The following is a 129272-nucleotide window of genomic DNA, read 5'->3' as shown; positions in this document are numbered from 1 at the left end:
GACAGACAAGTTTTCCCCGTTTAACAGCACTCAGGAAATACTTAGGCGCATCTGCAGTGATGTAAATGCTGTGCTGGTTTATTGTGGTGAGGAGAGAGCTGAGCATAAAAGCAAACCTGTGGATTTACTGGGCGACCTACGTTCCTACCCTTACCTATGGTCACGAGCTTTGTAACCATAAGAGTGACAATACAGAAATGAGCTTTCTTTAAAGGGTGGCTGGCCTCTCCCTTAGCGATAGGGTGAGGACTTCAGTTGTTAGAGAAGGGCTCAAAGTAGAGCCACTACTCTTCCACATCAAAAGGAGGAAGTTCCGGTGGTTCGCGGGCATCTCACTAGGATGGGTGAGGTGAGGATATCCAAGACACGCTGTGGAGATTGTATCTCTCGTAGTCTGGGAACGCCTTGGTGTTCCCCTGGATAAGCTGGAGGAGGAGGCTGGGGAGAGGCAAGTCTGGGCTTCTCTGCTTAGGCTGCTGGCTTCTCGACTCATCATCGTGTAAGCAGAAGATAAATGGATGGATGGAAGGACGGGAAATACTTACACATGAAATTTTAAAATTTAGCTAATAATTCTGTCGTGATGTGCAGTTGTTTATCTTACTATTACTATTATTTTACACTTGGTGCAAGCCACAGGGATGCTCAAGTGTGAGCTGCAAGTAAACAATAAACACGTTAAATATGTGGAAGAATTCATTTTTAATGACTTTTTCATTATATGTATTTGTTTCTTTAAAGCTGGGCCCCAAGCGAGTGTCTTTGAATTAAATTGTTTGCTCGTAGTGAATTTATTTACATCACTGTGAACATACAGATTTATTATGACCCATGAATGGTTGCTACCCTTTGAAGGAGAAACTCTAAAATGGTGAAACTGATGCTTCTTCCATCCATATAACCTCCTCTGTTAGACTTTAAGCGCTCCATGATTGATGCACCGTTTGCGTATACTTGTGAAACTGAAGCCGAATAAAAGTTAGACTGTTTGTTTCTCTCTGTTCATGTTGTGAAAACCGCATGAAAAGCACTTGTAGTTAAAGCACAATAAGATTTTATCTGTATCAGCAAATCTGTGAGGCGTTCAAGATCACGTTTTTTGCACTTTGCAAGTCGCTCAGGTTTATATGGAATACGTTGGCGATTTCATCAAACAAATGCTGTTGTTATTTCTCCAAAGGAATGTGTTGGCTTGTTAAGGCTCACAAAAACGGATAAACTTTGAACATTAAAGTTGAAAGCAAAGGAAAGCATTCTTGTATCTGCAAAAATCTGTTTTAATCTAGCCTTCCTGTGAACTTCGCATTCCAGGAAAGCCATTAAGCCATTTATCTTTCCTCAGCCACAACCCCGCCGTAAAATGCAGATTTGTGGAAAATAAACAAGACATCAGGGCTAAATTGGCTCCTTTTGTCTCGGATCCTCATGAACTGTTATGCAACATAAATGACTTCACAGAGCTCCTTGTTCTGCTTTCAAACCAGCTGATACTCTGTTCGTTTGATCCATGTGTCAGAGACGGGAGTCTTTTCTTTTTTTCCTATAATGGCAGCACGACTCAGTGTACGGGATCAAAGCGGGAAGGACTTGGATGATTAATCACTACTCCAATTTGCCGTAGGTTTCTGTTTCAGGACATTCTTGGAAAGCCCATATGTAAAAGTCAAAGTTAGATTTGGAGGTTCATTCTCGCATTTGAACTTTTTTCTTTTGTTTCGATGAATAAATGTTTACTTCAAAGTTAGAAAACACCATGAAATTAGATTTCTTGATTGCTTGATGTGCAGTAAACAGAGTAGGTTGAGACAAAACAACTTTTTTAATTGCTCCCTTTTGAATCATAAAACCATTTTAATTTCAAAACATAAAAACTCCCTGTACATATCCATTCCTGTTAATGTATTTTTTTGGATTATGCTATGCTTGAAATGTTTTCTTTTTGACGTTTCTGTTGCAAAGAAATGTTTTACAGGATAGAGGTCCTTACCCTATACACAATCTTGAATACTGAAGACATCCATTTGCCAGACAACATCAGCAACATTAACTTGTGGAAACAGCAGAAATCAAATTCGGAAGAAGGAGGTGGGAATAGGTTGGGCACACTTTATGAAAACCAGCGTTGAGCTTCACCAGACAGACCCTGCACGAAGACCTGCCAATAAACACGACATCCAGAAAGACACCAAGAAAATGAGGCTTGTTTCGAGCTAGCTAGAGGTAGAGACAAGAGAAATGAGTCTTTTGATGTACTGAGTTGTACTAAGTCAACTGTGGGAGTATAATAGGGTATAAAAGCGCAGTATATCATATATAATGCATATAGTTACATTCCTAATAGTAGCTTTTTGAATGAACTCTACACCTCGAGGCAAAATGTAGTTTTACATCACTTTTGCAGTGAACGGTTTTTAAAGCAAGAAAAAAAAATCTTCCCATTGATAGAAAATCTTTATCTTCTACTGTCTGGCATGCTGCCACTTGATGCTTATAGTCATGGTCAAAAGAAAGTGCACCTCCTTTCAATTGTAAAACCAGAGGGTTTTTACATTTCGGGACATAATAGGAAAAAAAGGATTAATCCTTATCGTATCATATCACAGCACATTACACAGTGTCGTTATTTTTTTAACAAAATTTACTGTGGTCACTGAGTCGACCTTGAACTCCGTATAATAAAGTATCCTAGAGTCAAATGTGAGGCCATCTGTCTGGCAGCTAAAGCCTGGCTGAAACTGGGTCACACTGCGGGACAGTGATATGAAGCACAGCTGCAAACCTGCAACAGAATGATCGAAAAAGGAACGAATCAAGGCGTTGCAATGAGCCAGTCATGAACTTGGACCTCACCCTGATTGAAATGCTGTGGTGGGACCTTAAGGGAGCTGTACATAAACTAATGCCTGGACGCTTCAATGAACAGGGACAGTGTTGTAAATAAGAGTCGGCCACAATTCCTCCACAGTGATGAGAGAGACTGATAAAGTCACAGAGGAAATGATTACTCCGGGCTATTGCTGCTAAAGGTTGTTCAACAAGCTACAAGTTGAGTCATGAGATGCCTTAGTTTTTCACACACTGCTTCTGCTTTTTGGGGTAATTTCTGTCAAATAATAACACAATGCAATATGTGTTGTTCTAAGCCTATATTTATTATTCATAGTCATTGTGAACTGACACTACATAAATAAACCTGAATTATTCTGAACTGATGCTTTTATTGGGCTTTCCCATGCAAAGATCACCTCTCCATCCATTGTTATTGTACAGGGAGTGCAGAATTATTAGGCAAATGAGTATTTTGTCCACATCATCCTCTTCATGCATGTTGTCTTACTCCAAGCTGTATAGGCTCGAAAGCCTACTACCAATTAAGCATATTAGGTGATGTGCATCTCTGTAATGAGAAGGGGTGTGGTCTAATGACATCAACACCCTATATCAGGTGTGCGTAATTATTAGGCAACGTCCTTTCCTTTGGCAAAATGGGTCAAAAGAAGAACTTGACAGGCTCAGAAAAGTCAAAAATAGTGAGATATCTTGCAGAGGGATGCAGCAGTCTCAAAATTACAAAGCTTCTGAAGCGTGATCATCGAACAATCAAGCGTTTCATTCAAAATAGTCAACAGGGTCGCAAGAAGCATGTGGAAAAACCAAGGCGCAAAATAACTGCCCATGAACTGAGAAAAGTCAAGCGTGCAGCTGCCAAGATGCCACTTGCCACCAGTTTGGCCATATTTCAGAGCTGCAACATCACTGGAGTGCCCAAAAGCACAAGGTGTGCAATACTCAGAGACATGACCAAGGTAAGAAAGGCTGAAAGACGACCACCACTGAACAAGACACACAAGCTGAAACGTCAAGACTGGGCCAAGAAATATCTCAAGACTGGTTTTTCTAAGGTTTTATGGACTGATGAAATGAGAGTGAGTCTTGATGGGCCAGATGGATGGGCCCGTGGCTGGATTGGTAAAGGGCAGAGAGCTCCAGTCCGACTCAGACGCCAGCAAGGTGGAGGTGGAGTACTGGTTTGGGCTGGTATCATCAAAGATGAGCTTGTGGGGCCTTTTCGGGTTGAGGATGGAGTCAAGCTCAACTCCCAGTCCTACTGCCAGTTTCTGGAAGACACCTTCTTCAAGCAGTGGTACAGGAAGAAGTCTGCATCCTTCAAGAAAAACATGATTTTCATGCAGGACAATGCTCCATCACACGCGTCCAAGTACTCCACAGCGTGGCTGGCAAGAAAGGGTATAAAAGAAGAAAAACTAATGACATGGCCTCCTTGTTCACCTGATCTGAACCCCATTGAGAACCTGTGGTCCATCATCAAATGTGAGATTTACAAGGAGGGAAAACAGTACACCTCTCTGAACAGTGTCTGGGAGGCTGTGGTTGCTGCTGCACGCAATGTTGATGGTGAACAGATCAAGACACTGACAGAATCCATGGATGGCAGGCTTTTGAGTGTCCTTGCAAAGAAAGGTGGCTATATTGGTCGCTGATTTGTTTTTGTTTTGTTTTTGAATGACAGAAATGTATATTTGTGAATGTGGATGTGTTATATTGGTTTCACTGGTAAAAATAAATAATTGAAATGGGTATATATTTGTTTTTTGTTAAGTTGCCTAATAATTATGCACAGTAATAGTCACCTGCACACACAGATATCCCCCTAAAATAGCTAAAACTAAAAACAAACTAAAAACTACTTCCAAAAACATTCAGCTTTGATATTAATGAGTTTTTTGGGTTCATTGAGAACATGGTTGTTGTTCAATAATAAAATTATTTCTCAATAATACAACTTGCCTAATAATTCTGCACCCCCTGTAAAAGAACTTACCATCAGTTAAGATAAGACCTTTATGTAATCATGATGATTACTCTCCTTACACCGACTTCATGCAAAGTTACATACTTTGTTTGACAGTCAGGGGAGCAACACCGCATTCCGGCATACAGAAGATTCCTCCATATGCGTGTGACTGATTAGGAACAGAGACCATTAGTGTGACAGACAAAACCCAGATCTTTTCACCTCATAAGTCAAAGCAATCAATCTTTGATGTTTGAATGTAGCGTGTATGCAACTTCACATGCAGCTTTGCACGGAAATGTGCCTGATATCCAAAGAGATTTGCATGTGCAGCATCTGTAGTAACCCATCTGGATTTATGAGGTCTGATGAAGAAATCGAGGAGAATTTCTGAAGTCAGCGCTGACCTTTACGCTCTGTGAGGCAGCTGTGATACTTTAAAGTCTTTTCTGAAGCTAGTGCATCCACTGGGAAACATTTGTTGTACTGTTTCTGTTTTTAATCTGTTTCATGGTAAGAGCAGCGCTGCAGGTCAGTTCTGCCTGTAAAACCCAGAATACCAAAAAACTGGAAGGTAAAAATATTACATTGAATAAAAAGAACAGTTTGTCTGTAAATGTAGCTGAAGCAGGTAAATGAAAGCTGCAATCTATTAGTGACAAGGACACTGGGTGATTACAATTTCTAGCTTATATTAGGAATAGTGTAATAAGAATGCAGATCTAGAGAAGACAGTGTTCAGAGTTAAGGAACATTATCAAATGGTTGCTTTGAAGACTAGGACCAGATCTACAAGCTCACATGACTGTTGCTGTCTTTAAAGTGATTTTGGTGCGCCAAGAGTATGACTGCTATCGGTATGTAATTGAATGGGGCCATGCTGGAAATGAGATGCAATCTGTTTGTGATAATATAACAGTTAATTGTGATAAATCAGCAAAAATCACAAATGTGCTGGCATCTGTTACAAATCTGTCACTACTCAGAAATTTACATTAAACTGAAATTTCCTTAGATTCATAATGTATTAAAATCCTGTGCAGTGAGTTATTTTAAAAGAACTCGTATTCCAAAAGCAAAAAGTGTTTCAGTGTTGCAGTCCTGCTCTACATATGTCATTAGGTCTATATGCAACCACAGCCTTTTAATGGGACAACAGTAGCAGGGGGTACTGTGTCAAAGAAGAGGTCCACTTCAGACACTCAGTGAGTGTCTATTCAAGTTAAAGATGAGAGGAGAGAGGATCTGGTCTCCTCTTATTTCAAAGACCTAAAAAGAGAAATATTCTGTACTCCTTACGGTTCATTTTAAAATAACTGCTTTCCTAGGCGATGAGATCATTTCACTTGTTTAAAAAAAGCATTTGAACCAGCTGTTAGAATTGAGTTAGTGTCTTTATGCTTTTATTGTATTTTCTTTGACTGTTCAGATTTTGAAAAGTTTTTATTTCCAACTAGAGACTCTGACTTCAATAAATTACGAGGTATATTTAGTGATACAACAAAGCCCGGGCAACCTGCTAGCAACCAAAGCAATCACTAGGAGGTTTAAAAAACTGTAGTAGTTAAAAAAACTGCCATCCTTAATCCTGCCTACAATTTTCTGACACTTTACTGTAGTGAAATATCCTGACAAACATCACCGTCCTTCTGCACCATTACCTCCACCGAAGTCCTTGGTCTCACCATATAATTTCTAACATTATTTAAGGGAGATAGCGTGGATGCTCATTCTCTCCATCTCGAGCTACTTTTTCACCACAGTCCCCTGTCTGCACCCCACTGCTCGTTTCCTGTGGCTAGAGCTGAGAAACAGTTGTACGCCCTGATAAGCCCACTTGGAGGGAAGCCTGTTCAGGCGGGTAATCAGCATGTTGGATGCTAGCAATCAAGGACAATCATAAACTCTCATCATGTTTATGTTGTGGTGGCACTTAATGTTATTTAAGTAAAGAGCAGTTATGGGCTTCATAGCATCTCGGTAGTGTAGGGTGAATTTATAACCCGGAGGACCAAAGTGAGGTCAGACAGAAACTATAGCATGGGGCCAAAATGGCTTTTCAGATAAGAGCTTGATAAGAAAAAATACTTTGATGTCAATCAGTTCTGGCCTCTTCATAGTAATTAAAGTACAGTACTTCAAAATCTTTACAGACAACTGCAGATGATGATAGCTGCATCGCTCAGTTTGAATGTTTAACAGGTGTGGGCAGGATTTGGTACCATGTGTGCTTATCATGTTACCATGGGAAGCAAAGCAGGCATCAGTCCCAAGAGAGTGCGGACAGACGAGCGAATATACTGAATTTATGCCGATGGACCTAACCACATGTGCAAAATGCGATAGAGGGAAACGGCACTTGGAAAGATGAACAGCAACTTAACCTCTCAAGGCAGTTTTAAAGAGGCACGGCTGTTCAAGAGGGGTCAGCATTTTTAAACCCAGAAGGCTCATAGAAATTTCACTTTCAATGTAAGCACATTGCAGATCAGTTTGATTTTTAGCTTTATCTTGAATGCAAATAAAGATTATTTTTAAATGTGCAAGTTTATCAGTGACCAGAAGAAAGCAGGTGTACTCTATAGTAAGTTTGACTTCATTATTTCCACAAAGTTTTTTCAAGCCATGTGTACTGTTTGCACACACAGTACGCGGTCTATTCGAGGGAGTATGTGTAACAGGCCAGCTGCAGAAAGCCAGCAGAGGGGTGGGGGTTGCTTTGCAGTGCCGTGGGACTTCTTCTGTTTGCTCACATACATAGATAAATCTTTGCTTTGCTTTCTAGTTTCCTCAATTACAAAGATAACACCAGCAGCATCTGATAATAGGCCAGTGCAAGCATTAAATATATGTTAAAACTCTATTAAAGTTTGACATTTCTTCTGGTGCAGAAAACGATGAGAAATGCATTCAAACGGAGCGACGGGTGACATGTCAGGAGCCAGGCTTGTTCTCGTAAAGTCGGTGCTAAGCCACATTCTTCTTTTTGCCTTTTAAATGTCAAGCTAATTGCATGCATAGCAGAGACAGCAGCAAGTGCGTCAAAGGGCATTCAATATCACCCCTGTTCTATTCTTCCACGCTGATTATCCTTATATATAAACTGCCCAGCTTGAAAGGAATTGCTGCGATATTATTGTTGGATGAAATACTTTGATAGCTAGAGCTTCCTCTGCAGTACATCCCAATGTACTATGGCCTCCCTACAGTGATGTGGTAATTGCTTTATCTAGCACGGGTTTCTTTAAATGATGCCTAATTACAGGCCTTTGCCGCACCCTTTCCTCATGCATCTCCATGCGGGCAATCAACCTGCCAGACTATCACCACATCTTAATAAAAACTAAAATGATTGGGCCACAACCCAGGACGTCCCATAGAAATAGCAAGAATGGAAGGGGGGGGTGCAAAATGAGAAAACATCCCAGCCCAAACAACATGGGGAGTGGAGGAAAACAGAGAAAAGGACTTGTCACGCAAACAGCACCACAGACTACACAGCTGAGAGGACCTATGATGTAACCAGCAACTTAATTATTAAAACTCAGAATCAATGAAAACATTTACAGTTTGCAGAATTGTTTGGCAGCCGGTGAAAACAGAGGAACGTTACATCAGTTTCCCTTTAATTAATCTTCTAGGACATGTGTTAAATATATACCAAATGTGTCCACATGTGTACTCATCACAGTTTGTGTCACACGCCTTGTGTCAAAGCAGTGAAAGCCAGTCACAGTTTATTCCAAATCTAACAAGCCGTGTTTGAGTTGTACACACTGCTCGATGTGCAAATACTTTGCGTTTTCTTAGAATGTTCTATTTATATGTATGTGTGCGTACAATGATGATTTATGTGTAAGATAGCCAAGAGGCTGTGGTTGTGGGTATAGTAACAGCCAGTTATTCTCAGCCAGTGGGCAACGTTAAAACTGTGGCATTTTTAATGTTGAATACTTGCAATGCTACGGACAGTTTCTCGTGAGGGTTGTTTGCGACTATTTGTCATGGGACTAGTTATTCAAAGAAGCGCATCACGAAAAGTAAGGAAATTTGTGTTTAGTCGATTGTTTCTTTTGTTGTAACGGTGCTTCTTGGCACCAAATCTTAAACTGCTGGACAGTTTTTTTTATTTCCTCCTAAATTTGTAAGGAAAATGCATTTGTGGGCCGAGCAGCAGAGTTGAGTATGGGGGTTGCCCCCATGAAACACTCGGCAAATCTTTTCTTCCACACGACCTATTCTGCTCTTGACTCTTGTTTGGTGTCCTTTATTGAATTGGAGGATTGAAATCTAAAGTAACAAACCACATTAGCAGTTTAATAATTTATTCATTTAACAAGCAGGGGCTTCAGCAGCATGTTGAGGAACCATACACCACCACAACAACCTGGAACCTCATCCTTGTGCCGGTCGCCAGCTTGGTCATACACCTGCTGTGGGATGGCATTCAACCAGTATTGGTTGCAAGTTAGCCAATCTGGTTGCGCTGGTCAGTCTGGCATGAACAGTCCAAGCTGACCTCATTGGGGTAGAGATCATGACTGCAGGCAGCCCGCTCCATCCTCTCCACTCCCAAATGTTCTTAGAAGTCTCTGATTGTTTCCATGTGTTGTCATCTTGGAGTTCGATCACAGAGTGTGGAGATTTTGCATTGTGACTCATTGCAGAATTTCAACTCAATTGCTCTGCATTGAGATTGCTAGTGAGGGAGATACTGCTCGGGGGCTGGGGTGGAGGGAGCCTATCCCAGGTGTTTTGGACCATGGGAGGAATCTGGAGTGCCCAGAGAGAGCATGGAAACACCACATACAACCAGTACCACTGCTGCAGTAAGAGAATAGTGTTTTATGTTTTTCATGTTAAGTAATATAACTAAACTGTGCTTTAAATTGTCATCATATATCTGTAGAGGACAATGAGAATGCTTCACATGCCTGTGGTGAAATACATGCTGTTTTAAAAGCTGTAGCTGGTTGTGAGAGAACAATAAATTTGAAATTTATGATGACACTTGGCAGTAGTTTTTAGTGTAGAGTACTCAGCGGTGAGAGGAGGGCTCTGATTATGCAACTATAGAAATAATTACCTGCTATGAATCTTTCTCCATCTTGTCATTTATATTCCCTATGAGATTTAGACTGTCACAGTAAATACATATATATTTTCTCCTTCAGCACGATACAGCCACAGAATATAATCTGAAACATATGAGGAATTTCTTCTGGCTCGTGATGTTTTTTTATCGACTGCAACACTCAGTCTGTCTTTGCTTCTTTTTCTAGTTTATCGCCAAACTTCCTCCAGATCGTCTTCTGCAATATTGTAATCTGGAACGTAGACGCAACCTGGAATTTTGAAATCTCGTCTGAGATCCTGGAGCTTGTTGAAGTAGTAGTTCCTGAATTAACTTTTTATGTTTAAAAATTAAATAAAATGCAGAATTTAACATAAGTTGAACCAAACTGTGTGTGAGCGGTGTTGATTTTTAGTGTTGTGCGAAGGAGTAAGGACATCGGCAATAATAAGCAACTGTTGCTGCTCATCGATCTGGAAAGGGTTATTAGACCGTTTATGAACAATTTGAAGTCCATCGTTCTGCAGTGAGAAAGAATATTTACAAGTGGAAACACTCGACACAGTTGCCAGTCTTTCCAGGAAGACTTGACCTTTCAAACTCTCACATCACACAACTGCTGTACTAGGAATGCATCTGCTGCTCACTGAAATAATGAACCGTGAGTGATCGACCCCATGCACGAACAAGCCATTCCTGAGCGAAGCTTATGGATTTCGGCAGTGCATCTGTCTAACACCAGCTAATACCAAGCAGATTCACAGGATGAGAAGGAGCACTGCTCTCCCAGGTTTCTGTGTAAATGTCAGGCCCGGCAAATGTCTGTGTCAGATTATTGTGGCAGCAGAGATAAGCAGATGTAAAGACCTGTGAGGCTTATTTATTATTAAGGCCAAGAGCCGAGTGGGTGGGGGGTACCCAGAGTGCTGCAGTGAGACTGGTGCTCTGGAGAAAATGTTGCTCTCATGCAGTTTTTGTCAGGGTGTTATACTTTATGGATACACACCAGGACAGGTAAATGGTTCTGTCACAGTTCTCAAATATCAGTTGTCTATAATTTCGTGCAGGAATATATTTCAGGAAATGTGTAATGTTATGCAGAAACTAATGTTTGGTGAGGCACAAGTGCCACAGAGAGGGTGTGAGAACCATAAGACAGACAGCCACCCTCTGTTTTGTGAAGTGCTGTGTTGAAATCATGACTTTAGCTTTATAATAATAGCCATATAGTAGCAATATGTGCTACTATTTAGCACCACTCAGCAACCACTACTTAGCACTAGAATAAAATAGTAGAATTTCCCTCACCAAAACTGCAACAAAGACTTCTCATATGTTTTGTTAATAAAAATAACACCTCAGCAGTCCAAAGTATGACTGGATAACACAAGGCCAAAAGGTGCAGTTACCACAAACACAATGGTTCATTTCAGTCACTTGAATTAGTGGAGGTGAAGCCCAGCAGACCCACGCCTGCATTTCATTTCAAACAGTCCTGCCTGTAATAATACATATCTGCAAGCCTTAACAATTCAAAATGAGTTACAGAAAAATAACACTCGGTATGAAGGAAAAATGTAAGATAAGAAAAGGCATACTTTATTCGGGAAATTCTTGTTAATAAGAGAACAAAACTGTTTTTGCACGAGCATGTGCATTTCCATTCTAAAGTTGGACGTTAAACATTACAGCCTGTGGAGACTGAGCTGCTCTTGGAGGAGTCACACTTGATTGGTACTTCAAATAGCAAAACTACAGGGTTTTTTTTTTTCACTTCTAAGCTGTGTAATTTTTCAGACTCTCGCACAAAAATCTGATAACATCATTTAATAAGATTTCTTTGAAGTCCTGCAACACTTCTTGGCATGGTACACTGTGATAAATGAACATATGGCTTTTCAGTGACTTTGAAAGAGAAAATTGATTTTGATCTGACAATTCTGTCTTATGTTTTTTTATAGTCCACAAATCCCACAAAGACTCTCACACGAGGAATCAGATGATCATACTAAGAAATAAGATGTCTGTGAAGGTTCTCAGTCATCCAGGTCATCGTAGTCAAAGGAGCTTGCAAAGAAAAGCGTCTGGACTTCTTTAAGTTGCTTGAAGACGTTTCATCTCTCATCCGAGAAGCTTCTTCAGTTCTAAGGTCAAATGGTGGAGAGTCCCAGATATAACCTAGTGGGAGTAACCCCCCACAGGGGGACAAAAGGACCCCCTGATGATCCTCTAATCGCCTGAGCCAAGGTGTGAAACTGGGTGTGGGTCCCAATCAGCCAGAGTTTCGGGTGTGTTCATTGTGAAACCTGGCCCCACCTTATCATGCGAATTCCTGAGGTCAGATGGCGTTGCCCAAGGACACAACAGCCAGGACAGAGAGCCCAGGGATCGAACCGGCGACCTTCCGGTTACAGATGCGAGTCCCAACCCCCTGAGCCACAGTCGCCCAAGATTATAGATTATAGAGATCCAAATACATACGTGAGCCTCACTGCTGCAGACACACACCCTGCAATTTACTCTGAGTCTGTCACACATACACTTACCTTAGAACCTAACATCTGCAGCTCAAAATGAACTCGAGACACACACACACACACACACACACACACACACACACACACACACACACACACACACATCACCATGTGTTCTCATCATTCTCCTTTTCAGAATCTCAGTCATGCAACACACTTCCTCCCCACCTCCACCTAACCCCAGTCAGTCAGAGCTCCATCCAAGCCTCAGGTTTCATCTTCTCCACCATCAGTGTCTAGACTCCACATTGTACTATATATTTGTATGCATGCGTGTGCATATTGTGTTCTACTACTTCCTGCAAATTCCCCACTCTGCTCTAACCTTTTTTACATAATCAGCACCAGATGAAGGAAATGTTAAGAAAATGAAACAGAAAAACAGAAGATTTAAAAATATTATAAACACACCAAACCCTGAAAAGATGTGCAGGCACATGTGTTGCTCTTAATAATGAATTTAAACTGTTAAAATAATGAACACAAAATGGATATTTTATAATGCCTCAATGAAGGTGCCTCATTGGAGAGCTCTACGTTTTTATTCTACAACTATAAACACATTTTATTTAAAATGCTATGACCACATCATCGATATGTTGTGTATTTTTCTCGCTCTTGATTTTATTTTTGCAGCTTTGCGTGTTTTGCCCTGTATTCTGTTTGGGATACACCCATGTTTAACCCTTTCCTCTGCAGCTTGTTTGGATCTCTTCTCCAAGTGTTTGCTTAATGTACATCTAATGTACTCATTGGCGTGAGTATGGCTATCAGTGAGAACGAACACCACCCGCCTGCTAATTTATCAAATGAACCAGGCCTGTTATATTTAATAGGGTGGAGCTCAGTTTTTGCACTCATCATAAAACAACAGTTTTTGAACCTTTCAGGACAATAAAGGGAAGTTAGTGCAGCACCCACTACTGCATACAGATTAGAAATACAGTGTTTACCATGCTATAGCGCTCCTTCTTTCAAGTATTTATCGATAAAAGTGATCTGTCAGTGATCTGGCATGTGACAGAGGAGAGCTGTTCTCAGAGAGCTTTGCTTCAGATCTCCTCTTGTTTTCTGTGTTGAAAGCTTAAGAGCAAGGTCAGGAGCTTGCCAGCAAGCTTTGTTGTTCCGCATCTAATGGCACTCAGTGAAAGGAAGGAAGTGGCACAATTCGAGTGCTCTGCTTTCATTAGAGGCCTTCCTAACTGTTCGTGTAGCGGGAGCTCACTTCCTACAGGTGATACTTGAGCGTGGTGTGCTGTGCGTTTGAGGCCTTTGCTGAAAAGGTCATGGAGGGAAAATAGTTCTCAACACAAAGCTGCTCTTCAAGTAAGAGATGTGAATATAAGTACATAAAATAGTGATGCTACGTGAATGAAGAGGAGTGACTTGGATTAATGTCTGCACTGAGTTCCTTCAGCCAAGCACCTGACATCACAGCTCAGACAAAGATGCCTGTCCCAGAAGTTCAGTTAATGCATTAACTGCATTTTTAATGCTACTAATACTGCTACAAGTGATGCATAATACTAAAGTACACTTTAAATGTCCAATTCTTGAAATGAAAACTTTTCATTTACTGGAGATGTTTAATTTTCAGCCCAATTTGAGATAAACTCAAGGAACATACTGGGGAAAAAACCTTTTATTTCATATATTTTTGTCTTTTTAAACAACATGAATAACGAACATGAACAATAACCACTTCATGGTTTCGACAGTAATGACAGACACGCAGTAAAGCGTTTAACTTTTGGATGTTACTTTCTCTCTGCATGCACTCAAAGAATATGATCATATTGTGTAAATTTTCCAAGTCACTTTGCTACACAAGTACAGAGAAAAATGTTAAATTTGGTCAAACGTTCAGTTTATAGCAAGCATATTTTCCTCACTGATTAAGTATTGAAATGAATAAACCTTTAATTTGAAATATTTCATTTTCATTTTAATAATATTATTGCTTCATGTCTGTGAGGGAAAAGTATTAATTTTTTGTGTGTGTATTGTTTAATCTTAGTTTTCAAGTAAGTTGGAGGAATGCAATACTAATTTGTTGCACTGAATCTCGAGATCTTTTGTCAGGTTCAGATGCACTCGGTTCTTTTTTAGGCATCCTGTTTCTAATCCAAAGGGACTGTATTTGATGTGGCGAGATAAGGGCTGGACAGTCTCTGGACAGACTGATGTATGTGTCTTCCTGCCTATTAAAATGTCTCTTCTGTGCTTCCGTCAACTTATTCCCCTCCCATCACTGGTTTATTAAAAGAAATAACAAGGGAAATGTAACCTTTCTTGTTTGCTACACATGCAGCAAAGCTGTCTGTTGGAGCAGATGTAGCAAGCTATTTTAGCTGTGTTAACATAAGCTGTCTGATTTTAACTCAGCCCATGCAAGTTTAGATAAAATGACTATAGAGAATGAATTTATCTTATGCAGCAAAATCCACCATGGCTAATTATAGATATGAATAAACTCAACAACAAACATGCTTTAACAAACATGTAATTATTTCTGTTTTACACAATCTGCATTTCAGGAAGACAAACCGACGCCAAAGCTGTAAACATTTTCTGGCTGTGGGACTAACTGTTGAGACTCGCTGCTGCAGCTGATAAGCCCCACAGGATGGCAAGACAGGGCTTATCGAGTCCGACCAAACCAAAAGACCTCTGCTATCGTTGCACCCGCTGGCAGAGGAAAAACTCATCCCCTTATCACCCCTCTGCTGGGGGAATAGAAACTCCTTGCAGCTCCCCCGTTTGCTCACTTCAGGTAGTTCACTCATCTGTCTTACAGCTTTTGGTTTGAATCCCATATGCTGTGATGTGAGCAGAGAGGACTTTTTGGCTTACGCTCAGTGTTATAAAAGTGCAGTCCAATTGTTTATTTTCAATGAAAGAAGTTTGTTATTGCATGGAAAGGGAACTAATTTCCAAACAATGGCAGTCCGTGCGACAAGGCAGCAATAGGAAATCTAATGTGTAAGTTGGATTGGACTATTTTATGAGCTGGAATAAACACACCCGCCACTTAGTGAAAAGTGGAAACTCAAGGCAAGAAAAAAAGGATCCAGTTGGGATGAATTCCAACCAGACGAGCCTGTAGATCTATCTGTGCTCCTCATTGGTAGACTGCATGAGCCTGCCTCACACAGACACAACCTTATGTGAACCAGGAACCTGCTGTGTAGCTGGGACATGTGGAGTTGACCCCTGAGGAGAAGCACTCTCTCTCAGCCTTGCATGTGGGAAAGTAAGAGCATTTCTTTTTCAAATGAGCAGTTAAAGTAAAAGCATGCAATCTGAAAGAAAATGATGGTATCCAACTGGTCATGGAGGGATAAGTCTGTATTGACAATTTAATCCCGCCTTCTCTGGATGTGATGCTATTTTCAGGGCCAATACAGCGGGGAAGTTGTCATTTAAAACTAAGCTATACCTATATCTTGCTAATGATGAACATGTGTATGCTTTCATAATTCAGAGCCAGATAGACTTCTGTTGCTTTAGACTAGATCAGCCACAACAAACACAGAGACGCATCAGAGCCAAAGTAGCACTTTTTTCAAAATACATTTTAGCTCATTTGCCTGAAGGATGTCATCTGTTGTCCATCCATCCACAATTCACAGGAATCCCCACTTCTCCCAGAGTAGTGGTCAACTTTTATTAAAACTTGCACACAATGATCACCCAAATGGTCTTTAAATAAACTATGCTTGAGGTCAAGGTCATATCTGTTGTTTTGCGCTACTCCTGAATATGCCAGTTTGGATTATTATGTTTAGAAAATGAGTGTTTGTGTGCTCCTTTCTGCCATCTATACGTAAGTTGGATTACAGCATAATTATGTCTTAAGCTAGGTTAGGTCTGGTCAAAAGCTAGTACCATGGCACTGGGTCTTGATTGGCAATGACAGGCCAGAAATCCGGTTCACCAACATGATCAGCATAACATTCTGTATTTATGAGTGAAAAACCTGAAGGATGCTTTTCAACATTCACAATCCTATATCTGCTATTCCCACCCTGTTGATATATTTTTGACGAGTCTCTTCTTTTCAATGATAATTCTAGATGGAAGCTACAAGCCAATAAAATAATGCTCGGTGTCAATCGGATAACATCAAGAAATGCTTTGGTGGCATATCATGAAGGTTTTGGTTCTAAAGATGCTTAGTGGCCGACAGCATCTTTTGTTATGTGCTAAAATGGAAACTTAGAATTGAAAGAAACCCGGCCCGCTCTCACATCATTCTCTCTCTTTAATTCTTACAAAGACTCCAGCCCTACCACCTGCTAGATGGTGATGATTATTATTTTGCTGGTCTTGATCATGGACAAAGTGGTACTTTTGGGATGATATGGATGAGGTCTTCCTTTTGCCATTATGCTAATACCAGTAAGATAATTGACATGGCTGTGGTTAGTACTCAGTCTTTATCCATGCTCCTGAATTTAAACACTTTAATTTGGTGGTGAATGAGACCTTTTTCTGTACTCCTCAAAGAAAAATGTGTGATAGATTGTAAGCTGTATGAGCTATTACATCATTAGCGTACTATTTTATTGATTATATCAGTTGGGCGACCTTTAAAACTTTTAAAGTCATATGTAAATGCACAATACTGTCACAGTCTGTCAGTAATGGAGTTTTAGACCCAAAATGCGAAAAAGGGGAAAAAGGCGAGCTGTAACAAAAAGTGACGAGTTTATTTTGGCTGTTAAAAAAATGTCCAGAGAAAATAACATAAAGGGCAAGGGAGAAATGTGAAACAAAGTTTGAAAGGAAAAAGTAAACTACGTACAAAGTTAAAGGACCACACGAAATCAGGAAACACTGAGTGCATGCAAACAAAAGCTCTGACAAACAACTAATGGGAGGACAGCACTATTTATCTGTACCCACACAGAAGAGCAAGCAGGGAGGTGGAGACAAAAGGGGAAAGCAAGACACAGCTGAACTAAATCATGGCGGATGAGAAAAGGGAAGTAAGACCAAGAGCAAGACTCAAGGGACGACTAACTATCACAATAAAGTGGGACGTGAGAAGAGATAACTAAACAGGGAAACACAGACACATGGATGACCCTAATACAGAAGTACTGGGACAAGAGGAAGGAACAATAACCTCTAATGCAACCAGGAACTCAGAAGAACACTCAAGAATCAAAAAGAATAATTAAAACCACAAAAACAAAACTTGAAAGTCAAAAATACTTGAAAGATCCTGCGACAAATGGCCCATTATTTTGTATTTGATAAATACAAAATAATCTAATTATAATCTAACCACTTAAATCAAGGCACTTAAATATAAAAGAAAAAAATCTAAAATTCTACTTGTGGTGTATATCATAATTAATCACTGCTATCAGATGCGGTCTCAAACTGTGGATGTTTCTTGGCTCAAGTTTGTGTTGGGGTTTTTTTGTATTTCCTCCTAACCTCTGCCAAATCCACCCTGCTCCTCTTCCTCTCTGTGAGTTTACACCTCACGTAAAGTCAAAGGGCATCTGCTCCTGCCGGCAGTGTTTTTCCTCAGAAATAGTGTGCCAAAGTAAATTTCCTTTTTAATCTCTGCTAATTACTGACCCAGTCAAACAGACCATTTACTCACTAACAGCATATGGTGGTTAGATAGGTAAGAAGAACTGGAATTTATGACAGTATGTTTGCACTGAAGCACCGCAGCAATTTCCTAATGTTGTAAACCTGCTCAACATTTGGCAATAAAACCCTTTCTGATTTCTGATTCTGAATGCACATCACAAACGCAGGTTTTTGTTATGCATATCTTTATTGAAGCTGACCAATCAGTACACATTTGGACATGGGGCATTTAGATAATCTGATTGGTGCATTTACAGGAGGCGGGGCACGAAGAGGCAACAGTTGGGTTGTTGCAGCCCCACTGCTGCTTCAGCTGGGGACAGTTACTGTACTTATCAGAGAAGGGACAGGGGTTGGCTGCGAGAGAGAGAAAAGCATAAAGAACATAATAAGCATTAAGTTGGTGAGGAGACAACAGTTTTAGGTTAGCTTTGTTTATCAGCTAAAATAAATTTAGCTATAAGATGATCCATTAAATTTGGTGCTTAGTTCAGATAAAATAATTGTTGTGGATGATTTTAACATCCATTTAGATACCCGAAAATGACAGCTCCAACACTACATTCACTCCAATATTAGACTCAATTTGCTTTTCTCAGAATGTAAAAGATTACTTTAATCACACTCTGGATCTTGTTCTCACATAAAAAGCATAAGAGCTGAACATTTAACACTAATCCCTGAAAACCCTCTTCTGTCTGATCATTTATTGATAACATTGGTTAATACATTTAATTAAAGTGGATGCCATTCTGAAAGTGCTGTAACAAAATTTATGCATATAATCCCCACTGTATTATTGTAGTGTCTTTAACCTACAATATAAAGTGCCTTAAGCTGACTGTTGTTGCGTGCAACTTTATTGTATGTGGTGCACACAGAACCAATGTAACTTCATCTTTACACAATATATTACTTTATCAAAGGCTTACATTGAAATGTCCCTAAAGGTCTGCAAAACAGAAACATGTATATCTCACCTTGTTTACAACTATTATATTCCTATAGGATATTTCTACTTACTGCACAGGTTGTTTTCACAGGCGTTGGGACAGTCACCGCAGGAGGGTCCTTTCTTGTAGGGTTGGGTTAACTGGTAGTTTCCACTGTAATTGTAGGTCAGACCATCAAATATTAAAAATCACAGCAAACACTAACGCTGGATGTCATCCCAAACATGTCACAGTTATCCTATGAGAACTCAAAGCAACTCTGAAATACAATTTAATGACAAATTATATGCAAATTTCTGTGCATTAAATGAATGACAAAATCCACATATTCTTCTTGAAGGAATTGCAATTCAATCACTGCTCCTAGTGATCATTTCATCATTGTATATTAGAATCACTAATGACTTAGCTTATGAGGGTCTAAAATGTACAAATAATACTGATACAGGTTGCAGACAAAAGAGGACGTTCAAAAGATTAAAATATGCCATTTTATACAACACATCATTATGGTAAGATGCTATATACGTACGGTGGGCAGTAATGGCAGACGTAGAAGTACTTGTAAGCAGAGTTGGGACAGTAGGCCATAGCACAGCCGATCTGATTAGACCTGTACCAAACAACCTGCACAGAGAGACAAAATACAAATGTTTTTAAAGCCAGGGTTTGGGCTTAAGAATCACTTTTAGTTAAGTGCATGTATATGTATCACTGTACCTGTGTGTAGTGTCCCACCACTCCTCCATTGATAGATCCCACGCCATAGCTGAAGTCCTTCACCTCGTCATACCAGGACTGGATTGCGTTGCTCCAGGTGTTCTGAAAGCTGGACATGTACAGATTTTCCCCACAGCCGCTGGCTAAGAGGAGGAGTGAGATAGTTTAATCAGGTTGGTGAGACTTTTTAAATCCCAAAACAAATGAATGCTCAGTTCGAGATCACTCATCAAAGAAAATTCATCATCATCATCATCTTGTGAAATCAAAGGACTTGAGAAAAGCATCTTTGCAAAATATTGCCCAATAAATGAAAGATGATGATGGCAGTTCAGAAAAATAACACTTTCTAAAACTTAGAGAAACAAACAGAAAAGAATTACAAAATGTTAACAAACCAAACTGTTAAGATAGTGATTCATAATGTGCTGTTATATGCATCTTTCCCTGTTTTTCCGTATTGCACTGCCGTGCCACTCTCAATCTGACATTTCTTACCTTCGGGACAAAAGCAAACACAAATACAACTGAGTTAATTAAACCGCGCTGCCATAAATATATCTAAAATGTACTTCCACATCACTTTATAAACTTAAAAGTAAAAAAACAAAACAGTTAAACATGTAAAAAACAAACACAAAAGTGCTTTTTTTTCTGTGCTTTTGTGGTGTTTTTTTGTAAGGCGCGAGGAGTAATGAGGAACTTACTGCTGATCACTCTGTCGCTGGCAGGACTATGCTTCATGGAGCAGGTGTTAGCCCATCTCTGAGCAGTGGCTTCAGCCTCATTGTTCCAGTTCTGCAGGGAGCAGAGGACAAGACGGCCCGTTAAATCAGAACATGTAGATAAAAACAAATGTGTACACAAAAAAGTGCTGTGTGCTTTCATTATTAAGCTGAACATGACACAACAGTATAATGTTAGTTGTGCAAAGCATTAACATTATAACTTCTGAGTTTTACCATCTTCAACATGTTGCTCGCAGTAGGCTGAACATTCCCCCTCAGAGTATTGTGCTTGTTCACAATCTCATTCTTCTCAGTCGTAGTGGTCACTAAATGAAAGCATTAAAAGCAAATTAACACCTTGAATGAGAGATTAAATATAGTTCATATCAGTCAAGATTTATGTATGAATAACTGCCACACTCACCCTGCTTCAGATGTGATTTTCAGAGATGAGAGAAAAAATAATGGTAAAAAAATTATTGCTCAAAAACGAAGAAATAACCAAATGAAAACAACTTTAAAGAGGATATATGACTTTACTTACCCCCAAGGTGCCAGGCACCTGAAGGACTGCAGTGAGGCCCAGAGCGCACAGCAGAAGAAAAGTGTAAAACGTCATTGTTTAATCTAAGACTGTCAATGACTGCAAGAGCCCGCAGGTCTCATTTATAGAGCCAGTACCACTCAGACATGTGTGAACCAGTAACACGTCACAACAATGACATTAAGCAATAATAAGGCATTAGTAAATGCTTAATCCATCATTGGTAAAGCATTACTCATCCTTAGTACATAATATGTGGCGAGGGAAATACATGTTTCTTTTTCATTAATGAGCTCATAAATAATGTGTTCATGTTCATTATTTATAAAGAAAGTGATTAGCAAAGTGTTTAAATGCACATTTATTTATATATTTAATCATTAACTCATTGTGAGTGTGTTAGCGGAGGTTTTATAAAAACTTATTTGATATCGTAATTTATGGTTTATTCAGCCAGTTATTATTTTAAACAAGTTTTTTTTTTAAATATAGAAGGCTAATTAGAAATACTAGTACTGGTCAAACTATGAATTTTTCTTATTGAATTCTTTTTGTGATCACTCTTAAGAAATGCACCCTATTGGGTCTGCTCCTCTTACTCTCTGCAAGTTTAACCCTGCTATAAAGTTAAATGCTAACGGCCCTTGGGCTAACAGCAGTGCTTGTCCTCAGAGTTGACCACCAAAGTAAGTTTCTTCTTTAATCTCTGCTAATTACACATCAAGCAAACAATTTACTCTCCTAGAGCATAAAAATTTTACATTTTTCATATGGCGGTTTAAGGGAACAAAGCTGGGAAGACACAACACGAATGCATGTTTTTAATAAGCATATGTTTGTTGAAGCTGACCAGTCAGCACGTTTGTGGGATTTAGATAATCTGATTGGCGCACTTGCAAGAAGTGGGAAACCACAAAGTCACAGTTGGGTAGTTGGAGCTCCACTGTTGCTTCAGTTTGGGACAGTTACTGTGATAAAGAAGCATAAAACAAAAGCATAAAAATATTTTTTTATCCAAAAAAACAAGGGATTTAGAGATAAAGTTGGACATGTGCAGGGGAAGGATACAAGGTATACTGGACAAAGGGTTTTGAAGATGGAGCTGCCTGACAGGAGGAAAAGAGGAAGACCTCAGAGAAGGTTCATGGGTGTAGTGAAGAAGGAAGAAGGGTTGGTGTGACAGAAGAGGATGGAATTGATAGGACGAGATGGAGGCAGATGATCTACTGTGGCGACTCCTAAAGGGAGCAGCCCAGAGAAGGTGGAGAAGAACCTGTGTTTAGTGTCCCACCACTCCTCCATTGATAGATCCCACTCCATAGCTGAAGTCCTTCACCTCGTCGTTCTAAGTCTGGATTACGTTGCTCCAGGTGTTCTGAAAGCTGGACCTGTACGATAGTTTAATCAGTGTGGTGACACTTTTTAAATCCCAAAACAAATGAATGCTCAGTTCGAGATCACTCATCAAAGAAAATTCATCTTCATCGTCTTCGTGAAGTCAAGTGTGAGTGCTCACATTAAGAACTCGAAGGAAATTTGCTGTCTTGCCTTGTGAAATCTAGGAAAGTGATGACGACGAAGGGCCCCTTCATAAAACAATAAAGGAAACATGATTACATCGGTACAGAAAAAAGACAAACATAAAATACCAGTTAAACCTAGACCAACAAAACGAGAAATAAGGATTTTTTTTTTCTGTCCAACATGTAAGGATTCATTATGTGCTGCTATTTGCATGCTTCTGTGTTTTTTCCATGCATGGTTGTACTACTGATTCAAAATGACTGATTCCTTGTGGTTACTGGATTAAAGCAGTCAAAGAAACAGGAACTTACTGCTGATCGTTCCGTTACTGGCAGGACTGTGACTCATGGAGCAGGTATTGGCCCATTTCTCAGCATTTGCCTGTTTTACCATCTTCTACATGTTGCAGGAGCTTCCATGTGGTACTGAGGCAGGTTATTGGCCAGTCGTTAGATGGTGAGGGTCTCTTCTGGGGATCCTTAGGGATCTGGACAGTCCAACCTTCAGTTAGCCATTCTGCCATACACTCAAGGAGTGCAGTCAGCTTCTTCAACCAGTAGGCATGAATCATGGCGGCACCTGGTGCTGTCCAACTCTTCATACCGGAGACCTTTCCTGGGATGTTTGTCAATGTGATGGTTACTGGACCCTGTTAGGGAGATTCCTGTGTTCTGCTCTTACATCCACTAGCCACTGAGCATCGCGATTATGGATTGTGTCCTTCTCCTATATGCTATTTCAGTTTTGCTCCATCTCCAACATTGGTGAGGCTGTTCTCATATTGTTCTCCTGCTACTGGGAGTACACCTTAGATGGTTCTGTGGGGTAGAGCTGGTTTGTTCTTCTGGGCTCTATCTCTCTGGTATACCTCTTCAAGCGCCTGGGTGTGAGTCTTTGTTTGGCAGTTTCCAAGGCCTCGGGTACCAAGGCACCTTCTTCATTGCACCTTTCTGCAACTGTGATAGTTGGTTAACTTCCCTCTGTGCTACCTTGATCTTGGCCTCTAGTCTCCTTCTCCATGGAGGGTACTGCTCCTTGTGGCTGTTCATCTTGTAGCCAAGCATCTCACGGATCACTGTTACTGTGGTGTAGATCAGCTGACTAGTTTCTGTGCAGTAGGGTTTGTCCTTAGTGCTGTATTCACATCTTCTAGTAGACCTTCAGAGGGTACTTCACGTAATATTGGTAGCCGGTTGCGGAGGGTCCAGATTGAAACCTTCGCCATGATCCTATCTTTTAGGTTAGTTACTCTCCCACTTAATGTTGTTTCTTCCATCGTACTTGGGCCGTGTTACCCAATGTTGGGTGGGGGTGATCATATCTGCCCATGACCTGTCGTCCTGACTCCCCCTTGCGGTAACATTTGTGTGGTACCTCATTGATCTCAAGCTATGAAAACAGTTACTTCTACCAAATGTTGGAACACTGAGCTACTAGTTGTTTTGCCATCCATCTGGATGATGGGTATCGAAGATCATATTAAACTCCTCATTAAGTGCATACTTACTGCTTCCACTAGAAGTAAGAGGATAATTAGCTAGGTGCTGCTAATCAAATACAGTCTAAGTCAACTTTAACAAACGTGACCAACCATATAAAAGCAGAGGTTTTGTCAGTTTATATTTTTTCTCTATTGTTTTTCTCCAATCAGGAACTGTCACGGCTGGGCAACCGCTGAGTTTAAGGTACGGACCCAAAAAGCAGACACGGGAGAACTGAACTGAAGTTAAACAAGAAGCGAACCTTTATTTGGGCTGTGACAAGAATCAAAACCAAAATCAAGAGGAGGACTACACAAACATGAACCTCATGAATAAAGAAAAACTAAACCCGACAAGTAAGACAAGACTATAACTTTGACTATGACTTTGACTATGACTAACATGGGGAAATATAGGCAGACAACCTGACAATGAACAGTAAGAGACAAAAGACTTAAATACACACATGAGGTGATCAGGGGAAGTGGAGACATATGAGGAAACAGCTGACTAGAATGAACATTATGACGCCACAGGGGAAGTGAGCCAAAACACAATGAACATGGAAGCAAGACTTTCAAAATAAACAGTAAACATGACGAGATGCAGACATGACAACATAAAGGGCAAGGGAGACCAAAACACAAGGGTGAAGACACAAGGGGAATCTACTAAACAACGAACAATAACAGCAACCTAGGCATAATAAATATTAACTAAATAAGCTAAAATGAAACTAGAACATGAATGAATAATAAAATACAGTGAAACTCAAAACACTGTGTCCCATGACCCAGGACCATGACAAGGAACATCATTCTCACCACTCTCAATGCAGTTCTCGAAACAGTAAAGGCTGTTCTCATAACGCAAACTCACCTGTGCAAAAGATGCTCAGATCACCGTTTTCAAAATATGCCAAATCAGTCAATCACTTCAGCTCTGTGATTCACAAATGGAAACTCTTTCACCTACTTTTTAAGACTTAGACATCAAATTGATTTCTATCAAAACCTTAGTGACTTTGAAAAGAGCTCTGCAAAAATGTTGGTCTAATGTAGAGTAACAGTGGAGAGGCAGGGCAAGCAGGTGAGTAACTGGTGTTTTTTCAGTAGCAGTAGGGCGGCTGGAGGATACAAGTGGAGATGTTAAACCATAGTTCAAATCGTTCCCAAAAGGTTGATTTTGTTCATCTGGACGTGACATTTTCAGTGGGAGAAGTGTTTCGTCACTCATCCAAGTGACTTCTTCAGTCTTAGCTGACTGCAGGTTTCCCCAGCCCTGCAGTTCATTGATCATTATTAATGATCAATGAACTGACCTTCAGGCCCATTATTCATTCAGTGGTGCTAGTTTCAATCATTGTGCAATGTACTGTTTATAAGGTTGGGGATGAGCATAGAGGCTTTTTTTGGCATGCGCTCAAGGTTACAGAAATGTGGTCCAAGTGTTTATTTTCAATAAAACAAGTTTGTTATCGTATGGAAAGGGAACTAATTTTCACACAATGGCAGTCCGTGCGACAATGCGGGCAATAGGAAATCTAATGTTTAAGTTGGAATGGAAAGTTTGATGGGCTGAAACGAAAACACCCGCCACTTAGTGAAAAGTGGAAACTCAAGGCAAGAAAAAAAGGATCCAGTTGGGATGAATTCCAACCATATGAGTCTGTAGCTCTATCTGTGCTCCTCATTGGTAGACTGCATGAGCCTGCCTCACACAGACACAACCTTATGTGAACCAGGAACCCACTGTGTAGCTGGGACATGTGGGGTTGACCCCTGAGGAGAAGCACTCTCAGCCTCAGATGCAGAAAAGTAGGAGCATAGACCAAAGTAAATTTCCTCTTCAATCTCTGCTAATTACTGAACACATCAAATAGACAATTTACTCTATAAAAGCATAACAAGTTGACTTTTTTGTATGTAGCAATTTTAGGTGACCAAGCTAAGAGACACAACACAAATGCAAGTTTTTAATAAGCATATCTTTATTGAAGCTGACCAATCAGCAGATATTTGGCATTTAGATGATCTGATTGGTGCACTCGCAAGAAGCGGGAAACCACAAAGTCACAGTTGGGTGATTGTAGCGCCACTGTTGCTTCACTTCGCAACAGTCAATGTACTCATCAGACTGATACAGAAGCATTAAACAGTAGCATAAACCATATAATATATTTTGTAACCTTCCTCACCATTTAAGAATATTTATTTTGTCATTGTTTAGCAACTGCTCAAAGTAGAGCTAATCTGTGATCATGAATAAATTGTACAAATTATATTCTGATTGGATGCTACTTACTGCATAGTTTGTTTTTACAGCCGTTGGGGCAGTCACCGCAGGAAGGTCCCTTCTTCTAGGGACCTTGTAGGTCAGACCATCAAATACTAAACATTACAGCAAACACTTGATATCAGCCCAAAGTTGTCACTATTTTCCTCAAGCCGTGTTTGAAGTAGATGCAAGTTGCTCGCATTTCACCCATCACCTTTGCTTCTAATGATAATTTCATTATTGTGTGTATAAGAAAGCACTCAGTAGAGTAGCTGAACAGGTTTCACAATACAAAGATAATAACGAAAGAGAAAATGAATGCATTCAGGGTAAAATAAAGGAAATTATATTTTACTTTTGCTTCCAAATTCATTTTGTATTGCATGATGCTCCAAAGCATTTGGATCCATTTACTGCAAATTACTCTTCAACAATCATTTGAAGTGAATAAAATTTTAAGAAACATCATCACTACAGGAAGCTTTATACTCATGGTGGGCAGCATTGGCAGACATAGAAGTACTTGTATTTGGAGTTGGGACAGCAGGCCATAGCACAGCTGATCTGATTGGACTTGTGCCAAACCACCTGTGGAAGGACACATATATCCAGTGGCATTACCTCAAGTAAGGGTGCCTGAGTTATACTATATATACTATATGTCTCTATATTTATATAAAACAGTACCTGTGGAGGATAGTAGCAAGACTAAAAAAGAAATTTTACAAGTTGGTAGTGAGACCTGATACGATGTATGGTTTAGTGATGGTGGCTTGGACAAAAAGACAGGAGGTGTTAAGATTTTCATTTGGAGTGACCAGGATGGACATGATTAGAAATCAATGCATCAGGGGGATATGTCTGTTTCAGGGTTTTAGAGATAAAGTTAGAGAGGTGAGACTGAGATGACTTGGACATGTGCAGGGGAAGGATGCAGGATATACTTGACAAAGGGTTTTGAAGATGGAGCTGCCTGACAGGAAGAAAAGAGGAAGACCTCAGAGAAGGTTCATGGGTGTAGTGAAGAAGGAAGAAGGGTTGGTGTGACAGAAGAGGATGGAATTGATAGGACGAGATGGAGGCAGATGATCTACTGTGGCGATTCCTAAAGGGAGCAGCCCAAAGAAGAAGGTGGAGAAGAACCTGTGTTTAGTGTCCCATCACTCCTCCATTGATAGATCCCACTCCATAGCTGAAGTCCTTCACCTCGTCGTTCTAAGTCTGGATTACGTTGCTCCAGGTGTTCTGAAAGCTGGACATGTACAGATTTTCCCCACAGCCGCTGGCTAAGAGGAGGAGTGAGATAGTTTAATCAGTGTGGTGACACTTTTTAAATCCCAAAATGAATGAGTGCTCACATTAAGAACCCAAAGGAAATTTGCTGTCTTGCCTTGTGAAATCTAAGAAATTGATGACGACGACACGCCCCTTCAGAAAACGGTCAAATAAATGAAACATGATTACAGTACAGAAAAAAAGACTAAATGAAATAACACTAAAACTTAGGCCAACAAAATGTCACAAGAAACAAGGTTAATTTTTTTTTTTATTTGTCCAACTATAAGGATTTTATAATGTGCTGCTATTTGCATGCTTCTGTGATTTTCTGTATGTGCCCTTCGACTACTTAAAAAAATGACTGATTCCTAGTTACTACATTAAAACAGTCAAAGAAACAGGAACTTACTGGCTGGCCTGTGACTAATGGATCAAGTATCGTCCTATTTCTCAGCACTGGCCCCAGCCTTGTTCCATCTCTTTGGAGAGCAGAGCAGAAGAATGGCCATTTAATCTTTAATGTTTAAATAACACATTGTTGTCTGCAAAACTCTTTTGTTTATGCTTATTGCAAGCTCTGTTAAAGCTGTAATAAGCAGGTTTTTCAGAGGAAACGTTATTAACTCATGTCAATCGCATATTTGAAATTATTACACGAATACTCCAGAGCGCACAGCAGGGTAGAGCTGTACATCATCGCGGTTACCTGTCACCCTCCAAGACCCCCACATGTGTGATTTATACAGGCAGGACCACTTAGACATGAGTGAAACAAACAGACAAATTCAAGGACTAATGAGAGAATAACCACACCTGCTTCGATTCGCACATGGGACAAGTCCTTGGTCATGTGGGGCGATCGTGGCGCAAGAGTTGGCAGTTTGTCTTGTAATCAGAAAGTTGCTGGTTCAAGCCCCGGCTCCGACAGTCTCGGTTGTTGTGTCCTTGGGCAAGACACTTCACCTGGTTGCCTACTGGTGGTGGTCAGAGGGCCCGGTAGCGCCAGTGTCCGGCAGCCTCGCCTCTGTCAGGGTGGCTGTGGCTACAATGTGGCTGCCATCACCAGTGTGTGAATGGGTGGATGACTGAATGTAGTGTAAAGCTCTTTGGGGTCCTTAGGGACTAAGTAAAGCGCTATACAAATACAGGCCATTTACCATTTCATGTCAGTATGCACACACAATTTTGAGGAATGAGCCACCAAGATGTAACTATCACAATGGCCAGTCAATGTAATGCTTATATGCTGATACATTAATAGTAATGTATTACTAGAATGCAATAGGTGACAAGAAAGTGCAATATGTCGACATATCTTGGTTTCAGCGGATTAACCAAATAAGTGTGTTACCCACACAGCTGGGTGCAGACGAACACTCACTGGTATTACAGCTAGATGATCTCTACTTATTTAGGATTTCTTCATGAGTCAGATCATAGTCATGCTCAAGTTCAGCTTCTGTTTTAACCTAAATTTAACAGCTGTAATGTTTTGTGTCTGCAGCTTGGACGGTAGTAGTGCTGTAATGTTGGAAATATCCTGCCAAATTATTCTAAAGCACCTTTATTAGATGCTGCTGTGTCCATCTTCATGATTTTCCAGACAGACTTGCAAGCTGAAAACAATCCAAGCTAAACTATCTGAACTGGTGCTGTGACAGTCACTAATCACAAAAACTGCTCTCATTTAAAAAACGACTCTGTTTATAGACTGTTTTTTCTCCTTCTTTTGTACATTTAATTGTCGCCGTCCTCTTCAGGTAAGTTCACATCCTTGATTGAATTCATAAATGGCACCCATTTTAGCTTAATATTTAGGTAAACAAGTACACACTAATTTCATCTCAGATTAGTTAGGCAAGTAAAATTACTGCATAGCCCCACAAAAACAAATCCAAATCTTGTCTGCAGAGACTACCTTCAGAATTTGGGAGTGGAGAGGCTGGAATGGCCAGCCTGCAGTCCTGAACTCAAACTCATGAAAACCTTGATGGTTAAAGCGGCAATAGTTTTAGCAGCCAGCAGGGGGCGATTTCTGTAGTTGCAAAAATACTTCTGTTTAAATAGAAGCCTATGGGGAAAGCTGCTCTCGGCGCCCTCGCTCTGTGATCTCCGCAAACACTTCCTCCCGACTTTATAGGCTCAGTCTCAAGTTTTAAGCCTTACTGGATAAAAAAATGAAGTTAATTTTGTAGATTGTGGTCATTCTAAGAGTCGGGAAGATTATCCAGGATCAAGATTTCACAGTAATATCCACCCTTCGGTCCATTACATCCGGTTTCAAAACGCCGACACGGTGGCGGCAGCACTCATTCTTGGCAGCTGCATGCATTGCAAGCATGTGTTTGCCTCCTTTGTCCTTTACACTGTCCGCCAAAGAAAAATAACCCACCTGGATGAGCGATAGTGCTATAAAATGTGTGCCACGTTTATGTGTTTGGAAAAGGCTTTGACTGGAGCTGCACCCAATAAAAGGGAATCAGAGGTGACAGAAGACCCATAAGCTTTCAGTAACCCCCATTACAGCCCACCAACACCCCGGCAGAAGGGAGGAGGATAGTATGGGATGGATCTCTTCTGTCCTCCCTGTCACTCCCTCCCATCTCCTGGCCTTTAACAGGGCCAGCTGACGTCAGAGCGGCCTCGGGCACCCGACTGTCTCTGTTGTTTTTAGCTGTCAGTTTTCCGCTCGCACCCTCCTCCCACCGCAACTGTTTCTGGCTGATATCCAAACTCCTCCAGCGCTTTGTAGGAGTGACCTTTGCAGAGGCAGACTGACAGACCGGCCCGGGCGCTCACTCTCTCGGTGGTGTGAGTGGTGTCAGTGTGTGGCGCTGGCAGCGGAGAAGGGGCTGAAAGGATAATCTGAGCTGTGACTGTGGCTGCCCCGCTGAGAGGACCGTTTACTGACGGAGATCCCAGAGACTGCGTTTATCTCGGGTTGAGATCACGCATCACTGCTAAACTCCGAAATCAGCTTTTATCGAACGCAGGGAAATGAAAGGGACCAAGAGAAAACCAAACCTCTATAATTCATGCGTCTTGTCTTTCTGAAATTATTTATCATTTATTTCATTTGAATTGACTTTTTACTTTTGTTAGATTTAGAAAAGCTTCTTGCACAGTCTCTTTCATGTTTTTCCTCCCTTTTATGTAGTTTAAACCCTTTTAATAATGTGTTTTAGCACCACATTGTACAGTTTCTGTATACTGAACCTCCGAGCCTTTAATTTAATTATATTTTATTGCTTTAGCTTTTTAAATTAAAATATGTTCAAAAACATATCCACTTACTGTATTATATTCCACATTTTATTTTTTTACTGTTACTTATTAAGCTATATTTGGTATTCTTGTTTTGTCATTATTCTATTTTTAAAAATATATTTGATTTTATTACAGTGTTGAAACAATTTTGGTTTCTATAACACACTTACATATCTTAGTCTATATAATTCTGTTTAATACATTTATGACAGTTACTTTTATTTATTTGTGATGAATAAAGTTGAAATAAAAATACAGGAAGATCTTATTCAAGCCATGTTCTGAGTGAAGTGGATTAGTGATGGGATTTCCGGCTCTTTTTAGAGATCGGGCTCTTTCGGTTCGGCTCGCTAAAAAGAGCCGGCTCTTTTGGCTCTGAACCGGCTCTTCAGGTTGTTTTGTTGCTTTAATTAATTTATTATTAACAATAATATAAAATTATGCACAAAAGGAATTACTAACGTAAAAAAAAAGTGGTTTTATTTATATATGTTTATATATAAATATATGCGGTGGCCCCTAGAGACAAAACACGTACAAACTCCAAAACACATTTCTAGCATGAACTGAACTTCCAAAGCAGAGCTACTAGATCACTTAAATTACACAATTGAAAGCATATGTGTGTTGTTTGTGTATTTATACACAAGCATTCATATATATTCAAATAATTAAAAAAAAAAAAAGTTCATTTACCTGTTACTACCACACACCAAATCCGGTCGTTGGTACTTGCTGGCTTGTGTAGCCACTAGGTAACAAAAGCTCAACACTGCGCCCAGCATCCTGGAGCACTTCTGTTGTCTTTTGTACGTGTTTTGAGTTTCTATATGCTTCTGACTTTTTATGTGCTTCTGACTTTTTACTTGCTTCGGAGTTTGTACGTGTTTTTACGTGTTTTGGAGTTTGTACGTGTTTTGGAGTTTGTACGTGCTTCAGGGTTTGTATGTGCTTCAGAGTTTGTACGTGATTTGAAGTTTGTATGTGCTTTGTCTCTAGGGGCCACTGTAAATATACTTTTATTTATTCACTCCACATAAAATGTAATAAATAAATCATATAATACAAAAATCAACTATTCACATTTCAACTTTTAACTATTTAAATCTTCAGCTTTTTCCTTTTACAAATTTAAAGTGAAACAACACAAAACACTGCAAACCACAACACAATTAAATATCAATTAAAATATGAAAACAAAAAGAAGATGCATATTCTCTGTCATATGGGCCTGCATGAATAAACTTTCTGAATCCTTTATCATCTGCAACCGAAAATAGTTGTGGATGATTACTATACCTTTCTAATGTGACGTTGTTGTCCCTGGCTCTCTTTCTCTCTCTCTCCCTCCGGCTCTGTTCCTGTGCTACTCAGTGTAACTACCGCCCCTCCCCCCTCTGCCCAGCGTAAAGCACAAGGCTCGCATGCGGAGTGAAGCGGAAAAAATTGCGGGAGAGAGAGAGCGCGTCGTTCACGTCAAAGACCCGGCTCTAAGAGCCATTTCGTTCGCAAACGACCCATCACTAGCGAGCAAGGCCAATCACAATTAGAGCTGGGCGATATATCGAGTTTTTAAAAAATATCGATATATTTTTATACGAGATATAAGATGTGACAATATCTTTTATATCGATATAGTCTATGTTACATTATAACTATATAGCCGCAAGTTTGCCTCTCTTTCGTCCACTTTTGTCTTTACGCAACGTTACTCAGCCTCGCCCCTCCTTCACTGAACACAACTCCCCCTCCTTCCCCATCGCTTCACCTGCAGGAAGCGACAAGATGGACACGGCAAATCTCCGTTAACGAGTTACTGCGCATCGCCCCGTGCGTGGGGCTGGACGGCGTCAACGTGTTAGCTAGCTAACCACGCTAACGAGCTAACCACGCTAACGCCATGCAGCCCAGAGGTGCTGCACGGACTAAAAATCCTTTCATTTTCTCAACAGTTGACAGCGCGCCTTATGTATGAATTCTGGTTGTGCTTGATGGCCGCGAACCGATTTTATGTGGAACACGGCGCTCAGCAATCTGTCAGAAAATGTTTTAGTACGACTTTAGTAAGCTACGGAGCTGCACCGCTTGATGGATTGTCAGAGCATTACGGCTGAGCCTCGCGGAGTGATACGTACTGTGCTTCAACGTAATATTACCCTACTGTGTATAAGGACCATAAATGGCACCTGTTAATAAGAGACGTGGTTGCGAAGCGGATTTCAAACTCCAGGCTGTCAGTCACGCAGTACAAGTTGGGAACAGAGCAGCTGTGAAATCTGTCTTTGTTATTGTGCTCAGCGTCTTTTAGTTTACATTTTGACTGCACAATTGTGAGCTTTTTGTTATGCACAAAAACAACATTGTTTTCTTTTATTTATGGAGCATTATTATTTAATAAATGCTCATAATTTATTTTTGAGTAAATTTTATGTACATCTGCTCTATGTTAATAAAAGTGCCTGTGTGACATCTGGGACACAGCTTTGACTAAGAACTCTCTTTTTGTTCTTACTTTATGGCTTTAAAAAAATATATCGAGATATATATCTTATATCGCCATCCAGCTAAAAAATATCGAGATATGAATTTTGGGTCATATCACCCAGCCCTAATCACAATCAAGGATTTCGGACGCCAGTAGAATCGGTTACAAATCAACATGCCGTCCCGGGTGGAGGACTACGCGGTTCTTCAAGCTATCCGGTTGTTCAGTCTGACGTCACTAGCCGTGTCTGGGTCTAAACTCCGCTGCAGGTCCATATATCAAACGATCCCTATGGCATTACTGAGAGTTGAAAAACTGTCTAAAGTCTTTCATCTTTAATAAAATGATCAGCATTCTGCTCTACCAGGTGTAACAATTGAGTTTAACATCCAGGCATCCATGAAAACGGAATTTATGACATTTAACGGAGTTAGAAGTTAGCAGGGAGTTAGCTCGCTAGCTTCTATCTAAATACAATATAGCATGTCCTGACTGCGGGGTTTTGGAAACAAATTAAAACGTACAGCTCTGCTATCACTTCCAGCATAAATGAAGACAGAAAACTAAACAGCAGTGACGTTTGTAGGGTTACTGAAGTTGGGCTAGCTGGTATATAATGATGTGCTACGTGACCGCTAGCGACACACAGCTATGTTAGCATAATATAAACAAGCTAACTTTTTTTCCACTCGATAAAAGTTAACGTGAGTGTTCTCGGTGGTCAGGAACAAATGTAATCGCATGGCAGGATGCTGTAAAAGGACCAAACTTCAGCCAGGAGAACAACTGAGATAATCCATCCACAATACGAGGTTAGTCATTCATATACTGCTGCATGGGCTGGGCTGTAGTTACATCGTAAGGTTTTAAAAACTGAGCTTAAATAAATGATTAGTGGTAATAAAAGGTCAACAGGGATCACTGACTGTTTTAGGAGCTTTTTGAGATCAAATAGAAGAAAATACATAACATTAAACATGTTAACAACACAAAAGCCATATTAAACGCAGACTACTTTAGACCCGGAAGTAGGATTCGTCGCGTCATCACTGAACAACCGGATAGGCTCCGGTTCTTTTGGAAGATGCCACAAAATAAAGAAAAAAGCTGACGGAAAGGTGAGTAAAACACACTTCCCGCATACCTGTGGGTTAAACTCACCTGCTGTCCGTGAGTCCGCGAGGCAATATTGTCGCAGTCATGTTTTTTTTTCCTCCCCCCACCTCAATAAACTTTATTTCAAACCGCTAACAAGTAGCTACCTGCCTGTAGCGTTACAGAAATTTTGAAAATGTAAGCTGTTAGCTTATAATGTGGACCTTAAAAATGAGCAGCGTTAGATTAAAAAGGTCAGTTATTAATGACTTAATATTTTATGTTAATTTTTATATTGATATTAGATATTTATGTTTTACTATTTTATTTTACTGACTTCACCTATTCCAATGAAGGAAATTCCTTTCTTTGGGTCAAGGGTTACTTTGAAAATACATCAGCTCTCAATGAAGAGATAAACATGTTGGATATCTACACTCATATAGACTGGGTAATGCATTAGCAATAAAATGATGCCAGATCCTTTAGGTCTTTAGGGAAGGACATTCTCTGATCTCTGATTCAGATAACCACGATTCTTTGACTTTTATCTCTGTAATTCTGGTTAATTCAAAGCCGGTTTGACTAGGCTAAAAACAAACCCTAGCCGGCCGGCTCTACCGTCCATCATCTTATCCAACGTCTGCTCCCTGGATAATAAACTGGATTACATCCGACTCCAGCAGGCTACACAGCGTGAGGTTAGAGACTGCTGTGTCTTTGTTTTCACGGAGACATGGCTCAGCGACAGAGTACCGGACGCCGCTATTCAGCTAAACGGGCTGGCCTCGTTTTGCGCCGACAGAAATGCAGCTCTGTGCGGTAAGACTCGCGGTGGCGGCTTGTGTGTTTACATCAACGCGAAATGGTGCAAGAACTCTGCGCTAGTTTCTAGTTATTGCTCATCGCTGGTGGAGTTTGTGACTGTTAGATGCAGACCCTTTTATTTACCACGGGAATTCACCACTGTTTTCATTATCGGAGTGTACATTCCACCTAGCGCTAATGCTAAGGAAGCGCTATGGGAACTGTATACAAAGATCTGTGAACTGCAAAATACACACCTGGATGGACTGTTTATTGTTGCTGGAGATTTCAACCATGCAAATCTCAAGTCAGTGCTTCCTAGATTCCATCAGTATGTGGACTTTGCAACGAGAGGGGAAAACACGCTGGATCTTGTTTACACAAACATCCCCGGCGCATATCGGGCAGAGCCCCGCCCCCACCTCGGCTACTCAGACCACATCTCTGTTATGCTAATTCCAGCATACAGACAACTCGTCAGGCGATCAAAACCGGTTCTGAAGCAGGTGAAAACCTGGCCAGCAGGAGCAATCTCTGCTCTTCAGGACTGTTTCGAGAGCACTGACTGGAACATGTTTAGGGAGGCTGCACCTTATGGCGACTTCACTGACTTGGAGGAGTACACGTCATCAGTGTCCAGCTACATCAACAAGTGCACCGATGACGTCACTGTCTCCAAGACCATCATCTCACGACCCAACCAGAAACCAGAAAGCCGGTTTGTATCGTAGATCCTGGTGTGGAAGGAGCTGGATTATGGCACCATGGCAGAGAGTGAGAAGCAGATGCTGGTGTCAGAGGTGAACCTGCTGAGGGAGCTCAAGCACCCAAACATAGTGAGGTACTACGACCGCATCATAGACTGGACAAACACCACTCTGTACATTGTCATGGAGTACTGCGAAGGCAGCGACCTGTCCAGTCTCATCAGCCGCTGCATCACTTTTCTTGTTTTTGTCATGGTCCTGGGTCTTTTGACCCAGCGTTTTAAGTTTGAGTTTATTTTGTTCATTAGGTTATCTAAGTTCATTTGGTTATTAGACTCCTTGTGTTTTCTTCCCCTGTATTTAAGCTTCCCCTCACCCTTCGTGTTTCATGCTGCGTGTCTTATGTTATCAAGTTTGTATTATTATGCCTAAGTGTTTCTAGTTATTATTTTCCCCTCGTGTTTCCAACCATGTTAAATCTCCCCTGCTCTTCATGCGTTTCATGTCTGTGTCTTACGTTGTCAAGTTCGGGTTGTCATGTCTATGTCTCATTATGTTTCCTGTTTTATTGTGAAGAGGTCTGGTGTTCTGTGTTCATCATGTTCAGTTTTACTCTCCCACTGTGACGTCATTATGTTCATGTGTGCCAGCTGTTTCCTCATGTGTCTCCACTTCCCCTAATCACCTCCTGTGTATTTAAGTCCTCTGTTTTCAGTATGTGATTGTCAGGTCGTCTGTTGTCCACGCCATGTTTCCTATGCCATGCTTCCAAGTTTCTTGTCTAGGTTTTTCTTATTGTTTGTTTAGATTTCCCAGTTTAGGTTTGTGTTAATTTTGCTTCAGTTTGCCTTGCCCTTTGTTTGTACCTTTTTTTCCAGCCATATTAAACGGCTCGCTTTTTGTTAACATTCAAGTTTTGTTCCCTGTTCCTTGGAGTCTGCATTTTGGGTCCTTTTTTTCAATTCATACAGTCTGCCCTCGCCAGACTGTGACAGTTTTTGTTTATTTTCTGCGCTTTTGGTCACTCAGACCACATCACTTTCTCCAGAGATCAACTGCTTAACATCAGGCAGTCGTCTCACTATAGTTCTTATCCATTTTTCACAAACCCGGAAAGTTTTTTGGAGATTTTAGTTGGAGGCGCAGCAGCTCTCTGTGGCTCCTGGAGAAGACGTAGACGGGGGAGTCGCGCCGGTGCGCTGGTGAAACTACGTTGGCGAGGATTCCGCACGGCACTCCCCTCCATTCACCTCGCGAATCTCCGCTCTCTTCCAAACAAAGTCGACGAATTACTGCTCTTAAACCGGACTAACAAGGACTTTGCACGCTCTGCTGCCCTCTGCTTCACTGAAACCTGGCTCAGTGAGCGAGTCCCAGACGCTGTCTTAAATCTGCCGGGCTTCCAACTTCACCGGGCGGACCGCGAAACAGAGCTCTCAGGGAAAACAAAGGGTGGTGGAGTCTGCTTCTACATTAATGAAGGTTGGTGTACTGATGTCACAGTGTTACAGAAACACTGCAGCCCACACTTGGAAAGTTTTTTCATCAACTGTAAACCTTTTTATTCACCGCGGGAGTTTTCTTCCTTCATGCTGGTCGGAGTTTACATCCCTCCACAGGCCAACGCGAACAACGCACTGTGCGAGCTGGCTGACCAGATTATTACCCTGCGTCAGTGTGGAGGGGCCTGCAGGAAATCACCAGCTACAGACGCCCCCCACCCACTATTGAAGCAAACAAAAACCTGGCCAACGAGTTAAACACTTTCTATTGCAGGTTTGAGACGGACAGACTCCCACGCCCCACCCTCCCCTCCCCAGGGACATTGCTTCAGACATTGACCCCCAACACACCTTCCACCTCTCCCCCCTTCACCCTGCCCCTCCCCAATCCAGACTCAACGACCACCCCCACCCTCCCCAATCCAGACTCAACGACCACCACCACCCTCTCCAATCCAGACTCAACGACCTCCACCACACCTCTCACCCCCCTTTCCTCCTCTCTGAAACTAAGAATACACACTCAGGATGTGAGCCGACTATTCCAGAAACAGAAGCCCAGGAAAGCCCCCGGACCAGATGGCGTCTCACCCTCCTGCCTCAAAACCTGTGCTGAACAGCTGGCTCCCATCTTTACTCGCATCTTCAACAGATCCCTGGAGCTGTGTGAAGTTCCCTCCTGCTTCAAACGCTCCACCATCATCCCTGTTCCCAAGAAACCCACCATCACAGGACTGAATGACTACAGACCTGTCGCCTTGACGTCTGTGGTCATGAAATCCTTCGAACGACTGGTGTTAGCCCATCTGAAAGACATTACAGGCCACCAGCTGGACCCTCTGCAGTTTGCCTACTGGGCAAACAGGTCAGTTGATGATGCAGTGAACATGGGGCTGCATTACATCCTGCAACACCTTGACTTATGCCAGGGTCCTGTTTGTGGACTTTAGTTCGGCTTTTAACACCATTGTGCCTGAACTTCTTTCCTCCAAACTCTCCCAGCTCAGCGTGTCACCAGCTACCTGTCAGTGGATCACCAGCTTCCTGACAGACAGAAAGCAACAAGTGAGGCTGGGGGAGATCACCTCTGAAACCCGGTCCCTCAGTATTGGTGCCCCTCAAGGATGTGTCCTCTCACCACTACTGTTCTCCCTCTACACTAACGACTGCACCTCCAAGAACTTGGCTGTCAAACTCCTAAAGTTTGCAAATGACACCACTGTCATTGGCCTCATTCAAGATGGTGATGAGTCTGCATACCGGCAGGAAGTTGAGCGGCTGGTACTCTGGTGCAGTCAGCACAATCTGGAGCTGAACACTCTTAAGACTATAGAGATGACAGTGGACTTCAGGAGACATCCCTCAACTCTGCTCCCCCTCACCATATCAGACAGCCCTGTGTCAACTGTGAAGACCTTCAAGTTCCTGGGTACAACCATCTCCCAGGACCTGAAGTGGGAGACCAACATCAACTCCATCCTCAAAAAGACCCAGCAGAGGATGTACTTCCTGAGACAACTGGGGAAGTACTGTCTTCCACAGGAGCTGCTGATCCAGTTCTACACTGGACACACAGGCGGAGTGACTGGCGAGGATCCTGAACCATGACACCAGCTTTGCAAAGACGTTTGTCGGGACGCCGTACTACATGTCTCCAGTGAGTGGCTTCATGCTGCTGGAGTTTGAAGCGTTTAATCTGAGCTTACAACTTTCCTTGCCTGAACTTTTGATTTTATTCTTGTTTGTTAATCTTTGTTTTACTTCATGATTAAAAAAAAATGGGGACAAATATAATCTCTTTTTTTTTCTGTCAGGAACAAATAAACCGGATGTCATACAACGAGAAGTCCGATATTTGGTCTCTGGGATGTCTGCTCTACGAACTCTGTGCCTTATCGTAAGTTTTCCAGCTGTTCCACTTTAGCTGATTTCCCCACTGCAAACTGTTAGGCAGCAGATCTTGCAGTTTTTCCTGCATTTTTCTTTTTCCTCTCCAGGCCTCCTTTTACTGCTTACAACCAAAAAGAGCTGGCAGAAAAGATCAGAGAGGGCAAATTCAGAAGGATCCCGTACCGGTACTCTGAGGAGCTGAACACTCTGCTCGGCAAAATGCTCAACTTGTCACGATCCTGGGTCTTAGGACCCAGTGTTTTGAGTTTTAGTTCATTTTGATGTTTATAGTATGTTTAGCTCATTAGGCCTCCTATGTTGATTTGCTTATTAGTTCCCCCTTGTGTTTCAACCCATGTTAAGTCTCCCCTGCCCTTCATGTCTCTCTGTGCCCCCTCTGTTCTGTTTATGGTGTGTCTTTGCATGTTTGAGTTTCTTGTTTTCTGTCACCCTGCATTGTGCATTATGTTCTCATGGTTGGTCTTTTGTTACTCCCTCTAGTCTAGTCTCTTGTGTTCAAAGCTGAGTATTTCCCTCTGTGTATTTTGGTTCTTAGACCTCTGCCTTATGGTTTGTCTCTGTTTCTTAGTTGCGGTCTCCACTGTGTCTAGTTCGCGTCTCTGTGTGATACTTCCTGTTTTACTTTGAAGGTCCATGCCTCATGTGAGTGTTTCTAGTTTTGCGTCTCTGTCTCGTCCAGTCCTGATTTCTCCCAGCTGTGCCCTCCTTCTGTGTCTCATTCCCTCGTTATCCCTCTGTGTATTTAAGCCCTGTGTTTCTCTTTGTCAGTGTCGTAGTCTCCATCATAGCTGTGTGATTTTTCCCTGTGGCTCCTTGTGCTTTAGTTTTCCCAGTTTAGTTTATTTTGTATTGTTTTTCGTGTCCCACTCCACGCCAGCAATAAAGCTGTGTTTTTTGAGTTTACCTTTTGTCTCTGTGAGTTTGCGTTTGGGTCCTACTTTTGCCTGCACACAGCCGTACTGTGACACAACTTAAAGGTTGAGCATTTTGCTCAGAGAGCAATCACTTCCTGTTGGGGAGCCCGGGCAACATGGCGGACTGAGCAGTCGCATCCGTCTGAACTCCTCACTAAAGTCCCGATGTTTTAATCTTGAAGTTATAAAATCCACTCCTTTGAGCTATATTGACGACGTTTCAGCCCGAACATGAAGAAAAACAACAACACGAAACCTCCGGCAGTGAAAAACCTCCCTTTTACAACCCAGAGAAACAGCGAGCATGACTACCCAGCTCCGATGGAAACAGCTAATTCCAGCAGCAACAAGAGGGACAGACTGTTAACAACCCCTGATAATACTCCTGAGAAACCACATATGGAGAAAAAAGCAAAAGGTACAGCTAATGATAATGACTCCAACACATCCACTGACACTATACTGAAAGCTATTGAGAGTCTTGGAAAACGTGTTGATGACCGCATGGACGAAGTTAGCAAACAAATTCAACAACATAGCGCCATGCTGGCTTCCATTGCTAAATCGGTGCAGTTTAATATAGAGGAGCTGCAAGAATGCAAAAAGAAAATAAAACACCTGGAATAAGAGATTGAATCAATCAAAAAAAGATAATGACGATATTAAAGATCGTGTATTGAGCCAGGAAAGATACAAAAGAAGATGGTGTCTCCGTATCAAAGGGAAAAAGGAGAAAACAAATGAAAATATCAGAGAAGAAGTGGTGGAACTTCTAGGAAGGATTACTCCGGACCCAAAGATGAAGATGGAAGAAGCAGTTGATGTTGTCCACAGAGTGGGAAGAGCGGTGGAGAACCCTAACCCACAAAGACTCTCACACGAGGAATCAGATGATCATACTAAGAAATAAGATGTCTGTGAAGGTTCTCAGTCATCCAGGTCATCGTAGTCTAAGGAGTTTTGAAAGAAAAGCGTCTGGACTTCTTTAAGTTGCTTGAAGATGTTTCACCTCTCATCCGAGAAGCTTCTTCAGTTTTAAAGGTCAAATGGTGGAGAGTCCCAGATTTAAACCCAGTGGGAGTATCCCCCCAAAGAGGGACAAAGGACCCCTTGATGTTTGACTTTTATCGAAACCTTACTGACTTTGGAAAGAGCTCTGAAAAAATTGGGGACATGTGACAGGACAGTGATCTCAATCACAGCAGCAAATCTACAACAGAACAGCTGGACAAGAAAACAATCAATGTGATGTGATGGTTTAGTCAAAGTCCAAATGCTGTGGTGGGACCTAAAGAGAGCTATGCATAAATCAATGTCTCCAAATGTCAATGAAGCAAATCATAATTATCAACATTATCAAAGGCCAAAATTCCTCTGCAATGATGTAACTGATAAAGTCATACAGGAAACTATTGCTCCAATTTACTGCTGTAAAATACTGAATCATGGTATCTATTTAGTTTTCCACAGAACTGCATGAAATCCCGTAAAGACCTTTTTAACATGACTATAAATGGTATTACAAAATTCAAATGCGATTAAGAGCATTGATAATATTTCTCCTCTCTATATCCTTGTCAGCTTATGGAGAACTGGTCAGATCCGCAAACTTCTCCTTTGAAGCAAAAACACACAATTCATACAATAAAATATGAAGAAATTGTAATAACAATACTGCAAGCTAATGATATATCAAACACAGGGTGTTGGTCAAAGTATGGCAAATTACATCTGTGGTATATCCAGTCATCATGATTCAATTCACAACCATTTAGGGGGAGTCTTTCTCTTTTATTTCCTCTACTTTCTGCATTTCTTTCCACAAAAGTAATCTTATCTTACTTGAAAAAACAGGTTTATTTCTGTTGAGGAAAAATAAATCTACTCCCTTGCAGTGTAAACACTTGTTTCATAACATTTCAGTGGAGCACAAAATGTGTTCCTGTATTCAGACTTATGAATAAAAACTAGCTGTAAAGACCATTCACTACAAAACATGCTCTACATGGTCAGATTTTCTACTGTTTAAATGGTTTCTGTGTCATTTATTTGCATCTCCCTGTTTTGTTTGTGTATTGTTTTTTTTTAATTACAAAATCTCCAAACATTACATTTAAATGAAGTTAAAGTATTTCTTTCTCACAGAGGCAACAAGAAAGAAAACTTCCCAAAGCAGAAATGGTTTAGCAGTCACTTTACTCCATTTCCCTGCTGACAGATTGCTGACCATTCCTAGCACCAGGTCAACCGGATAGCATGGCAAAGTGTGTAATAAACATGCAGGTCCACTGTGTCCATTTCACGGTTTGCCTCTACAGTGCACTTGTTGTCACTTTCATTCACATCCACGCAGGTGAAACAAATTCACATTGTTTTATATTTCCTTACTAGACTGAGTGATTTCCTGAAGTTTAACTGACTTGATGTTCACGTTTTCAGATCAGTCGAGGAGTGTATTTAAGTTACTTAGTCTAAGGAGTTTTGAAAGAAAAGCGTCTGGACTTCTTTAAGTTGCTTGAAGATGTTTCACCTCTCATCCGAGAAGCTTCTTCAGTTTTAAAGGTCAAATGGTGGAGAGTCCCAGATTTAAACCCAGTGGGAGTATCCCCCCAAAGAGGGACAAAGGACCCCTTGATGATCCTCTACCTAATCACATTAGGTAGAGGATCAGACAGGCAGACAGATACAAACACACCCTATCGTGTGATAGGGTGTGTTTGTATCTGTCTGCCATCTATAATCCAGTTTTGAGATCCCTTCCCAGACGCCTTAACGCCCACTCACACCCTGGGCCATCTGACCTCAGGAAATCACACGATAGGGTGGGTCCAGGTTTCACAATGAGCTCTGTGAGAACCTTCACAGACATTTAAGTTACTTGCGTTTAACTTAATGTTGCTATAACAAATTAACGTCTCACCTGTCAACTCATTTAACATCAGTTTTATATTAAGTAGACCAGACCAGTGAAAACAGCAAAAATCAGTGTAGACTCCACATTTAATCCTTCAGATATTTTAATATAAAAAGGTAATGCAGTCTCAACCGTATTTTCTACATGACAAAGACATGCTGCTGTAGTAAATGAAAATCATCTTCCAGCACAACTTTTGGAGCTTTCATTGTAAGATACTATACAATTACAAAAAAAGTTGTAATAGCTTATTGCCCAGCCTGTCCTGTAGCTAATTAAAAAACGGAAGTTTTTGTTAATTGGCAGAAAATCTCGTGCTTTTATTTCAATAAGGTCCCGTTCCCCCCCCCCCCCCCCCCCCCCAAAATAAAAAAAACAACAAAAACAAAACAAACTAAACAAAAAAGCAATTTCTATAGTAGACGGTGTTTATCTCTCACTTAATTACTGCAGGGGGAGTTCCTGAAAGCTATAATACAGTTAGAAGTCCCTCCATCACATTTTCCCAAACTGTCCAGTGGGCTGCACAGGAGTCTTTGCCGGGTCCCCGGACCTGATGTTTGACACGCTTTGGATTGAAACAGTAAAGTTATGCAGTTTAAAGCCAAATCAAGGAACTGAAAGAGACTAAAAAACTGAGAGTTGAATGATAATCACCTTTATTATCGAACTTATAATGAGCCCGGTTAGTATTTTTGTGCAGTGTGTGTCATAATTAACAGAACACATGTGTACAGTGTGTTGATTTGCTCCCCTTCTGCGATAAACGCTTGTAGGTACAACCTCCACTGAGCATGCGCAGAAGTGTCGGTCCTCTACATTTGCTCGCAGACATCATCACAGGTTGAAGTGAGCATCCTCATCCACAAAGAGGGAGCCGGGCTGTTTTGTCTTTCCTCTCGGCTCTGTCGTTTATCCCCCGTCGCTGTCGCCTCTGCTGCAGTGTGTCCAACGTCAGCACGCGGGGAGCAGAAGCCATAAGATGAAGAAACGTTATGTGGACGCGAACAGGCTACGGAAGATGAAAAAGCTGAAAATCACGGAGAAGCTGTCTGAAAGGTAGCGAGCCGCGGCGCCCGGCGGCTGCTTTTGTTGTGGTGGCCGTCTTTGTGTAGATTTCAGCCGTCGTCATCCCGCTCACCTGTCTGACTCGCATCCCATCACCTCCATCCGCCCCTCACATCCTAAATGAGCCAGCGTGGCGCTTTGATTAGCCTCAGTGCGGCGGAATTAAGGCGCAAATGTTGCACCGGGTTACTTCAGCCCGCCTTGTTTACAGAATAAAAACAGAAGCTGTGCAAGTTGACGTCGGCCTACTTTCGTCTCATCTGCGTTCTCACTGCCTGCTCTATCCCCCACTCTTAATCGCGCGTGAAATTAACACGGCCACATTGCGTTTTGTTTATTTATTTCCATTCGTCCTTTGGAAAAATAGAAACAAACGCGCATTCCTCTTTGGCTTATTTGGCACACAAAATCTGGAAGCGTCTAGACTGAGTCCAGACAAGAAAAGACACGCAAATAAGAACGGAACACCACTTTTTCTGTTCATTGTGCACCTTTCTTTCTTTCTTTCTTTCTTTCTTTCTTTCTTTCTTTCTTTCTTTCTTTCTTTCTTTCTTTCTTTCTTTCTTTCTTTCTTTCTTTCTTTCCACAAAAAACAACACATGCAAGAGATTGTGTTTATTTTTGAGATTTAGACGTCCTATTTTATTTTGTGTGCCAGTCACATATTATATTTCTTGCTCTTTGTGTGCAGTGATTTCACACAAACACAAACACATATAATTGAATTACACTACTGGAAATACTACAAAGCAGATAAGAACTTGATTGGAGAATTAAAGACGCTGTGGTGATTCCTTTACACTTCACTAGCTTGTTTGGTAATTATATTTAGTGATAGTGCTAAATACAATAAAGGGCGCTATTTCAATAACATCATATAGAGAACTAAAGTTACATCAGCTCTGCTTGGGAGTTTTATTAGGCCAATTAAGCATGCTACTCAAGGAGAATAAGATAATAAAAAAGACTATATTGGGCTTCTAGGATGGATTTAATATGCTGTTTAAAAGCCCTCTCCCAGCTGATTCTAATTTATTTTTTAATTTTTTGTAGAACAACCTGCACAGTTAGCAGTTAGTTATAATATAAATACAAGTGAGATTAATTGAAATGCATTCTTTATAAGTAAAATTAAAAGGCTGTTGTGGACTTGCAGAAGGATGCTGTGGTGCTCCCTCTCTCCTCCAGATGAAATATTGCCATGGTTACCAAACAAAGAAGGGGTGATGTGATAGCAGGCTATGGATGAGCAGAACAAAGGAGGAAAACCACAGCTCCTGTTTGGCTTGCGGCTGCCTAATAAAATGAGGGAACAGTCATTGTTCTTGTTATAGTGGCCCTGCTTAAAAGGAAGGACTGTATTTTTAAGACACAGCTGGCTCAATTAGAGGTTAATGCCGTTTTTGCAGTTTGGTCTCATACTGGGCTGTGTGTGAGTATCTGGTGCTTTATCTGACAGCCTTTATTTACTGGATTCAGAGGAAGAGGCACGTTTGTTTGCCATGAGCTCAAAGTGAAATAATAATAATGAAGGAGGATTGATTTTTTCCTTCTTCTTTTTAATAATGTCTGCATGTCTTTATAGCGCGTACACCTTCCTGAAGTTTATGGTGATGTGGACACTGGTGCTGCTGGCAGACTTCATCCTTGAATTCAGACTGGAGTACCTGTGGCCGTGCTGGCTCTTCTTTGGGAGCGTGTACACCACTTTCCACTGCCATGGGCTGGTGAGGACTCCTGCTGTGTGTGATTTCATATTCTGTGCACTGGCCCTGATGATGATAAGCCAGCCAGTGATGCGTAGTAGGCTTCACGCAGTGAACAAGAACATGGCTTTTCTTCTATTTTCAGTGAATTACTCACATTTTACTTTCCTGTTGTTGTTGTTGTTTTTCTTTCTTTCCCTTTTTGTTTGCAGGTTATTTGTGTTGTTTTTGTTTGCGCTGCCTTCACTCTGGACATCTTTTGTTTAATTTTTGTTCCTTTGCACTGGCTGTTCTTTGTGGCGAGCACCTATGTGTTATTCAATTACATATGGCACACAGGTGAGTATGACAATTATCATCCACTTGGCAAAATCTGCCCAACTTTCTTCATCTCATAAAATTAAAAATATTCTCTTATTTAAATTTATTAGTAATTTTCTTCTCATCTGATTATTTTTCCTCAGAGAAGGGCATCTGTATATCAACTGTGTCTCTGTGGATCCTGCTCGTGTACACAGAGGCTTCACTTCGACTCAAAGACCTTAAAACCTCACATGCCAACCTGTCCCATCTTTTTGCCGCTCACTGGTATGTTTATTTGATACAAAATGTATAAAGTTTAGATTTAGTATTTAATATTTCATCACTGAAATATTATATACTGACTACTTTCTAATATTTATAATTTATTCCGGCACAGTTAATGTGGAGCACCCACAATTTCCTTGTACATGTACAATGACAATAAAGGGCTGTTCTATTCTATTCTAACTGCCTTGTATTCACTTTCAGTATTGGATATCCTGTAGTTTATCTGGGGTTTGATGCCACCTGCTACTTCACCAACATCTTTAAGCTGCGCATACAGAAAGCAGTGCAGAGTGAGAATGACTTCCACATGCACCTCCTTCAGCACTCGCTCCCCCCAGGCCTGCAGGTTTATCCCAAGACAGGCACAGATGGCAGCAGCAGTGAGTCTGTGCACCTGCACCATCTACCTACCATTCTTACTATCTGGAGGGTTTTTCACTCTTCTTTTGGTTTCGGTCGTTCTTGTTTTCAAGCTGACAGTTTATTACAATCTCCACTTATGGAGCCACTCAGTCAGGTGATTACAACATACATTTGTGAGTCAGTTCGCTGAGAAGACGCAGACAGTAAAAGTCCCAAGCTGAAACTGTATTTAATAACCTCCTAGAACATGATGTGTTGCTGCTGGCACAACAAAGTAAGCAATCTTCTTGTTACTGCAACTGTTTGACGCTTTGTGCTATCAAAATATTTCAGAGTGCTTCTGAAAATAGATAAGTGCTGCATACCGATGTATAAATGTATCGTTTAATATGGTAATTACATGATAGGGGGAGAAACTAACATGGACAGAGATGAAGGGAAAGGAATAAGAAGCAAAGGTGCAAAAATTGACATTTTTAAAACAATTTTGACAAAAAAAATTTTCAATACGTGCATTATAAAAAATACATTTGACATTTTAAGTTGTAGATTTTGTTTGCTTTTTTTTTTTTTTTTAAACAGTCATGTCTCCCCATGTTTTCATTTTCTGGCTATTTTACTAATTACAAACTCGGCACACATTACTAGTCAGTACTGGTGAGATTTGGACTGTATATAAAAGATGCAAGTCGAAACCACTGTGGTTCAAAATCCTGTGGTGGCCAAAGTAAGTCTAAATAAGAATCTTAATTTATAACCCCACACTTTACAGAGCAAATTATTTCTTTCGTGTCTTACTGAAAACAACATAATGCTAATATGAAAAAATGTGGTCCCCGTCATAAATCCACCCATTTTCTCAACCAGCTTATGCTGGACTTTTAAAAAGTTTTACAGCTTTTCCTATGGATAAAGACCTCCCCCACTGGCATTCATTAGAATTTCACACATGTTTTTCTTACAATTTAAGCTCAAAGAGTTGTCAAGTGACTTTTTTTCACTATAGCAACATTTCTTTATCATATAGAAGAACTGAGATTTTCTTAATATAAGAAAAACACAGTTTTTCTTATATTAAGGTATCTGAGGGATTAAATGTGTATTTAAACTTCTTTACACTGACAGAAAGGGGTGTTTCGGGTGCACTTAAGATCAAAGTGGGCTGTGTGTGCCCCATGATGTAAAATGGATTTGACACATCCCTGGTGTAAACTGTGCAAAGCAGTGGAGAACCTATTTATCACTCCATAGGATCAGTGAAAGGACTGCAGGCAAATATTTTGGTTGGGTTAAGTCAGTGAGAATTCATTGTGATTAATAAGTAATTCTAGTGACTGATGCTGGCCCTGTTTAAAGTTTTAAATGTTAGTTCATACCAAAGTGAGGATAGCCATAAATGTTTACTCATCCTAGATGTTTCTGAGCTCCATAGTAGACTCCTAAAACTGACCTGTTTTGATTTTACAGCCTCCAAATGGAAAGTCAAGCCTGAGTCGAGTCAGTATCAGTGTCAGAACGGTGCTGTGCTGGCCCAAGATGAGGCACACACTGTGGACTGCCTCCAGATCCGCAGTGAGGAGAGAGCAACAGAGAAAGGGTCACAGGAGGTGAGGTCAGCCGAACCAAACCGCCGGCCACCATCGTCATCGTCGTCATCATCCAAACCCAGTGTGGGTGAGTCCAAAGATCTGCTGCACAGCAGCACAGGAGGACCGGAATCATCAACAACTCCAGAAAATCTACCTCAAGAGGAGCACGGCAGCAAAGCAACGCGAGCAGCTAAGAACTCCTCACCAAAAGTCAGAAGAAGCAGCTCAAATACTCCTTCACCTCCTGCGGGAAGGACTGAGAAGAAACACAGGTCTAGCTCCAAAACAGTCAGCCCCAACAGGGATGCAGCAGAAAAGAGTGCCACAGCAGCTCAGAGTTACCACACTGAACAGACAAGCAAGTAAGTATTTAGCTAAGCTTGACTCGGGTGATGCTTACAGCAGTGCTAAAATGTTGTTTTTTATCTTGAAGGCTGGAGCAGGAGCTGAGGAGGCTGAAGAGTGAGCTGCAGTCGAGCAGGCAGACCGAACAGGAGCTTCGAAGTCACATCTGCAACCTGACCAACAGCGAGAGGAGCCTTAGACCAGAGGTTTCCCTGCTCAGACAGTCCAACATGCTTCTCCAGAGCAAGTGAGTGTCCAGTTGTTATCACACAAAACCGGATTTTATAGTACTTAAAATACTGTAGCTACTGTCAGTAAATATGAAAAAATGTTTATCCCATCTTATCCAAACCTAAAGTGACAATGAAATTGTTTCTTCTGTCCATGAAACAAAGCAAAAGATTTGAACTTAACTGTCACTGTAGAATTAAAAACCTGCACAAGAAAAAGAAAAGGTTTGTGTGTAAAGCTACAATATCAGATCAGGTGAATGTGCTGTATGAATGAAGTATAGTATATCACTATATAAAAGAGAATATGATGAGATCACTGACTTTGCTGATCAGCTGCACTGCTGCAGACCTGCTTTGTCACACAAACCATTTTTATTACCTGTACGTTGCCACAGTATCTACTTTTTTATGTTTTTTTTATGCAAATTATGTTTCCACTCCTCCTTTTCCTCCAATATGTGACTCAGATTATCACTCTAAGCACATTTAGAGCTAAAAAAAAAATGGGGGGAGGGAGGCTCAGTTAGTTATTTTATCCCACTACAGAGGTACTCCTAACACATTTACCACATCAAAGCCACGTCCAGCAGCCAAAGGCTATAAAATCGCATTTGAGAAGAGCATGTTATGCAGTTTTGATCAGCACCACCAGCTTTGATAAGCCATGCTCCAGTTTTTTTAAAGGAAGGTGCTCTCCAGTGACTACAACAACTACAAGGATGATAAGAAACCTGTTTAACATTTATGTCTGTTTTTGAAGTATGCTTGACGCTGATCTCAAACGAGTCCATTTGCATGTGGCAGTAACCCACATATTGCTGCTCTTTTTCTGCAACTTATTTAAAACCACTTTAATGTCATCCCTTCAGGATTCTGTGCCTAACTAAAAACAAGCAGAGGGACAAGCAGACTTGTGTGATGCTGGAGAAGAAGACCAGAGCAGAGGCAGAGGCCAGACTCTCTGCTGAGAAGCAGTTGGCTGAGCTTCAGGCTCAAAAACTGGAGGAGGCGGCGAGCACAGCACGGAGTCTAACAAACAGGTAACCCACACTTTTAAATTCCCTCTTATATTTCCTGAAACATGCTCTGAGTTAAATGTTGCTGTAAGCATGCGGCCAAACATTTGGTTTAAATGATGTTTACTTGCTTTCTTGTTGAGAGTTAGATGAGGAGATTAACATTATTTTGAGTAGCCTTCCTTAGCCAGTTAGCCTTGCGTTGTTCAGAGGTTAAGAAGGCTGCCAGTCATCACTTAGACCTTAAGCCTCAGTCACGCAGGCCCAGAGACCAGCCGGTGGCCCTCTGGCAACCAGCACTTGCTAAGTAAAAATGTGTATTCCTTAACTGCTCAGCATGAAGTTGCTGGGAGTCGGTCAGTGAAATCGGTTGCAAAGAGAGTGCTACAAAGAAAACTACCTTGCAGCTGCTTTGGTTGCTCACAGATTGCCACGGTCATCCTTACAGCAAGAATTATGATTCAGCAGGACGTCTGTGCCATAGGTATGTCGTAACTGCAACCTCCACTGAAATCTTATACTGCAGCCTATGGTGTAACCTCCCTAGAAACATAAATACATGTTGGGTCAACATATGTTGTTACAACATTTTCTTAGAAAGTCACTGAACTCCATTTCTGGGTTATGTCGCAGTTTTTGAAGTTCCACTACAGCACAGTAAATAGTTATCCAGCATTTGCAGGCAAGTCAGCGACTTCCATGTAAACTAGGGGCGACCATGGCAACCTGCTAGTAATCAAAGCAATTGAAAGAGGTTTTCAGTGCAGCATCCTTTGTGAACAGCTTTACAACCACTCACCAACTGGTTGGGAATACATTTACCAGTCTTGAAACCTGTGGGACCAAAACCATGCTAACCGACACTTTACCGTTTAATTTGGCATTCTTTCGCTAAAGGTTAGCCAAGAAATAGTCCAATACAGGGTTGACACGTTTTAAAAAACAAGTGCCACTGACTGGATATTTTCTCTTCTTGATATTCTCTGTAAACCCTAGAGATGGTTGTGTGGGAAAATTCCAGTAGATCATCACTTTCTGAAATACAGGCACCATTCGCTGTGCTATAAACAAAGTGACTTTTATTGCTTTTATTCTTCATTCTGATCTCTTTGAATGTATCTGCCAGCTTGAATGAACTGAGTTGCTTCCATGTGATTGGCTGATGAGATATTTGCGCTAATGAGCTGTTGAACAGGCGTACTTGAGTGGCCAAAGAGCGTATGCTATCTTCGAACAAAGCCGAGCTAGCTGCTTTTCCCGCGTTCCTGTCTTAGCTCTAAGCTAACCAAGAGTGACATTGATCTTTTCCTCTAATTCTCTGCAAGAAAACAGATGATTCTTTAATTTACCATAAGCAGTTACTTCTTTTAAAGAAATCTCTCGTGTGTGTGTTCAAAATAATTGAAAGAGAAAACAGCAGTGTTTATAATGCAAATCAAATGTTCTGTTTCTTTCTGTGGAAACTGGTCTTCAGTTCCCGCCAAAGCCTCTCTGTCACTGCTCAAACGCTCTCATTTTCTCCGTTTCCCACACCAGGCAGGAACACTGTGAAACCCAAATGTTAAGGAAAAAGGTTAAAGAGCTAGAGACAGAGTACAAACAACTACAACTGGAGTATCAAGTGAAAGACAGTCGTGTGGTAGATCTAGAGAGTGATGTTGAGGTATCTTTTTACTCTATTTGGGAATGAACTTGTGCATTTAAGTGTCTGTGAGTCTCAAGTGATCCAGTGCTCGGTTGTCCTCAGTTTGGTCATGAAGTCCTTCTTTTGCCGTTTGATTTGCTGTTTCTGATTTTTGTGTGTTTAACTCCCTAAGAAAACAGAATGGTTTTCATTGAGGAACTTGAGCATTTTTTTTGTAATCCATTTTATTTTGGCCTGCAGTCACCATAATGCACTCTGTCATCACATCAGTATGCAGCATTACTGTATGGGTGTTTTTGTGTGACATTAGGTGTGTAAATTGTGGTTCTGTGTGGTATTTGATGTCATTTTAGTGGCATACTTTCCATGGAGCATGCTGTACTAGAAGCCAGGTCTTTCATAAAAACATTACACTTTTTTATCACCTTTCACAAAAGGCAAATTGTTAACCTAGAAAGAGTCATCTTTCAAAATATCTTAATGATAATGTGCTGCAGATTTTATGTTTTTTGAATGGCTGGCTGGCCGTCATCACTGTTTGGAAGTAATTATGTGTGTGGTGCATTGGTTTTCTGAGCGTAAACTGTGCCTGTCTGAAATACAAAAAAAAGAAAAAGATACTCAGGAAACCAAAGCACCAACTCCCACAGGTGGTCGCTGCAGGAATTACTACTGGCATTTTGATGTTTTGCACTTATTCTTACCGCTAATGTGTTCTCTGGACTCAGGCTTTGGGAAAGTACCGCTGTGTGGAAAAAGAGACAGATATGCTGCTGTCCACTTTGTCAGCCATGCAGGAAAAGGCTCAACATCTGGAGTACAACCTGAGCGCTGAGACTCGCATCAAACTGGACCTCTTCTCTGCGCTGGGAGATGCCCGCAGACAGCTAGAAATCGCCCAAGGTTGATATACTTATTTCTGATATTAATTTAGATCAGGGGTGTCAAACCCACCTGACAGCTTTGGAAAATGTGAAGGATACTATGACATAAATTTGGGACTTTTATTGTATTTTCAGAGGTTTTACAGGTTTTTCATATAGATAAAGACCTCCCCCACTGGCATTCATACGACACCAAAGTACTTAAGTGATAGATAAACTATTAAATGACAGAAAGGGGTCCACATTAATGTAAAACCAAAAGAAAATATATTTTCTGTGACTTAGCAAAACCTATTTTATAATTACAGGACAGTCTGGACAGTGACTAACCAGAATTTCTTCTGTAATTTTATACATTTATTTCTTACAGTTTATGCTCAAAGAGTCGTCAGATGACTTTCAGCAATTTCTTTATCATGTAGAAGATCTACCGTTTTTCTTATATTAAGATCTCTGAGGGATTCGGTGTCTAGTTAAAATTATTCACACTTAATCCGTTAAATCCTGAACCATGACATAAATGCCAGAAAATTCAATTTGTTTGAAAATGAAGTGTTTAGTCAACCCTCTGGGGAAAAATGTTATATATTAATTAGTTAAAAATCATACTGATGATGTAAAAGTCTCAAAAACGCATGTATCAAATATGATATGCTTTAAACGGACTGTAAAATCAGTTTGACATCCCTGATTTACATCACTGTGTTTTTTCCCCTTCTTCAGTTTGATCTGCAAACTGCCATTAGATTAGAAATTACTGTCAAGGAAAAGTAAACTATGATATGTGGGGCAAATTGTGAGTCGGATTGAATAGCACCACCGTGTGACTGCTGGGATTTTTAAAAATTGTTTATTTAATGTTTTTCTTTTAGCATTGTCGTGGTTCCCTCAAAAAAAAAAAAAAAGAAGCCAAATTGATTACTTTTGGGTTATCACTAAATACAGAAAAACATATTTGGAAACAAATTCTTCACAAATTGATGCCAGTTATGATAAATTACATAGACAATAGTATTGGGCCACACCTCATAATCTTTGAGTTCAGTTTTTGTTCAGTGACATTGCCTTTACAAGCAATTGTAAAAGAAAGAATGAGCTGTTCTAAAGAGCTTAGTGATAGTGGGAGCTTCATAGCATGGGTTTCCATTGCTGAGCAGTTCCTGTAGGTGTAGTGTGTAGTTGCTCCAGTACTTTTGTTTATATGTTGTATTTTGGAAGCTTGAATCCAATTGGCAGTAGTAAAAAGCTAATGTTAAGTAATATACAAACTACTAGACCATGCTTACATGGCTTCATCAGTGCCACTGCGTATGATTAGGATAATACGATGAGGCGTATTATCCCCAAGAACTTCTGTAATCTTCCTTTAAGCCACTTGTCAGTAGCATAGAAAGTATAAAAGATGGATGCAGCCATGATGTTACCGATTGGTTAATGAAGTCCCGATTTGAAGCAGTTTTGGCATTTCAGCTTTTTACCCATCAGTCGTAAAAGGCTGATGGGGTATTGTTGTCAGCATAGACGTCCAAGATACAGTAGGTGTTCAAATCCCTGTTACCTTAACCTCAAGGTTGATCTGCCTGAAAAACTGAGGGTACCAGATGGTCAAGCCTCTGAGCGTACCATGGATGATGCTGCTGTCTGACTCTAACATGGACCTTTATTTACAAAGTGAACTTCTTGTTTCATCAGTACGACCTGAAACTATCAGTTGAGACTGCATATACATCAGAAAGTGTGTGCTGAGGTGACAGAGCGAGGCTGCTGAGAGCTGTTCACCGTGCATTCCCCTCCTGGCCATTAGAAAGAAAAAGTTTTGCACTAGCTTAATTTTTTCCTTTGTATTGTCTTTGGCAAATGCTTTTAATGGTTAGTGAGAGACTATGAAAGTGGCTCTGTGGTGTAGTGGTTAACACATTCACTTAACATGTGAAATGTTCCCAGTTTGAGAGCAGGTGGAGACATAACCCTAGCCTCTAGAGGTGACAGGCTACTGTAATCCTACTGCCAGTCTCAGGGCTGGAGAAATGTCAGAGCTGTGCTAAACTGCAGATCTGATTTCAGGCATTCGACCAAAAATCCATTAAATTAAACCCAATGATTTTGTGGTTTAATAGAGGGTGTTTTAACATTTCAGTTGTCAGACCTCACACGACCACTTCTCCTCCTTGTGGGGAATTTCAGCCAAATGTAGATAACACCCTTGATACCACGAATCTTAGCGATGAGTTTAGACTACTTCTGCTCAGATAAAGTCTTCTTTGAATAATCCATCTAGCTTATTACCTCGATTTGAGTTTAAGGTTAAGATTAAGGGGATTTTGCACGGACAGAGAAAATCTTGCTCAGCTTACATTCGAGTGCAGAAATAACAGAAATCCTATGCGTTGCAGCTCATTCAGTATCTATCTCCTTACATCTACACCTTCCTCTGACAGATAAGGTGATGAAGCAGGACAGGGAGATAAGTGAGATGAAGAAGAAGATTGCCGAGGTGATGGCGGTGAGCCCCGGCATGTCCTACATGGCGCCCCGGCCCCACGTGCCACAGAATCTCACCAAGTTGCTCAACTCCGAGCGCTACGTGTTGAATCCACGGGCATTGATGTACCAGTGTTTGAAGAAATAGGGGACGTCCCAGAGCTTTCACACCTCATCAGAACTCGTCAGATCCGGACGAGTTTATCACAGAGCTAAACAACACCGCGAAGTCCTCTACTTCCAGCCATGAGTGGAACCAGGCCAAGCCTCCACGAGTCGAATGCCTTTTGCTGCACTGATGGTGCTAACTTGATATTATTCTGTATATTTCCTGTTTTCTGCCACATCACAGGTCGAAGAGTTTCACTCCAAAATGAGGTATCTAATATGCAGAGCTGGTCATTTTTTTGAAGGAAAACAAAAAAGGTTTACTTATCCCGATTAAATACAAATACAGGTGTCAGCAGAGATACAAACCAAGTAGATTTATCTGAATGAAGACCTGGTGCCCGATGTGGACATGCCCAGAGGAAGATGGCACTGACAGGTTCTCTGCTGCAGCTGTAAAATATTTAATTAAACCGCTCTTTACAGTTTAACTCCTGGCATGAAAGTAAAACTAACCGAACAACATTATTTAAGTCCGTTCATGTGTTAAACTTACAGATGTGTAAGAATTCAGAGTTTTCTTGATCTGCTGCAATACTGACAAGAAGATTCAAAGTAATATCTTTTTTAAGCCCTATTTGTCAGTATTTATTAGAACAAAATGATCACTGAGGTCCAGCAGTACAGGTACTGATCATAAAATTAAGAAAACAGTGGCTGACTTCTGTTCCGGTGTCTCAGTCAGTCGTGACAGTCAAACCACGTGACTCTGAAACTGGAAATCAGCCATCACGCTTTTTTCATCGTCTCGGCTTTTCTTTGAAAAAGAGGCCATATTTTAGACTTAAATCTTTAACGGATTTTGGGCAAATATTGGAGTTGTGAACATTATTTACATTCATGTCTAAACATGATTATAGAAAGATGAGAAATTCGTATACAGACTTTTGTCAAAGCCTCAGTGGTTATGATAATGAACTTGTTTCTCTAAATGTCTCTATTGGAGAAAAAAATTTTGAATAATAAATTTGGTATATATGCACACATTTATATAACCTGGTCAGCTACATCATTAAAACCACCAGCTGAATAATGTGCACGACCCTCTTGAGCCATGAAAACCTTCACGGATCTGCCCTGCTGCAGGTCCTCGGATTGCTGCATGTTTTCTGTAGGTTTTGAGTTGGGCTCGATTTGGATTGAGAGTTCGGATTGAGACCCTTTAAGAGGAGGGACTACTCTTCTATGGTCTCTTCAGGTGTCTGTTGTCCCAAACTGAGTACCGTTGGTTGTTTTCTGCGCTTCTTCATATGCTTATGAGCACTTTTTGTGGGAGAACGCGGCCATCGGGAAACGCCATTACCATGTAGCGGGTCAGAGCTTCCTGGAATTGCTAGAAGCTCTGACCCGGACCCGAAAACAGATGAGTGGGTGGGTTTCAAAGTAAATTTAAAATCTTCCTGCTGAAAATTATAACAAGATGATCAATGTTGTTCACTTCACCTGTCTGGTTTTAATGTTGTGGCCGATCCTCGTACCATTCTATCAAAGTGTAAATGTGACTATTTAATATACCCCAAATGTTTAAAACAAGTATGCACCAAGATGTTCTTGTGTGTGCCTGTAAATAGAGATTTAGGAGTATCTTAATTGTGCTGAAATTCAGACAAAATATGTGCGTTCAACACAGAGCTTTGGAATGAAACCCTTCAGAGTTGGAATATTCCTGCATAACAGGCGGCATCTTTGTATGAATATTCCTGGTTGCCATCCGGGAGACTCTTGAGAATAGTTAAGTGATGTTTTATTGTCTTACTGACCTGATAATTTTTTTAAAAGAAAGCTCACTTCAGCTGCGACTGAGAGCCCGCTATTTTTTTGATGTTTGGCAGCTCGTGGCTCCACAGTGGCATCTGGAAAAGAGAGACCGCGACCTTGTCCGAGAAGTAAAGCAGAGCCGGGAAGGACAAGGGGGACGGTGTTGACGAAACATGGCTCACGGATGAAATTACTGTGCCTATATACTTTCAAACTCGGAAGTAAAACACAAATTTTAATGTGAAAGAGTAATGTGTTTAAATTGAAGTGCTATGTACTGTTTTTGTAGTTTTTGCTTCATTTCTTTCTTAATTTTTTTTTTTTTACTCAGTGTACAGAATTGAAAAATTACCCACGCAGCTGAAAAACACTCATGAACTGGATGTCGCCATTTTGGTAGCTTTTTATTTAGAGCGTGTTTCTAGGGTGTTTTATATCAAAAATATTTTTTAGTCTTGCTGTTCTTCTTATACTGCTGTCATTTTGTACGGCACTGTGTTTGTCAGCATGAAATGTGTTTTATTCAACCGTTATTTGAGCACACATTGTGACTTTATGTACCTGGATGTACTTGTACAAGGGCTACAGTTTCTTAACGTTTTTGGACGAACAATTGTTAATTCAAACGATGATGCTCTGAGGCTGGAGATCACACTCCTGATACACCAGGACCCCGTTTTGTATAAATTATTTGAGTTATCAAATGAGTCTAATTTGTGCAGACATGTGTATGTTCCTTCACTCAGGAGCCATTTATGGTGTCATTTTCTGACTTTGAAGGTAAAACGAGCAAAATTGACTTCTTCTGCAAATGGAAGTGCTTTCTGAAAACTTTAGTGTAATGGCTAATAAAGATCATCTTCATAAACATTTTGGCCTCACAACAGATCAACAAGAGACACTGAGATTATTTAAGATGATCTCCTTTTCTGATCTGTAGATTCATGCTGAACTAAGTTACAGAGTGCCTTTGGGGCATGGGTTTGAAGACATTTTGAACTCGGTTACTTACTCGTTACTTTCAGAGTAACTAGTTACTAGGGAAAGTAACTTTGGTTTTACTCAGAATTCTCTTATTAATGTGTTGCTCGGCTAACTGAATACCCAGCAAGGATGCCAGCTTGCTTACATGTTAGCACTATCCTGCCACAAGTGCACTGTGCCACCCAATGGCCTGAACCTAAAATGGCAGTGTAGTAGTGTGAGTGCAAGTTAATGATGAAAGGAATGAAACTAAATTAGAAATGAACAATGTTTGTTTTATGTGTCACTTTTTATCGTTCTCTTTTAATCTATTTCTATTGTTTCAAACGTCTATAAATGCAAACATCATTTTGGGGTTGATGCAGCAGTACTATCATCGTACGTAGTATCACTAGGAAGCAGCAGTGGATCGCAAAACACGACATACAGTGTGTTGAAACTTTTGAAAGGTATATTTATTTTTGCCATTGAAATGGGTAGAAAGTATACTTTAAGCAGTGCCAACATTAAACTATGCCTCAGACCATTTACGAGCTGTAAGTATCAAAATAGTGCAAAAATGGTTCAACATAAACACAGTTAGTCACACAGTTTGTCCATTCTTTGTAAACTTAACTGAAAACAGCTGAACTGCATCAACTGTGCAAGTTTGCCCGTCAGTTCAGTACTGACGGGCAAACTTAAAAGGATTTTCAGCCTCACAAAGAGAAATAAAATAAATAACAAGTATTTTCAGCCTCACAAATAGTCAATATTTAACCAAAATAATATTTCCTCCAGTCGGGCCATGTAGATAAGTAAAATATGATGGTAGATTAAGTGCTTCAGTGGTCTAAGATTCTAGCCTACGTCATAGCGTCACGTGCGCTTTTTTACGTCCAACACGGAAACTGCAGTCGTGGTGCTTTCGATTGTGCTCTGAACTCGGAAATTCTGCCTTCCGACTAGGAAGATGTAGGTAAATCCAGACTGCAGATGAGCTGAATATGTGTTTAGTAGTAATTTGTTTTTGTAGAGGGCTAGAAAAACAACCGTTTTCGAAGGCGTCGCCATATTGAAATCCCGGCTTCTCTGACGAGACTAACCAGAACGCCGTTTACTCGAGTGTGACATCATTCCCAGGTTCGTATTCCGATTTCCGAGGTAAAACGAACGCAACACACGAATAACGACCCTATATCCCAGTAACGATAAACGCGTTATTGATTTTGGCATAATAACTAGTTATCGTGCTCGTTACCACAATAATAACGTAGTTACTGTAGTTACTTAATAACGCGTCTCTACACTGCTGGAGACAAACCTGACAAGCAGAGACGCACAAACAAGCAGCAACCGAAGGTGGCTGCAGTAAAGGCCTGGGAAGGACGGGGAAACAGCTTTCGGTGAGGGTTTTTTTTTTAATTATTATTATTATTATTATCATCATTTAAATCATCTCTGTTGTGTACATGCTTAAAGTTGATCACAGAATAAAAATCTTTTTAAAAAGACAAGCAAAAAAAAACCCTACTGGACTGGAGATTGTGACCCTTGGAGTGGTTGTAAAATTGATTCAGTGGGAGTTTTTAAACAGAGCTGATTTTTAGTTCTCTGGGAATGTAGAAGTAATGAGAGTTCAAAAATGCAGAAAAAAACCAAGGCGATTTATAAAGTATTACATTCCATCCATCTATCATATACTTCAAGGGCCTGTAACTTGGAATAGTGTGATAGGACTTCATGAGATATGCCAAAATTATGCAAATAAACCAGATTTTAAGGAGGTTGGGTAGGAAGCACTGTTGAGTCCCCATGGAAAGACCAAGGCAGATAACTTTAACTCTGGTCTGAGCACAAATAAGAATGATGATTTTTCTATTATTTGCTTATTAGTTGATCTGTTTGTTATTGATAAAAAGAAGATGCCACACAACAATATCATTAAGTGCTGACAGTGTAATTTTTTTTTATTTCAGGAAGTGAAAAAAGAGGGTAATGCAGAGACAGAGCAGTGTCCAGCATACAGTGCACAAGATGTTTACAAGCATGCCAGGCAGCGCCACACTCGTCTCTCACAGTAACAGGCCCTGTCACAGCATGGAGACACCGAGACTGGATCACCGACTGAATTTCAATCTCTAAATCTTAACTTCCGGTTGGTGTACACGAGAAACAAGCCACAGGACATCTCCCAACAGGATACAGAAATGTGCAAACTAGCAGAGAGATCCCCAGACACTTAACAGATAAAGAGCGGTCTGAGCCAATTAGCTGAACTTCTCAAAAGATTTTAGCTCCGGTATCCATGAAGGAAACCTATGTCAGAGCTACTCGAGCTAAAGGTTGATAGGCCTAAGCTGACACAAGTCTCTACATGGTACATTATCAGAGTAAATCTTTAAAAAAAAAAAAAACCTAAACAAACTCCAGAAGCAAGTCTACCGCATGCATCGGTTTCCATTTAGGCATGGAAAAGCATACATGCATTCACCAACCTCAATGATGATCATCCATCACATGCTTAAAACACTAGAGGAAGCCCACATGGAGCGAACAAACACCCTGTTTGTAAAATGTCACCTACAGACAACTTTTCATTAACCTAACCCCGACTCATAAGTGCTGCAATTCCCTACTTATAGTAGCTGGACCGCAGTGAAGCGGTGCCACCTTTTTGTTGTGATAAATAAGTGTGTGATTTTAAAGAAAAAGGGCAAGTAAAAGCATACATTCAAACACCCACCGGCCTTAGTGCTGGAATTGAAGTACAATACACACTGAGAAAAAGATGTAACACAAATAAATAGTTTGATCTTTTGAATATTTTTTTATCTGTAGCTCTTTCGATTGTTTTTCAGCTGCATTTCATGAATATGTTGCACAATTTCAGATCTGTAAAGTAAAACTGATACTCGCTTGATGCGATTCAGCCTTCCAGAAGTGATACAAGATACGATGATTCCTCACTCACTGCTCAGGACACAGTTTAAAGGACCAGACAACCAGATTTAACCCTACATTACCATCTCTCACACACACACACACACACACTCACACACAAGACAAAGTTTTTCCATACAGACAACTATTAAACAGTGTAAAGTGAAAAAATGTTTAAAATACAATTTTAACACTGACTTAAGGAAAATACTTTTACCACCCCCTTTTTTATTTTCTTGCTTACCTCTAACATTTCTTCACTACTTCAGAACTGAAAGAAATAGGCCAAACTGTGAAAACATTTGTATTTTCCATTGCAACTAGGATTTCCTCTTAATAGAGAAGCAGATGGCTGTATTTGGTGGGAAAACAAAGTGATCTAAAGCAACAACCACTTAGTGGCAGCTTTTCCCACTAGAAGATACAAGAACAGGCTGTGGGATCTGCAGTCAGACCAAGGCTTCCTCCTCTGTCCTCGCAAAGGCTTTCCTGCAACTCGGAGGTGAAGCAAAAGCTAGTCCCGCTGTAAATGGATGAGGAAGGCTGAAAGAAGGCCTGGCGACTCCTCGGCTATGAGGAAACAGTCACCGGATTGAGCGAACCATTCCGGCTGTAAAACTTAGAGAAGGCCTCTTCGAGAACAGATGCGAGTCGAGGCTGATCGCCCTGAAATGAAAAGGCAGTGAGCTCAAAGTAATCTTTCTAATTGTTCTCTGATAGCAGTATGTGGTAACTTCACGGATAAAACCTCACCTCACTGATAAACCCCAGCTGAACGAGCTCCACAGCTAGCTCCTGCACGTTCTCATCTGAACAAAAACACAATATTTAAATAGTGATAGGGTTACAAAGCATTTAGATGCCTACTTTGTCCTGTCCTATCGTTTGTAACAGTTGCATCACCTGAGAAATGATCAGTGCCAAAGTCACAGGTTACAGCACTCAAATTAGATATTTAGTTACTTTTTCAAATAAGCATTTCATCGCTTAAGAGGTACCTATGTGCAGCTTAAAATAGTCCACCTGCACTACCTACAAAGCCCACAAGGGGGCCACGGCCCACACTAAGAAGTGAATGCAGAGCAGGCCGAACAGACTGGACAACATAACCAACTTGCGCAAGCTAACTGAAAAGGGGTGTTTATTTTTAGTGGGCAACACTGTAACATATCGGATGACTTTTAATAGTGTGACGTATAAAGTTACTTTTAAAAGCAACATTACCCAGCACTGCTTATGAGTGCAATGTAAGGGTAGCAATGCAACAAATATCAGCAGCAGATCGTAGCAATATTCTTTGAGATAGTGTGTATTTAAGTATTTTTTTGGGGGGAGGGGGTTTCTAAATCGTAGTATCATTAGTATATCTTTAAGTTCTCTGCTTTGAGTTAAACCTCTACAGCAAACCTGTGCTCCCTTGAAAAAGCATTTAAAACCATTTTCTCACTTGTGAAAGGCATGCAAAAATGAAAGCATGGTGAAATATTATTCTCAAAACAAGACACTCACTTGGTAACAAATCACAGCTCAAGTGCCTGTTCAGTTTGTCCTCAAGTTTCAACAGCAAGGTCAGCTGAAAGTAGAATGAAAGCAGTCCATTCAGAGTTCTAACAAAGCACGTTCACATGTAGTACAGATGTCGTTACTTCATCACTCAGCAGGTTGGCAGAGCTGTGACTTACGTGATGTTTCGTGCCCTCGTCAACAGGCTCAATATTACACTGCATCTGAAGGACCTTCAAGGACCAAAAGGAAAACTGTTTAATGCATTGACAGGTTGGGATTAAAATGATTTCAAGTTTTTATTATTATTATTTATAAAGGAAAATGCTGATAAAGACAACAGCCGTGCATTATCATTTTATTTTTATGGTATTAAAATCTATGTAGAGTAGTGCTTTCTGCTCTTACCTTCCTTGTCTCAAGCTCTGCGGGTTCAGGGGTCGGGGTTTTGACCGATGGGGGAACTATGGGTGACTTCACAGCCTCCTGCTGGGGTTGCTGAGGACAGGGGACCCCAAATGCAGTCAGAGGGTAGATTCCATTCCTGTTAAATCAACGTCAAATGTAAGCCACCACAGCTTTAGTTAAAATGTGGCAGTTGCACATTGCTCAATGCATCCAAAAAAGCTTTTACTGAACACACAACAAACACAACCACAGCTTCCTGTTTTTGATTTCAGTGCAGCGGAAACAACTCTCATTTCACTTTCCTTAGCCGATTTTGCCAACTGATCCAAGCTTTAAAGTGAGAAAATTTATAACCAACTGCAAATGTGTTAAAAACTGCATTTGCATTTCCAGCTGTTCTCTTACCTTACATCTTCCAGAAATTTGTCCAGCTCAAGAGCAGGAAACTGGGAAAGCCTGGAGCAAAAGAAAGACTATTATTTCCACTCCAGTAATTAAACAGTCAGAAAACTTTAGACATAGTAGGACTTAATGAAAGGCAATGATGATAAACTAAAGATGATCAAATCACAGAAATCATCAAATCTCCACAATTTACATTTCCTACATTTACACTCAGACTTACTTCATCTGAATCCCCTCTTTGCCCTCAACGATAACCAGGTTAGGGTCCATGTTCTTTGTCATCTCTTCTAAAGCATTTTCAGGAATCATGTCTGAGGTAAACAGAGAAGATCACTATTAAAGAAAAACACCGATCAATGATAGTTAGTTTTCCAAAATAAGAACAACATTACAGGCAATTTGTGTGACTGTGCTTAAGTCTTCAAGTCTTTGTGCCTGCAGATTGCATAACAAAGTATTTTGGCATACGATGGAAGAGTCATAATGACTGTAACTGCTAACCTGTTCCATCTCACTTATTTATGGTTTTAAAAAATATTGACTATTTGTCCTTTAAAAGCTGCGGACATCATTTCAAACTGCTTATGTTACTGCAATAAAGTCTAAGTATAGATATTTGGTAGGTGTGTTAGTGTTTTATTGGGGCTCTGCTGAGCAGAATGCCCAGTCGATGCTGCCAAAACAGCAAGCTTGAAGAACAGGGAATCAAGTGCATTATTAAAGTGAAAGTATGTGTTTATAAAGGATCAGATTTTCCGTCCGTCCGTCCGTCCGTGTGTGTGTGTGTGTGTGTGTGTGTGTGTGTGTGTGTGTGTGTGTGTGTGTGTGTGTGTGTGTGTGTGTGTGTGTGTGTGTGTGTGTGTGTGTGTGTGTGTGTGTGCTTTGACTCACGCTGGTGGCTGACAATGCAGTGTGCAGCCAGCAGCTTCAGTAAGGGCACCTCAAACAAGGCCTGGTGAAACAGCAGCTCCTTGGCTGTGGGTCGCTTACTGGGGTCGACCTCCAGACACTTCTGGATAAACTCCTGAAACACACGCAGGTTATAAATCTCTCTTCCAAACAGCCACGAGAACTTTAGATGCTTGCTTGCTCCTCGCTCACCCGTTGCAGCGGGTCCTCTAAGGACTGAATGGCACTGTTTATGGCTTCTTGGGACACATAGGACGAATCTCCGTTACTTTGGATTTCCAACACAGCCATCTGAGCAAGTGAATGGACAAAGGAGAGATTCATGAAATAAACAGGAGCCTTCAGTCAACAACAGTCGCTGTTATGGTACAAAAGAAGGATTTTTAAGACAGAAATAACAGGTTGAGCATTCACTGCTTTTGGTCTTCAGGCAAACTGCGCTCATATTACCACAGTAACAACAGAGCAGGTGACTAACAGCTAGGAGCAGAAAAAGGCATCGCCTCACCTCTAAGGCGCACATTCCAAAGGAATAGATATCCACAGCTGTGGTAACATTGGCAACAGCTGAAAGCAGACGGAAGCCTAATCAGTATCACAGAAACACAACTGCACACCTCAGCAGCATAAAACGATACACCCGGAGGACCTCACCTCCATATTCTGGAGCAAAAAAGTGAAGGCTCTTCTGCTCTTCTCGGCAGGTTTTCACATGGTTATTGATAGTGTCAGGAGCAACTGAAGAAAAAAAGAAAATAACAGTGAACATCTTCAACACAGAAACCAAACCAAACTGCTTTAAACGATCCGTGGAACCCACCTGAGCCAATTTTGATGAGGCCATTGTGCTGGATGAAGATGGTGTCACAGGTGAGGTTGCCATGAATGATGGGAGGTTCACATGAGTGCAGGTAACTGGAGAATAGCAAACAGTGGTCAAAAATAAAAACCAGGACCTTTGTACCATAGCTAACCTAATAAAGCTGTAATAAATGTATCTCATATTAGTGTAGCAGTGAATCATGTCAGTGCCACACCACACAAATACTGTGACAGAGAACACCAACCTGAGAGCAGAGAGGATCTGTGTGCACCAGCGCTTCCAGGCCTGTCAGATAAGAACAACAAACAGAGAAGTTAATATCTTTAAACATGATTTTTAATTAACTGTGTTTGATCTCTCAAATGTATCAACATTTCAAAATCCACCCACCTTTTCATTCATTGTCTTGTGGTTCTTTTTTGTCTTCTTCAAAAACTGTTTGAGGCTTCCTGAGGACATGTATTCAGTGATGAAAATAACCTGCAGACAAAAGACAATGTTGAATTCAAATAAGAATCCAGGCCATTGTGCCGGTGTTTATATCATTTGATGAAATGATCAAAGAATAAAACGATGAAACAAACTCCTACCCTCGCTCTGTTTTCTTTGACATCTGCCCAGTACTTATGGAACTTCACAATGTTCAAATGCTCCAGCTGGATCAAATTGTCAAACACGGCTTTGACTTTTTCCTTTGGTAAAAACAAGAAAAAAAATGAAACACTTTACTCATAAATGAAAAATCCCATATGTTCTTGTTTTACTGCAGACAAGTTAAAGAGTCAAACAGAGTCTAAACAATATTAAGATCCAAATCTTCTTAGCATGTTTGGACAGTATGCCTATTAACCAAAAGGTTAATATGCAAATTCCACAGTGTTAATTATCTTGGACTAAATCCACCCCTGGAGACAAAATTAGAATGAGAGAATCTAAAAATCTTGTTCCTCAAGGTATTTTAAAAAAACATAAACAAACGCTTTGAATCAGATGGATCATTGCGACAAATATTGCAGAGGCGAGATTGTCTGCTAAAATGTGATTTCAAATATGTTGAACTGCATTTTATGAAGGAGTTAGATATAAAATAAAGAAATGACATGTTTGGTGAGTATCCTAACGTGCTGTACCTACATTATAATCAATCTACTCCTTTTTTGGCCCTTAAAATATCTTTATAGAACTTTGATGTTATATTTGTTACAATTTCCACTGCCCTCTCGGCCAAATGTCTCTTGAAAAAGACATTTATATAACAGTCACTTTGCCAAAAAAACCCAAAAACAATTGCAGCATCTACCTTGTAATAGCAATGCTCTTTGTGGCTCAAAATGACTTAATATCACTCATGAGAGGTATGTTTGAGATAGTTTTGCCACAATCCTTTTTTGGGAATTACCATAAATCACTTTTTGGCACAACAGGAAGGAGAATCCAAAGTAGGCTGGAAGAAGACGGCCTGCACTTCTTCACTTTTCCAGAAAGGTAACCAAATCAATCAATCATAGCTCCTCATATCACGATGGACAAAGTCCGAATTCTTTCTGACTTTTTTAGTTAAACAAGAATTTGATTTGCTGCCCATAATTTTGTGACCTGTAGCATAAAACTGTCATTGCTGTTTCCACCACTGACTCCAGGTGTCGCCAAATCAACCAGCACTGAAATCTTTTTAGACAGCAAGTTTGAATCAGATTGTACTGTTCTGTTCTTGTAGTCCACACACTCCCTCCCTTCCAAATTTCTGATTTGTTTCTGCAACTACACGGGTACAGCGTGAACTCTGCTATGTGTTCTGGTCACAATGAGTCCAACAACTTGCCTAAGGAGCTTAAAACCAAAGAGGAAAAAAGCAGCAGTATTACAGAAAAGAGAGCAACAAATCCCATTAAAAAAAAGCCTTAAAACCATTGTTAGGCTGTTTTGTTGCTTCCAAGTATGCTGTTAGTTCCAACAATCATATAACTGACCATAACTGTGGTTTTTCCTGCATATACAAAAGAGGTTTTGGCCATCAATCAAGTTTAAATATCAGTTTTGTTTATGAGATTGCCAAAAAGCAGTACAGAAAGCAGAAAAATGCACAGGCTTCTGTCGAGTAAGGTGACAGAGACCTGCACCATCACTACATATAGGTCAATCGTGGTTACATGCACAGTCACCCTGTGCTTTAGCTGTATTTTACCACACCGGCCTCGCTCTGCACCCACCTCTTGCAGTTTGAAATTCTTTCTTTCCGAGAACATGACCTCATTCCACACCACCTCGACTCCTTCTTCTGTGTCCATGGCCAAGTAAGCATTATCAATCCCAGGCACATTGCGCTGATTCACCTTTAGGGGAGTAAAAATAAATACATAAATAATGCACCAGGTGTTTATCCAAGTTAAGTTTGTGGAGAAAAAAAAAAAACTGCCCCCCTCCCTACCTCTTCTCTGCGTTTCTGCCAGCGTCCACAGGGGCTCTCCTCCAAAATCTCTGACTCATCCTCACTCTCCTCTTCCTCATCCTCCGTGGCAGCAGTAGCAGGAGGCTGGGTCACCATGGACACCGGCGGAGACACGGATGACACACCTTGACCTGTGGGTGCAGCGGCCGCGGACTCCGGCTTCACTTCCTGGACAGTGTCCGGGGCCTGCTTGCTCTCCCCCTCAGACATCTTCCCGGTTGTGAGGCCCAGCAGCCCGCTGCAGGACACACAAAATGACCCACCGGAATATAAACGCCACACTACATGTCATTTCTCATCTGCTGGGGCTGTACGACTGTTATTAGAAAGCTAGCAAGGCAACAACATGTAACTACGTGGTGGCTGTAGCCGGCTAATCTAGCTGCAGGTGAAGAGTCACCGTGGAGACTTTGCAACAGGAAGTTAGCTCCAACGGGAAAGGCCACAATAAGTCACAACTATGAGCACAAACACATGGACATACATGTTATAGATGGGAGATGAGACGATGCCAGCTCCAGTTTAACAGACTCCCGTCGCCGAAGAGCAATCCGGGCCGGAGGTTTAGCTCTGTCAGCTGCGAATCTTCAATGTTTCTCGGCGGAGTTGCAGCTAGCTTTGCGGAGCTACGTTGCGAACTTCAACGACAGCAGACACAGCTAACGAAGAGTCTACGAGACACCCAGAACCTTTACTTTACTAACTCTGACATTAAACGTCTGTCACTGTTTGTACTTGCTAGACCTCGTCAGTCGGAGCAGTCCTCCGCCCCTTACCTCTTCTCAAGACTCTTGCTAATGTGAGCTCTGACAACAGCCGCTGGCAGTGCGAGTAAACGTCACAGCACCACAGTCCTAAGTGTTGATTAAAGCATCACGACCATCACAGGAGCTCAGCACAGGAAGCACGGGCAGGCTAACCGTACCATTATCGTTATATCCTCGAACACAGTGGCTAACTGACTTGAGAGCTAGGTTAACATTTAGCTAGATATGATGGCGACAACTTCCAGATGCACACTGCACTACGAGCTCGGGCACGTCAAAGCCGTTGTGGGTTGCCAGATACAATGCTTTGAATCCCCCTTCTCGGGAGTTCAGATCGTTCCCACGTAACTTACACGGTGTTGCCTTCTTCTTGTACATTTATCCCACTTCACTGTTAAAAAATCAAGCTGATTTTAATAGCAGACAAAATTACACAAAAAAGGGGAAAACATAGTCTTTTAAGTGATGATTTACTAAAGGAAAAACAAAAACGGGACGTGTGAAAAATGAATTTCCCCCTAAACATAATTTTTTTTGTGTCACACTTGGTACAGTACAGCTTTTGGGCTGATTAGCAATAAGTCTTTATCATTATCATCAAGTTAAAATTGAGCATCAGAATGGGGAGAAGGGGATTTAAGAGACTGTTTAAGTGAGTGTTTTCAGGATCTGCTGGGATTTTCCAAATCAGCTACCTCTGGGGTTTACAGAGAATGGTCAGAAAATATCCAGCAAGAAGTTAAGTATTTGTATCCAAAAGTCAAAATGATAAATAAGTCAAATTTGCAATATTTGATTTGGTAGGCCATCATTTTACCTGATAATTTTAAGACAGTTAAACATAATCAGTTTGATTTATTCATGTAAAGGGAGCCACAAATGAAGAAGAAGATTTAGAAGGCATGAATGTCATAATGCTTCGTTATCTTGTGCAATACTTTTTGTAAATAGTACCTTGTGCAATACTTTTTGTAAATAGTCAACAGTGCAATAGACTCAATACTTGAAATGTGCAATTCACTTGTATTTTTATTTTTTATTCCTATTTATTCTATTTATCCCCTTTCTATATTTTATTTATATTTGTCTCTGTATTTATATATGTGTGTGTGTGTGTGTGTGTGTGTGTGTGTGTGTGTGTGTGTGTGTGTGTGTGTGTGTGTGTGTATATATAACAGTTCTGTAACTGTAACTTTGGTCGTTGCTGTGCTTTTTTTGGAAGTCGAATTTCCCAGAGGAACCCACCCGAGGGATTAATAAAGTTCTATCTTATCTCTTATCTTATCTTATTAAAGGACTGGGGGGGAACGCGTGTTTCTCTCAGACCTGGCAACCAGTGTTTAACGGCCTTCCTTTTTGTATTTGTTATGGGCATTGACTGACAGACATGTAGGCCAACTGAATAGTGAATGCCGGTGAATGGTTGTCTTTGTCAGCCAAATAAAACCATTCACAAGGAAGTCAGTGTTATTGCGTTTGTTTTACCGCTAGGTGTCTTTTCAGTCTACACGACTAATGTTGAATTAAACTGGGTTTAAATTGAGTCCAAATTCAAGCAGAACACACCACTTAATTTGTTTTTTAATTGAAAATGTTTACCTCCTGACTTTTGACTTTGTGTTGTACATAATTAGGTTTGTGTAAAGGTATTAAATCCAAAATATTGTAGAGTCTGCATTAAATATTTATTTATAGATAGTATAACAGCCTTTTCTGTCGATATGTAGATATTTGTGTAGTATTATGCTGCATTTTTAATATTTTGTGGTTTCAAGGTAAGATAAAGTTACAAAAAATGTGAACTCTAAATTCACAGAAATATTCCAGAATAATTCTTCCTCACTGCCCATTGGCTGGATGTATGTAAATTTAATTACACTCACTGGCCACTTTGTTAGGTACACCTGTGTAACTAACTGATTTACCATGCTGACAATGACCTGCTGAAGTTCAAACTCAGCATCAGAATGGGAAATGATTTAAGTGACTCTGATTGTGGCCTGGTTGTTGGTGTAATCGCTGTCGTTTACAAAGAATGGTCTGGAAAAGAGAAAATATCCAGTGAGCAACGTTTTTTGGGTAAAAATGCCTCATTGATGTCAGAGGTCAGAAAGAGTATTCCCAGAGCGCTTTGAGGTGTCAGATAACCACAAATAACCAGTCACTGCATCCAAAATATAGAGAAGAACATCATTGAAGAACACAAAACATACAACGTTGAAGCAGATCAGATTTGTTCACGTTCACCAAAATTGGACAATAGAAGACTGGAAAAACAATGTAGCACCCACTGAGCATCATTTCAACACCACAGCCTACCTTAGTATTGTTACTGACCACGTCCCCCCCTTTATGATGACAGTGTTCCCATCTACCTGGCTACTTCCGGGAGGATAACTCATCATGTCACAAAGCTCAAATGATCTCAAACTGTTTTCTTGAACATGACAATAAGTTCACTGCACTATAATAGCCTCCACAGTCACCAGATCTCAATGCAATATAGCACCTTTGGGATGTGGTGGAAGAGGAGATTCACATCTCTCCTCACATTGCAACTGTGTGATGTTATCATGTAAATATGGACTAAAGTCTCTGAGGAATGTTTCCAGCACCATGTCTCATCTATGCCATGAAGAATTAATGCAGCTCTGATGGCAAAAGAGGGTCCAACCAGGTACTTGCAAGGCGTACCTAACAAATTGGCCAGTGAGTGTATCTTTGACTGTTGTATGAAAGTAGTAATTATCAAGCTGTACATTATAAAAAGGACTAACCAACAATTCAATTAATATTTTTTAGGAAGTGGCATGAGGACTATAGTAGCAGCTTATTTTCTAGTCTCATCTTGACCCACATTGCAGATTTTCTTGTCAAAAGTTTAAAAAAAATTGATTAAGCTCTTTTAGAATATGGACCACCCTTTTTAACCTCTCACTGTGACTTGGAAATGTTAGGACAGGGTCAGAGTTTCCCTCTGAGAAGCCCCCGCCCCTCTTTTAAAAGGTCTATAATTAGGTTCAATGAGCTCCAGGGACACAACAGTGAGTGCTGGTGTGAGAGCAAGACTGGTGGCTGCCCATGACCCATGACAGCACTTTTTATTAAATAAAGGAACTAAAAGTGAGCACTGGAATCAGGGAGGTTACAAGAACGTTTTTGGGGCTATTTCGAAGCTTCTTGTGCAACAGAGTTCCCATTTTGCACTTGAGAGAGCCGAGGAAAGGCCAAGGAGTTCACTAACAAGATGGGAGATGAGAAACAAGACGGCAAAGTGCTTCTCGTTGAAGAAACAAAGGTGAAAGTGCTTTATGAAACTGAGACATCTCTCCAGCTGGATACCAAAGCTGAGTACCCAAATGCAGGGTCAAACTCCATCTACTCAGCAATTCTCAGCAGGAATGAAGCTGTCAAAGATGCCAAGCGTCTTAAGACCTTTCTGGAGCTGCGAGACAAATATGTGGAGAAGAATGTTATGTTTGAAGACCCTCTGTTCCCTGCAGATGACTCCTCACTTTTCTACAGTAGGAAACCTTCAATGAAGATTGAATGGAAACGTCCGTCGGTGAGTGCCAGTCTTCAGGGATCGTGTCGTTTGGGCCAAGTTGCACATAATGCGAATGAGTCTCTTACATGTTTACATAGGTGCTTCTCTTAAATCTGTGTACCTTATCACTTCCTCCACACCACATGGCTGGAGTGTCAGGTTCAGACGGTTGCATGGTGGCTCACGCATTGCGCTCGGTTATCACCTTCTACAATCACAGACAGCTGTGACTCTCACGCAGAGGGTCGCACTCAGCTGGTGCTGGGATTCAAACTAGCAACTCAGCATTGACCTCGGGGGTTCATATTTTTATGATGCACACTCCCAAAAGGGTTTGATACTTTTCCAGGGCGTTTGCCTTTGGCGATAAATGAGTCAGATTGGCAGTCGTTAAAGTGGCATTTGGCAAAAGGTATTCAGACATGTTCGCGTTACATGCAAACACACTGAGAAAGACATTAACACCAAGAGGCAGAAGCAGCGATGAGAAAAGTCCTGCCTGTTACACAAAACTTATGAATCAATGCCAGAATGTAAAATGCTCTTTTTGAATTATTCCAAATATTAGCTCACAAATGTAAGCTGACCACCTGGATCTTTACATAGTAAATAAATCAGTGGATTCAACTGGACGCCTTGCTAATCAGCTGTTTTTGCTTTAGCATATTTAATGTTTCCGTCATAATATAAATGCTTTATGAGCTACAGTGTCCATATTTCTTACCCTGCATAGCATGTACAGGCTGGAAATATGCACAAAAAACCACATTGTGGTATGTGTCATGGATTTAAGAGCTTTAAACTGTTACACTTCGTGACACACCTAGTTCTTGTCAATTGTGGGCGGACAGATTTGTGGACAGTTGATGCCTCGCCATGACATCAGCTCATCGATCCTTTGGCTGGATGAGCGAACAAAAAGAAGAAAAAAATTGAAATCTGTAGTGTAATATAGGATATCAGATAAAGGAAGTGGAGTTAAAACCACAACAAAGTGGAAGTATTACATTTTTTTTCCTATTCAACGCTTTTTAGTGTTGTACAAAGGCATTCGATTCCATTACACAAAATTGACGGAAGTATGATAAAAATGAAAAGAAAATCAAAAGTTAGGATAAAAAGTTGTTTAAAAACCCGGGTGCAAGATTATAAAAGGTGTTAAATAGAAATAAATAAATACATATATGTATTGCATCATCACTGACCTGTATGAACAGCATACATATGGCTCTGTCTATTCCTTTCAGCATGATGGTATGATATATTTTTTACATTTTCATTAAATCATAAGAAAATAATTTTCAACCCAACATTATTCGCTAATCTCATTCTTAAATGCCTGCTTTGTAAATTCAGTATAACACTAACACGAAGGCTGATTGCTGCTTCAAGTTTCACCAATGAAGCGTGAGACACTCAGCTGAGATCAGTGATACTTGAATGCCACACAGGGGTCAGCTGTGGAGGGTGCTTTAAATCAGGAACATGAAACTGCATTTTTATATTTTATGATGTAAAATGGGGAAAAATAGTTTGTTTTTCTTCAAAATTACTATGAAATTGCACACTACTAAAAATTGCTTACATTATATTCTGTGTACCAAATCTAAATATTTTGTAATTTCAAATAAAATACATTTTCCATTTTAATTCAGGGGAATTACGGCCTTAGTCACAGGCTGTATTATACAATGGAGATGTATGACCCACAGCATAATTCATACTTAAGTCAAATGCTGAAATCATGTATGTATATGTGTGTGAATATTCATTATAGTAGACAGTCTGGACAACAACGCCTTGTTTTACAAATACATTTGTAATCAGGAGTTATGAGGTGAGGTCTTTTATACCAGAGGGCCTCTAACAGGAGCTTCCATGTAAATATGAAGTGAATGCAGAGGGCGTCTCATGGTTCCAAAACCTGACCTGGCAGAAGGCATTACATCACTTGCTTTCAGTTGTAAATCCAGATTTTAGTTTTCCATCAACAGAAATATAAGCTTTTATATTTTATATATTTTATATTGCAAATAAATTGAGTGTTGGGGAAGCGGTAATCTGAAATCTAACCATGAGAAGTTTGGTAAAAACAGAAAGCAAACCAGGGCAGCATGTCAGGATGGACAAATCCCCTTTATCATTTCACAAGCTTCAAATCTTTGAAACTCCTCAACTAAAGACCTTAATCCGTCCCAAAAGAGGTGAGGAAATGACACGAGGAGAGAAGAGTTGAGGAGACGGATATTTACAAACCCAATTCTGAAAAGGTTCAGCACAGGGACTTTTCTTTTACGAAGCTGTGCTTTTTAATAGACACAATATGTGGTTTACCATTGTGTTTCTGGAATAAGTAAGGCTCTCTCTGAATAGACGTTAGGAGCACATGTCACTCTAAAACCCGTATATACCTTTCAGCACTGATAGTGCCTTTTCAGATGCACAGGCTGAGTTCAGAGACGATCGTAGATTCAGAGATGAACAGTTTTTCAGTTTGTTTCAGTCGTTTTTAAATGAGATTTCTAGATGTGATCATGTTCATACATGGCTTCTTCTTTGCATCACAAAGCATTTGCGGATTGCAGAATGAACTGTGTCCACATTCAAAGATTTTTGGAAGTGATTCCCATGCCAGAATCGTGCAATGCTGCCTCAGTTCCCAAAGATTATGACCATCCAATACTGATTTTCAGCCTTTCTGATACACAGAGTTCTCCAGAGTTTCTGAACCTTGTGATGATATTATTCACTTTAAATGATGAAATATTCCAAGTTGTCACAATTTTACATTTTGGAGTATTATTCTAAAATTGTGCCACAATTCGTGAATTCAGTTTTCTTTGCAGATTGGTGAAGCTTTGCCCTTTACTCTGGAGAAACTTTGCCTCTAAGAAGTTATTTTTAAACCAGTCATATTACTAACCTGTTGCCAAATAAACTATTTAATTGCAAAATGTTTCCCCAGCTGTTTCTTTTTAGTACCACTTATTTTTCCAAGCTTTTGCCACCCTCTCCCTAAGCTTTTAAATAACAGGTTTGAAAATCATTACAGATTTATACATGTATAAAATATATCGTATATTTAAACATACATAACAAAACTCTGGGATCAAAATAATTTGATGTCAAAAAATAATTTTGTGATACAAATTACTGAATAAACATAAATCTGATGTTTGAAAGCAGATATTAAAGTTGTATGAACACAAACAGCCGTACAGAACCTTTGTCTGGTATCCGTTACATTATAATCAGGAGCTTAATCTGTACAAATAACTTGGAACCAAAGTTTCTGGTTTTATATACAAAGCCAACTTTTTCCATGCAGTTTGATACCAAAGGAAAAGTGGCGCAAAGAAAGAAAGTCCTGGGTTTTCTCTTGGTGCTCAGGTTTCTCACGGGGTAACTGTCTGTCAGGACGCAGGAAGTGTTGCAAAAGAGATTTTTAATCTCAAGAGTTTCACTTCCTGGATGAAGAAAATATAACAATTGAGATTCTATACCGATTCTCCACGGAAAGAACAATTATTCTGCCTTTTAGTCATTTTCGTCATCTGCTGACACATAACAAATGCATTATGTCATGGAGAACATCCTTTGGTTAAATGAAAAAGTACATCATTACTTTCATAATGTGAAACGACTGAGATTTCATAACATATTTTTTTTTAAAAATTCCCTTCCTGACGTTTTTTGTCTTCCAGGAAATTTGTGAAAACCCTCAGTTCATCATAGATGGAGCCAACAGAACAGACATCTGTCAGGGAGAATTAGGTAACATCTGAACTGTCTGCGCTTTCAAAAAAGTGATTTTACCCACATTTCACTCTTTTGAAAAGACTTTACAGTGGTTTTTTTAAGCCTGTATGTTAAGTTAGCACTGTCGCCTCATAGCAAGAAGCTCCAGCTGGGGCCTTTCTGTGTGGAGTTTGCATGTTTTCCTCATGTTTGTGCGGATTCTTTCCGGGTACTCAGTCCAAAAACATGCATGGTTTTAATTAATAGGTTAATTAGTGATTCTAAATTGGCAGTGCAAATAGTTTACTATCAAAAGCCCTGCCTCTAACTAATTTTTATAAAAGGGATGACATCAAACAAAACAGCTACCAGAGCCTGAAAGCATTAAGTCGAGCAGTGTAAGTGTCAGTTTCATCTGCATCTCATTTTATATTGGTTATGGGGCAAGTGAGCATGCTGAACAATTACTGACCTCGAGCCTGAGTTCGAGTTCGAATTCTGACACTTGCAGCAATTTGGTGTGTGACAACTCTGTTACCCTGTGAAGTAATTTGTTTGGATGAAATCACAGCTCATCAATCTGTTGTCGACAGGTGACTGCTGGCTGCTGGCTGCCATCGCCTGTCTCACGCTGAACGAGAAGCTGCTGTACAGAGTTATTCCCCCGGACCAGAGCTTCACCGAAAACTACGCCGGCATCTTCCACTTCCAGGTTGAAATGTGACATTTTGGGCATCGTGCTGTTAACAGAAAACCATTTTATGTGTGTCAAATTTATAGTAAAAGGAAAACCAAGTAAAACATATGTCAAAAAGTATTTCAGATTTCGATATATTAGTTTTTTACTATGATCGTTTGGTCAGTGGGAGAGTAATTTTTTATAAATACATTTTTATGTTCTTGGATAAAGTGTAAAAATGCGCCTTGGTTTGGTTTTGTTGAGTGTATTTAGTGTTAATAACCTGATTGTGAATATGTTCACTCATAGCTCAGTCTTTAAAATGAATACAATGGGGTAAAACGTTTAATGTTTGCCTCAAAAACATATTTGAATAAACACAGTGTTATAAAGTGTTATAAAATTTTAAAGACGTAACTCAAAATCACATTTGAGTAGATGACAATAAAACCTTTTTTAAAAAGTCCAAATATCTCAACATGGAATTATACTATAGTATCTATTAATGTGAAACATGATATGATGAAGGATATACAGATATTTCTGTCAAATGAAAAATGTTGATGCCTTTTTTCAGACAGAATTTTTGCTTCATGTTTATTCAGTTCAATTCAATTTTATCACAACAACAGTCGCCTCAAGGCGCTTTATATCGTAAGGTAGACCCTATAATAACACATACAGAGAAAAACCCAACAATCATATGATGCCCTATGAGCAAGCACTTTGGCGACAGTGGGAAGGAAAAACTCCCTTTTAACAGGAAGAAACCTCGGTCAGAAACAGGCTCAGGGAGGGGCGGGGCCATCTACCGTGACCAGTTGGGGTGAGAGAAGGAAAACAGGATAAAAGACAAGCTGTGGAAGAGAGACAGAGATTAATCACAAGTATGATTTAATGCAGAGAGGTCTGTTAACACATAGTGAGTGAGAAAGGTGACTGAAAAGAAAAAACTTAATGCATCATGGGAGTCCCCCAGCAGCCTACACCAATTGCAGCATAACTAAGAGAGGATTCAGGGTCACCTGATCCAGCCCTAACTATATGCAATTGTTGGAAAGTCTTAAGCTTAATCTTAAAATAGAGATAGTGTCTGTCTCCCGAATACAAACTGGAAGCTGACTCCATAGAAGAGGGGCCTGAAAACTCTATGAACAACAAGTGCAAAGTGCTCTAATGGGGTGATATGGTGCTAAAAGGTCATTAAGATAAGCTGGGGCCTGTTAATTTAAGACCTTGTATGTGAGGAGCAGGATTTTGAATTCAATTCTGGATTTAAAAGGGAGCCAATGAAGGGAAGCCAATACAGGAGAAATATGCTCTCTTTATAGTCCCTATATGTCAGTTATATGTCAGTACTCAGTCTGGAGCATTTTGGATTAACTGAAAGCTTTTCAGGGAGATTTTTGGACCTCCTGAAAACAATGAATTGCAGTAGTCCAGGGCATAGAACACATTTTGAGCTGATGATAAAAGTTTAAAAGATGTTTTTCACATGTCACATGAAAAGTTATCAGTTGTTTCGCCTTACTTAAAATTGATAAATAAATCAATCATGTTGTGGATGGCGAGCTATTTTCCTTGTATGGTAAAAATACTTTGCCATGTCATCAATGATTTTCTCTGTCGTTTCCACACTCAGTTCTGGCGTTATGGCGAGTGGATTGATGTCGTCGTGGACGACCGCATTCCCACCTGCAACAACCAGCTGGTTTTCACAAAGTCTTTCAGAAAGAACGAGTTCTGGAGCGCTCTTTTGGAAAAAGCTTATGCCAAGTAAGCAGAGCCTATTAATGTCCCATGCAGTCAAGCAGTCATGCACACCGTCATCTGACATGCGTTGCTGTTCAGCGTGGTTCAGATTTCCAGTCCATACACCGAACGACAGTTCTTGTTTCTTCTTATTGAAAAAAAGTCTGCCATTGAACTGTTTCAGGTGTTTTTAACGCAAATTGAGTTTTTTCAATAAAAGTTTTAGTCTGAACAACAAATCTCAGTCTTAAACTGCGATTTAGCAACCAATTATGAACTGTGTTACTGAGCCGTATGTACTTTTGCAGTGTACTCTCACACTGATTTGTGACACACCTCGAGCGTCCTCATATTTCCCGAATTGACAGCCAGCTGTGTGAAAAGTATCAGCCCCGGAGAACACACATGTCAGCACACTGACCAGAATGATCGACCTCTCTCTCAGGTTGCACGGGTCTTATGAGGCACTGAAAGGAGGGAACACTTTGGAAGCCATGGAGGATTTCACAGGTGGAGTTACCGAGTACTTTGAATTGTCTGATGATCCCACAGAGCTCTACAAGATCATGAAGAATGCACTGGAGAGAGGCTCACTGATGGGCTGCTCCATAGATGTATGTGTTTGAGGTTAAAGCATCACTCTTTGTCATGTTTCTTTCATTTCATTTTAAGTGTTAGCAAGTAGAATGCACAGATTTCACACAAAGTTTTTTCCCTCCCCTCAGCTCTGTCAAAGAGAGCAGATATCTGTCATATGTAACTCTCAGGCACGCAGCCCCACCCACCTGCTGTTTTGCTGTTATTGGCTTAAAATGGCTTAGAGTTAAAATGACTTATTTCGGACAGGGAATAAACTGAGTGTCCACAACAATACCAAGTATAGGATAAACAAGGATTATTTTGAACTGTGAATCAGTCAAAGCTACTATGGAGTCTAATAATAAAACATATGATGTATGCTTTGTCTGTCAGGTTTCTTCAGAGAGTGAATTGGAGAGTCGGACTGAGCAGGGGCTGGTCAGGGGTCATGCCTATTCCATCATAAGCCTGGAGGAGGTAGAGTGAGACATCCATGTAAATGCACATCGTCTGGTGGACAAGGCATTTTTTTGGTTATTTTTTTTTCCTGCTTCTTTGCAAGTGTGATGAGGTTTCAAAGGACACAAGAATTCGCCTGATTCGTTTGCGCAATCCCTGGGGTTTTGTGCTCTGGAAAGGACCCTGGAGTGCAAAGTTTGTATATTTTTACTCTTAAATAACGCAGCATATCACCCTTAAGTAAGACATGGTGGTAGTGGAGGTCTCACCACTTGCCAGCATAATTAAAAAAATAGTGTCTCCTATTTGCTTAGTTTGTATTTAGGAAATTTGATCTTTCCACAGTTCAAAGGAGTGGTCGACAATTTCCGCTGCAGACAGAGAAAACCTGAAAAAACAGACCATAGAGGCAAGTGAGTTCTGGTGAGTGAAACACCTTCCCACACACCTTTTTGTCTATAATGACTTAACTTTTTTTTTTTTTTTAATCTTTCATCCACAGTTTTGTGAGAAGTTCCTACTACAGTATAATATAGCTACCATCACTGTTAGTGTTCAGCTCAAATCACAGCTTAGCATCAAACACCTTATGGTGACTTTGAGATATCAGTGTACATAGAATGACTTTTCAACTGCCACCGTGCATGGCCTCTTTGTTGCCCCACTACTGATAAAAACCTATAAATAGCAAAACCCATCCACCAAGCAGTTTTGTTCACTACAAAATGAACCTGCAAAGAGATACAAATTCTAACTTTTTACAGTATAATACTACAGTCAAATTTCAAAAGCCAATAAAACCTAGGTGAATGCTAAATGTATTTAACTGTACTCAAATATCTGTAAAACTCTTTGGAGTTGTTCTGCCACTGTTTACTTAACATTTTCCTACTTGAGAACCATTTGTTTGCATTGCATTGTGAGGGAATGATGAACCTAGTGACTGTATTTACTCAGCAAGCACCTTTTTTATTTTTACTTCTTTTGTGTTTCACTTCAGGATGTCCTTTGCTGATTTCAAGAAGAATTTCAGCAAGCTGGAGATGTGCAACCTGACCCCCGACACGCTGCAGGGGGATGAAAGAAACACCTGGACAGTGTCGGTCCACGAGGGTCGCTGGGTGAGAGGAAGCTCTGCTGGTGGCTGTAGGAACTTCCCAGGTAGGCTTTGTTCTTTTTGGATCAGCTTTCATACTTTTAAAAGACAATATTGTAAAAACTCTCACTTACATAATTCGTGTTTATATGAATCTGTGCTGCATATTTACTTTGTGTATTTTACAGACACGTTTTGGACAAACCCTCAGTATCGTCTGCAGCTGTATGAGGAGGACGATGACCCGGATGACGAGCAGGTGGCCTGCACTGTTGTCGTGGCACTGATGCAGAAAGGTCGAAGGATGCAGCGCCATCAAGGGGCCAAATTTCTCACCATAGGCTTTTCCATCTACGAGGTAGTGATCACACCTCATTTTTTCTTCAGAAAGTACACACGTGTCCAGGATTTGAGAAGTTAACCTGATATTTAACTTCTTTTGTGTCTCTGCAGGTGCCGAAGGAGGTATAATGATCTTGCATCTTTCACTTTATTTGCTTGTATCCCCAAGAGAGGTTTCACTTGTATAAAAAGGGGGGAAAGAAAAGTTACAATACATTATAATATTTCTTATTGCTATCATTAACAAGTCACCATTTCTACAACCCTGTTCACAGATGTGTGGGCAGAATCAACATCTGCAGAAGGACTTCTTCCTCTACACAGCCTCCAAGGCAAAATGCAAGAGTTACATTAACCTGCGGGAGGTAACGGAGCGTTTCTGTCTGCCTCCCGGTGAGTACGTCATCATCCCCACAATCTTTAAACCCCACGAAGAAGGAGAGTTCATCCTCAGGGTCTTCTCTGAGAAGCAGAGCACATCAGAGTAAGGGTTACTATCGTGTTTTTCTTGAGAGCCAAATTGCTTTTAAAATTACAAGATGTAGAAAGGCAGCATTGCTGAGGTATGTTTGCTTTTCTCCACAGGGAGGCAGAGACTACGATTGGATCAGATCAAACGCAGGTTTGCAGCGTAATGTTAGAAGCAGTGGGGTTAAAATATGTTCTTGCTTTTATTGCAGTGGACTGTAAACTGAAAGGCTGGTTTATCTTTCCTGTTTAGAAACCTGTGTTTTAATCACACACACTCACCGGTCATTTCATTAGGTATACCTTCATAGTACTAGGTTGTACCCTTTTTGCTCTGCAGATTTGTCAGCTGCACACGTGATAGGACTCTCCCGTTCCACCACATCCCAAAGGTACTCTATTGGATTGAGATCATGGGACCGTGGAGGCTATTTGAGTGCAGTGAACTTATTGTCATGTTCAAGAAACGAGTTTGAGATTATCTGAGTTTAATAATGTAATAAGGCAGCGCCTGGGGAGCAGTGTGTAGGGACGGTACCTTGCTCAGGGGTACCTCGGGGTAACCGTTCAGTGGAGTCGAACCCCCGACCTTCCGATCATGGGGCCACCACTCTACCTACTGAGCTATAACTGCCCCTGTTTTGTGACATGGCATGTTACTGTGCTGGAAACAGCCATCAGAAGATGGATACACTGTGGTCAGAAAGTAATAGACATGGTCACCAACAATACTCAGGTAGGCTCTGGCAGTTAAATGTTTTTGGTACTAAGGAGACCAAAAGGTGCCCGCACCATTATTCCACCACCAGCAGGCTGAATTGTTGATACAAGGCATGATGGATCTGTGCCTACATGTTGATTACACCAAATTCTGACCCAACCATCCATAATTGAGACTCAGACCACCCAAAATTTTTTCCAATCTCCTGTTGTCCAATTTTGGTGAGCTTATGCAAACTGTAGCCTCGGTTTCCTGTTCTTCTGCTGCTGTTGAAGAAATGTACACGATGACTGGCTGATTTGTGTTAACAAACAGTTGAATGGGTGTACCTAATAAAGTGGCTGGTGAGTGTATTTCAGAAACATCTATTCAATTTTGTTTATTTATTTATACAGTGCCAAATTTGCTAGTTGGGGTTGCATCACATCCTTACTGTAGCACTCAACTCCCTCATCATACTTGCACTCAGTTAATGAAGATACTGGACTTTCTCAGCTGTGACAGTGTATTGACTGTTTGGGGAAGTGTAAACCATACTATATCTTCTTTAATTGTTTCTTTTGTACAAAATGGAAATGGAGATCACCTCTTTACCTTTTTATGGGACTTTTAATATAACTGAAGGACTCTGATGAAGGACACAAAGACGGGGTTTTTAATCCATACATACAAATATGCAGGTTCAGTTCCTTACACCAAAGCACTAGAGATGAAAAGTAGAAAAGATAAAGAATTTTGGGGGGAAAATCCCGCTTCAAGAAGGATGAAAATACTAAATTCATCTTTCCATGGAGTGCAGCAGACAGTCATTAGATGCCACATTTAACTTTAACACTATGCTCACATACAACTCCGTATTCTTGGACTCAACTTAAGTAGCTTTGCATATATTTGGTTCAAAATAACCCTCATGTATCCTAGGTGCACCCCCTTCAGTTAATCCACTGTATGAAACAAGCTCCCTTCCACTTAACCTCACTCGCTCCTAATTGGCTGCTCCAACAAAAAGTGGCAGGGCCCCGCCCACCCTCTTATTCATACATACATATATCTGGCTGAATATGACACTAATATGACCTGTTTAAAGTCTGCATTAATATGCCTTTCAGATCAGCATGTCCTACAGATCACTGCAATGTCGGTTAGAATTTGATTTCAAAGCCCAGCTTTGTGTCTTACATATTCATTAACTTTACTCTTGAACTTTCCCTAGCTTGTTCTGATGCATATGTTCTGTACTCAGACCAACTAATAGACTTGAACTTCCAAGTGTTTCCTCCTCCATTTCATCTCATTTCATCTTTTTGTCTCTCCTTGTCTTATTGGTCACCAGCAAGAAAAGAAACAGAAAGAAAAGGTAATGAATGTCTGTAGCAGTTGGATTGTTAGGCTGCTTTTTTGCTGAGCTCTTTCTTCACTGCTCCTTTCCAACACGTGTCAGCTATTAGAAGCGTTTGCCGACACAATATTAAATGTAGAGTTTATGACCAGTGGGATTACTGCAAACTGACTCTTTTTTTAAATTCTTTTTGTCTTTTCTACATGTCAGCCTATTGTATTTGTGTCAGATAGAGCACTGGCCAGCAAAGAAATCGAGCACGACACGATTCGGGGGGAGAAGAAGAAGAAACCAAAGGTAAATGTCCTTGGTGTGGCGAGTCTTCTGTCACATGGCAAACAGCTCATGTCTGTCATATTTTCCTGGTGACTGATGACTCCAAAATGCAATCTTTACTGGATCAGATAACATGACTGGGAATAAAACAATTGAGTCTGAAGCCAGTAGAGCTCAAGTAACTCAGCTGCACCTGTTTTCCTGTAGAGACACTCTAATGTTAGCTGTCCGCAGTCTTGTTTTTCCCATATGCTGCTCTCCTCTGGTATCATAGATAAACACATCCAATCATTTAATGATTAAATAGACTGATAAAAGCCATGAAAACCCCTTTCTAATGTTACACCTTATATATATATACACCTGCTTTCCCTTTATAATGCCTATAAAGACCAGTTAGTATGGTAATTAAATAACTTTGTGACTTGCTCACAAGAACAACAAGAACAAAGCAAAACACTCTGTCGATATATTTTAGTGTAACACTACCTTTAAATATGACTTTATTAATTTATATGAAATTTGATTTACACTTTTACAACAATGTCAGCAGCAACTGATTATTATGAGTGCTATACATGCATCCTATGATAGAGAAGATGTATTGGACTACATGATACTGCACAGTAGTACCAAATAGAGACTGACTGAGTGTACAGCGTTCTGTATGAAATTAAAGTGAAATCTTCAAGTGAAAACCTTTTGAAAATGACCCAACTTTGTTGCTTCGAACATCAGGAAAAATCGTTGTCTGGCAGGAAGAAGATTATCCACAATTATTTCCCCACAAAGCCAAACACAGACTCAGTAGTGGAGTCCGGTCTGGGCTCTGGCTGGGCCGTTCCAGTACTTTAATCTTCTGGTGAAACCAGTCTTTGTTGATTTGGACGCATGCATTGGGTCATGAATTGATGAAAGGGGGAATTCCTCAAAGGTGCCACTTTGATCGCTTATATGTCTATATAAACTTAAGTTTTAAAACTTATATCCATAACTCGTGTAAAAAAGTTTTCTTTGCAGTCCTCTCAGAAACGACGTATACTGTTAGTGCTTTTAGGTGCTTGTAATCAAATGCACTTGATTAATTGATCATCAGAAAGTGGGAGCACCTCTTTAAATCAGAGGTTTTTACTGTTTACTGATGAGAAAAATTCTGTTGTGTGTCAATACGATGCAACAATCTTCCCAGGAGTGGATGTATCACCAAGTTCACCCCAAGGTAATGCTCAGAGAAACTGAACTGGAAGAGTTGTCAGGAAGAAGCCTCTATTCTCTAAAACAAACATGGCAGCAGAGCTTTGGCTCAGAAAGTTGAATCTGAATAAACCACAAGACTTCTGGAAGAGTGTCCTTTAGACAGACGAGACCAAAGTGAAGGTGCACGACATCACGTTTAGTGAAAACCAAACACAACATATCAACACAAAAACCTCATACCAACTGCCAAGCATACTGAGGGAGGGGTGATGATGTGGGCTTGTTTGGCAGCCACAGGACCTGGACACCTTGCTGTCATTGAGTCAACCATAAACTCCTGTGTATACCAAAGTATTCTAGATCCAAATGTGAGGCCATCCGTCAACAGCTGCCGAAAGCTGAAACTGGGTCGTGCAACAACAAATCTACAACAGAATGACTGAAAAAGAAAAGAATCGAGGTCCTGTGCACAAATGTCCCCAATGAACTGACCCAACATTGTAAAGACTCATAAAGTCATACAGAAAATGATTACTTCAGGTTATTGTGCAGTTCTACAAGTGACTGAATCAGCCATGCTTTAGTTTTTCATGGGACTGCACAGATTCCTGTGAAAACTTTCTTCTTCCACAACTACAGGTGTTGGACTCTTTGAGTTAGAAGCATTCGAACTTTGAAACCTTATTTCTAATCTTTAGTTACTGCTGCACAGCAAAGTTCATCAGTGTTTCTTTCCTTCACGTTTCTAAGTCTTCGCAGTTTCTTTTTGTGAACCTGTCTTTGTAAATAATTTCTTTCCTCTCTCCTTCAGCGGAAACTTCTCCAACCTGAGGAAACCGACGAGGAAAAGCAGTTCAGGGCTATTTACCAACAGATTGCTGGTGATGTGAGTATTGCACAGTTAGTTTGAGGACAACACTATAAAGACTCTCATCGGCTAATATGAAACAAATCATCGCTCCCTCAGGACATGCAGATCTGTGCCAATGAACTCAAAACGATCTTAAAAAACGTGCTTTCCAAACGTGAGTACGCAGAAAAGATTGCGATTACAGCTGCCGCCAGCGTGCTCAGCATTCACACTGAGCTGTGCTTTTCCACAGATAATAACATAAAGTCAGAAGGTTTCAGCCTCGAGACGTGTCGGAGTATGATCGCCTTAATGGACGTATCCTTTCAACTGATTTCAATTAGAGGATTGCGTGCACATAACTCTACTGTTTGCCCAGTTTCCCAGTAACAGAACAGAACATTGCACCTTATGTAAATACTTTATTCTGGAAAGTCAAAGTAAAACAGTTGGGTTGAACAGTACGTAGCAGGTGTTTCCATGACTGATGCTTTTGTGCTCAGACTGATGGGACAGGAAAGCTGAATCTGCAGGAGTTCAAACACTTGTGGAAAAAGATCAAGGACTGGCAGGTAGGATAGCTTTAACCACAGCTGATGTCTGCTCATGCTTGATATGTTTTTATCTGATTGTCCGACTTTGGGTCTGCAGCTCATCTTCAAACGTTACGACAAAGATAAAACCTGGTCTATCAGTAGTTTCGACATGAGGAATGCTGTTAATGATGCAGGTGAGCAGAAAAAACAGATTTTTCATTTGTAGCACAATAATTATTATTTCTTTTTAGAATTAACATATTTTGCCAATGCACTCCTTGCCTGTGCGTTCCAGTTTAATGTGAGAATGATATAATTTACATATTTAAATATATATTTTTTTATCTCCATATCAGGGTTTCAACTCAACAAACAACTGTATGACATCATAGCCATGCGCTATGCAGATGAACGCCTGAACATTGATTTTGATAGTTACATCTGCTGCTTTGTGAGGCTAGAAGGCATGTTCAGTAAGTACAGACCACACACATCTGGTGCCAAAAACACTTGCATAGGACTGATTATTAGCCTATTTGACAGATTTAAGACATTGTTATGATGATATAGTGATATTAAATTTACTTTACTGAATCTAATTATCTTACAGAATGAATTAATGTATTTTTAAAGCTCTGAGTGGTTGAAAAGTTACCCAGCTCCATAATCTGTTGTCTCTTATAGGAGCATTCAGTGCCTTTGACAAAGATGGAGATGGAATAATCAAGCTCAACGTGCTGGAGGTAAGACACTCTTATTTTTGCCGTTCTGTGCCTCGTTCCATAACTTAATCTGGTCCTATTTAGGTCATTTGTGACCTTGTAAAGAATAAAACTTAAAGTAGGAATAAAATGAGGGGGGAAAAGCCTGGAACTACAGAAATCGAGAAGTGTACCATGTACAGAGTGAAAACTACATTTCCCTGAAGGGTGTTTCTAATATCTTTTTTGCTGACTTGAGTCACACAGTAAAAACCAAAACACAGAAATGGTATCATCAATGTGGCTTTTGCTGTGCTACAGTAAATGACAATAATTCTTTTATTCTCTTTACAGTGGCTTCAGCTGACGATGTACTCATAGATCATGTCCATGTCAGTTGGTGACTCATCACGTGAGATTGGAATAAACTTCACCACGACGTAGCTCGTCATTGCTCCAATTTCCTCTAGATTCAGATTTAATGGTCAGGTTTATTCCTGTAATCTTTTAAATATTAAAACAGATAAGAAGTAGGTTTTCTGAGCTCTGATAACCAGGTTACACCAGATGTTAATGTGAAATGTAAACAGACACGCACAGATGCAGAATTTCCCTTTGTTGTTAAGTCGTAAAGAATATGTGGCTATCAATGCTTTTATTTTAAAGTGGAAGCAAACACTGTGATTATTTGTTGTAATTTTATTGATGTACACATACAGTAGGTATTAAACAAAATAAAATACATACTGTACTAAAATTAAGGCGTGACTTTTATTATACAAGATTGCTGGAGAGTCTTTGGACAGCCTGGTTTCAAATATGTGATGTAGAACAAAGTTAAACAGGGAAACAGAACATTTCCAAGAGTTACAGTCAGAAATGTGAAAATGACCAAAAGTCAGCTAACAAAATAAAGGAATAATAAGCAGGAGAATTGAGGCTTTACATGAATAAAATCATGGCGGTTCAGCTATGTGTCAAAGAAATACAGTATCTCTGCTTCTGCTGCATCATCTTTGATCTCTCCCGTCTGTCTGGGAAGTCGAGGAGTCTCCTAGAAAACTCATGGGTATCATACGGAATCTCAATTCTGCCACTGGAAAAATATAAATAAATAAGTTTTTAAAAATCGCCAGACAAAGTTGAAACTTTGAGTTGCGCATCTCAAAATTTTGGCTTACTAAATACCCCAAAATTTTAAGGTGCTTCTGAGTAAGTTGAAATTTCAAGATATACAACTTGAAATGTTGATTTATGGAGAGCAAACTTTTTTTTTTCACGAGCTTCCATAACATCATCAGCTGGTGGAGTTCACCGTACAGTCTACTTCACAGTTATTCTGACACGTTTCTCAATTTGCTGCATGTTTATTAGCTTCACATACAAATGAATGATATTCATGACAACTCGACGTCTTCACAGGAAGAAAAAAAAAAAAAAAAAAAAAAAAAAAAAAAAGCAGGAAACAATTTTCATTAACAAATAAATCCAAATTACAAAGTATGAAATGATCTAATGGATTAGTGGCACTTCAAGAAAATACCAGTTATAAACGTCCAAGGAAAAGAAGTTCAATTTTGTGGGATTAAAGTGGTAAATATAGGAGAAAAATGCAGAATATTTTAAGAGGAAAAAAGCAGAATATTATTATTAACTCACAAAGCGGTGAGAAAATACAAATCGCCTGAGATTAATTGACACATTTATGAGAGGAAGAAACAAAGCAAGTGGCTTAACTCTGCATAGATATGCTGATCAGGTTCATGCATGAGTTATCGCATTATGCTTTATTTTATAACCATCAGTAGCACACTAGTGATTTTTAGCACTGTGTGTTTACAGGAGAAAGCAACAGAGTGATTTAGATGATTTAGAAGCTCATGTTTTCCAGCTCAAGCTATCACCCGCTGCTCATTCTCACTGAAACACAATCTGTGTCGTGTATTTCTCTCAATTTTCTAACTTTAATCTCAGAGAATTTCTGAATTTTACTTGCAATTTGATGACTTTGAAATCTCAGAATACCACCAAAATGACAAGCTGGAAACAAAAACGTGAGAGCGTGTGAGACTCCACCCTGGCTTGCTGCATCACTTTACCACCATTCCCATCAGGGCTGCACGTTACTGTCGTTCTCCACGTGAGTCTGCATGTGTTCAGAAAGCTCCTGCGGCAAAATGCAAACAAAGCTGACAAACTGGTCTCTCTGAATGAACCACAAGAAGAAAACACATAGCCTAGCTAATGAGGTACGCTAACAAACTGTTCACTACCTGTCTGACTGAATGCTGCGTGGCAAAAAAAGTGTCGCAGCCTCTCCAGCGACACTTGACCGTCTGCAGATTTTGGTTGCTGTGATCTTTAGTAAGGTGCTGTAGCAAGTGATCCTGCATGCCAAAGATCAGAGAGCAATTCTGCCACTGGAAAGAGAGCAAATACAACAAAAAATCTTCAAGAAAAAGGCACTGTGTGAACGTGGAGGAGTCACTGTTCCAGTTTATAACATCAGGTTCTTACCCAGCAGCGGTAGTTTTTCATCAAGTTGAGCTTTACAGCTTGAACGCTGCCATCGTAACAGCCTGTGTAGATCTGCGTGTGGAGCAATCGACCACAGAGAAACAAGTCAGCAGTGTTTATTCATCCCTTTCCTGTATGAACCGCTGCCAAGCAAGTTTATATTTAAAAAGCAAAAAAAAATAAAAAATACAGCTGGACCAGCTTTAATTGCACTTACCACACTTTTATGTACAGCCATGCACATCACCATGTCACTGTGACCGCCATATACCTGCAGCCGGTCATGAGACTAAACACAAAGTAAAACACACACACACACACACACACGACAACAGATAACTGTAACTAAAAACAGATTACAAAGGTTTTTATAAAAAATTATTTTTTTTTAAATACCCAAAAAGGTGAAAAAAGAAAAATCAAAGTTCCTCAAATTGTGTAGTTACATGCACAGGGACAAATATGTAGCATCAACCAAAGCCGCACAGCATTTAAAGTCTAAATGGATTTGCAACAGTCATTTACAAAAGAAAAAAAATTGTAACCTAATCATTTGTTGCGTTCTTTTCTGTTCTACTTTGGAAGAAAATAGAGTCATAATACCTGTAGCTCATAAACTCGAACCAGTTTATCCAAACAGGCTGTTACCATCACTTTCCCCAAGATGACAATTGATGTGACAGCATGACCGTGACCCTTGTAGATGCGAACCAACTCGCCCGTCTGCAGACAGGAAAACATGGCAACAAAACTAAACGATAAAAAACACACATCACTTACCAAAAGCACAAGGCTCGCACACATTACTAAAGTTACACTAAAAATACCGGCAGCCAACAGTAATAGCCCTCAGCTTCTTAGTAGAAGCACCTATGTTATAAATCCAAAAATCCTCAGTGATTTTCACAAAAGTTGGCCTCTGACCTTGAGATCAAGGTTATCAGGATTAGAAGTTGTCAGACACTTTTAGTAGTGCCTCTACGGTAGCAGTTCAAAAATCTTCAGTGACATCTTTCTCGATTTATTCTGTTCACGTTTAAAAAAAAATATACCTCTGACCTTGATCTTGAGGTCGAGCTCCCTGAGATTCAAATTCTTTTGAGATGTTTAGTAGATGCACCAATTGTGTTAATTTCAAAATCTTTCACCAGCTTGTTCTTGAGTTATTGCATTTTCAAACTTGAGTTTTTACGCAGCTGCCGGACAAAAATGAGCCGTTTATGGTTGACTGCTAACCAGGCTTAAAAAAAAAAACAAAAAAAACAACTCATGCTAGCAGAAATGATTTGGTGTCTGCATCTTTCATGTGATAAAACATCAATATTTTATGACTAAAAACACCCAAACTAAAAAACTAAAACAAAACATTAAAACAGAATTCAACTTTTTTTAAATAACACTAATAACTCTGAAAATTCTCGCTAGCATAATTTCATTGATCTTTTTTAAGTAAGTCAAGTCACTTACATGGATGTTGTGGGCATGTACAGATGTGTCACTGGAACCACTGAAAACCAGGTCATTCACTACCTGAAAACAACAACAACCAAAGTCAACAAGATGCAAGAAGTGCTGCCTGCAGGTCATAAACCAAACACCAGCCAACCATTTCCTCCCACACATACAGAAAACAAAACATTTTCACTGCTGTCATTTTATGACTATCAAGTTTTACCACATGCTGAATGTTGACTCTGATGTCAACACAGACTTGATGTTGATTATGAAAACTTTAATAACCGTTTTCAGCAAAACAGACTGTTAAAGGATGTAGAATTTCCCCACCTTCATACAAAGTACAGTCTTGGTGTGACCTTCCAGTGACCGCAGCAGCAAGCCGCTCTTGGCATCGCGCACGCTGATAGTGCTGTCATACGATCCGACCAGAAGCAGCCGGCGAGCGCCCTCCTGAGCTGTGCCCAGGCAGCTCACGCCTCGTGGGCCGTGGCACTCGAACACATCCAGCTGTTTCAGAGTCTAAAAAGATCAAAGTTGTTGGAAAGAAGAGAAGGGATATATATATATATATATATTTTTTTTTTTAAATGAACACTATGGCATGTACAGTAATTATCCAATTTCACTGACCTTTACATCATAGCTAGCAACTGATCCGCTGGCAGTCCCAGCATACAGAATATTCCAGGCTATGTGCAAATACAGCACTCTGTCAGGAAGGGCAAGCTGCTCCAGACACTTCTTAGACTGCAGAAAACAGTCGATTATAAGACAAAATCAATAAATGCTCAACAAAACACACGTTTACTTCAACAAACACATTCTGACTGAGTTTCACACTAAAATCCAGCCAGTGGGCAACTTTGTGACAGCAGCACTTCATTACTTCCAAAAACACGTCCAACACCAACCACATTAAGTCCTATCAAGACATTATATACCTTTATGCTGTAACAGCGGATAGTTTGATCGCTGGATCCTGTGTAGAGGCGTGTCGGCATATTTGGGATGGATGACACCAGTAGACAGTTGATTTTATTTGTGTGACCGTCAAATATTGTTAAGCACTCCTTGGTCTGGATACATAAGACAAAATATAGATGTTAATAATAGAGGAAAGAGACATACATTTCTTTAAAGACAAAACAGTGACATTCAGTCGCTTTTGTCTGATTAAAATCCCTCTCAAAGAGGGTGCTGTACCAAAAACCTCATTGTGATCGATTTGGTCGCTAGCAGATGGCCCTCAGTTTCCATCCATTTGCATGAAAAATGCTTGTCTGCAAACACTGGCTAACTAACCACAGAGTGGCAGTAAAACTTGTAAAAGTGCAATGCAGATCAGAAACAGAGCACATTTACCTTCCAAAGAAAGGTGTGGCTTGGACCTGAAACCACCACATTAAATGGCACAACTGCAAGTTTACGACCAATTTCTCCAATCAACTGCCAGCAACCTCTTATTCCCATTTACAATCTGCTATGCTGTCCATAGTCAGGGCTAAAGTGGACCAGAAAGGTTTGGAAAGACGGCATTCAGCTAATGAGCAACTAAATCTGGCAGTCAGGCTAGTGCATATTGATATGAGTTCACACGCTGCAGCCCGGCGTTGCTTCTGGTGATGGCCTGGAGATACTTCAGTGATAAGAAAATAACGTCCCACAGCTCATTTACACCTTGAACACACCCTGTCTCACCCCTGTGATGCATTCATGGTGCACACGTAAAGCTGAGGTTGCTGTAGTTAAGCTTATAGCTGCCTACTAAAGAGGAGCATGTCTGCAAGGTTTCTGCACAGTTTCACAGGTGGGAACTGCAAGTGAAATTTTAGCAAATAGGAACTGGAAATTAGACAAATATCTTACATAATATCTGCTTACATCTTACTGAATTCAGCTGGTACCGTTAGTAATTCTACACCCAGCGTGTATCAATGCCAAATCCCACTTTAACCCCTGCTCGTGGTTAACTGTCAGCTCATTTCATTAAAAACTGCACCAATGCCACAAAGATACTTGAGAAGTCCAGTTCAGAGACTCAAATTGAAAAAAAATGCACTAGAGATAAAACTGGACAAAATTTTGAAGTGCCAAGAACATACCACTAGACTGTAGGCCCGAGCCGTGTTGTCCCCCGAGCACGTGTACAGGACGCCATTGTGGACTTGAAGGCTGTTCACGGGGCCGCTGTGATTTAGAAACTCTCCCAAGGATGGCTCCTCATCATCAACGGATGCTGAAATAACAGCGACTAGGTTTATTTCTTTCTTTTTTTTAAGAATCTAAAAAAATAATAATACATATTTGAAATTTTCATGGTACATTTTAGCTCAAAAAAGGCAGTATGTTTTATCATTGCTGACAAACAGCAGAGATTACTCACCTGCAGGCGTGTTGGCATCTTTCCCTTCCAAAGCTGATGGCTTAATTTCACTGAAGGGATGAGAGAAATGGATCAGTTTTCCTGTAAAGTTCAGGATTGGAACCCTGAAACGATCCAAAGCGTGAACCTCACCTGTTGTCCTGACTTTGTTGAGACGTTTGTGTGCTTGCAGAGCTGAACTCAGCATTCACAGAGTGAAGCGGCTCCTGTGGCTGCGCCGGAACCTTTAAATCTTTTCCAAATGAGTCTTCACAGTCCGATTCATCGACGGCTATGACCTCCATGTTGGAGCGATCGATCATTTCAACAGAATCGTCGCTCTCGTTCCCCTTGTCATCTGCCACAGGTTGCCGTTTTTCTCTTTCGGGATTACCACTGGCTGGCTCTGGTTCTTTGGCCACCATCTTTGTCATTGCACAGTCCTGTAATCCCACTCTTGTTTCTTGCTGCTGCTGCTGCTGCCTGGCAGATGATTCAAGAGAAAGAAGTATATTTGCAGATGTGGAGCACTCTGCGTTGGACTGATTGGCAGAGATGGCAGCAGCAGCAGTTAAGGGAGCTGCTAAGTGTGTTTGTGGGAGCAGCAGGGAGGGAAACAAAGATACGGGTTGGTTCAGAGGGACCTGAGCAGCATCGGTTTTACTGGGCACTGCTGTGGACAAGTGGCTGGCTTGTCCAACTGTGGACCGATGGCACATTTCTTGCTTCACTGTTAAAACGAGCGGAGCTGGAAGAGGTGGGGTGATGGATAATGCTGGAGCTGTGGAAGCCGATTGCTGAGTTGTTGAGGAGCCAGGTAACAGGCTCGAAGGAAGAATGGAGGGAGATCGAACACTGGCAGCTCCCGCCGATGACGATGTTCCTGAGTACCCTTCTGGAAGAGATTAAGAAAGACGAGAGAAAGGCATTTGTTGCCCACGGAACCATTCTGAGTTCAAGTTTTCACTGCCAGTGTACATCTACCGTACCTTGCATTCCCTGCAGGATCTCAATGCGCTTGGCTCTTAGGCTGTTGACCTCAGAAGTGAACTAAAACAGCAGAAAGACCCAAACTTATGAATGGCTCCTTTGAGGTCAAACATTTATTTATTGGACATTTCTTCATTACCTGCTGTCTCAGTAGCAAAAGTCTCTGGACTTCTGCATACGCAGTTTGCAGGGCATTACGGGCCTGGACCAGAGACTTGTCCAAATTCTGCAATGAGTGGCTCAACTCTTCCTCACGCAGTGACACCGCCAACAGCTGGTCCATTTGTTCCTGATCTGCAAGTGGAGGGAAAAAAAAGTGGGAATGACTGACGAATGTTTGACCCCCCCCCTCAAAAAACTGCTACATTATCTTAAGCTGCCTCAGAATTTAAGCATAGTTTTAAGGATAAAAGACAGTTTATGAACGTTTGAAAGCAGATTGAGGTAGAAGGTTAACGTGATATTTAGAATCCCCATATATCATTCCCAATATAATGTCAATACAAACCATGGCAGCAAGAAACATCGTTTTAAATATAGCATGATTGTCACTTTGACCTTAAGCTTAATCAATTGGCCTTGACGGAGAGGTCAGAGGTCAAATGTGACAATGTTTGTTCCAGTTTCTTATATTTCATTGCATATAAAAAGGTTTGTTACCTAAAAAAAATCTTACTAATCATCAGAATCACCTTTGTTTGACTTTGTTTTCTTCTTTTTCCCACTTGGCTCCTTGTCAGAATGACCGTCAACCTGCAAAAACATATCAATTCCACCACTGAAATGCATCTGCAAACTGGATGTTTCGGAAATGCGTCACAGCATGCAGTACTAATCACCGTCACCGTGGTGTGTTTCCTCTTGCTGGCACTAGTGCTGCCCCTTAAATCTGAATTAAAATCCTCAAAGTTTGGCTCCACTTTCATCTGTATTTGTGCAGCTGTCTGGCTGCTGCCAGGATCCTGAGCTGCAGCCGGCTGCCCTGAAGCTTCCTGAACCTGAGAGTCTGACTGTGTCCCTGTGTCACGCTCAGTATCAGCAGTGTCTCGGAATGGAGGGGGTGCAGTCGAGTGTGGCACCGAAACAGAGTCTGGAAACGACTCCCAGTGGAAGCCTTCGGACAGCGGCATGTCAAAGTCCTGCGGACGCACTGAGCTGCCTTGGTGAGTCGGACGATTCGACAACTCAATTCCAAACCTGAAAGTTTAAACAGTGACAACAAATAGCATAAAGAAATATCAACTCCAAACTGGGAAAGCACAAATACAACGAAACACCTTATTGGATGGCGATTTCCTCACCTCTGCGTGCCTTTTGCCTTCCTTTTCACCTCCTCATGCCCCGCTGTCCAGTTCTGATTACTCCTGGCCCCCGAAAAGCTAAGCAACGTGTTTGTAGTTGATTTACATCCAGCCTCCTTCTCCCCATGAGCTTGGCCTGCTTTGTGAGCAATTCGAACCTTAGGTTTGTTTGAGTCCGGCTCAGATGAAGCGGTCTTTTCAGTACATCTTTTAGGTGAAGTCAGGCCGTTGGTGGCCACCTGAGATGCATTATTCCCGTTGTTTGGCAGTCTGTCTGCACCTCCTGAGCTCTTTTCATGGTCCTGAGCTTTTTCAGTCAGAGCGGAGGTGCCTGCTGGCTGCTCTGCCTCAGTTCTGCTTTGTTGTGAGGTCACGGGATCAGCCACCTGGACGCCGGCCTCACTCTTCTGTCTCCGGGCTTCTCGGTCTGCTCTGCATGGCTCCCTCACACCCAGCGCTCTTCTGATTTGCTTCAGCATGGCAGTGACATCAACTTCTCGTATAGGAGCTGCGCTGTTGGCCGGTGCAGGTTGAGCTGAGCGGCGTACACTTTCCTGCCGTGTAGTCGCAGCTTGGCTCCGATCAAAGATGATGGCTCCATTATCAGGGAGCTGGTCGCTGGTGAAGACTGTGTTTGTTGCACCATTATACTTCCTGCTGCGATAGTTGTACTGGCTCACAGAAGGTCCTGCCATCTGGTGCCAGAGGTCGGTGGCACCCCCTTGAGTCTCGACGAATCTTTCCATTTGGGAGGTCACAAGTTTGACTCGGCAGGGCTGATTGTTGACAGAAGCGTTATGCCAGCTTCGACCTTCGGGCTCTCCAGACATAGGAGCCAGTCTCCTGCTTTGACAATGAAGGCTTGATTCTGCATTGTGAGGAGGTCTTTGCTTACTGGATACTTTGTTCTCCTTGTTCTGGACGACACCATTGCTCCTGCCTTTGTGCTCATCATTCTGCCTTTGCTCCAGCTGAACCTGTTTTGACTGTCTATGCTTTTCCACTTTGGATGCACCAGTCTTTGTTTTGGTGGTTCCCTTTGACAAATGAGCACGCCTCTGACCAGCCACCTGCTTCAGTTTCTTTTTCTTTTTTTTTGTTACTTTCTTCCTACGGCGGGAGAAAAAAAAAAGGCAGTCGTTTCCATCAACAACATATTATAACATGGAGAGATTCCAATCGTTTTATTAAAAACAGGTGAAAAACTTACTTCTCTCTTTTCAGTGCCTTGTTTCTCTCCTTGATCTGGGTTATAGACTCTGTGCTGAGAGTCTTAAACAGAGACAGGGGCTTCACATTTTTGGACATCAAGCTCTTCAACTTGGCTTTGTGCTGAACGGTCGAGATGTGCTGGGCATACTCATTTAAACCCATGGAGGAAGCTTTGCATGCCTGACAGTCATGAAAGGAATCTCTGTTCAAGAAAGGGTACAACATATACTGTCAGAATTAAAAATACGGTTATATGTCAGTGAAACTTTGTCATTTTCAATATTGTTCAAGGCTACTTGAAAAACTGCAAAAGGTTTTGGCTTCTCCGAGGCAGCGTATAAAGAAAAGAGAGGTGGTTCAAGACTCTTGCACTGCACTGTATGTCTGACTGAATGAAAAGTGTTTGTCATCAGCAGTGATAAACACACATTTCTCAAATTAGACACAGTACTCACTTGCCCAACACTGACTCCAGCTCTCTGTGATGCAGCATGCTGTGCATATGCTCGTGTGCTTCCTGTAGTTAGAGACATATTATCAAGATTACAAATTATCTATAAAGAAACTGCAGGTTATTCATCTCTACTGAGAATCCAGATGCTTCGGTGAATTAAGAGCCACTTACATGCCTCAAATACCAGCTGCGACACAAAATGCAGTAGCTGCTTTTAGACGTCTGGGAGGTTTGTGGAGGATTCTGCTCCACATGGGATTTGACCACCTTCTCGTGTGGCGTTTGGACGTTTGCCATTTCTGATGACGTGAGACTAGAACCCCAAACTGTTCAGTGTCTCAACATGTCATTGCTGATGGCAGCATTTATATTGAACCTGAGCAGTAGAAAAGAAGCACAGCCATTGAAACACATTGAAAATTAGCTCAACGTGGTCTTCAACTCAGAACTAGCCACTCGTTTGAAACGGTTTTAACACTTTTTTGAGCATTAACGACATTACGATTCGCCAAAGCCGCTGGGAAAAGTTAATCGCATCAAAGTGACGCCTATTTGGGTTCCACGCAACAAAATCTTAGCTGCAGATAATATTTACCTCGTAAATTTCACAAGGCAACAAGCATTCACTGCTCTAATGCCGCCATGTTTGCCTGCGTAAATCACGTCACGTCAAAGTCCACCAATCGCGTTCCGGAGACCGGAAGCTTGTGAGAGGAAAGGAGATGTCGTAGATCTACAAAAGGTAAGATGGGGCAAGTAGAAGGATTTCGAGCAATGTCCGCCGTTCAGGATGTTTTACAGCTCTGGTTGGGCTACAGAGACCGCCGTCCCGTGCGGAAGAGGCGGTTTTTCTACATATTTGTTAGCTGGGTGTTACTGTATGTGTGGCGTTTTTTCTTCTTTAATAATTATAATTATTTTAATTAGTTAAATTTTTATTTGGTTAAAATGTGCAACGGCTGTGTGCAGAAAGAGTATCCGGACCGGGTAAGTTGATGATACCGAGTGACTAAACTTAAAGTACCCCGTCCAGCTAACGCTACACTTAGCTATGAGTGACGTTTGTCTCACTTCCGTTTGGTAAACAATCCAAAACAAACAGTGATGCTCTGATAAAATACTTAAGAATCACGTTAAGGAGCCAAAATATGTTTGCAATGCTTTATTCCCCGCACAGGGTAACACTTGTCTGGAGAACGGCTCCTACTTGATGAACTACCTGGGCTGTGCCAACTGCCATCACAGGGACTTCGTGATGATCAGCAACAAGGCCACCGAGGACGATGATGGAGAAGAGATCGTCACATATGACCGTTAGTCTCTCCCAACAGTGCTCCAACTAGAAGAGAAAACCTGAAGATAATAGCAGTGCCACCAGATAAAAATGCACTTCAATGGGGCGGTAGTATGTGGCCCACACCCCACCTACTGTTATGTATTCCCAGGCAGTCTGTTAGGTTTGGAGAAGGACCTGTATGGCTGCACTGACATCTTATAGAAAACTGTCCTTGCAATTTTTTATTTCCCTTTCCACGTAGTGGGTTCCATGGAAAATCCCATAACCTCTGGATGATACATAAGTGCTCTTGTAGATGGATAAGAGCCAAATTCCAAAAGCTTGTGGAAAGTCTTTAAAGACGACTCCTTACTCTCATGTACAGCTCTGTAACTGTATGCAATCTACTAGAGTAGCTTTGATTTCATTCACATTCATCTTAAGCTGGGCCTGGGTGCGCCCTCATCTACTGCATGAAATGAGTGGATGACACAAAACAGACTCTCCCTTTTTAGGCCAAGCTTCTTCTGATTGGGGATGTCTGAGGTGACCATATTATGGATATCCACTCTCACTGGCAACATACAGATCCAAGATTAGGGAAAGAAAATGCCTGAAATGGAGGGTTTTCAGGCAGTCTGAAGCCTGAATTTTGGGCTAAAAGAGATTACTTGCATTTTTTTCTAAAGAAACGTGCAGTCAGGTGAGACTAAAGAAGTCACTTGGATGAGTGATGAAACGTTTCTCCCACCGAAAACATGACGTCCTTAATTTAGTTTTAATCTTAATTTAGAATTCAAAAGTATGTTAAGTATTTTAATTTAGATGTGTAAAATCAATCACGTAGCCTCGCAGTCTGCCTTTACAAACATTTGTGAGCGAATGGGTCGTTCTAAAGAGCTCACCGAATCAGAGCGTGGCACTGTAATAGGATGCAACAAGTTTCTTTCCTCCTTTCTTTTCCTCCTAGATATAGTGTTGTTATTATTATTAAATCAAAATGGTCATACACAGTAGTTTATAGTAAATCTGTCTTTCTTTTTTTTTTTTTGCTGTCGTTTTATTTTACTTCCAGACTGTGGGAAAACCCATCCAGAAGCAAGTTTAAAAATAATGCCGTCATCTGTTTGTCTTTCCAGATGTTTGTAAAAACTGTGACCACGTCATCGCCAGGCACGAATACACATTCTCTGTTGTCGATGAATATCAGGCAAGTAGCGCTGTCGTCACCAAACCGGTGGAGATTCACACTGTGGATTCTGTTACTTTACGGGTCTTTTTCTGTGTTGTCCAGGAGTACACTATGCTCTGCATGCTGTGTGGAAAGGCGGAGGACTCCATCAGTGTTTTACCAGACGACCCCAGACAGTCTGCGCCGCTCTTCTAGACCTCAAAAGAAACCTGTGGTTTTTAGGTTTCGTGTGGTGCTGGCTTCTCATTTAGGGTTCCAACCATTTTTGTCATCCGCTCAAAGTTTTGTCCTTCTATAATTAAGCATGTCATACATTTGGTGCAGTTCCTGGCTGTTTATGAACTACTGTATGCTAATTGGAGGAGAGCAGAATATATGTATGCATAACTTTTAAAGACCTTTCATTATGACATAAAAACTGTCAGCTTACCTTATATTGTAAATAAACATATTTTATACTATAAAGCTTTTTCTTACACTTTCCTGCATGTTGGATGATGCTATGAATCCAGAACACTTATTTTACTTTAAATCTAAAAAATAAAATAAAATAAAAAATTAGCATTTAAATGTTAAGACATTTTCACTAATGGAACTGTTGAAGTTGTACACTGGTGCCAGCAAATTTCCATTTTGGTTCACTTGAATTTATATTGCCACCTTTCATTTACCAAACAAACATGCAATCCACTAAAATATGGAGCCAACAAATACCCTACAATATTTGAGAGAAAATCCCAATAATCACACAATCCCCTAAGAGGAAACACTTGGCAACAGTGGAAAAGAAGAACTCTCTTTTAACAGGAAGAGACCAGAACCAAACTTAGGGAGGGGTGGTTTTCTGCTATAAACAACTGGGGGAGATGAGGGAAAAGGAAAGAAAAGAACATAGAAAGATGACGATAAAACACAAACTGGGGTTGAGTAGACAAACATCACATCATGGCACATCAATGGAATTGTAGTGTTCAGTGCATCACCGGAAGTCCTGTTGCAGCACAACTAAGTAGAGGACTGTGATAGCTGAAGTCTGTCTTCCATTCTACTTTTAGGACAACAAGTAAGCCTCCACTCAAAGAGAAAAGTACTGTATTAAGCTGATAACGTGATCATCACAGTATCATGAACTACTGTATGCAGGTAATCAGGTCTCATCATATCTTAAAGACCACACAGTGTGATGTATAGTTAATCTACCTTTATCTAAATATTAGATGTTGTCTGACCTCACTTTTTCACTTGAGCGTGCTCAGTCGAGGTTCATCTGTGCATTCTTTCCCCCTTATCTGATAACTGGCTGATTCTAACAGAAACTGCATAAATTCTGTTAATTATCAAGAAGCAGAGACGTAAAGGGGTGGAAAACCTTTTGTGGGGGAGCTGTCATTTGTTTACTTACTTATAATGTAAACTATATTAAAACTGTCTTTAAGATAAGCATGAAGCACAACAACAAGATACAATTTAAAACTCATGAGAAGGAATAGTCCAAGTCATTGCTGGTCTATGTCATGGATGTATTTTGATCAGAAGCAGCTCAATAAAAATGCAGATGCTTCAGCCGATTGTACAAATAAAAAAAACAAAAAAACAACCCAGAAATCATTTGCAATGACACTCATGCACGATTACAATACTAAAGTATGAGTGCACTTAAACATGTACATTCTAATATGCTGATGCCTTCTGCATGTTAAATACTTTATAGCAAAGTAAGAGCACACTATTACACTCTGATATGCCAAAATGAGCAATTCATTGTTACATACTATAATTAATCTAGCAGTTTTACAGGAGTGAGGTCAATATGGGACTGCATGCCCTGCTTCTATACATGAATGCTGATGTCTGTGTGCTGCTTGTGGTGTTGTTTACTACTGTAGTGTTCTAAATGTGAGTACATGGTCTCTATTAGTGTATACCATTTTCCTAATGGTACATATCTACAATTAGCATTACTTTATTTTAGATTTCTTTACATCCCTCAAGTATTAAACATAACCTTTTTGGTCTCATAGTAGGCCTATATGGAGTGTTAAGAGAGTGTAGTGATATGAGAGGTAAAAGTTGGCAATCTCAAGATTTTCTCACTATTTGTGTTTCTGCTGCAGGTATCAAGCCACCAAAGTCAAGTATTCTGAGAGACACATCCAAGGAATGAATGAATAAATAAATAAATACAATTTATCATACACTTTACATTACATACAGTACATTCCCTTGAGTAAATACCATATTTACACATGCTATCTGGGTGACTGGATGTGAGGCAGCCTCTCGCTACAAGTTGCACGATACGGATCAGTCATTTGTGTGGAAACACGGCCACATCAAGTCACTTTGCCGGAGCCTTTACCCTCGTAGATCGAACCCCTTCCTCTGGAGCCGTGGCTCCACTGACCCAGCCCGCCAGACCTGTCCGGAGGGTGAGCGTGCCGAGGAGGGGAGCCAGATAAGCTAGACGGAGAGCGGCTACGGCCCTGCAGTGCCCCGCCGTCGCGGAGCTCCCGGGACGGGGAGGAGCTGAGCGAACGCTGTAGGGAGGAAGATGAGCTGCGAGGGCAAGGAGGCGGGCTGAAGAGCATCCCGCTGCGGTCCTGCATCAGCTGGGTCAGGCTCGCCAGGAAGTCTGCATCGCTGGTGCTGCTGGCACGCACCCTTAACCGCCGCCGTCTGCAAAAAAAAACCAAAAAACAAAACTAATTCTCAGCAGCTATTTGAATTACTGTGTATTAGTATTAGCTGCTATCATTAGGATTATTACATATTTATTTATCGTTCTAATTTATTATAGCAAAGAACCTACTTTTTATTATTCTGTTATTTTAATAGTATGATTGTTTATGTTTGTCTGTATACACAAAGTTCAGCAGTGCTTCCAGTTTCATTGTATGCTTATCCTATTGGCAGTGTCCATCCTTTTGTTGTTGTTTGTTTTCAAACAGACTTAATATGACGGATGGATGCTTTGATTTTTGTGCAGTCAAAGAAAAAAAAGATTATTATTTGCCCTATTTTCACTTTTTTTAAAACTCAATGTTCCCAAACAGAATCATATAGTTGATTTTTTTAATGTAAGGCTGTAGTTTAATTTCTTTTGTCACTTTTGTTGACAACATAAATTTGTTTTGTCTCTGCTGTGTTAGATATACAGTTATGTATTGCCCAGATGTCCCAGTTTTACACTGGGAGTTGACTACTGCGTACATTCATGGATCTGTCCGAAGCCGGCAGCATGAAATTAGTCTCAAATCTCCACGTGCGCATGCATCGTAAAATCGTATGCATTTGTAAATTAATTTTATGTTTGGTCAAATTGCTTCGTACTTGTGTGTGGATTAGAGCGGGCATTCATGAGTCCTCAAAAGTTACACACAAATCACATCAGACATTTGCACATTTTACTGCTTACTGGTTCAGAGTTTAGAGTTAACTGGTTAGCAGCAGCTGAACATTCAGAACAGGAATGAGTGGATTATTATTAGTAGTACATCAATTATAGATCATTTCACTTTCTTGGGCAGGTGAGAAAAAAAACTACTGGGAAACAATGATTGTATCACATTTCCCCAGTTTGGACCACATACCTGTTGTCTACACATGGGCGGATGGGCGGTTTCCCAGGAGGTGGCCGGGGCAGAAACCTGCTAGTGAGTTGCTCCGGCACAAACGTGGCACTCACAGGACGTGGGATTTTACTTTTACTGCATGATGACAAGGACAGCGAGAGAGGGTCTTCTCCTGCACAGTCGGATCTGGAGCCTCGGTCTGAAGAGAGCCTGTCTCTGGGCAGGGCGGAGGGGAGGTTGTCACAGGACAGAGATGGAGAGGGTGAATGGGTGGGGGAGCCAGGGATGGGACTGCTCCAGCGGTTACGCTTCTCTATGTTCAAGTCCCTGCTCGGAGAGTCCAGGGGGTTGCTGGGATCTCGGACAGGGATTCGACTCAACCTTGGCGATGAGGGAGAGTCCCTTCGTTTGAGCAGAGCAGGAGGCGGCGAGGAGGACACGGTGACTGTGCTCTCCACAGCACCGCCCACGGTATCGGCTTGAGGCTGCTGATTCGGCTCCGATGAGCGATCGGGCAGACCAGAATCGCTCTCTGGGTCTCTGTCGTTGGCCAGATGAGCTGTGGGGCCTTTGGCAAGGCTTGGGACAGGAGCCAAGTCCAACTTCCCTTCCTCAGATTTAGCACATGGTGCCTCTAGAGGTATTGCATCACTCCTCTCCTGTACAGGTGATTGTGGCGCACAGCTGGAGGACTGAAGGGAATTAGATGATTATTAGATGGGAATAACATTTAAGATTAAAGACAATAGCTAACTGATATAATATTAACCTTGCATGTAATAACTGGATATTTCTTTTCTGTTGTACGCTGTTAAATTTTATTCTTAAAATTATCCATCCAACATTCAAATTGCATCTACATTTGCATAGCAACTGTGGAAACTCTTTGTGAAGTCAGCCTTAAGTTGAACTTGTTTAGTCGAATTCATCTCCCCTGTGTTGATCTCAGTTAATGTACAACAAGATTATTGTTATTCCTACCTGCTCCATCTGGGACCTTCCCATAATGACTGAAGGCATTTGTCCCAGCATGCCCGGCAGCCTTCTGTGTCCCAGTAACCACGTGCCAGGCATGGCCATCTGTGACAGCACAGGGCTGCTGGGCACACCGGTGGACTGGCCATCCTGCCGCTCGGACGAGTGGTTCTCCGTGTCAGCAGCAATGTGAGACCCAGGCTTGCCCTCGTGTGATGCTTCTGCTGCTGGCTTGCTTCCTCCAGATCCTTGCTCTAGCTCCAGCATCACCCACTCCTGAGAGTCTCCCTCTTGAGGCACAGGACTAAAGTTTACAGCAACAAAGCCGCTGCTTGCTGCGGCTTCCTCTGGGTCGGGGGTTGCTGTGCCAGAGCGCTCTTCATTGCAGGAAGACATCTGCTGCTCAGGGCCTTTTTCAGGAATTGACTTTTCTCCAACGTGAGAAAGGACAGGCCGCTGTTTGCCCAGGCTGAAATGACACATTGTAAGCATTAAGGTAAGAATGTGTCTGCTTAAAGGCTGAAGCTTTTGTTTAATTGCAATTTTTAATTACTGACTAGGCCTCAAGGAATCGCTCAATGGTGGGCTTGGGTTCTGGTCCGAGCCTCTTTTCAAAAGCCAAGCTCTGGCTGTGTCTCATCCTCCGGAGCAACGGTGCAGCCCGTTCCAAAAACATTGTCTCTGAACGCACCCGTCTAGGTGAGCTCTGCATGGAGCCGGTGTTTGGACTTTGGTTTCCCTGGTTCTGACTGTGTTCATCCTCACTCACAACCTGGGGAAAAAAAGAAAGAGGAAGAAGGAGTTTCAGAAACTGTAGCAAGACACTTTAAAAAGAGGGGAAGGCAGCCCAAGTTGTTTCTTCTTTACCAATTCGTCAGGAAGACAGTGAGCAATTTCAACCAAAGTTTAGCAGAGGAAGATGTAGGAGCAGAGGTCAGAGAGAGCTTTTCTCATTGAAAAATAAATGTATTCTTAAATCATATTTATGGGAAACACTCTGTGATGATGTGTGATGACTGGGGGGCATGAGCAGCCAGCGTAGTGTTGCAAAATGATCCACCCGACAGCACAAAAGAGCAGCATTACTGTATGAGTATTACATCCCGAGCTAAGAGCATCATACTTTACATTAAAGTACATTCCACTGACCTTCCTGATCATTGGCTGAGCGTGTTTATGGTTTTTGTTACGGTCCATCTCTTCCCATACGTCTGCACCAGGGGTGGTCGGCGTGGGTATCGGGGGGCAGTTGTCAGCGTCACTGAGGCGCTCCCCTTGCAGGACATCCTCAGTGTTCTCCCTCTGCAGCTCGCCTGGCAGCACTGAAGCATTGGCCATGCTGTGGAAGAGACCGGAAGGTCACCTTGCAACTCGTTCCCATAACATAATTTAGAGCAGTGATTTCTCAGGGATATCTGACTGTGCAGATTTCGAGTCTAAAAAAAGCTGCAGCTATATAACTGAGCGCATACCCAACCGAGTGTGAAGGAAGTGTGAGTTAAACGATGGACCTACGGCATTTCAAACACGTACCCTAAGTATGCTGGCGTGAGGCGGGTGAGCTGCTGAGCAGTGGTTGCTGCGGCAGTGATGGTCAGCATATCCTCTGAATCACATTTCTCCCAGTCATAGGGGTCATTCTCCAGCACGTTGTGGCTCTTCATGGCATTCTCGAACACAGACATCAGGAGCTGTCACGGAGAATAAAAAGAAAACACATGCATCAGCATTTTACAGTTGCAGAAGAAAAAACAGCACATGCAAAATAAGCCAAACAAGGGAGTGAATGCCAACCTGATAGTCAGGCTTAGTGTAATAGTCCAAGGTCATGATGTGCTCCAAGAAGGTACTAAACTCTGAGGGAAGGTGCTTCAGCATGAGTCGATGATCGTATGTCTCTTTTAGATTTCCTACTTGCTCCTGGGAAGACAGGAGGGAAAAGAGTGAGAGGATGACCTTACAGTGTATTGCTAAAATGTAGTAATGAACTCACTGAGGCACATACTTTGTCCTTAATTTTTCTCCAGGGAAGCTGACCAACCATAAATTCTACCAGCATGTAGAAGAGCGACCACAGGTCATCGTGACGACCCATTTCCTGCAAATTTGGACACAAGAAAAAGGGGCACGGGGGTTAAAGGGTAAAATTGGACCTAATGCCAGCAGGGATTTTGACTTTCCTGCCATGTCTATGACAAACACATATGCTCCCAAAACTAGACGTATATACTCAGGAATAGTGTTTCCTCACTGCCACTGTGATGTCACCATATGATTAGTGAAGTTCTGTTATGAAGCCCCAATTTGAGCAATTTTCACCATATTCACCTACTGGATTCTTAAAACTGGATCTGAGACATGATTTGAGCATATTCCAGACAACCCTCTTTTCTGACTCTTAGACTGACAAACTTCATGTTTTATTCATTATGATCTGAAACCAGCCACTGGGTCATTAACTCGTTAGGGAAGATAAGACGAGGTCACAGAGCGAAGGAGGCAAGGTCTGTTTTCCCATAGACTTCTATACAACCCAAACTATTTTGTAACAACAGGAGTCGCCCCCTGCTGGCCATTAAAGAGAAGCTAAGTTTAAGGCACTTCACTTTTCAGACTCAGGGGCTACATCCAACTTCCATATAATCGATGTGCTCAATACATCTACAGTGCAAGCTCACCTTATTCTTGTGAGCATTGATTGAAGCGTATCGCACAGTTCCTCTGAAGCCTGCCACGGGACGAGGCTGAAAGAAAAGAGATATTTGGCAGAGTGATAGTGATAAACGGGTGTAAATGTAAAGCAAGCACAAAGCTAAAACCACATTTAAAACTCATAAGTAACACACTTTAGCTCTGAGTGTGGAGTCCCAGGCTCATGTCACATGATGACATGCTGAGTTAAAGCAGCAGTTGTGTGTGAACTCTAATGTATACCTCTTCCTCTGTAATCCCTGGATTACACCTGGATCACGCTCTGGTGCTCTAGAGCAATATTTTTTTGTTTAACATCAAGTTAGGATTTTAAACTGCACAACATTACACAGGGAGTCTACGTGTGTACATACATACTGGCACTTTTATATACAGAACATGGGTGATGCATTTCTAACTTCTTTTTGATTTATTTTGGGCACTATTTAAAATCAATTTCCAAAAAAAAAAAAAATTTAACAGCTGGCAGACTATGCTATAAAACCATTTCTCAGCATATTATTTTATGTATATAAGTACCTTTATGATTAAAAGCCCAACTATGCTCTAGTATAATCGGCACAGAGTACTTACTGGACGGACTTCCTGGCTGGAGTTGGTGAACTGACGGGCCAAACCAAAATCGAGCATGTAGCAGCACCTGCAGGTGCTGGCTAGTCTTCCCATCGCAAAGTTTGACTACAATTTTAACAGAAACAAACAAGTTTAAAAGTTTCTTTTTGTGATATTCAAATAAAACAAGATCTAACCCAACGGTCGACTTACTGGTTTAATGTCACGGTGCAAGAAGCCGACAGAATGGATGCTTTCAATGGCCTCTAAAATCTGCTTGCCAAGTCTTAAAGTTGTGGAGACGGAAAAGGTGCCGCGGGTCATCGTTCTGCGCAAATCTGCAAGGTTCCTTCCCTTCAGAGAGAAAGTCAACACCGTCAAATTCAAGAAGTAGAACAGATTAAATAAACTACTGCTGATTTGCAAGGCTCTTACCTGGAGTTCCATCACCACATAGTTGAAGCGATCATTCCTACCACAGCCCACAAAGCGACACACGTGGGCCTTGCCTGTGAAAGAAAGATTTATACAGTTTGAGCTTTGCCCATCTTCATGTTCAAACCCCTATTTGGTGTTGAAAAACTACCATCAGGATTTACTAATAAGGTTCAGAGTCAGTGCTACTTTTGCTCCAGAAAATTTGGGGGGCAGAGAACAGAGATGGGCAGTAACGCCTTACCGTAATCCGATTACTTTTTTCAAGTAACGAGTAAAGTAAGGGATTACTATTGCAAACACGGTAATTAGATTACCATTACTTTCCTGTAAGCACGCTGCGTTACTAAAACCGTGATTTTTTTGCGAGAATGTCTCATGACAGTGACGTAGGCGAGTGCGACGTTCGTGACAACAGCTGTGTGCAGATCAACAATGGATTATATATGAAGTGCGGGAGAGAGTATGAGCATGCAGCGTTTAAAGCGTGGAAGTATTGACCTTACTTTGAGTTTGATTCCATAAAAAGTGACAAAAACATTAGCGTCCGTTGTGCGTGGGAAGAAAACTTCTTTTTACAGCAAAAAAAACCCCCCTAAACTTCCGAGCAAGCACCAAGTGCGCTACCACGTAATAGGAAACTGACCGCTGCGGCACACCTGCACCAGGGCAAACATCTGCCTACCCCACTCCTGCTTTACAGGTGAAAATAGAGCAACAGGACCGCTAGTGTTTGATTTTATTTATTTTCTGCTGTGTTTTACTTGCATCTATTTGAAAGACTGAGTGTAAGTGTGAGTTTATGTGCTGGAATGTGCAGAAAAAAGGTTTAAATGTTAAACAAATTTCTTCCAGTCAGAGAATGTTGCATATAATTACATTTTTGCTTGATGCATAAAGATTAAAACTAATAAAACAAGTTTTAAAAAGAGATTTGATTACATTTTGTATGATGGCTTATGCAGAAAAAGTAGAATTGGGCTGTAAGATCTATTGCTTTATCACCTATTCAGGTTGTAAATCGTGTTTTTTAAAAAGTAACTAAGTAACTAATTACTTTTGAAAATAATTAATCAGTAAAGTAACAGGATTACTTTTGGGGGGAAGTAATCAGTAATTAGTTACTGATTACTTTTTTTAAGTAACTTGACCAACACTGGCAGAGAGTAATTTAAGCTATTAATGCGATTTATGGCTGGAAAGTTACTGCAAATTGTGCTAAATTTAACACAAAAAAAAGCGTGTTTTATACCATGTCTGTGATTGTGATTGTTGCTTCTGCGAATCTGAATTTATTCGAATGACAGGGAATGTGTTACGAGAACAAGCGCACACCTAGCAAGGGTGGATGACTCAAATCTGTGTGTGCCTTGCAGCTCTTTACCTAGTCTCACGCTGAACATGTTTAGAGCCAAGCCCATCAAAGGATTAGATCCCTATACAAGATATACAGTGCTGTGCAAAAGTCTTGAGCCACCACTCATTTCTTTATTTTTTGCTTCAAATGAGTCAGGCTTTCTTGTATTTTTTAGAGCAATAGTTCTCCAGGATTTTTGAAGTTCTTTGAAAATTCATCTTTGGACATTGGTTGCTTTTCCACTCATTTTCCATCTAGACTTTTTACCAGCCCATTATCAAAGGAATGATTTTTATTTTTGTTTGCATATTAAAAAAGCACCTAACTCGATGAACCAGAGCTGTCTCCACATAACAGAAAAGTCAGCAAAGAACCAGTTCTTAAAATGCATCTTTAGGCATTTTGATACTAGCAGCCTTTTGCAAAAAACATGACTCATTCCAATGTTTTTAGCTGACTCAAGGAAAAACATCAAAGATAACATAGTTTGATAAACATCAACACGGTGATTCCCAAAGAACTGTTAGCTGATAATTTGGCACATTTGCACGGTGTTAAGCGTGTCCTTAGAAAAATCTAAGGAAACTGGACAAGTGGAGAACAAAAGAAGGCAGGCTAAAAAGAAATACCAGCCCAAATCAACACGTCTGGTAACTGGTCTTATGGAGTGATTAATCCAATTATCATCAATATGTATAGAGAAGAGCAGGAAAGAGGTTTTGATCCATCATCTGGGAAGTATTTGATTGGCAATGACTTTATTTGTTACCACGACAATGATGTCAAACACACTGCCATTGCAGTGAAAGCATACCCATTTCCCTACCAAAATATAAAAGAATTAGAGGTGGCTCATCACTGTACAAGGTTGTGTCGTGTATTGGGTATAACAGACAGCCAACTTACTTTATACAGTCAGCAATGTGTTTACAGTGTTTCGGGTTTTTAATTCATATTTCAACACACAGATGAGTGTGTCTGCATACAGCGCTCTGCTCCATTACAAATCGACTCCAATGTAGTTTTTTATTTTGCTCCCCAGTAACAGATCTACGACACGCAATATTAAAATGTCAGAGAAAATGAAGCAATTAACAGGACGCATCTGAAATGTGTTGGATTCCCGTCTGACTCCTACGCCATGCAATACTGACTGTAGCCTCACGTGGCAGGCAGAAAAAAAACGCAGAGAGCACATTAACAGTAAGAATCAACAGTAAGTTCAATATGTGTATGGGTCAGGATGTGACAGCAAATAAAGTTTTCTGCTCCTCTACATGTCGTACAGGTCAGCTGTTACTGACAGATTTCAGCTTCACACAGAGATCGAGAAAAAGTTCTGCACCACTTGAGCTGTCAGACGTATCCAGAGCACAGCTGTCTCAACCTCTATGATAGATGAGAAGAGTTAGCCATTATATCAGAAACAAGATGATTCTCCTTCAGCTGCCTATCATTGGTCTAAATTTCTATGATATAAAGAAAATGTGTAAAACTGTGTTACACTGTATCATTTTTGTTAGTAGAGTACTCGCTCCCTCATGTATGAGCTGCTAATTTGCAGTGCTGTTGGAAGATTGCTGGTCATTACTTAAATGAGCTGAAAATGAATTTACTGCATTGTTAGTAGACCACCCGAAGAATTTTACACCCTTCCATCATCTGCGCATTTTAATGCCTGCAGCCTGTCTTAGTAAATCTGAACGAAGATATCTATTTTTTATTATTATTTATTAGAATTATACTGTATACGGTATATATTTTTATAAAAGCAAATAAATATATATAGTATATAAAATATATATACACATTTCTTTCAGTAATACATATTTTCCAGCACCGATTATTTGTAATAATAATTGTAATGTACAAAAGCCAATGTACAAAACAAGAATTTGCTCTTCTTCTTTTTGTATAGTTTGCATTTCTGTTACATATTCTATTTTGCACAAGGGGAAAAGAAGAATTATCTCAGCTTTGTATCACACCCTTTATAAAGACTGCAAAAACGACAGGAGACCACAGAAAAAAAGCCAGTGCCATTTCTGAATGTCATGTCATTTACCAATGAACCAACTGCAGTCAACCAGGCAAATATCGATGAAGTGGTACAATCCTAGACATTTCCTTAGAGATAATACACAAGTCATCCATTACTTTCCTGTTTGAACAAGCTACAAAGCATGATTCTGATACACCACATTTTTTGCAGTGTTGTGTGCTCTAGATGACCCACATTTACATGAAATAACAACTTTAATTGAATTAAAGAAATTCTATTTTTAAGAAGAAATGGTAGAAAAGGCATTTTACATACTATTTTTCCCCCAAACAGGGTTTTTCAAACTGAGCCTGTGGGGAGTGACTTTGCACTTAATCTTGAATGGTCTACATTTAGTTAAGACAAAGAGTCTGCGTTACCTGACAACACAAGACTGCATCTCCCTGCCGTTTTTTTGTCATTTCATGAACACAAATGTAGTCTAACCCGGAATAAATTCACCTCCACAAACAAATATGCCTCAAAAATTGCAGTCCTAGTGAATTTCCTTTGTTTCTTTATGTTTTGGTGGAAGCCCAAAAACTCTCTGATGGGTGCCAAATGCATTTAAGCGCAGAAAACACCCTGCCCAAGAATTACTTCAGCTACTCTGCCAGTGATTTGGCACAGTATAACTCACCTTGAAGCTTCTTCAGCACAGCCACTTCCATCTTCAGCACTTGCTTGGGCTGCTGAGCAGACTCAACCTTCAATGCCACTGTGGCCTGGCTCAGCTGATCCAGAACCTCATAGATTTCCCCAAACCCACCTCCACCTATCTTCCTGGCCTGAAAAGGAAGGCAAGTCTCATTGTCGGAACAAGTGTATTATAGTGAAGAAATGAACCAGCGTGATTTTTCTTCCTTCTAAAGTGGGACTTACCACTTTCCATCTGTCTCTGACCACGTCTCCCACCGACAGGATGTCTGTGTGCTCTCCAGCCCCACTCATCCTGAGTGCTCTCAGCTACAGCCTACAGCTAGCATCAGTGTCGCAAGCACTTCACTGCAAAGAGGGGACAGCTTTTAGAGACCAGGTCAGTTTCCTCTTTCAAAACACTGCAAACTTCGTGATGCTGAATCCACAGAACATACAGGTCATCTTACTGTGCTCTGACGGGAGCATGTGGCTCATATGTGAATGTTAGCTCACGTCTCTCAAAGGAGCATTTAAAACCCAAACCTTCTCTAGCTGATTTTTTTTAAAGACAGAACCTACTATAGTGTAGTTAGTTGGAATCACAGCTAAAGCACAACACAGATAGCACAGAATATTCAGTTGACGTTAGATAAGATAAGCCATTTAGAGGGTACCCTCGCCAGCACACAGTGTTCACTGCAGTGGTCCTGTAAACAAGCTAACTAGCACATTTACCAATGGATAACGGTTAGGTAGCAAGCCTCTCTCACCTCGCTCCTGTGCGCTATCGCGATTTCGGCTAGAGTGTAAATTCCAAGCGGTCCCCATGCTCCCGGCGTACTCCGAGCTATGCGAGCGGTTCCAATGAGTTGTTTATTTCAGAAATGAGACAATGGTGGTGGACCATAGCTGACGTTAGCCGCAGTTAGCCAGCTAGCCTGCTGCTGATGCCCCGAACGCTCTCTCTCAGCAGCGGTGACGTCAGAGAACTCGAGTCCACTGATTGCTCCACAAAGTCCCGCATCCGCGAGACGCTGACGGAGACCGCTCCAGAGGAAAGGAGTCTTAGTGCTGAATACAGCGGCTGAGAAACGAAGTGGGAGCCGCAGCTTTGTGCCCTTGAAAAAAAAAACATACAGATAAGCCTTCACTTCGCGACACACACTGTCTCCAGGGACGATTACGTTTCTTTCTTTACAAAATAAAAATTAAAAGAAATATGGCAACATGAGGTCCCAAAAGCCAATCGGGCCGCGAAAAATGCCAAAGTATTACTTTAAGTGGAATTCAGATATACTTTATCCCAAAGTCCTGACATTCATTTGTTATGAGCAAGATAGTGGTGAGGTATGCGCAGGAGTGGCAGAAGGAAGAGATGGGCGGGCCGATCGAAATATCGATAGCATCGATACCAATGCTGATATCACTATCAGATCGATACTAGGTTGATAGGATCGATACTTTGTTTCTAGCCTCAGTTCAGTGTATGTTGCCATGGAAAGTAAAACATCACAGTGTTTTAGTGGTCATTTCATAAGTGATGACACACTGCTCTCCCCTATATTGTCTGCCTTTGGTATATTAAAAGTGTCAGTATCAGTATTGGTATAACCCTGTATTTACTTATTATTGGCTCTATACCAACATTTGCTGTATTGCACAGCACCAGAGGGGTTCAACCTGGGCATGGGATTACATCAGGGATGGTCCTGAGCCTTTCTTCTTTGCTATTGTGATGAAGAGGTTAAAGGACAATGTCAGGCTGGAGTTTCCATGGATTGTGATGATTGCAGACCACATTGTCAACTATGGTGAGATTAGGAAACAGATGGAGGAGAGTGTAAGGAGGCGGCGGTAGTCTCAACATGCACAGAGCAGGGATGGTGGAATGTTGAAGATGAAGCTAACAGGCAGGAGGAAAAGCGGAAGGCCACTAAGGCGGTTCATGGAAGCAATGAAGGAAGACATGCAGAGATTGCAGCTTAAATCTACTGTTCTGTGCAAATGTTGTGATAATGCATCATTTATTAGCTTATTTATTCTAAGCATTTATGATCTAAATCAACAAAACAATGTCAACCTGAAGTGGAGAACAAAGTCCAGCATTTGTCTCCAAAATACTCCAAAAGGGGTAAAAACACAGACTGTGAGGGACTCAGCTGGTTAGGCATGAGGGTAAAGTAACTACAACACAAAACCAGACTGAAAATATAACTGAGCTATCAGACACAAAAGAAAAGGGAACTTAAATACTGGCTGATCACACCAAAGACGCCCAACGGGGGAACTACAACAAAGAAGTTATCTTATAAGAAGTAAATAAAACAGCAACTAGTTTGTCAGTTAGTTTAACTTATCAATAATCTAATGCAAAAAACAAAAACAACTGAATACCAAACTCAAATGTCACGTAAAATAAACAACCTATTTAAAGTAAACATTTCTTGGCCTCCCCTGCGATGACGTGACACTTGGTACATTCCAGTTCCTGCATTTGAAAGAGGTGCATTTTGAAGGCCCATCTTTTCCTCATTTGGGTAGATCTCAGCAGCCAAGTGACCACATTTGTGTGTCTAATATTAAGCTTGACTATTATTTTATTTTTGTGTTCTCTTCTATGAATTTAGTTGATATTTGTATTATGTTTACGTCTTTGTGATTGCTGACTGTATGTGCATGCGATAATACAGGGCCCCACTAACAATGGGGATACAAAAACAAAGATAAAGAGCTGAACATGCAAAAGTTGACTATACATGTGTGCTACAAACAGAGGCATGTGTGTTTGAAACACATGCAAAATAAACACACATCTGTTTCATGAAATCATGACGTGTTCTCATTTATGTGTTTAAATGCAATGAGTATCAAAAACTAAGATAAATAAAGTGTGTTGCATGAGGTCAACAACTGATTATAAAAGTTGTCATCATTATTTGGAATTTCTAGCAGTGGCAGCCCCTCTAAAAAAAAAAAGAACTCTAAGTATACTTGACTTCTCGGATTTCTGACCTTAGCAAACATTTTATTGATGAGTTCTGTTTTACTTGTGAGTCTAAAGTCACGATGATGTCAATATTTAGAATAATGTTGCTATTAAATATAGAGAAGCAAGAAAACATTTACTGCAAGTCGGCTACTATATGAGCATGCAGTGGCTTTAGATTTTCAATCAGAGCCACCTGTCGCTCCTCAAGTTTGTTTTAACAAAAACAAGCAGGTGAAGAACAAAATGTTTGAGTCAAAGCCCCAGAGCCCCGTTCCACATAAACTATATGGGCAAAAGCACTGGGCCGCTTACACATTGCACCTCCAGAAGCTGCTCAGTTGTGGAAACCCCTGCCACAAAGCTCCTAGTGCACAGCTTTTGTCTTGATGCTAATGCCAGAGGAGGTTTGGGGCTCTGTATTTATATTTAATTTATTTTATTTAACCAACAGAGACACACTCTCAGTTCAGCCCCTGGCTTACCCAGTCTGTATGTCTAAGTATCCTTGGGCAAGAGACTGAACTCTCCCGATGCATCCCTTGTAATATGAGTGAGTCTGTGGGAATGTGAGGAAGAACTTAAGGCTTAAAGGGAAAAAAAAGACCCTGCATAAATGTGCACGCGACTGGGTGAACAATAATATTAAGTACAGTCCATTAAACAACCCATTTAAATAGAGAAGATGAAAACTATCTGTCATTGACTTTTCTTCCACCATTCTGATGCGCTGTTTATTCAGTAGGTCATGTTGACAATGTTTGCATGCCAAAATGTAGCTGAGCAGGTGTACCACCAAAGTGGCTGGTGGGTGTAGGTGGGTCTTCTGCATGTGAAAAATGAGGCACAAAATGGTTTGTGCATGCACCCCAGATAATCAGTGTGGTGCCTGCTCGTAAATAACACTGTGGACAGATGCAGATGACGGGAAATGTATTCGTCTCTGGCAGGAAACAGAGAAGCTGCTTAAAATAGGTTTCTTGTTAAAAACATAAACATGGATGAAATGATAAAAGTGAGTAGCTGGGCTTTAAATAACGCGTAATAAGCCCGCTTTAATGAATAAAACGATGAATAAATTCTAATAGAAGAGCTGGGGTTTGTTGAACCAGATGAATTATCCAAACGTAAACCCGGTTGGAGGCCTGATTTTAACCAACAACAAACTGCGTCCGTGTGACGAGCCTCCGATTTCCGGGGAAGCCGCCACTGAGAAACAAACGCACACGGATGCGGCGATGGGAGTGGCCAAACAATCGGATTGGATAACAGGATGTGACTTGAGCTGTTTTGGGGTGAGGCGGTGCGTTTGGAGGTGCACAACTTTCTGCGTGTTTTGCGCAGTTTCGCAGCCTTTTTTTCTTTTTCCGCGCACCTCGGACAAACCGAAACGGCGGCTTTAAACACTCGGAGCTTTCCTCTCAGCGAAAGCGCACTGATCTGAGGAAGTGCCCGAGCGGGCCGCTGCACGTTCAGCGTCTCGCGTGTGGGTTTACTTACGTTGCGTGCAGGAGAGGAGGAGGGGAGGAGGTGGAGGGGGGGGGAAAGTTGTGGACATGTTTTCCTGGAAGTGTACGGTTTTGCGGATACAGTGTGCAACATTGTAACTACGGCGTTACTGAGCCTGCCCCGGGCCCTGGCCGGACTTTGGAGCGTATTTCCGCGGGGCTGCTCGCTCGCCTGCTCGCCATATTGCGCGCTGTGAAACTCGAGGGAAAGTTGTCAAGAGTTATGACATTTGCTGCGCACGATCCCTTCATGGAGCTGCGCGCAGTTGATCGAAACCAAAGTGACTCCGTGGAGTTGGACACGGGCGACTCTTTGCACCATTGATAAGGTGATCACACGGTGTGTAAGTAATGCTTTTTAATCTGCTGGATTGCCTAAGAGCTCTTCGCTCCTCAGACGCTTCCTTATTGCTCTTTTTTTCCTCCTCTCACACAAACATCACTGGCTATCGCTCGGGTGATTGCACGAGCCCCTTCGTTTCCTGTATTTCTTGTTGTGCCAAATGGCAGCTACACTGTAAGCGCCGCCGTGTTGAGGTCTGTCTGTCCCTTCGAAACTTGCAATGCCCTATCTGCGCGCACTCTTTCTCTCTGCTCAATCTGCGTGCAATCCTGTATATTTTCACTTTACTCTAACGGGGCTATCTGCTGGCGTAGGCCTCAATTTCCTCATTGCCAAAGACGACTGAGAGTCGAGTGAAAACTCTGTGTCTTCTAAGAAAACAAAAGTGTCTGACTTCTTCTTTCTATCGTAAGGTCTTGCACCCCCTAAAGAGGATGGACAGCGAGCCTCAGATTTGATTCTTGAAGGAGGACTGCGTGTTCTCCACCCTGTGCTTTCCTTTGGGATTTATATTTCCTCCCAGATACCTCTGTATACACAGTTAAAGAATTTCTTCACCACAAGCAGTGAAAGCGCACTACAGAGGCACCAACTTGCTTTTGCACGCTCACAGATCGGGACTGAAAGCTCTATTACTATGAGTCTTCCTGCTCAAGTAAATACTGACAAGAGTGGTAAGCACCGTGCTGCAGCCATGAAAGAGGCTGTGCAGCACCCAGGGGAGGTTTATTATGGTATGGGACCGCCAGCTTTAGAGTCAAGCCACAGTGACTCTGCCAGCAGCTCTGGTGTTTATAATCAAGAGAAAGGGCCCCAGAGTTTACCGCACTATCAACAGGGTGCTCCAGTAAAATGGATGCACCAGGACTCCTTACAGGCCCCTGGCTGGTCCCAGGAAGTTCCTGTGTCGACCTGGGGACAGAATTTTGGCCCCTACATGAGCGGAGTGAATGTCAGGAATCAGATGACGTTCCACAAGGGAGTCCACGAAGGTGTAGCTCTGCCGATGGGAGGGGAAAATCAGCTGTCCGGACCTGTGGAGGTTTATAGAGATGCCACACAGGCTCCGGCTCAAGGCAGGGGGATCGAGTGGGAACAGCATGCTGCAGCGGCGGCAATGCACCAGGCTCAGCTGCAAGCCTATCAACATGGCCACAAAGGCGTGGAGCTCCAAGGCCAGTCACATGTGCCACCTCATGGTTTGCAGGGGTCCATGCTGCAGCCCTTCCAGGCAACATTTAGACCCAGCAAGCAACAGTTCTCATCTGGCTATTACTCGGTTTTTCCAGCAAACAAGGCAATTCCGAACCTGCCCTACAGTGAGCAGCCCAAAACTCAGCAGCAGCTTCTACACCAGATGCAGCAGCAGCAGCAACAACAACAACAGCAACAAATTCATCATCACCATCATCACCAACAACAACAGCAGCAGCAGCAACAACAGTTGCATCAACAGCATCAGATTCAGTTGCAGCAGCAGCAGCAACAACAGCAACATTTGCAGCAACAGCAGCACCAAATCCAGCAACATCAAATCCAACAGCTGCAGCAACAAATGCAGCAACAGTATCAGCAGCAGCAGCAGCTCCAGGAGAGACAGCAACAAATCCAGCAAATGCAACAACAGCAGCACCTACAGCAGCAAAATGTGTCACAGCAAGACACGACACAGCCACAGGTGCAACCAAAACAGCAGCAGACCCAAAACTTCGTCGCTTATCAGCCTGCCGAGCCGCCTCCATCTGAAACTGGGTCCAAAGAAGATGTTCAGTCGACGGAGCCGCAGCAGGAAGCAGAGGCTCAAAGCTGTGACGCGTCAGCCGTTCCTGATCAATGCCCCGAAAAGGCCGGCGCAAATCCCACAGAGCCCGCAAACGCGGCTGCTCCTCGGCGCTCGCGTCGCCTTTCCAGGGAGGGGCAGTCGCCACTGGATCCCCCTTCCACAAACATCTGGTCTCAAGCCAAAGAGCCTCCACCGCCCCAAAACGGAGTAGCGGGTGCGCAGGTTGCGAAAGCAGGGGAAAGCCAAGTGACAACAGGAGGGGTCATCCGTAGGAGAAGGAGAGCATCCAAGGAGATCAACTTGGAAACCCTGGCACAGAAGGCGTCAGAGATGGAGTCCCTGCCTGCAAAAATTGTAAAGGTAAAAGAGAAATGGCTCATTACACTGCTGCTGTAGGGAATATATCAATCATTTATGAGAGTAATATGATTTTAAAAAAAAAAAGAAAGAAATAAAATACTCTTAGGCTCAGGTTGCTTGAGAGGGAACGGGGCAGGCAGCTCATTTGTGCAAGTGAGAGCAGATTTTCTCATCTGGCAAAGTTGGCAAGCAGCTGTACAAAGAGGAAGGACTCTGTTTCTATGCAGAACTTCCCTATGGTTTACAAAATCCTTTTCTTGGGCTTGTTTACTCGACTCGTGCAGCTGTTGAGCCTCAGCCATTGCGGGCTGTTTTAACAAGTTGCACATCGATACTGCAGACAACGTATCTGGTGAAACCTGAATGTCTGCCGTTCACTGAAGATTCGCCTTTTTGATCTGCTCTCCTCATTTTACTGCTGTATGAAAGATGATACGCTCTGTCGTTTTATTCAGGATATATAATATTTACTTTAATCGTGGCACACCCACTGGGGTCTGCTTCTTTAAGGTTTCTTTAGCAGTTTTTATTTTGTTGTTGTTTTTTTTACATAAACACAAGTCGCAGAAATGAGTAAAACTCAGTCTGAGTCCATTTTAACGCAAGCAAACGGACAGGTAGTCCTCTTCCCTCAGGGGGTTACGAAGCTTATCGAAGGCTTTCTTGCACCGCGCGCACGTTGGAGCAGCTGCATGTCTGCACACCTCCACATTCCTCAGGCCTTTTCCCAGTCATTCAGCAGAGCTAGGGAGGGGCAGCACTGTCAACCTGTATAGCTACACTCCTTTTCTCCCCACTACACGCCAAACAGGTTTAAGGTGGCGATTCACAACCCAGAGCTGTTTCGTTGTGGTTAGTTAAACTGCACTTTGTTTTCTAGGTCAGGAGACGAGACGAGTGTCTTTACTTTTGTTCTTAACTTTTACTAATTATAAATCACAAAACTGATTCATGCTTTAACCCCCACCACTAGAAGCCAGGATTACTCATTTTGCTAGTTTTTCTTTGAGTTAGAATGAGCAGAAATACCAGGCAGGCATGTGGACGTCTCCGAAAGCCTGCCAAAGTATGTGCTTGTAAAGCCCTATGATGAAATTTTATATATTTCTATTTTTATTTTACAGGTGGAATGCACATGTTTTGAAAGAGACTTTTCTGCTCTGTGGTGTTTATTTTAAATTTTCATTTTTAATTGATCTCTTAATTATGGCGTTTCAAGCTGATATGTGGTTTATTGGTTGAGGAATTAATTTTGAGGAAAATAATAAGTTACTACTTTATCATTTAGGTGCTTTTAAATCTTAAAAGTAAACTCATCTGCCACTTTATTGGGTACATGTTCCCCTCTATTCTTTAATCCTCTGTGGCATTGATTAAATGAGTTGTCTCAGAGAAATTTGTCCAGATTGACGTGATAGTATCATGTTTTTGTTGTCATTGCTACTTTTTATTCGAATAATATATTTTTGAACTTTATTTGCATTTTTTTTTTGTGCTTTCTATGTTCACTGGACACTTTATTAGGTACAACTAGATCTGCTAGTGTATGCATAACTAAAGCAAGGTGCTGGAAACATTCCTCAGAGATTTTGATGCATATTGATGTCATGACATAACATTGCAGATTTATCAGCTGCACGTCCATTGCATGAATCTCCAGTTCTGCCACATCCCAAAAGTGCTCAGCCAGATTGAGATCTGGTGGCTGCGAAGGCCACTGAGCTCACTGGGATGTTCAAGAACAGTTTGAGAGGATGGTGCGCTATCCTGTTGTTTACACTAAATTCTGACCTACCACCTGGATGTCGGTGCAGAAACTGAGACTCAACAGACCGGGTAACATTTTTCATCTGTTGTGCAACTGTTGAGCCTGTTTGAGTTGTTGCCTCCGTTTCCTGTCTTAGCTGCCAGGAGTGGCACCCAGTGTGGTCTTCTGCTGCTGTAGCTCATGTTGTGAGTTAAGAGATGCTCTTCTGCGTACCTTGATTGTTATTATTGAAGATACTGTTGCCTATTTAACAGCTCAAAGTAGTCTGGGCATTCTCCCCTGATCTTTGGCATCAACGAGGCAATTTTCCCAGAGAACTGCTGCTCGCAGGATATTTTCTCTTTTTCTGATCATTCTCTGTAAACCCTAGAGATGCTTGTGTGGGAAAATCCCAGTAGATCAGCAGTTTCTGAAATACTCAGACAAGCTCATCTGGCACCAACAATGCCACATTTAAAGTCACTTAAATCGCATTTCTTCCAAGTGGTTGATTTGCACTTCAGCGGATCATCTTAACCGTGTCTATTTGCACCGGGTTGCTGCCATGTGATTAACTGATTGGATATTTGTACTGATGAGCAGTTAAAGCAGCTGTACCTAATAAAGTGGCTGGTGAATGTAAGAAATGTATGTCTGTTGTATCTTGGGGACTTTTTAGTGATTCAAATGTTACAAAAAACAACGAAAGAATAGATATTTCTGTTCAGAAACAGTAATTCTGATTCGTTCTTTCTTTTTTTTTTTTTTCTTTTTTTTTTTTTTAAATTGGAGCCGAATGCAAAAAAAGCTCATGTGACCACTTGGACTTCTTCCTCTTTTTATATCTCAATCCCTTTTCCTTTATTTTCCTGCTACTTCCTCAACTCTCTTCTGCCTTTTCTAATCTTCCTGCCTCTTTCCTTATTGTGCCTCAACAGGAAGACGGTGCTTCAAGCAGGCAAGCCACAATGGTGCCCCTGGTCATCCCAGTATCTGTGCCAGTCCACAGAGGTCAAACAGATCCTCAGGGTGGCTGGGCTCAGGGGCGGCCCGGTCAGGGCGAGCGGCCTGCTGCACCATCCGATCGCAAACCTTCTGTCATTGTGGCTCGCCGGCGATCGCTGAGAAGCACCATGACTGAGAGTTTTGCTCAGGTTAGTTCCCTAAGGACGAGAGATTTGAATTGTTTTCCTTTCAGTCACTTTAAAGGGACTTTTTTCTTTTTTTGCATACCACGATGAAACATTTACAGCCGTCGTGTTTGTAGATGTTTATTCAGGCTTAGACCACATTGCATAACTACCTTGATACCCCCCTTTAAAATGCAAGTTTGAGCAGTATTGTTAGCAAAGACAATGTCATCCCACCCAGTTACACAAACAACCTCAAAGTTCAACTTCTCATGGGTCGGCTCAGACCTCGCAGTGGTTAAACATTGAGACTTTGAGTCTTTCAGACATCTGCTGAGGAGTAACAGAGATGTGCAACTAAAACTTGGACCAACCCACAATTTATGGACTGAATTAGATGATGTGACTCATTAATTCCAAAATCCTGAACCACATGAACATCATTACAGACTGTAGGTTCACAGTGAAGTCAGATTCAGGAAGTACACTCATCACTGGGCCAGATGATTAAATCTATTTTATGTGTGTAATGCAAAAAAATCAATGTAGGGAGAAGACAAACTCCGAATTGAGCTTAGATATTTTTATCTGGTCGAGTAGGTTTGGTGAAGAGAGGTCTGCTTATTCTTACTGTAAAGCGACACCATGACCCGTTTAGGGCTAAACGTGCCAAAAATACATTTGCAAAATTCAGCTTCAGTGTCTTTTTCAGAATGACTTTATTCATACATTTTCATAACCACATAACCCAGACAGGTCATGAATCTGTCACAGGGCTTATACAAAAAAAAATGGGTGATCATTCACACATTCAGTTTAGAATCGCAAATTAAGCTAGCATGCATGTCGTTGCATGTGGTTGTGACAGTGGGGTGAGAAGTAAACATTAATGATAGTATTAGGTAGGAGTATTAGTGCAACAACATAAATGTCATTGTTCATTTTGAGAAAACAGTCAAAATACAGAGATTAAAGTTGGCGTTTCAATTACTCATCTATACCCGGCATTTTGTAGAGAGTATAGCAGCCGTGGGAGTTGTTTGACTTCAAACTACAACTTTAATCTCCAAATTTAAAATGAAATGAACAACAATGTACTTTTCCTTAATGTGGTCCTAGTACTTCTTCAGAGGGGATTTTAGCTTGTGCCAGCTCTGATTCTGTTTCTCCGTTTACTGGAGAAACTGGGCGCTGGGATTTCTGGAGTTGCAGCTGAGTTTTATTTATTTTTTGCAAAGTCATAAAATTAAGGCAAGTCCCAGCTGAATGCACAGGCAATTCCTCCAAAGCTGGGCGTTTGACACCAACAGAGAAATGGCACTACAGGCCTGAGAAAATGTTCAGTTGTTCTGTGTGGGACTGTTCCTTTAATTTCCAACAAGGTCCTCAAATGTTGGACATAGAGGTACAAAACTTTATCACATAAGTCTCAAAACACTAGCATAATTTGAATATCAGAAACGGTTTAGTCCAAAAGGATGTTTTAATACAGTTAACGATCTGGACCTGAGATTTAATAATAAATCGGTGAACTTTAAAAATGCCTTTCTAACCTGACTTGTTGTGTAAAATCCATTTACACCCCAGCTGATGAGGCGTTGTCGTCTGTGTGTGGCTTTTCCCTTCTCACAGAGAAACTTAGATTGCGTCACGATAAACCACGTGAGAACGTTCAGTCAGCTTTATGGCCGGTTGTGTCTGATCCAGGAGCAATAAAGGTTAATACAGGAGGAAGGTGGAGGATAGCAGGGAGAATTTATTCCTTGAATTTGATCAGTCAGGTGTGAAACCTGCTCATGATTGTTATAAAAAATATAGGTTTGTGTTAACTCTGCTTCTTCCATCCAGGATGAGGAAAGCGATACAGGACTTGATGAGGACGGAAAAGCTAAACTGAAGCGCAGGCCACGTCCCGAACCTCTCATCATCCCTCCCCCCAAACCATCCACCTTCATCGCACCATCCGTCTACTCCAGCATCACTTCCTTTCAGAGCAACCTCCGTTCTCCGGTGCGCCTGATGGACAACCCTCTTACCTTTCCCCCATACACGCCACCACCCATCCTGTCTCCTGTGCGGGAGGGCTCCGGACTCTACTTCTCCACCTTCCTCACTAACATAGCTGTAACCAACCAAATCCTGCCGCCCCCGCCTACGCCCAAGTCTGCAGCTCGGAGCCTTCTGCGTTCCAGTGAGTCTCGTTTGCTTCAGTTCTTTTGCAGTGATATATGTGAGTTACTTGTTTGAATAAATTACTTAACAAGCAAGAGCTTTTTCATTCGCCTCTTCCAGCGAGTTCAGACGTTACGCCGCCTAGCTTCACCTTGAACGCCGAGGCTACACCTGTGAGCCTCGAACCGTGAGTAGCACTTAAACATCCAAACAACCTACTATTGTTTCTAACTGACGGCTTCATAACTCAGCCCTCTGTGTTGGCATTCAGACGGATCAACATTGGGCAAAAGTACCAGGCAGAAATTCCTGATTTGCAAGATGAAGCTTCTTCCCAGTCCGCCCAGCACAAAGCGGACTTGGTTTGGGTTCCTATTGATGACGCCGCCTTCAAACATGGTGACAAAGAGACCAGTAAGTGTCCATCATAACATGTGACCTACCGACCTCGCTTTTTATTCATACTTTGAGCTTTTTGTCACCATCGACACTCCTCACGTTCTCTTTGTAGTGGAGGATTTGATGAACATGGCATGTTCGAGCGTTTTGAGAGGAGGAGGAACCAATCAGGAGCTGGCTTTGCACTGTTTTCATGAATGTGGAGGAGATTTCCTTGTGAGTAAAGTGACGTACAGATATTACATTATTTACACTACTACTTATAAGTGTTTCATAGCTTTCAAATGAGGGACATGCCTTTGCTCACGGTGATGCCAACTTTTAAGGAAACACTGGGACGTTTGATGCATCAGGATCCAATTTTCCCCAAAGGCCATCAATTGATAGGTTATCACTACTCAGGTAACAACAACAAAAAGAAGCTTTTTATGCTAATTGCTTCAATCAGCTGTCACGTGCTTTCTCTTTGCCTTTCTCTGCAATTTATGCTCTTGCTCACTCGCCTATTTTTACTGCATTTGTTTTCCCCTCAGGCTCTGACAGCTGGACAGCAGAGGAGAAGCGGTTTTTCAATAAGGGGATCTCTGCCTACAGGAAGGACTTCTTTCTGGTGCAGAAACTGGTATGTTCGTTAATTTGACCCTGCAGCAAGAACAACTGTGAATCAGTGGGGGGGAAGAAAGCAACCAAACAAACAGTTGCATACGATTAAATGCACTCTGTGTAGCGTCAATAAATCCTTTGTGCACTCCTCGAGGCATTCACGTAATTGCTTTAATCAAACAAGACAATAATAGTTAAGAGGTTCGGTCTTTGCTGCATGATGCCAGATTTAGATGTAATGGAAAATGAGTAAACAGGAAGAGGACGCTCACCTCTCAACACAAAGACGAGCTGCATCTTTAAAAAGGTTCAAAAAGTCATTCAGACTGAAAAATTCACATCCTCTTTGCGACAGGAAATGACTATTTTTATAGGAAATGTGGGCTTTAAAAAAAAAAGCGGTAAAATAAGCTGAGACAGAGTGACTTCTCAAGGATTATCTTACGTATTCTTATTATTCAATAAAGCTTTACATGTGCACGCTTCTCTGACTGTTTTAAAGGTGCGGACTAAGACCGTGGCTCAGTGTGTGGAGTTCTACTACACATACAAGAAGCAGGTGAAAGTTGGTCGCAATGGGATTTTAATGTTCGGCCCTCCTGATTCACCTGTGGAAAAACACGCAGAGGCAGTCGTGGACGTCAAGGTAAGCGCGGTTAAATCTGACCTTTATTTTAAAGAGTCAATATGCAGTCATGGTAATAAAAAGCACATCCTGAATTCTAAGGTGAAGTAATCTGGTCCTTTAATTTGTTGTTTATCAAACAAAAGTTAAACCAAAATGCAGAAGCACTGTGTGAAAAATTACAGCCTCAAGAGGCTACGTGGCAGCCAGGTGCTGCTAATCAAATGCATTTGATTGATTTTGTTAACCTTTATTGAGATAGGGCAGTGGAGAGGAATCGGGAAAGCTGGGTAAGAGAGCAGGAGGAAGACGTGCAATAAATGACTTCAGTGTGGCTTGAAACCAAGGCCTCTTCAACAGCCTCATGGCCATAATTAATAGCGCCACATCTGCTGAAACTCCTCTCATACAAACACACATTAGAGCACAAGCGCCTGATACCAACTGTCAGGCACGTTGGTGGAGGAGTGAGGATTTGGGCTTGGTTTTGCAGTCAAAGTCAACCATGTGAGGCCACTTGTCCAACAGCTTAAGCTTAGAGTTATAAAACAGGAGAACGACCCCAAACCCAGCAGTAAATCTGCAACATCATTTCTGGGTGTTATAATTGTCCAATTTAAAAACCCGACGTCAACCTGACTGAAATGTTTTGGCAGGAGCTTGGAGAGCTGTGCATAAACAAATGCCTGCAAACTTTAGTGAACTGAAGCAACACTGTAAAGAAGGGTGGGACAAAATTCCTCCACAATGATGTGAGAGACTGATTAAGTCACAGAAAACAGTTACTTCACATTAGTGCTTCTAAAGGTGGTTAAATAAGCTCTTGAATTATGGGATGCACTCAGCTTTTCAAACACTGCTTCTTAATTTTTGGCAAAATTGTTGTTAAATAAATAATAACACTTTGTAATATGTTGTATTGTTGCTCACCTGAGGTTGTATTTACCTAGCATTAAGTACACCAGGTGTGCTTTAGATTATGTGCTTGTACATAAAACCTTTGAATTGATTGGTGTACTGTTTACCATGACCGTATATGTAGTATTTGCAATGTCTCATGTGCGTTTCATTGTGCATGGTTGAATGTGTCTTCCATGTTATATTTATCTGTTTGAATATATTTAGGATTAATTAAAAGTCGTCAACATTTTTCAACTAATCAAATGGAACTTGAGTGTTTTTAAGAAGGGGTTTCATTGTGTGTGAATACAGATGTCTGCACATGGAGAAATATGCTTTGTGCCACGTCTTTTTGCTGCTATGTTATTTTAAATACACGGCAGCAAAAAGAAACAGACACCCTTCAGCCAGTGGCTTTCTTCAGCATTTCTGATACATGTATTTGTGTGACCCTAAATAAAGCAACCCCTGGACCTATTCTCTGGTTGACAGCAGTTATTTACAAAAGTACCAAAATAAGGATGTGCTCTGGCCACGCAAAATGTTAAGACCACTGGAATCAAGAACGATGAGTTGGTGGTTGTGAGAAAAGAAGGGTTGCACATTAGCTGGTCTAAAAATGTAGAGTAATAATCATATTTGTATATGATTATTACTCTATATAAAGATGTCTAGATCCGATTTTTAATCTAATCCTATCCTTCCCCGTATATAGAGCCTGTTAGTTTGAAACAAGATACCCACTTTACTTCTGATTGGCTGCCCCTCATCTGGGTTCCTTGAATAGAGTAATACATTTTGTGTATCCACTGTTAATGTGCTTTCTTTTTTTTTTTAGGAAGGGGGGGGGGGGGGTCTGGCAACTAAGAAAGCATTTTGAGGAAATCTTGAGAAAGCTGAGTCAAGTGTACCAGGGAGTGGAGGCTGCAAAACTCTCAACAGCTGCGACTTTATTAAGGAAAACCTCTGTTTTTGTTTGTTTGGGGTTTTTTTTGGGGGGGGGGGGGGGGACAATTAAGAAGAAAGACTAGGGTAAAAAAATAAATAACGGGTCCCCTTTAATGAAGAAACAAGGATCTTATTGTCTTGAAGTAATGTTTAAGATTCTGGGTCATAGTCTGCCTAATTTCCCTGGTGGGATTCCTTACAGAGTTCACAGCAGCCGAAGATGACTCAAGGTGAAGCGGATGAGGATGACAAGAAGAATATGTCTTTAGAGCAAATCAATGAGAGAAAACAGCAGGCGAGGGTCGCTCAGTCACTACAGGTTCATGACTATGTAAGTTTCATTTCATAGTTCTTTGATACACATCCTTATCAGTTAATATATTTAAAATAAGGAAAAAACAATATATTTATTTATTTGAAAAAATCTAAATTTTATGAACCATTGGTCTCAACTGTGCTAAAACGCAACCTTCTGTTTCTGCCTCTTCAGGCAGGAACAGTGCTGGTGCTCAAAGAGCCAGATACTGTTCATAAAGAGGCTCATCAGTCTCCAGCACTTCCCAGATCTCGGGCCGAGCCTGCTGCAAAGAAGCCCCGGGTGCCACTGAAGCCCTCGCAGGAACCTGAGCAGATTTTTCCTTGCAAGAAATGCAACAGGTACGACAAAAGCCATCACAGAGATTGGCGTTAATTCCTGACCTGTTAGCATTGTGTTATGAATGTTTGCTCATTCATTATAAGAGTCCAAATAATGCTGGTGATTTTTGGTTCATCTCAGTGTGCTGATCTCTGTGGGGCACAGTGTGTTTAGAAGTTTCCGTGAATTCCGTGATATATTTATTTATTTATTTATTTTTTCAATAGCGCCGCTTTATTCCAAACAGTTGCTATCAAGCATAACGCTGCACCCTTTTCCTCCCTTACAGAGTGTTTTATAAAGTGAAGAGTCGAAGCGCTCACATGAAGAGTCATGCCGAGCAGGAGAAGAAGGCTGCAGCGCTGCGTCAGAAGGAGGAGGAGGAGCAGGCAGCAGCTCAAGCTCGAGCCAGGAAGGCGGCGGCAGCAGCAGCAGCGGCGGCAGCTGTGTCTGCTGCAGAGACCCAGCGGGGAGGTAATGGGAATGGAGCGTCAGAGCAGGCTGAGGCCAGCAGCCAAGAGGACTCATCAGAGGGGGAGGATGACGACGATGAAGACTGGCAGTGAGACCGATATAAAGACGAACATTAATGGGATGGATTGACGTGTAAATAGAGGGGAGATGGTGAACAAATCAGGGAGGGAGGTGTTTAAAAACATGTGCTCCCCTATGAGGAGCAGAATAAGCACAAGATGCTTTTAAAGTCTTCCTGTTGATCTTTTCACTTGTTTCCTGACCTGAACTGTTTGTCTTTGACTGTAATTCAGATTCACACCGTCAGCGTGTAAGCCACACTCCACATTTTCACATTTGTACCTTTGAAATAATCAGTTTGTTTTTTTTGTTGGTTTTTTTTTTTTTTTTTGTGTGTGTAAAATGTCCGTGTGCTATGCTTCTGCTTTTGCTAATAGGGCCTTTTTAAATCTTATTTAATTGAACATATGTTAAGATCTTCAATGGTTGTTTGATGAATCAGGATATCTTTCTAGCAATAAAATGAGATCAAGGCAATCATTACTTTATAGTTGCTTCCCTTTAAAGACAGAAGCCATTCTGTTTCAAATACTTCTTACAGGAAAAAAAACAGCGCTGAATTTAGCAGATTTCTATCAGATTTTTAGGTGGGTTGTACACTTATTTTTAAACTAAGGGACCTTTGAAATGAATATGTACAAAAAATATATATATGAGACTGTCATATATTTATGATACTGCGTTTTTTTTTTTTTTTCTTCAGTGATTTTGATAATATAAAAAGTAATCATGTCGGCTGTAATGTGACTGGTGAATTGAGAAATGTATTAAAGAAATATATTCTTCTGAGGAGTGGGTGGGGTTTTTTGTTTAACCAGCAGATGGCGGCAGAGGTTCAGTGTGATCTGAGAATTTCCCTTCATGGCTGCCTGTAGGTGAATGGAAATATTGCTGTTGTCTGATTGGCCTAAGATAAACGTGGCTTAAATTCTATGTAGACCAAGTCAAGATTTATGTCATTTTATATTCCTAAATCATAACATCCTTATACATCTAGTGGGCAAAGAGAGATTTACTTCTAATGCTGTGCTCATAGGTCTTATATGCCAGACAGGCTCCAAAGGCCTATAATTTTAAGATTAAGGGCTGGAAAGCCAACTTGTCTTGA

The 129272-nt window shown here is 41.1% G+C and overlaps 8 protein-coding genes across 12 annotated transcripts; 4 read left to right on the top strand and 4 right to left on the bottom strand.

Annotated features, from left to right (window-relative positions):
* Positions 1 to 18206: 18206 nt before the first annotated feature.
* On the bottom strand, positions 18207 to 21224 carry LOC146692114 (cysteine-rich venom protein kaouthin-1-like). Of its 2 annotated transcripts, XM_085433562.1 has the most exons (7): positions 20866 to 21224; positions 20676 to 20767; positions 20421 to 20511; positions 19714 to 19856; positions 19526 to 19620; positions 19064 to 19146; positions 18207 to 18397 (listed from the first exon to the last, which is right to left on the bottom strand). In XM_085433562.1, exons 2-7 carry the CDS (start codon positions 20685 to 20687, stop codon positions 18270 to 18272), a joined length of 552 nt encoding a protein of 183 aa, XP_085289688.1. In that variant the 5' UTR covers positions 20688 to 20767; positions 20866 to 21224; the 3' UTR covers positions 18207 to 18269. The 2 variants fall into 2 exon arrangements, with proteins under 2 accessions (XP_085289688.1, XP_085289687.1); XM_085433561.1 differs by having other exon boundaries at positions 20676 to 21224.
* A 22751-nt stretch (positions 21225 to 43975) lies between these two features.
* LOC146692113 (macoilin-1) lies at positions 43976 to 57899 on the top strand. The gene is made up of 11 exons (XM_085432079.1): positions 43976 to 44206; positions 45801 to 45942; positions 46134 to 46260; positions 46386 to 46509; positions 46714 to 46892; positions 48343 to 48826; positions 48898 to 49056; positions 49912 to 50082; positions 51595 to 51721; positions 52432 to 52606; positions 55026 to 57899. Exons 1-11 carry the CDS (start codon positions 44130 to 44132, stop codon positions 55214 to 55216), a joined length of 1956 nt encoding a protein of 651 aa, XP_085288205.1. The 5' UTR covers positions 43976 to 44129; the 3' UTR covers positions 55217 to 57899.
* Positions 57900 to 59901: 2002 nt separating this feature from the next.
* Positions 59902 to 68455, bottom strand: nrbp1 (nuclear receptor binding protein 1). 2 transcript variants are annotated; one of them, XM_085432078.1, is made up of 19 exons: positions 68174 to 68455; positions 67882 to 68068; positions 67377 to 67635; positions 67159 to 67281; positions 65539 to 65640; positions 65339 to 65428; positions 65193 to 65233; positions 64946 to 65040; positions 64780 to 64863; positions 64634 to 64692; positions 64318 to 64416; positions 64108 to 64240; positions 63437 to 63527; positions 63217 to 63267; positions 62812 to 62947; positions 62583 to 62636; positions 62410 to 62473; positions 61654 to 61709; positions 59902 to 61566 (listed from the first exon to the last, which is right to left on the bottom strand). In XM_085432078.1, the coding sequence occupies exons 3-19, from the start codon at positions 67605 to 67607 to the stop codon at positions 61471 to 61473; spliced, it is 1605 nt and encodes a 534-aa protein (XP_085288204.1). In that variant the 5' UTR covers positions 67608 to 67635; positions 67882 to 68068; positions 68174 to 68455; the 3' UTR covers positions 59902 to 61470. The 2 variants fall into 2 exon arrangements, with proteins under 2 accessions (XP_085288204.1, XP_085288202.1); XM_085432076.1 differs by having other exon boundaries at positions 67882 to 68455.
* A 2739-nt stretch (positions 68456 to 71194) lies between these two features.
* Positions 71195 to 87535, top strand: capn3b (calpain 3b). Its single transcript, XM_085432074.1, has 23 exons — positions 71195 to 71729; positions 75416 to 75485; positions 76043 to 76161; positions 77771 to 77904; positions 78326 to 78494; positions 78853 to 78936; positions 79022 to 79113; positions 79264 to 79341; positions 79919 to 80079; positions 80203 to 80372; positions 80468 to 80479; positions 80632 to 80840; positions 80942 to 80978; positions 82879 to 82902; positions 83095 to 83181; positions 85169 to 85243; positions 85325 to 85382; positions 85461 to 85525; positions 85711 to 85779; positions 85859 to 85937; positions 86100 to 86216; positions 86428 to 86486; positions 86799 to 87535. The coding sequence occupies exons 1-23, from the start codon at positions 71412 to 71414 to the stop codon at positions 86823 to 86825; spliced, it is 2313 nt and encodes a 770-aa protein (XP_085288200.1). The 5' UTR covers positions 71195 to 71411; the 3' UTR covers positions 86826 to 87535.
* On the bottom strand, positions 87197 to 97489 carry znf106b (zinc finger protein 106b). The gene is made up of 21 exons (XM_085432072.1): positions 97334 to 97489; positions 96910 to 97114; positions 96740 to 96801; positions 96283 to 96486; positions 95073 to 96182; positions 94611 to 94968; positions 94464 to 94524; positions 93911 to 94065; positions 93771 to 93831; positions 92935 to 93676; positions 92803 to 92852; positions 92522 to 92655; positions 91361 to 91495; positions 91050 to 91166; positions 90747 to 90938; positions 90429 to 90491; positions 89565 to 89684; positions 89179 to 89250; positions 88962 to 89033; positions 88718 to 88864; positions 87197 to 88611 (listed from the first exon to the last, which is right to left on the bottom strand). Exons 2-21 carry the CDS (start codon positions 97033 to 97035, stop codon positions 88555 to 88557), a joined length of 4038 nt encoding a protein of 1345 aa, XP_085288198.1. The 5' UTR covers positions 97036 to 97114; positions 97334 to 97489; the 3' UTR covers positions 87197 to 88554.
* A 22-nt stretch (positions 97490 to 97511) lies between these two features.
* Positions 97512 to 99688, top strand: churc1 (churchill domain containing 1). Its single transcript, XM_085432075.1, has 4 exons — positions 97512 to 97725; positions 97916 to 98051; positions 99154 to 99224; positions 99309 to 99688. The coding sequence occupies exons 1-4, from the start codon at positions 97687 to 97689 to the stop codon at positions 99399 to 99401; spliced, it is 339 nt and encodes a 112-aa protein (XP_085288201.1). The 5' UTR covers positions 97512 to 97686; the 3' UTR covers positions 99402 to 99688.
* Positions 99689 to 100709: 1021 nt separating this feature from the next.
* Positions 100710 to 112666, bottom strand: ttbk2b (tau tubulin kinase 2b). Its single transcript, XM_085432073.1, has 15 exons — positions 112260 to 112666; positions 111733 to 111855; positions 111491 to 111638; positions 107453 to 107526; positions 107231 to 107371; positions 107039 to 107143; positions 106432 to 106497; positions 105759 to 105851; positions 105548 to 105673; positions 105287 to 105444; positions 104903 to 105092; positions 104311 to 104525; positions 103760 to 104222; positions 102797 to 103470; positions 100710 to 101882 (listed from the first exon to the last, which is right to left on the bottom strand). Exons 2-15 carry the CDS (start codon positions 111799 to 111801, stop codon positions 101540 to 101542), a joined length of 2865 nt encoding a protein of 954 aa, XP_085288199.1. The 5' UTR covers positions 111802 to 111855; positions 112260 to 112666; the 3' UTR covers positions 100710 to 101539.
* A 3073-nt stretch (positions 112667 to 115739) lies between these two features.
* On the top strand, positions 115740 to 128953 carry mideasa (mitotic deacetylase associated SANT domain protein a). 3 transcript variants are annotated; one of them, XM_085432071.1, is made up of 13 exons: positions 115740 to 116312; positions 116740 to 118469; positions 121155 to 121370; positions 123195 to 123537; positions 123639 to 123705; positions 123790 to 123932; positions 124030 to 124133; positions 124244 to 124319; positions 124451 to 124539; positions 125023 to 125166; positions 127196 to 127324; positions 127484 to 127650; positions 127920 to 128953. In XM_085432071.1, exons 2-13 carry the CDS (start codon positions 116964 to 116966, stop codon positions 128194 to 128196), a joined length of 3261 nt encoding a protein of 1086 aa, XP_085288197.1. In that variant the 5' UTR covers positions 115740 to 116312; positions 116740 to 116963; the 3' UTR covers positions 128197 to 128953. The 3 variants fall into 3 exon arrangements, with proteins under 3 accessions (XP_085288197.1, XP_085288196.1, XP_085288195.1); XM_085432070.1 differs by having other exon boundaries at positions 115740 to 116323; XM_085432069.1 differs by having other exon boundaries at positions 115740 to 116327.
* Positions 128954 to 129272: the final 319 nt, after the last annotated feature.

Source organism: Copadichromis virginalis, linkage group LG15 (assembly GCF_057382275.1).
Source record: "Copadichromis virginalis isolate Kocher_CV1m ecotype Utaka linkage group LG15, C_Virginalis_male_GT1.1, whole genome shotgun sequence".
Lineage (NCBI taxonomy): Eukaryota > Metazoa > Chordata > Actinopteri > Cichliformes > Cichlidae > Copadichromis > Copadichromis virginalis.
This window is presented reverse-complemented; position numbering and strand designations above follow the sequence as displayed.

What these genes read in the sequence shown, in the direction of transcription:
- LOC146692114 (XM_085433561.1), bottom strand. An exon ending in CAGCGACAGAGTGATCAGCA is followed by an intron (nt 19,857 to 20,420) that starts GTAAGTTCCTCA and finishes TCCTCCTCTTAG; the next exon opens with CCAGCGGCTGTGGGGAAAAT. An exon ending in GTCTGCCATTACTGCCCACC is followed by an intron (nt 19,147 to 19,525) that starts GTACGTATATAG and finishes CTACAATTACAG; the next exon opens with TGGAAACTACCAGTTAACCC.
- LOC146692113 (XM_085432079.1), top strand. Translation starts at nt 44,130, where the DNA reads ATGAAGAAACGTTATGTGGACGCGAACAGGCTACGGAAGATGAAAAAG. An exon ending in CAATTACATATGGCACACAG is followed by an intron (nt 46,261 to 46,385) that starts GTGAGTATGACA and finishes ATTTTTCCTCAG; the next exon opens with AGAAGGGCATCTGTATATCA. An exon ending in GCACGGAGTCTAACAAACAG is followed by an intron (nt 50,083 to 51,594) that starts GTAACCCACACT and finishes TTCCCACACCAG; the next exon opens with GCAGGAACACTGTGAAACCC.
- nrbp1 (XM_085432076.1), bottom strand. Translation starts at nt 67,607, where the DNA reads ATGTCTGAGGGGGAGAGCAAGCAGGCCCCGGACACTGTCCAGGAAGTG. An exon ending in AGAATTTCAAACTGCAAGAG is followed by an intron (nt 65,641 to 67,158) that starts GTGGGTGCAGAG and finishes TTTTTACCAAAG; the next exon opens with GAAAAAGTCAAAGCCGTGTT. An exon ending in ACAAGACAATGAATGAAAAG is followed by an intron (nt 65,234 to 65,338) that starts GTGGGTGGATTT and finishes CTTATCTGACAG; the next exon opens with GCCTGGAAGCGCTGGTGCAC.
- capn3b (XM_085432074.1), top strand. Translation starts at nt 71,412, where the DNA reads ATGGGAGATGAGAAACAAGACGGCAAAGTGCTTCTCGTTGAAGAAACA. An exon ending in ATAGAGGCAAGTGAGTTCTG is followed by an intron (nt 79,342 to 79,918) that starts GTGAGTGAAACA and finishes GTTTCACTTCAG; the next exon opens with GATGTCCTTTGCTGATTTCA. An exon ending in GTATGATCGCCTTAATGGAC is followed by an intron (nt 85,526 to 85,710) that starts GTATCCTTTCAA and finishes TTTTGTGCTCAG; the next exon opens with ACTGATGGGACAGGAAAGCT.
- znf106b (XM_085432072.1), bottom strand. Translation starts at nt 97,035, where the DNA reads ATGGCAAACGTCCAAACGCCACACGAGAAGGTGGTCAAATCCCATGTG. An exon ending in AAGGCACTGAAAAGAGAGAA is followed by an intron (nt 96,183 to 96,282) that starts GTAAGTTTTTCA and finishes CTCCCGCCGTAG; the next exon opens with GAAGAAAGTAACAAAAAAAA. An exon ending in GATCCTGCAGGGAATGCAAG is followed by an intron (nt 93,677 to 93,770) that starts GTACGGTAGATG and finishes AATCTCTTCCAG; the next exon opens with AAGGGTACTCAGGAACATCG.
- churc1 (XM_085432075.1), top strand. Translation starts at nt 97,687, where the DNA reads ATGTGCAACGGCTGTGTGCAGAAAGAGTATCCGGACCGG. An exon ending in AGAAAGAGTATCCGGACCGG is followed by an intron (nt 97,726 to 97,915) that starts GTAAGTTGATGA and finishes TTCCCCGCACAG; the next exon opens with GGTAACACTTGTCTGGAGAA. An exon ending in CTGTTGTCGATGAATATCAG is followed by an intron (nt 99,225 to 99,308) that starts GCAAGTAGCGCT and finishes TGTGTTGTCCAG; the next exon opens with GAGTACACTATGCTCTGCAT.
- ttbk2b (XM_085432073.1), bottom strand. Translation starts at nt 111,801, where the DNA reads ATGAGTGGGGCTGGAGAGCACACAGACATCCTGTCGGTGGGAGACGTG. An exon ending in CCAGCCAGGAAGTCCGTCCA is followed by an intron (nt 106,498 to 107,038) that starts GTAAGTACTCTG and finishes CTTTTCTTTCAG; the next exon opens with CCTCGTCCCGTGGCAGGCTT. An exon ending in GGAGAAAAATTAAGGACAAA is followed by an intron (nt 105,674 to 105,758) that starts GTATGTGCCTCA and finishes CTGTCTTCCCAG; the next exon opens with GAGCAAGTAGGAAATCTAAA.
- mideasa (XM_085432071.1), top strand. Translation starts at nt 116,964, where the DNA reads ATGAGTCTTCCTGCTCAAGTAAATACTGACAAGAGTGGTAAGCACCGT. An exon ending in TCGGAGCCTTCTGCGTTCCA is followed by an intron (nt 123,538 to 123,638) that starts GTGAGTCTCGTT and finishes CGCCTCTTCCAG; the next exon opens with CGAGTTCAGACGTTACGCCG. An exon ending in GATAGGTTATCACTACTCAG is followed by an intron (nt 124,320 to 124,450) that starts GTAACAACAACA and finishes TTTTCCCCTCAG; the next exon opens with GCTCTGACAGCTGGACAGCA.